This window comes from Ascaphus truei, chromosome 2, assembly GCF_040206685.1.
Source record: "Ascaphus truei isolate aAscTru1 chromosome 2, aAscTru1.hap1, whole genome shotgun sequence".
In the NCBI taxonomy this organism is placed as follows: Eukaryota; Metazoa; Chordata; class Amphibia; order Anura; family Ascaphidae; genus Ascaphus; species Ascaphus truei.
Window position 1 is genome coordinate 413,308,663 of NC_134484.1, and position 144,179 is coordinate 413,452,841.

General features: G+C 41.1%; 1 protein-coding gene across 1 annotated transcript; it reads left to right on the plus strand.

The window, feature by feature from the left end:
- Window positions 1-31,224: 31,224 nt before the first annotated feature.
- On the plus strand, window positions 31,225-114,871 carry SLC39A12 (solute carrier family 39 member 12). The gene is made up of 12 exons (XM_075587514.1): window positions 31,225-31,619; window positions 35,345-35,629; window positions 38,083-38,290; window positions 41,360-41,553; window positions 48,044-48,224; window positions 72,449-72,621; window positions 73,625-73,792; window positions 83,062-83,169; window positions 83,536-83,614; window positions 96,237-96,395; window positions 97,149-97,336; window positions 114,384-114,871. Exons 1-12 carry the CDS (start codon window positions 31,350-31,352, stop codon window positions 114,510-114,512), a joined length of 2,142 nt encoding a protein of 713 aa, XP_075443629.1. The 5' UTR covers window positions 31,225-31,349; the 3' UTR covers window positions 114,513-114,871.
- The last annotated feature ends 29,308 nt before the right edge of the window (window positions 114,872-144,179 follow it).

Below are 144,179 nucleotides of genomic sequence, written 5' to 3' on the forward strand. Positions count from 1 at the left end.
CACAGATACCAGAAAATCTAAGTGTGTACCTTATCAGCAATCTCCATAATGAATGGCTTCAAAGATAGATCGATCTCACAAATTGACCAATACAAATACATCTAGTCAATAGTGAGATCTAAGTACTGTAGCCCTCCACGGGATCGACGGGAATCCAAAATTTGGCTTACTTCAAATTCCTCCTGGCCATCAACCAAGAACAGTCAAGGAGAAGGGAGGATACGAGGAGAGAAGGTGTTCTGGATGAACGGCTTGAGGAGGGAGACATGGAACACTGGGGGTATTCTAAAATTATCCGGAAGTTCCAGTTTGAACGCCACCGGGTTGACCTATTTTAGGATTTTGTAAGGTCCAATGATCTTGGGCCCGAGTTTGGAGGAAGGTAGTTTCAGACGGATATTTCTTGTAGCCAGCCAGACCTGATCTCCCACTTGAAATGGTGGTGGTGATCGTTAACGTTTATCCACCTGGGTTTTTTGTTGGAGAGCGGCTTTGTTCAGATTGATCTGGATTTTCTTCCAGATAACTGGAATTCTTGGATTTTGTCATCCACTACAGGAACTCCAGAGAGGGGGCTGGAAGGAGGAAGGGCAGCGGGATGGTACTCGTAGGCACTAAAGAACGGTGATTCCATTGTTGAATCATGTTTCATGGAATTACAGGAAAACTATGCCCACGGGAGCAGATCAACCCAGTCATCCTGTAGCTCAGAAACAAAGCAGCGGAGGAATTGTTCTAAGGACTGGTTGGCCCTTTCCATTAGGCCATCAGACAGGGGATGGTAGGAAGAAGAGAAATGTAGCAAGATACCCATTCTTTGGCAGAAGGCTTTCCAAAATCTGGAGATGAATTGGGATCAGCGATCCGAGACTATATCCTTCGGAACTCCATGGAGGCAGAGTATCCCCTTAATAAAGATCTCCGATAGTTTAGAGGCCATGGGTAGCTTCCTGAGAGGAACAAAATGGGCCTGTCGTGTGAATCGATCGACCACTACCAGTATGGTAGTCATACCGCTGGAGGGCACAGCTCAACAATAAAATCTATGGAAAGGTGGGTCAACGGGTGGGTGGGAACTGGCAAGGGCTAGAGCAATCCACAGGTAATGTCTTTGGCACCTTTGAGCGCATACAACGCAGGCTGCCAAAAACTCCTTCACGTTTTTGCGGAGCTCTGGCCACCAAAAGGTTTGTTAGATGAAATCACAAGTCTTCCTAACCCCCGGGTGACCACGTCTTGAAGTTATGACCCCATTGCAACACCTCACTTCGGAATTAGGGAGGAACAAATTATTTAGACGAATGTGTGGATGTTGACCTACGATCCTCTGCCTGAGCCTGCAAAATCTGTTGCAGAAGTGATGATGATATGGCAGAGATGATCTGTGAAGGTGGAAAAATGGGCCCCTGCTCTATCTCCTCTGAGCCGTCAGGAGAGAATTGTTGAGATATTCAAGGTTCTTGTGGTCTGTAAGTATTGTAATCTGAGAAGTTGTCCCCTCAAGCAAGTGTCTCCATTCTTCAAGGGCCATTTTAATAGCCAGAAGTTCCCGATTTCCAAATCATAGTTCCTTTCCGCGGTAGAAGATTTTTTAGAAAAGAAGGCACAGGGGTGGAGTTTTCCATATAAATCCTTCCTTTGAGAAAGAACGGCTCCGGCTGCCAGATCGGACGCGTCCACTTCAAGCACGAAGGGTTTCATAGGATCTGAATGGATCGACACAGGTGCAGAAGAAAAGGTGGACTTGAGTTTCTCGAAAGCCAGAAGAGCCGTAGAGGGCCATATCTTAGGACTCACCCCTTTCTTAGTAAGAGCCGTAATGGGTGCAACCACCTTGGAAAAATTCCTGATGAATCGTCGGTAGTAGTTGGTGAACCCAAGAAATCGTTGTTTCGGTTTGAGGCCTAACAGTAAGGGCCAGTCCAGCACTGCCGATACTTTTGCACGATCCATCTCGAACCAAGGGAAGAGATAAAATACCCAAGGAAATAAATCTTCTTCTGTTCGATTTGACACTTCTCAAGCTTGGCAAAAAGGGAGTGGTACCAAAGTCTTTGGAGGACCAACTAATCTGTGCCCGATGTTCGGTCAAATAACTGTAAAAGATAAGGATATCATCCAGATATACCACGAGAAATTGGTCCAGTAGATAACGTAAAATCTCGTTGATGAAATGCTGAAATATGGCCGGTGCATTGCATAAGCCGAATGGCAAGACTAGATATTCGTAGTGCCCGTCACAGGTATTAAATGCTGCCTTCCACTCATCACCCTCTCTGATACGGATCAAATTGTAAGCTCCTCGAAGATCCAATTTGGTGAAGATTGTAGTCTTGCGTAAGCGGTCGAACAGTTCAGGAATGGGAGGTTCTTTACGGTGATTTTATTTAGGCCTCTGTAGTCAATACATGGCCTGAGAGAACCGTCTTTTTTGGAAACGAAGAAGAAACCCGCACCAGCAGGAGAACTTGATTTGCGAATAAACCCACGCTGAAGGTTCTCCGAAATGTATTCCCTCATAGCATTGGTTTCTGGTTCAGAAAGGGGATAGGTGTGGCCTCAAGGAGGGATGGCCCCTCGGAGTAGATCGACAGCACAATCATAAGGCCGGCTTGGCGGTAACTCCTCTGCCTGTTTTTTGGCAAACTCCTGGTAAAAAACTGGAAGGCATGATGAGGAAGTCTCAGTAGGTAGCCGAACCTTAGAGATGGTTTGAGACACCGGAAGACAAGATCCATGGCAATGTTGTCCCCAGGCTGTCACTTGATTGGTCATCCAATCGATCTAAGGTTTGTGGTCCCACAGGCAGGGACGTCCTAGAACCACTGGAGTCGAGGGAAAGCAAATGACGTAGAATGATAGTGACTCTTTGTGAAGTACAGGCAGTCCTCGGTTATCCAACGGAATCCGTTCTGGAAGTAGCGTTGGATAGTGAAACCGTTGTAAAGTGTGTCCCATGTTAATCAGTGGCGGTGAGCATTGGATAACGCATTCAGGCGTCAGATAATGCATTCCGGCGTTGAAAACGGCCCATAGGGTTGCATTGTAAAGCGTTGGATATGACATTCGTTGTGAAGTGAAACGTTGGATAGTGAGGACTACTTGTACGCCAATCATAACCAGCAAAGGATTAGTCTCGTGTGTGATGGTCCCAGGTATCAGGGGTCTTCTGTCAATGGCCACTACCGCTAGTGAAATCTCCTTAGTGCGGAGAGGAATGGAGTGGAGTTCCACAAACGCGTGGTCAATTGCATTTCCTGTTGCTCCTGAATCCACAAAAGCCTGAATGAAGATGGAGGCTGGTCCCTCCTTCCCCGCCCCCCCTAGACTTCAATACTAGCAGCCTTTGGCTGTATGATGTCTGTACATGGGTAGGAGTTAAGTGACAGACTCTCACACTTTGACACTCTATACCACAAGTATACTCAGATAATAACCTAGCTGTGGACTCTAGAGGATATCTTATTTTGATAGGATACTTAGATCTTTAGATTCTAAGCCCCTTCAAGTGTCAGGGCTACCTTTCTACATATCAGACTGAAAGAGTGCATTTCCAGTGGGTGTCTTCTATGACAAGGCAGGGTGTATGCTATCTACCTCTAACATTTGAGCAAGTTTGGTGTCATTATATGACCATTGTGCTCATCATTTGTGGTACACTCATCTATTACAGACATGTTCCCTTTTTTAGCTGGTTTATCTACGCTCTTGTGTTAACATTATAGACACAGGGGGGACCAGCCTTTAGATAGTGAACAAGAGTGTGTCCATACTACTGGTAAGCTATCACAGCTGCAATTACTAACACACACCTGTTCATCTCCACGACAGCGTGTCTGTAATGCTAGATTAGGATTTTCACACTTCATTCACTAGTGAGTGACAGAGGTGGGATCTATATGAACTATATTTAGTTCTATGCTAATTCAAGCGCTATTTTAAATTATTTGTGCTCATGTTCATATAGTTAGTTGAATAAAATGTATTTATTTTGATTATCAGTAGAGGTTGTTTGCGTCTAATAGGGTCTTTTCTCTGTCGGCTTGAAATGAGTGCCAGCTTTTGTTTATTCAGGGCGAGGCATGTCTCATGATCTCTGAGTAGTTTTCTTTGGAGAGATACAGCTCGCTCAACCTCACAAGCATTTGATTCTGGGTGTATAATTTGACTCCTCCTTCACATGACTTACTAATGCCTTGAGCTTGACCCCTACTAGCATGGAATGGGACATTTGGTCACTGCCATTTCACTGTGACCAAATGGCACCGCTGCTTCTCTGCAGACGGACCACCTGCCATAGCTGATCTGCCGCTGGCCGCTTCTAAGGTAAGTTTTATAACTGGTTAGAGTAGAGGGTTAATTTATTTAATTAAATTTAAGCGGTTAGGGTAGGGGTTTTTAGGGTAAGAGCTTAGTGTAGGGGTTGTAGAATATAACTTCAGACTCTTGCTTTGTATAGCAGTGCATTGTGGGTAGAAATGAACTGTGTATGTGATTAAAAAAAAGAATGTCCATTATGTTCCCTTAACTTTGCTTAACCTCATAAATTGCTCTGACTGCGGTTTCACTTATCTCACGAACTGTCTCTCTCTCGGCCTACTGTAGCCTTCTGTTATCTATTCTCTCGCTCTTATGGGGGTTGAACAGGAAATATGCAAGATGTTGGCCTTGGGAGGCGACAGGCTTGTTTTATTGCCATATCTTTTCTTTTTGCTTAGATTGCTAGAATATATGCCAATTTGTTTAACAAGTAACTATTTAGATGCCAAAAATGCAAGTAAACGCCCAGTGTTGTAAGACATTATGACATTGTGAAATTATGCATTCACACCTCCTGCCTAGGTTATAAAATAGACTGTTTGGAATAAAGATGGCAGTGCCTATGTTATTCAGACTCAAGACTGACTATTATATGTACTCTTGCTGTAGCTTCTGTGGCAAACAACTCAATTTATGTAGCCCTGCCGCTTGCCCAGGCTCTTCCTGACAGTCTTATAGGGTTTATTTTGTATAAAAGGGAGACAAACACGTGTATACACACAAGGGGCACTCAGCCCTCAACCTTCAGCAATTTATTTCTCCATTAGTGACACTACACATTTTTAAACACCGTCACTTTAAGTCAAAACAAACTCATAAAAATAACACCCTTTCCCTTTAGGGAAAACTAACTACACCGTAGCTTTAACCCTTACTAACTGGACGGCCAGCTAAGCTGGTTCCCACCCCAAAAACATGCCCTGGCATATTCAACAATGTACACAGTCTCCGCACATAGCAATAAATTGTTTTGCTTATCTGTTAGTCCAGGTTTTAAACAGACATCCCCGCTTCAGCGCGGCCTCGCGGCCTTCCTTATTCTTCCTGAGTTTACCAACCCAGGTAGTCCCAGCAGACTCTGCGACCACCGTCCAGTGGTTCTAAGGAACTGTGCCAGACTTCCTTGCTGGGAAGCACTTTCTATCTCCCAACCTTCTCTGGGAAAAACAGTCTCTCTCTGGCTCACAATCTGGCAGCTTCCTGTGTCTTTTAAAACACTCCCTCATTCACTCAGGAGTCCAGCCTGATTAATTAGGCAGCAGCTGCTGCTGGCTATTCTAGGGGATTAACGCTCTGAGATCTGGAAAGTCCCATAGCTACCAGCTCCCTAGTCCATTAGGACAGTGACTCCATCACACTACGCAATATGTGACTCCATCACACTACGCAATATCACACTACGTAATAAAAGTCTATGATAGACTGTGACCCTAAAATAAGAGTGGAGTTTTGTTTCTTCCACAGGGGTTTTAGGGTAAGGGCTTAGCGTAGGCTTTTTTAGGGTAAGGGCTTATGGTAGGGTGTTTCAGGGTAGGGGATTCACTTACCTTAGTGGCCTGAGGCGACAGCTTCTAGAGGTGGTGTGAGTTGTGACGAAGTGCTGTCGGCCATTTGGTGGCCCATCCCTCTTTCTTTTGCTTGCTTTTATCTGGTTCTGCCAGATAGCGCTTGATTAAGCATAGAACTAAATATAGTTCATATGGATCCCACCTCTGTCACTCACTAGTGAATGAAGTGTGAAAATCCAAATCTAGCATTAGAGACACGCTGTCGTGGAGATGAACAGGTGTGTGTGTTAGTAATTGCTGCTGTGAGAGCTTACCAGTAGTATGGACACACTCTTGTTCACTATCTAAAGGCTGATCCCCCCTGTGTCTATAATGTTAACACAAGAGCGTAGATAAACCAGCTAAAAAAGTGAACATGTCTGTAATAGATGAGTGTACCACAAATGATGAGCACAATGGTCATATAATGACACCAAACTTGCTCAAATGTTAGAGGTAGATAGCATACACCCTGCCTTGTCATAGAAGACACCCAGTGGAAATGCACTCTTTCAGTCTGATGTGTAGAAAGGTAGCCCTGACACTTGAAGTGGCTTAGCATCTAAAGATCTAAGTATCCTATCAAAATAAGATATCCTCTAGAGTCCACAGATGTGTAGCTGGTTATTATCTGAGTATACTTGTGGTATAGAGTGTCAAAGTGTGAGAGTCTGTCACTTAACTCCTACCCATGTACAGACATCATACAGCCAAAGGCTGCTAGTATTGAAGTCTAGGGGGAGGGGAAGGAGGGACCAGCCTCCATCTTCACTCAGGCTTTTGTGGATTCAGGAGCAACAGGAAATGCAATTGACCACGCGTTTGTGGAACTCCACTCCATTCCTCTCCGCACTAAGGAGATTTCACTAGCGGTAGTGGCCATTGACAGAAGACCCCTGATACCTGGGACCATCACACATGAGACTAATTCTTTGCTGGTTATGATTGGCGTACAAGTAGTCCTCACTATCCAACGTTTCACTTCACAACGAATGGCATATCCAACGCTTTACAATGCAACCCTACGGGCCGTTTTTCAACGCCGGAATGCATTATCTGATGCCTGAATGCGTTATCCAATGCTCACTGCCACTGATTAACATGGGACACACTTTACAACGGTTTCACTATCCAACGCTACTTCCAGAATGGATTCCGTTGGATAACCGAGGACTGCCTGTACTTCACAAAGAGTCACTATCATTCTACGTGATTTGCTTTCCCTGGACTCCAGTGGTTCTAGGACTTCCCTGCCTGTGGGACCACAACCCTAAGATAAATTGGATGACCAATCAAGTGACAGCCTGGGGACAACATTGCCATGGATATTGTCTTCCGGTGTCTCGAACCATCTCTTAGGTTCGGCTACCTACTGAGACTTCCTCATCATGCCTTCCAGGTTTTTACCAGGAGTTTGCCAAAAAACAGGCAGAGGAGTTACCGCCAAGCCGGCCTTATGATTGTGCTGTCGATCTACTCCGAGGGGCCATCCCTCCTTGAGGCCACACCCCCTCCTTGAGGCCACATACCCTTTCTGAACCAGAAACCAATGCTTTGAGGGAATACATTTCGGAGAACCTTCAGCGTGGGTTTATTCGCAAATCAGGTTCTCCCGCTGGTGCGGGTTTCTTCTTCGTTTCCAAAAAAGACGGTTCTCTCAGGCCATGTATTGACTACAGAGGCCTAAATAAAATCACCGTAAAGAACCTCCCATTCCTGAACTGTTCGACCGCTTACGCAAGACTACAATCTTCACCAAATTGGATCTTCGAGGAGCTTACAATTTGATCCGTATCAGAGAGGGTGATGAGTGGAAGGCAGCATTTAATACCCGTGATGGGCACTACGAATATCTAGTCTTGCCATTCGGCTTATGCAACGCACCGGCCATATTTCAGCATTTCATCGATGAGATTTTACGTTATCTACTGGACCAATTTCTCGTGGTATATCTGGATGATATCCTTATCTTTTACAGTTACTTGACCGAACATCGGGCACAGATTAGTTGGTCCTCCAAAGTCTTTGGTACCACTCCCTTTTTGCCAAGCTTGAGAAGTGTCAAATCGAACAGAAGAAGATTTATTTCCTTGGGTATTTTATCTCTTCCCTAGGTTCGAGATGGATCGTGCAAAAGTATCGGCAGTGCTGGACTGGCACTTACTGTTAGGCCTCAAACCGAAACAACAATTTCTTGGGTTCACCAACTACTACCGACGATTCATCAGGAATTTTTCCAAGGTGGTTGCACCCATTACGGCTCTTACTAAGAAAGGGGTGAGTCCTAAGATATGGCCCTCTACGGCTCTTCTGGCGTTCGAGAAACTCAAGTCCACCTTTTCTTCTGCACCTGTGTCGATCCATTCAGATCCTATGAAACCCTTCGTACTTGAAGTGGACGCGTCCGATCTGGCAGCCGGAGCCGTTCTTTCTCAAAGGAAGGATTTATATGGAAAACTCCACCCCTGTGCCTTCTTTTCTAAAAAATCTTCTACCGCGGAAAGGAACTATGATTTGGAAATCGGGAACTTCTGGCTATTAAAATGGCCCTTGAAGAATGGAGACACTTGCTTGAGGGGACAACTTTTCAGATTACAATCCTTACAGACCACAAGAACCTTGAATATCTCAACAATTCTCTCCTGACGGCTCAGAGGAGATAGAGCAGGGGCCCATTTTTCCACCTTCACAGATCATCTCTGCCATTTCATCATTACTTCTGCAACAGATTTTGCAGGCTCAGGCAGAGGATCGTAGGTCAACATCCACACATTCGTCTAAATAATTTGTTCCTCCCTAATTCCAAAGTGAGGTGTTGCAATGGGGTCATAACTTCAAGACGTGGTCACCCGGGGGTTAGGAAGACTTGTGATTTCATCTAACAAACCTTTTGGTGGCCAGAGCTACGCAAAAATGTGAAGGAGTTTTTGGCAGCCTGCGTTGTATGCGCTCAAAGGTGCCAAGGACTTTACCCTGTGGATTGCTCTAGCCCTTGCCAGTTCCCACCCACCCGTTGACCCACCTTTCCATAAATTTTATTGTTGAGCTGTGCCCTCCAGGGGTATGACTACCATACTGGTTAGTGGTCGATCGATTCACACGACAGGCCCATTTTGTTCCTCTCAGGAAGCTACCCATGGCCTCTAAACTATCGGAGATCTTTATTAAGGGGATACTCCGCCTCCATGGAGTTCCGAAGGATATAGTTTCGGATCGCGGATCCCAATTCATCTCCAGATTTTTGAAAGCCTTCTGCCAAAGAATGGGTATCTTCCTACATTTCTCTTCTTCCTACCATCCCCTGTCAGATGGCCTAATGGAAAGGGCCAACCAGTCCTTAGAACAATTCCTCTGCTGCTTTGTTTCTGAGCTACAGGATGACTGGGTTGATCTGCCCCCGTGGGCCTAGTTTTCCTGTAATTCCATGAAGCACGATTCAACACTGGAATCACCGTTCTTTAGTGCCTACGAGTACCATCCCGCTGCCCTTCCTCCTTCCAGCCCCCTCTCTGGAGTTCCTGTAGTGGATGACAAAATCCAAGAATTCCAGTTACTCTGGAAGAAAATCCAAATCAATCTGACCAAAGCCGCTCTCCAACAAAAAATCCTAGGTGGATAAACGTTGACGATCACCACCTCCATTTCAAGTGGGAGATCAGGTCTGGCTGGCTACAAGAAATATCCATCTGAAACTACCTTCCTCCAAACTCTGGCCCAAGATCATTGGACCTTACAAAATCCTAAAATAGGTCAACCCGGTGGCGTTCAAACTGGAACTTCCGGATAATTTTAGAATACCCCCAGTGTTCCATGTCTCCCTCCTCAAGCCGTTCATCCAGAACCCCTTCTCTCCTCGTATCCTCCCTCCTCCTTGACCGTTCTTGGTGGATGGCCAGGAGGAATTTGAAGTAAGCCAAATGTTGGATTCCCGTCGATCCCGTGGAGGGCTACAGTACTTGGTCCATTGGAAGGATTATGGACCCGAAGAAAATTCATGGATCAAATCCAGTGATGTCCATGCCTCCAACCTGGTCCGGCGTTTCATCGGAAATTCCCTGCCAAACTGGCTTAGATCGCCCGGAGGTCTCTCCTCAAGAGGAGGGTACTGTAAGGATTCGGCTCGATCAATGCTGGGTTTTCACCACGGTCCAGGTTTTCAGTCTCTCCTGCTTTTTCTGCTCATTGTGGCCATTTTGGGTACTAGCAGCCTGCTTTATAAGGCTGCAGTAGCTAAAGGGAGTCGCCGAGCAAAGTTCTACCGTTTGCAGCTCCTGTTGGTCTTTGTAGTTACGCTTTACCCTCTTGCCTGTTTTGATTCCCTTATTTCTGACCCCGGACCTTGCTGCCTTCCGCTTGTCCTGACCTCCGCCTGTCTCCTGGACTTTTCAACTCTGCCGCCAGCCCTGACCCCTGCTTCCATACTGACTACGGATACTCATACAGAACTCTGTCCTTGGGCTCTGTCGGTTATTTGCATCCTTACCTCAGCAGGTCCGCTTCCTGATTTGAGATGAGCGCCATCACAGTTAGGACTGGAACTTGAGAATTTCTTTAGAATGGTCCTGGGTAGGACATGAGTGCTTTCTCTCTTTTCTTCATAGCAGGCATGCTAAAAAATGTAAAGATCTTTTGATACAAAGCCATTAAATGCCTAGATATAATGTTCAGAGGAATTCAGTTAATTGGTCTTTTAAAAAATGTATTCGGTGCAGTGTGTGCAACTTTTCTTTGAAAAAACAACAACTTTTTTTCTGACATTACGGCGAAGCAAAACTTTAGAATTATGAAACATGCTTGAAATGTCGAAGCAGGGTTACACACGCAAAGATATATTGTGGTAGTGATATCTAGATAGGTGAGAGTGAGGATTCAGAAGCACCTGCGAGGTATTAGATATGAAAAGACATCAGTCTAGGCATTTTTTACATGCACATATAGTAATATTAATGACTTGAGATTTATCCTCATAGACCAAGGTAAACTTGGTATCAAAAGGGGTGACTCAAATAAAATTCTGGAGCAGAAACAGTTACAGTGGACTTGTAGATTGGGCACATGGGCTTCTTTAGGACTAAATGAGACATTTGTCTTCACTTCATTTAGTAATAGGGCGACATACGAGTGAAGTAAGATATATCTTGGTTCCATTGATAATTGGCACTATGCATCTTATCATTTGTAATTATGCCAAAGGGACACTGGTCTAAAGAGATACATCTATTATAGAGGACCTTTAACAATAAGTCCCTCTTTGCAGTATTCTAATATGGTTTGCATATATGACTTTTTAAATACCATACTATGTTTATATTTCTGCTTACATGTATGTCTTCTACTTTTGTACATATCTTTTTATATGCATTATGGTGCATTATAAAGGCACACAATCACCTGCATAGGAGCACATATGTAATTTATGGGGGAAAATTTCATGCTATCTGTAGAGGTGGAGGTGTCGCTGCTCAACATGGCAGCTGGTGTTACATGCTATGTATTGTTTTTTATATCCCTTATTTATGTTTAGATGGTCAGTGCAATATAAATTTATATAAATAAATATTTATATAAATATATTTTTACAGGTTGATCTTGTCCCATCTCTGCCAGTTATGTTTTTAAAATATGGGTGAGGAAAAATGTGTTATTGTGATGTCAATATTTGGGAGTATTTTGTATAATTAACACTTTTTGTGTTCCATTTTTTGGAAGTATCTTTAAATTCTTATTGAAGTCTCACATGTAGAGTATGGTATATTATTTGGATGTATAAGCATACAGCACCCTGAAAATCTCTTTTTAATTACCATTACATAATTGGTATAATGGGTCATGCTTTTGCAATTGCTTTTCTATAGTCTTGAGCGACAAAATGTATCTTTTTTTAAAAATAATCTCCAATTTGTGTATCCTGATCCAGGTCTCTGCATCTGAGCTGCAATATTCTGCCACCTCCACTAATGTCTGTTTGGATTAGTTCAATGCCCCTGATTCGTAAACCTGTGTTACCTTTATTGTGCCAGTCTAAGAAATGTTTTGATAATACGTGCTGTAAGAACTAATTCTGGATATTACCACTGTGTTCTAAAAATCTGTTTTTTATTGGTCTCTTCATCCTGCCAACATACTGCTTGCGGCGTGGGCAGTTAATTGTATATAATACATATAACGTGTTACTGTTAATAAATACTTTTATTTGAAAAAATGGCCCTTAAAGAGACTTAATATATTTATTATATTTTGTCTCCAAAAAGTGTGCAGGTTGTACACCTGCTAAGACCTTATTTAAAACAACCAAAGTGTTTATCAGAAAGTCAATTGGAACTTTTTTTAACTTGGGTCGAGGCTGTGTGAGATCCAGGAGCATATTAGTGGAGACAGTGGTTATGGTACAATCTATTTATGGGTGAAGATCATCGGGAAGCGCAAAACCATGTAAAACAGAAGAAATTTTCTGATGGTGCAATATTGTGGTAATAATGTGAATAAATATTCAAGGTGCAGTGTGCTAGGTACTCACAAGTGTATGGTGAGTGATGTTCCCATAAAGGTATCTTTTCAGGGACAGCCCATCTGACCAGATTGTGGGTAGGTCTGAATGAATTTATAAGTGCTGAAGACCTTAGGTAAATAACATAGAAACGGACATAGTGCAGACTGTATAAAATTCTATTAAAAAGGTAAGTGATAATACAATGCACTCACAATGTGTTAAAACAAAACAAGCGTTTAGATCACACAGATCGGATCTTGTGCGCAATGAAGCTGTCTCAGTCCCCCCTCCGCCTCGGCGTGCGTGTCACCGGTGCGTCTCACCCAAACTGGAAACCGGAAGTGACGTCATCTGCTCTGGGGGACTCCGATCCTGTAGTGATCCTCACTCATCAGCATCACTCTACACGTTTCTCCGTATTGCGGTTTCATCAGAAACGCGTAGAGTGATGCTGATGATGTACTCAGTATCCTGTAAGCCTAACAGTTGAGCAGAACTCCACAAGTAACCAGAAACTGATCTCCCTTAGGGTGGGGAAAAGGGGTTACACTGGTTTAAAAGGGGATTTAAATGGTCATCTAATAGAAAGCAACAACTAATGATGGTTTCTTATTTGCCGGAAATTTAGCAGCCATTTTGTTTCCCCTTAGGGAGATTTAAACTCAATAATTTCACAGGTAGGTATCTCAGGGTACCCCTGGTTCCCACCATGTAGAAAAATGGGGTCTAAAAAAAAAAAAGAGTAGGAAGAACTCCTCCTTTAATGATGTAGTGTATCACAAGGCTTTCAAGCAACATTCATGCAGCTGCTGTAGTGTTTGAAAGTATTTGTTATACTGTATGTTTATATTATGTGAAAGCTTTGGTATTTTTTCCTGGAGGACATAGATTTGTACTTAACAAACCCAGACCCTGGTTGAAATTCAAAGCTCAAGACTGCAACAATTTGAGGCTGTTATATCTGTCTTGCAACTTCCTAGCATTCTTTCCACTGGGAATGAAGGATATAAGAGAAGAACAATCAATCTGCTACCAAACACTCGGTTTGGAAAGTAGTGTGATGAATGTATGCAGAAAGGCAGCACTTCACCTCCTATGCCGATAGGAATCTTTTATACGTGTGAGTGTTCTGTTCACGGTTTTATACCTTTGGTTTTTTTTTGTTACATAAAACTTTACCTTATACTTATCTGTATGCTACGTACTGTATGTCCCGGGAGGGTCAGGGATAAGTCACGAGAGTCATCGGAAGGGATCTACTGTACACCAGAGAATACATCTGATTGTATCTTGGATTTACACCACTGCCCGTTTTTATTTGGGGCCATGCGAGTTGTGGCACTTTGAGTTTTTATAGACGCTTCTAAGTCTAGCCCATTGCAAAATTGCACTTTGTATTCTTTTTATTTTTTAATATTTGTTATGATTCTGCGCTGCCCATTTCAAGAGGACCCATCATTCAAGAACTCCGAGGGCAGTTCTACTGGGTTTTGAGAACGTCCTCCCAATGAAGAGAGTAATCAGCGGGCACTGCTTAGAAAAACGGGTTACCCGTTTTTCTAAGCAGTGCCCCCTGATTACTCTCTTCATTGGGAGGACGTTCTCTACGACATTGCCAGCAGCCTGGAGCACGCCGACTCGAACTGACTACTAACAACATTTGAGTAAGTGACTACTCTATTAAACTTTTATAAGGTACCCCAGGGGACCAGCCGCTTTTAGTGCGAGATATATACGTGAGAGGGATCCGCAGTTGGTTGCAAAACTACTCCGGTCAACCCTCTGTATATCGCCAGGCTGCTCCCACACTAGGGGAGAGTCAGGAGACTCAACTTGTATACATTATTCAATCATTAACCTCTGAATGTCCGTCATGAAGAGTTGGGCGGGCTCCTTCCTTTCAACATTGTATCCATTCTACTGGGTCTGGAGCAGCATATTTTTTTCAAGCACATATTGCTTGTCACTTGAAGTTTTGATTTTTCACTTCACTCTTGGGTTTTAAGAGCGTCCAATGCTTTTTCACATACAGTATTATGCAAAAAGGTCGCCTCCATAGAGGTGCAATGGCATACAACTCCAGCTCCCTGTACCAGCATTAGCCCAAATGTATGAAAGAACAAGAACTCTGGTATACTTGACCATTGCAGGTGTACACAGACATGAGGGTAAAGTCAATTCCTAAATCAGTTTTGGTTCCCATCAGGTCACTCGCTATCGCATCAATCACAACTAGAGATGGGCAAGTTGAAGGGAGTAAAATCCGAGCCTGTGTATATATACAGTGGCTGCCGCCTTTAGCCTCGTGCGGCCGTAGCGGCACAACTCTGATAACCGCGGACAGATGCATTTTGTTTTTTTTTGTCCGGAGTGTATTGCGGTATTTTAGAGCTCGTAATATTAGCATTTTATTATCGCTGTCTGCAATACTGCAATACCGTCTAAAAACTCAGGGGGGCATTCGCGAGCTGTTGTCTTCGAAGTCTAATACTTTAGCAGTTCAACCTACGTCAGTACACAGTCTGCGTGTGCGTGCGCAGTAATTGTAAATTTGCATATGTATACATGCATTTGCAGTGCTGTACAGTATGTCTCATTTGAAAATTGTTGAAAAGCATAGGCGTGTACTGTACTGTAACAGTATCACATTTCGGCATATACAGCGTTCTCCCCTTCGCTCGCCCCCGCACACACACAGGATAATTTACTGCACTGCAGGGTATTTCAACTTCTTATTTTCTCTACAGTGCAGTACACCTCTCCCACACCATTCCTTTGATTGTGTGTCTTTATGGTTTCAATCACATTCCTGCTTGCGAAGTTCAAGAGTGATTTTTTATTTTTATTTTCTCCACAAGCATGCGTCTGTAAATTCACCACTGCTTGCTTGCGAAGTTCAAGAGAGAGTGACCAAATTTTTTTTATTTTTTTCCCCTCATTTTTTATTTTTATTTTCTCCACAAGCCTGCCTAAACCATCTTGATATTACGATATTCAATCTGTGCTGTAGCTTTTGACTGCGACACTGTGCGTTTGACTGCACATGGTTGATTTGTGTGCTTTTTATGTACTGTATTTGGGGGTGTAGGGATCAAATTATTATGATGATCTGCCTTTTGAAAATATGTAATTTCTTTGAACTGCAGTGCAGCTAATCCTTCCTGCAGCTGTACCCTGTACCCCCTCCCCCATGCACACACACAAGCCTCGTTCAAGGATTTGAAACTCTTATCGACAGACACCTCTACAGTCATTCAGTTTCTGAAGCTTGCCATTGTGTTTTTAATCCGTCCCTAGCCGAGCATCACCTCTCTGCACCTGCGTGTAATCCTCTTTGGAATGGGAGCTACAGTACATAGCTGATGATTACTGTGCATGCGTCTGTAAATTCACCATTGCTTGCTTGCGAAGTTCAAGAGTGAGTGACCAAAAAAAAAATATATTTTTTTTCCCTCATTTTTTATTTTTATTTTCTTCACAAGGGACGTGGTGTATGTGGTGCTCAGAATTGAACCGGTAGCTTCATGCACATAATTGTAGATAAGACCATAAGCTTGGTGGTCTGACGATATAGGAGTGCCCCCTCAATAATGTAATAACAACTGTAGGGTTGAGTGACAAGTGGAGTCAGTTGGGACAACCACCGTGATGTACACATTGATTACCCTTAGGAGTTAATAAAAAGGAACTATGTCCATTGAGCAGCAGGATTTTATAAGGCACATTGGCACTTTACCTGCTCATCCAGGGGGCACTCTCCGGATCAGTGGCGTGCAATCCATCAATGAAAAGTCCAGGAGAGTAGGTGGTGTGGATGGAGCACAGCTTCAGACACCCTGCAATGTGAAGCAGGGAAAAACAAAACCAGGCCACTCCGTGTAGTATCAAAAAAATGTATTAAGCCATGTATTATTTTCTTCACAAGCCTGCCTAAACCATCTTGATATTACGATATTCAATCTGTGCTGTAGCTTTTGACTGCGACACTGTGCGTTTGACTGCACATGGTTGATTTGTGTGCTTTTTATGTACTGTATTTGGGGGTGTAGGGATCAAATTATTATGATGATCTGCCTTTTGAAAATATGTAATTTCTTTGAACTGCAGTGCAGCTAATCCTTCCTGCAGCTGTACCCTGTACCCCCTCCCCCATGCACACACACAAGCCTCGTTCAAGGATTTGAAACTCTTATCGACAGACACCTCTACAGTCATTCAGTTTCTGAAGCTTGCCATTGTGTTTTTAATCCGTCCCTAGCCGAGCATCACCTCTCTGCACCTGCGTGTAATCCTCTTTGGAATGGGAGCTACAGTACATAGCTGATGATTACTGTGCATGCGTCTGTAAATTCACCATTGCTTGCTTGCGAAGTTCAAGAGTGAGTGATCAAAAAAAAAATATATATTTTTTCCCTCATTTTTTATTTTTATTTTCTTCACAAGGGACGTGGTGTATGTGGTGCTCAGAATTGAACCGGTAGCTTCATGCACATAATTGTAGATAAGACCATAAGCTTGGTGGTCTGACGATATAGGAGTGCCCCCTCAATAATGTAATAACAACTGTAGGGTTGAGTGACAAGTGGAGTCAGTTGGGACAACCACCGTGATGTACACATTGATTACCCTTAGGAGTTAATAAAAAGGAACTATGTCCATTGAGCAGCAGGATTTTATAAGGCACATTGGCACTTTACCTGCTCATCCAGGGGGCACTCTCCGGATCAGTGGCGTGCAATCCATCAATGAAAAGTCCAGGAGAGTAGGTGGTGTGGATGGAGCACAGCTTCAGACACCCTGCAATGTGAAGCAGGGAAAAACAAAACCAGGCCACTCCGTGTAGTATCAAAAAAATGTATTAAGCCATGTATTATTTTCTTCACAAGCCTGCCTAAACCATCTTGATATTACGATATTCAATCTGTGCTGTAGCTTTTGACTGCGACACTGTGCGTTTGACTGCACATGGTTGATTTGTGTGCTTTTTATGTACTGTATTTGGGGGTGTAGGGATCAAATTATTATGATGACCTGCCTTTTGAAAATATGCCATTTCTTTGAACTGCAGTACAGCTAATCCTTCATGCAGCTGTACCCTGTACCCCCCTCCCCCACGCACACACACAAGGCTCGCTCAAGGATTTGAAACTCTTATTGACAGACATCTCTACAGAATCATTCAGTTTCTGAAGCTTGCCATTGTGTTTTTAATCGTCCGTCCCTAGCCGAGCATCACCTCTCTGCGCCTGCGTGTCTAATTTTCCTATTGCTGTCTTAGAGTCACGTCTCTGTAATCCTCTTTGGGAAGGGAGCTAGCTGATGATTACTGCACATGACTCACCCACCCACCCCCCCAACTCTTTGAGGCTTTGTTTACGGTAACGCTTTTGAAAATCCCTTCTCGAATTTAATATGTAAATCTGATTTCCACAGCACGGTGAAATTGAGAGTTAAAAAAAACATCTGATTCATGTTGTTGATGCAGTAAATTACCACTTTTTGTCATTCTTTCTTTTTCTTTGGTGTAGGTGTGGGGGTGGGGGTTGTCAATGATTATGATTATCATAAATGTAAATAAATATTTATTTTATTTTATCAGGAACAAAAAAACAAATATAAAAATAATCATAAATAATACAAAATGCAGTCTTTATTAAGTTCTTCTGTCAGATGGAAATTGAGGGCCGGTGGATAATCATGAATAATGCACATTGATAATAATATTAATTAATAATATATAATAATATATATATAGTAATATAATTTTTTCCATCTTTATCTTCTTCCTCATTCTGTGTACAGTACAGTAGTTCATTGAGAGAGGAGAGGTTTTGTGTACATCATGACTGCAGTTTAGATACTGTACACTTAACTGTACAAACAGTTCACAGACTTTACACGATACCCCCCCCTCTCCCCCAGTCCATCCTTTTTTTCTGAAAAGACAAGAAAACAAAAAATTAGTGCAGTTATGTGCATTCTGTATTATGGCATTGTGTGCTGTATAGTACTGTCAAACTAGTCTATACTGGAACTACTGTATACTCTGACTACTGTTAAATACTTTGTAACCAGATGGCTGGTGCTGCTCTCTCTGGAAAGAAAAAAATTGAGCAGTTAGGTGCATACTGTATTATGGCATTGTGTACTGTATAGCTACTCCATATTGGACTACAGTATGCAGTTAGTACTGTCAAACTAGTCTATACTGGAACTACTGTATACTCTGACTACTAGGAAAGAAAAAATCTGTGCCATACTTACCTGTATCATACTGTACTTACAATACTACAGTACAGTACTATACCATACTACCTTCCTGATGCTTGCCCATTACGCACGATCACAATAGGCAACACAGTCGCAATATGGTCAATATATTTATTGCATCGTTCCACGGTGAGTACATCGTTCCAAAAACTCAGTATGCCTTGCGCCAACGCATCCTTTTTAGAGGGTATCACGACTTTTCGGATATGGTCCTTCAGCTGATGCCTGACTATTTCGATAGGATTGAAGTCTGGCGATTTGTCATTGGAGGGGGAAAAAAAGGACAATTAGTTTAAGAGATACATTACACAGTAAAAACAGTGGGAAAAAATGAGACACGGTTACCGCACCTACTCTGAAGGTGTCTTCACCCAGTTGATACTGCGCTCAAGGATATGCGCTGTTGACGCGTGTGCTCCGGATCATTGTCCTGGTAGAAACGGTGACCATCCGGGAACTCACATGTGATGTATTCCACAATCTCAGGCACAATTTTGTCTTGGAAGAAAGCTTTATTCATGATTCCTATAACAAGTAACAGTACAGTGCGTAAGGCAAAAGTGTGTGACATACATTTTACTGTACCTTCAAAGATGACGATGCATCCTGGTCCATGCCTAGAGATGGCACCCCACACATGCATCTTAACTGGGTGTTTGGACGCGGCTTCATAGATATGCAACCTTTTTTGTGAACGCAAAGGTGGCAAATCTCTCCAGCGAAACAGTAGACTCGTCAGTGAAGATGGAATCCTGGAAAGTTTCTCCACTGTTGATCCATGCCTGGGCCTGGACCACTCTCTTGATTTTGTTAACGTCCCTTATCATAGGGTACGCTCTGTAATGACAAGGAATAAATCATTTTAGAGGTACAGTACAGTTTCTTAAACAACACTTTTACCTCCTGTACTATCCAGTACTAACCTCACACGTCCATATTTCCATCAAATTCTGCGTCTCATCTTCTTTATGCTGGTCTCGGATACAGTGAGATTGTGATTTTGCTGCAGAGTGTATTTGACCCTTAATGCACTCTTCTCATCATTCTCTTCACTTATTTTGTCTACCAGAAGAGTTGTCTCCCTACAATGTACAGAAAAACAACAATCCGGTAAGTTACAGTGCAGTAGGCCACAAGCACAGCACATAATTTGCAGTAAAAATAGTATACAATGAGATAGATCTACACAATATATAGTTCTATTAATATGCATCAACATACACAATAGATTACTGTAGTTATATAAATATACAGAAATAACTATAAAATTAGATAGATCTACACAATACAGTATATAGTTCTATTAATATGCAGCAATATAAACAATAGATATACTGTAGTTATATAAATATACAGAAATAACTATAAAATTAGATAGATCTACACAATATATAGTTCTATTAATATGCAGCAATATAAACAATAATAGATATATTGTATTATATAGTTATATAAATATATACTTACGCGTTATTTACCGCTGGTGTCCTCGTGTGTTGTCTGTTTTTTCCTTGTGCATGATAGCACATGGTGGTTGATGGCACAACGAGGCCAGAAGCAGCTAACCAGCGTTGGATATCTGCAATTCGTTGTCCGCTCATGTACATCTCCTTAATTCTCATGCTGAGATCCTTTGAAATCTTTTTAACAGGTATTGCTGCGAGTAGAAAGAAATACAAACACAAGAATGTATATTCGATGTTTAGTCGATGTGTATTCAATGTGCAGTGAATCCACAAAATGGATGGTGTATTTATACGTTAGTGACTCACATTTGCGTACGCCCACTTTCAACACCTGTACCTCGTCGCCATACATAAAAGGTTACACACTTTGCATAGCCCACCACTCGATGATCTTTATCTGAACTTGCCCTTGTCCAGATACTGCATTGTGCCATTTGCTTCCATGGATCAACCCCGATTCTACGAACGCAGGAACCCAGTCGCCTCTGCCGTGCCTGTCATGCAGAAAAAGTGAAAGGCGTCGGCGGCGTTGGCGGCGTTGGTGGTGGCGGCGGCGGCAGCCGTTTCCAAGCCAAGGCCAAAGCGACAGGCTAAGGCTAATAAAGAAAACCTTCTGCTGACCCCAAAGGCTAAGGGTTTTTAAACACGTAAGCCTTATTATGTCAAGAAGAAATATGGTGATGTACACTCAACGCAAAACAAATGGCAGCCGACCCATCGAACCCGCAGGCCACTTCCTCGTTTATGCTTCGACGACTCTACCGCCGCTCTCACGGAAATCTACAGCCCATCTTCTCCACTTCTCGTCCACGACGCTGCCGCCGCTCTCCCGGAAACCCACAGGCCATCTTCGCCACTGCTCTTCGACGACGCTGCCGCTGGTGCCCCTGAAATCCATGGGTCACTTTCTCCATTACGCTTAGACGACTCTGCCGCTTCTCGCCCGGAAATCCACAGGTCACTTTCTCCATCCCTCTTCGACGACGCTGCCGCTTCTCCTCTTCCGGAAATCCACAGGTCACCTCATCCATCCTTCATCGACAATGCGGCCGCTTCTCTCCATGGAACCCCCATCTCATCCTCCTTAGCACCCATCCACCCAGATGTCCACAGCACCCCATGCACAAGAACAAGCTCGTTAGACCGCATGCTGAATGGGTTAAGTGTGGATATCCCCGGGAACTCTACTATGCTGGTAAAGATAGATCTGCTTCTGGAGACCATGCTAAATATGGATCAAAGGATGCAGAAGGTGGATCAACGAATGGAGAAGATAGAGACTGACATAGCGGGGATACATAATTTGCTTGGTGTTCATGCCCCTGTATCCCCGACGCTGGAGCAGGAGGGTGGCATGGATGTGATGAATGGGACCTTCGACCGCCTTCCAACACCAAGCGCACCCCCTCCACCAGAAGAATTTGTATACATGTATGCCGTTGAGGAGGAGGATAACATGACAACCCCGTCAAGACCACGCCAGGAGACAACACGGCGACCAAGACAGGAGGAAAGCTTCCTCCCAGACAACCTACCCTCGCCCGCCGCCACAAGTACACCCACTCCCAGAACCCAACCTACATATGCTTGCATCGATACGGTGCCCGACATCATCCTGCGCGAGCTGACACCGGCACTCAGGGAGAAGAATAGGGTGATGAGTGCTGGTTTACCCCAGAAGTATAATTGGAAAAGTACCCGGGCGCTATCTCTATCTATAGTCTATAAATAACTAGAAAAAAGTAAGAAGGGTGTAATACAGTCTTTGGGTATTTCGTAATTGTCTTGAGATGTCCTCGTGTGACTCGGAACCCGAACAGGATCTATCCAGGACCCTTAATGGTAATAGAACACAAGGAGAAATGGGGGAGCACAGTATGAGGAAAGGTAGGTTGAAGGTGTATTTTCTTTCACTTATGATCAATGTGGTGCAAACACCTCTATTGAACCGTCAGTCTACGAAGTAAACTCCTGGGGTGGGAGACGCACATGAAATGAAGTGTGTAAGTGGATGAAAAAATAAACAAATAACTTACACGGCCTTGTGTAAGTTCTATCACATCAAGGTTTCTTTAACTGCTGAATCTTCCTTTGGAATACAGATTCTTCTTTCTGTCTTCGTTCCTCGCTGTCTCTTGAATGTTCTTTGTTGGATGAGTGGCTCCTTCATGGTAATTTATCTCTCATAAAAATGAAAAGGCAGTTAGATACACATACGTAAATATTAACTGCGATATAGGGAGAGACTGTGAGGCAATGTATTATCGCAAATTGGTGGTGTTATAATAATGTCTCACTCACACGGCCTAATGTGAGTGTTCTCCTATAGCGGTATCTTGTTATCACTCGGGTCAAAGATTGATAAGGTCTTCAGATGGAGGAGTCTGTGGCCATCTTGCAACAGATTGCAGATGAATACAGAAAATAGATCTAAGGGTCACCTGGTAATTGAGGTGGGGGAAGGGATGCAGAATAATAAATAAATCCAAATACTCACACGGGCCAGTGTGAGTACACACTTGTAGAAGTTTCTTTAAGCTTCTAGTTCCTGTGGTGGAAACCTCCTATGTGCTGTTGTGAGGGGTGTAGATAGACTATGGGACACTGAGGTCTATGGAAGGTGTATACTTTATTAGGGAATAAGCAATAAAACAAAGACAATGGTATACAATGAAAATAGAAATAAAAATGAATAAATGCTAAAAACAAAGAAGCAACTGTTGCTTCTAAGGGAAATGCAAACAGCAAGGGGAGTCACTCAGTGGTAAGTGGTAAGGGATCCCTTGTCTCCGCGTCACGTGGACATCACAGAGGAGCCAGAGGTGATGTGGTAACTCTCCATCCGGACGCGGAGACAAGGGATCCCTTACCACTTACCACTGAGTGACTCCAGTTACTTCTTTGTTTCTAGCATTTATTCATTTTTATTTCTATTTTCATTGTATACCATTGTCTTTGTTTTATTGCTTATTTCCTAATAAAGTATACACCTTTCATAGAACTCAGTGTCCCATAGTCTATCTACACCCCTCACAACAGCACATATGAGGTTTCCACCACAGGAACTAGAAGCTTAAAGAAACTTCTACAAGTGTGTACTCACACTGGCCCGTGTGAGTATTTGGATTTATTTATTATTCTGCATCCCTTCCCCCACCTCAATTACCAGGTGACCCTTAGATCTGTTTTCTGTACTCATCTGCAATCTGTTGCAAGATGGCCACAGACTCCTCCATCTGAAGACCTTATCAATCATTGACCCGAGTGATAACAAGATACCGCTATAGGAGAACACTCACATTAGGCCGTGTGAGTGAGACATTATTATAACACCACCAATTTGCGATAATACATTGCCTCACAGTCTCTTCCTATATCGCAGTTAATATTTACGTATGTGTATCTAACTGCCTTTTCATTTTTATGAGAGATAAATTACCGTGAAGGAGCCACTCATCCAACAAAGAACATTCAAGAGACAGCGAGGAACGAAGACAGAAAGAAGAATCTGCATTCCAAAGGAAGATTCAGCAGTTAAAGAAACCTTGATGTGATAGAACTTACACAAGGCCGTGTAAGTTATTTATTTATTTTTTCATCCACTTACACACTTCATTTCATGTGCGTCTCCCACCCCAGGAGTTTACTTCGTAGACTTACCCCAGATGTATGCCATGTTAATTTTTAAGCACCACGTGTCCTACTTGGTGTACTGCGGGTGGGTCTACAAAGTGAACTACGAAGGAAATCGCGAAAAAAGGGCGCTTCCTGAAAATTTAAGAAGGACTATTGTGGAGGATTTGCGGCGCTATTTTTCAATAACAGATCCTTTAATGAAAATCATTCGAGACTCCATTAATGGCATTTTGCGCCATACAAGGCATCGGCCCTGGAAGGACAATCTGGTGGGTATCGAATTTGCGTGACTGTTCAACTGTTTATTATTATTTGTAAATGTTTCTGTAAATGTTTTGACTTGCTGTACTTTAATAAAGGAGATGTTACGTTTTTTACATTTCCTGAATAAAGAATTTTTTTTAATAACACCATACTGTTGTGCTGAAGATGTTTTGACATTCTGTACTTTAATAAAGGAGATGTTGCGTGTTTTAACTTGTATTAATAAAGAAATGTTTTTACTTACTGTACACAGGACCTGCACAATTCCAGTCCCAGAGGGCCGCAAACAGGCCCGGTTTTCAAGGTTATCCTGAAAACCGGGCCTGTTTGCGGCCCTCAAGGACTGGAGTTGTGCAGGCCTGACTGACTGATCTGTACACCATCCTACTGTAAATGTTTTGGATTTCTGTATTTTCATAAAGGAGATGTTGCGTTTTTAAAATTTTCTGAATAAAGATTTTTTTTTAATAACACCGTACTGTTGTGCTGACTGTAAACCATACTAACATAATACATGTAGAATAAATGCATACTTTTTATTTTTTGGGGTTTATTATACAGTATATATAAAAAAAAAGTATTGTATACGGTCTGAAAACATCAGCATACTGTTTCAGGTATTCTATCCTACTCAATAACAACGGCCACTAAACTGTAGACTCTGGTACGTGTTTTTTTTTTACTCAGATTCAGCAATGTGCAGGCATTGTAACACAAAGCGATATTATCCATCGAAATCCCTCCATTTGCCGTTTTCCACATGAGATGAGAAAGTTTTCTTTTCTGAGGAACAAAAAAAAAGTAAAAGTTTTACTGTAATGGTCAGTCAGTCCCCTAAAGAAGTTCCCACAGTCAGTCCCACCAATAATTTTCTCGGGGGGCGTCTCTTGTTCACATGCGCCTACCGTCGATGTGATGACACGCATACAGTATGCGTTTCAAGAAGGATCCAATGCGCATGCGCCTAGCTTTTCACCAATTGCGCAGTATCTACTGTAGAAGCCGCTCAGCCAATGATATTGCTTACAGGAGAATCGCTTGACTTTTGAATCGCACTGATATTGATATTTTCAAAATAAAAAAAACAGAATAAAATACGGCCACATTACTCACCATAGACTTTCCCAATCAGTTGGCGCCGAGCCACTGCCAGTCCCGTATTCTTGATCATACACGTCGTTGACAGGTGACAGCGGGACTACTACACCTGTAGTCAGCTGACGAGGCTGGAAATCGCTTAGGTACATGCAAGCTTGCTCGAAACTGTATGCAAAATCCGGCTCAGGCTGCAGGTATCTGGGCGGGGACAGACAGCAAGGGTTGCAGGTCACCAGGTTTTCACTGACGGTCGGACCGTTATTGGAAGCTGTCGCTGTTGCTGTCGCATTGCTTGCCAGCGACTAACGTTTCTTAGTTGGTTTTAACACGACCTTTCGTCTTTTACCGTCTCCATGATCATAGATACGGCAAAAACCCGGTGATACACACCAATACCCTTCAATAAAATTGGGATCATTATGAAAAAAAGATGGATCGCTACATAACGTTTTCCTTATTGCACGCTTCCACACATGAGTATCTGGCGAGAATTTGTAAAAGTCATAGTTTTCGATAAAATACTGATAAATTTGAACAACTGTTGCCATCTTATCATCTGTTGCATTAATCGCGGCCCATATTAAATAAGCGTACGTTCTGTCGGGTTTTTGGAACACGGACTGCAGTTGTGCACTCATGGCGGGACTCTAAGGACAATAACCAGACCAGAAACTGTGCTTGTCTTTTTTTAATATGAAAAGCCTAAATTGATACATTATTGTAACTTCTTCCTTCAGTCCCAAGGCCAATTTACAATGGACCACTGTGGTATTTTTTTAAACACGTGCAAGTCGACACATTACTGAAGCGCATGCGCATTACAATTCATGAATATCTGCCATCTGACGGATACGCGAAGAATTGCAACCAATTAAATCCGAACCATTATCAATAAACACATCAACCGTGCATCAACCGCGGGTGTGAATGCAACATGAATGCGGTATAAATGCGGTCAGAATGCGGCATGAACGTGGTGAAGTGCGTGGCATTCGGAAAAAAATTCCGGAAAAATTCGGAGATGTTGGAGAATAAAAGGGGCCGCGGCTGTACATACTGTGATGCCAACACTGTCTCTAGGTGCTGGAATAGGGAAGCTATGGGACTTTCCAGCATACAGAGAGTTAATCTCCCTAGAGAAGCCAGCAGCAGCTGCAAACAAATTGAGCAGGCTGAACTCCTGAGTGCACATTGAGTTTTAAAAGTTAGGAAGTGACTACATCTTGAGAGAGACTGCTGTTCCCAGAGAAGGGGGACAGAGAAGAGTTCTCCCCAGCTGCGAAAGCTGGCAAAGTCCCCTAGGCTTGCTGGACAGTGGTCACGAAGCCTGCTGGGACTGCCTGGGTTGTTAATCCCAGGAAGAGAAAGTAAGGACGCGAGACTGTGCTGAAACGGGGATATTCTATCGTTAACTTTGGACTTATAGAGGAGAGATTCTCTGAGCTTTCATGGGGCTGAGCTGCCCTAAGAAGGAAGGACACGAGACCGTGCTGAAGCGGAGATGGCTGTTCCATAACGTTGGAGAAACAGGTAAGAAAAACACTATATTGCTGTGCGCAGAGACTGTATATGTTTAGCTATAATAGTACCTGTTTGGGGTGGTAACCAGCTTAGCTGTCCATCCAGTTAGTAAGGGCTGAAGCTGCATGTATAGTTAGTCTCCTAAGAGGAGAGGTGTGTATTTTATCATTAATTTTGACTTAAAGGGACGGTGGGCTTGTTAGTGTATTATTTAACCCTGTAAATAAACCCCATATAGAGAAATACTATGTTTCCAGCCTTAATCTGGGGCATAAGATCCTAGGCTGTGACAGAGACATCACAATACATACAGGGGAAGAGTATTGTATACTCTTTAATGAAATTGGAAATTAAAATTTCCCTCTCCAAGATATCTCGTCAGAGAAGTGTCTCTGGTCAAGAGAAAGGGACAAATGGCTAACAGGACACACCCATAGGCTTGTCAAGGCATTTTGAGTCTCTCACAGTCTAACAAATTGGTGTTTAAGTCACAGAAATTAAACTAGGGGTGTACTTTGTGTGTATGTGTATCTCATATCTTCTACCTCATGACCCCTTGAGGAACCTACTCAAGGCTGCAATCCAGTATTCCGTACCAAGCACCGTATGACTTGTGTTACATTATATCTAAAATGTAATAAGTAATGTCTTTGAACTCTAATTAAACCTACTACCTTTGAAGGAAGTGCCCACATTTCTTTTACACATTTTGCTAAATTGGGTTTTTGTTTAATCTGTATATATGTGAATATATATATATATATAACACAGATAACATTCCAAGAGACACTGTTTTAAGTAATCCTTGCTTCATTCATTATAACATCGCCGGAAGAAGAGATCAGTGTATCTCGAAAGCTCGCACAAATAAAAGCATTTCGTTAGCCACAGAACGGTATCATCTATTTATTTTTTGATTATTGAAGCTTGGCTAACACGGTACTGATACCTCTACATGTGTATATATATATATATATATATATATATGTAGCTAGCAGAACCTGAAGACTCCAAAGATTTAGCCCTTCCACTAATCCTTGTGGAAGCAGTGTAATTGGGGTGTAGTGTGATGGTTTTGAGGTGTTAGAGTGCTCATTTATAGTACCCTAGGGAGGGAGGGAGGGAGTGGGACAACTGGTCGGCCAGTTTGTCCTTAGCCCTTTTATTAGTTGTAGGATTTATCATGTGGGATACTTATTGGAATGTCCTTATGGGTTGCAATATTGTATGTGGATAGTACCAGCTGGCCACGCAGAGTGGAGATTCTGGAACACTTAGGGAATATTCGATGTAAAGTCTTGACCCATCGTGTGTCCAAACATTTTGAGAGATATCAGGCCAGCCCACCGGGACTTTCTTTCAAGGATATTGAACATGTCACCAAAAATTGGAGAGGTGGCAATCGTACCACTGATCTAGCCAAAAGAAAGACCTTCTGGATCTATAAATTAAGAACTTTGGCTCCAGAGGGTCTCAATGGTGCTCAGTATAGACATACTGTAGGAGCCTTCATAGGAGATTGATCTTGTCCCTTTTTTTCTGTACTTCTTTATATTCTAGTTTTTTTTATAAATATTTTATATGTTTGCTACATTTTAACAGTGTCTTAAAAATTCTAATCTCTTCTCTTTTCTATTTTAGGCATATGGGATGCTTCAAGTTAATAAAACTCTGTTTAGTATAGTTAGAATATAGCTACTGTTTTTTTATACCTTGTGTGAATTGTATCATGTGTGTAACTTGTATTTAATGTTTTTTATATGAATGTATAAATATTTAGTGTTATATATTTATTTTGTGATTTATTATGTTTTAAATTGATTTCTACTGTCTTTTTTATTGGATTTGCTGCTATAAATGTTAGTCCTGGTGTTTACAATACTTTTTATATCATTTGTTAATTGTATGTGATTTAGATTGAGTTATTTAGCTCACATCTCATCATTAAGCTGATATATATCATTGTAATTTAACAGTTGACCAGTTAGATCAGCTCAGCGAGGGTATTTAATAAATTACACGCCTAATGACAGGTCACTACTCCTGACAAAGCCGAGTGCGAAACGCGTTGACTGGTGGTTCAGGTGACATTATGTGAGGAAGGAGCGGATAGTGCGGTCTCTTCATTGCATCTTTTCACATCCAGGGTCATATCTGCCGTGAGCGACACGGTGAAGTCACAGGAGAAATGCCAAGACCACCAAGGTGGTGGGACCACAGAGACGCTGTTTCCTCCAAATCTCCACCTGCTTCTCCCTCCCTAGACTAAATTGTCTACCAAAGATGTTATATTGCTTGGAGAGTGTGAGATTACACTCTGTCATTCTCAATAGTCTATAAACATACCTCTTTGACCATCTGTACTATTGTTTGTTTTTCTTGTCTTTTATACTGAGATGCTTTGAATCTGCTTTCTGAAGACAACTTTAACTCATTCCCTGCCGCGATAGATATATGTCTGATTAATTAATCTATAATGTGAGTGCAATTCCTATGCTGCTAAACTCTATCTACATTGAAAAAGCGAGATTGCAATATTGTGTTTTTTCTTTTTCTCCCCTTTTCAGTACCTGCGCTACCCAAGTTTTTTTTCTGAACATTTCTATACTACAAGAATATGGGAACAAATTCTGAAAAAGGGTTTTGAGCTACATGTTTTCTTTAATTTGTTATCACTTATTGTGCACTATTTAATTCAATAGATATTGTGTCACTAATATTCACTGATATAATCTTATTTATATATCCCTTCATTTATATATCACTTGATTTTTTCACTTATCACTATTCACTTGCTAAATTATAAGTGCCGGTCTACACTTTTAATGTTCTTGTGTCTGACACTATACCCAATTCCTCATAAATGTCTCAACCCAATAACACTTTGCGTGCTGTGGGAAACCAGCAGAATCACTTCTTGCTGTTTGTAGAGTCTCTTGTAGATTTCTTTTAAAAGTGAATATTGTTGTCCTTGTTCTGTTGTACCATAGACTCCTTTGTGCATATCCTTCATGTAGCACCAACATGAGTGCATATCACTGTAGTAGCTCCCTCCCCCTGGCTTCCTTTAAAAGCAGACCACATCCACCTCCTGGTTGCCAATTTAATGTTCCTTGTGGAGCACACCTGAGATACCTGTGAGATACAATAATAGACAGATTAGCTACATGTGTGAGCAGCTCAAAAGTAGGATGTGACAAAGATACTACCCATCAGCTGGTTTATCTCACACTGCCAGAGCTGTGGCGTAGAAAAGCAGTGGTTGTGGATTCTAGTCCTATTGGTTACACCATTCTAGTCATTAGGTTGGTGGCTTATGGTTATTAACTCTATATGGTTCTTATGGGAATCCTTCTAAGAAGTGTGAGACATTTAAATATACTTTGCATGGCCATTAGCATATATCCCAGCCGGGTACCCCAGGGGTGCTCTTTTCTCAGCACCGGACTATCTTCCTAATTTATTGGGAGGGATATTTGAAGAAACATATATCCAACTGGAGACACTTAATACATTTCTCCCTCTCATTATCCATTTTCGGATTTTTAAAAATCGGTCTATCGCTTAAGAATAAAATCTGAAATAGCGTTTTGGCCTTTTTGAGACTGATCCACAAAAAAGAATCACCCATCTCTATCTAACTACCTGTTATATGTTTATGTATACTATTAAAATAAATTCTGGTGCAAATGAATGATGTTATAAATCACATAATTACTAAGTTATATTTTAGATGAGCGCTTAGTACGGTTCTGTGCTAAAAACTACCAAACAGTTTATATCTACCACCATTGTTACCTTAAAAGTAGCTCTCTCCATAGCAACGATAGACTTTTGTGAGCAAGATTAGCTAATGCTTTTCAGCTCTCAGTCTCAAAAAACATTCCCAAGAAAATACAGACTTGTATAAAATTACACAAAAAAGAAGAAAAAAAATGCATCCTTCACAAAGGTAAGATACGTTATGCAAGATGGAAAGATTTTCTCTTTTTTTGTGGGCATAATTGCTATCATCAAACCTGATTGCAATTTTGCAATAACTCAACATTACAGTACACCACATTTTCGCACCAGATTTGTACTGTTAGAAATATAACGCAAGTTAACTGCACGTCACATTTTCTCGTATCTAATTGTAATTAACATTCTGGTTTTATGTGTAACCTTATCTATAGTTTTTAGGAATTAGAACGCTTTCACAATAATCGTTGTCAGACGAGGATAATCGTGTATTATGTTGTTACCGAGATACAATATTGGCTATATTTTTATTCTTGATTTCATATCATAGAAATATATGAATTCCCATATTCTATAAAAAGAAGACTGTGGTTATCTTAATAATATAAAATAATTAAGTTTTTTTTAAAAGAACAGCGTCCTATATACAGTAATTATTTTTAAAAATACATATTCTTTTGTCTTTACAGTTGAGAGATATACATTTTAAGTTGTATTTGACTCAATTCAGGACTATTTTACTTCTCTTGATCGTTGTGAGTCTTGCTGTTTTAAGCAGCAAACTCCTCACAGACCCCTGTTGTTTAGAAGCCGCTTGTCACTGCAAATCAGCTTAGTGAACCAATTAATAAATTCCTTCAAAACACATTGCAGTTATTCTACTTAGTGAACGCTTTTGTGTGTTTTAACCTTTAAAGTCCTCATGCTGCAGGCCCAAGACTGTGAACTGTACTCAACAAGAAGCTTGGGATTTCTTATTTGGTGTCACCAGAAGTCATGTTGATAAATTGGAAAAAGCATCTGTTTTGGAGGTCTGTATTTGTCTTCCAATTCAGCGTACTCTTTGTTAAAGCTCAGGCTGATTCTCACCATGAGGACCTCAACCAGACATACAGCCAAGGGGGACTCCTGCAAGTTCTTCATACACTTATGGCTGGAAATGAAACTGATCTGCAAAAGAACAGCTCAAGGGACGTTGTAGCAGTGTTATTGGAGAAAGTTGAATGCCCACTAAACATACATGGCAAACGGCAAACATGCAATCGGGTCAGTACATTTTGTAAAGGGCTTAAATATATATTCTGGTATAGTGTATATGTGAGTCAGTAGTTTTGTATGTTTGGAAAGCAGGATTATATATATATATATATATATATATATATATATATATATATATATATATATATATATATATATATATATATATATATATATATATATATATATATAATGTGATGATATTTAGTAATATTATTAGATTAATATTTTGATTATTTATTTATATATAATTTTTTTATATTTGTATACATACATTCAAATATCATACACACATGCAAGCATAATGTATGTTTAAAGGAAATACTGTAAAAAGTGTTATACTATTCAGAGTATTTCAAATAAATAACATTTTGTTATTGTAGACTTGGTGCAATGAATGCAATGTAAAAATATAAGTCTGCAGTGAAAATAGATTTGTATTAAAATATAATAGTGGTTTGGTGAGATTTTAATACATTTAGTAATTAGTAATCCAGCTGTAAGCCACACTATTATAGATTGTGCCAATGTATGTGTTTAGAATACTGTGGCTGCAGACAAGCACGCTTTAATATATCTAAAGAGACTACATTTTATGAGAGTTACATGATTACACAGTAGATTATGCTGATAACAAGACTTATTTCCATCAATTTCAACCTCTGTTAAATTCTAATTGGTTGAGAGATTCATCCTATATTTATAGTTGTATTAAGTGGGGAGTGTTTTGTAACTCAAACTAACCCTTATTATTAAAACTAAATAAAATGTACGTTGACCACCAAATTTCACCAGCCATTAAACTATTTATTCTCATAATGGCCTGAAATGCATGCAATGTGTTTGGGCTGCTCCAGAAGCACTGAGATTAAATAATGCATCATGAACGTTGATACACTATACAGAAGTACTGTACATACAGTACCGTACCAGTGAATATGAATGGTGAAGAAGGTAATGTTTGGATGTACTGCACCGACACACTTTATTCGAGCAAATACCCAGTATGTACCTGGCAGATACCTGGAATGCGCCGCTCCTCACCTCTGACAAGCCCCGTTGCGTTTGCCTTCCCAGCCTGGGTTCATGCCTGGCTGACGGGCGGCTGATCTGTTAAATGATAATGATTAGGATTTAATAGGCTGCAATGCTTCGCAAGTCTACCAGATGGCATAAATTTATGAATAGTAATGCAGTATATATATATATACTGTGCAGTATTGCAGCCAACGGGAATAAAATGCTTCAATCCCTGCCTTGAAAATACCTCAATGCACTCGGGCAGAAAACAGTCACAAACCTCAATACACCCGGGTATACCCGAATTCGTGGGACTAGCCAAGCTCGAATAAAGTGTGTCGCCAGTGTAGAAGGGTTCTATCCCAATGAAAATGAATGTACCACACTATATAATAATATTCAGTTTCCCTTTACAGTACATTTGATTTATCATCTTGAGCTTATGTGACACCTACACAATACATATCTCCAGGGCCCTCTAATCTCTTGTGAGACTTTCAACTAGTATGCTTAAATCAAAGTGCTTTTACATACAGTACATTTAAATATGGCCACCCCCCTGTTTGAGAATCTTTGCAATGTTATTCAAATTATTTTGTGTGTTTGATCTAAATGTCCCTGTTAAAAATGGATTTCATCTATTCTTTGTTTTAGTTAAATTCTTTTCCAGAGAGAGCGAAGATTTGAATAGTATTGCATGGAAATGATAAACACATTCAGATTGGCATCTCACCATGTTTCGCGCACATACTGTACAAGTTTCACAAGCTACATTTAAAAAAATAAGGTTTAAAACAGCAACTCCCCCAGCTACTTATGAGATTATCTCATATAATGTTAGTATTTTCCCCCTTGACCAGTATCTTGTTTTTTTAATGTTTTTAAATCATTCATGATTGTTTTAATCTCTAGCATCTGAAGTTCAGGGGATAGCTTCATTTTGACCTCCTAGATACTTGACACTATGGGGCCTATGCTTGTAGCCTTCGTAAAACGTCTCACTGGGCCTGTTACGCCGCCAGTTTTGTCAGCGTGGTAATCACGGTATTTAGAAAGACTATGAAGACCTGCAATAGCTAAATGCCCAAAACTGGCAAGGAGCAGTGATGTGATATTCGCCTCTCTCTAAAGGTCTCACCTGTGGATCTACAGCGATATGGGCGGGCCAGCTGCACAGAGAGCCACCTCTCCCTGCGCATATCTCGCCAGCGATTGCAGAGTTTTAATAACAATTTTAATACTAGTGTATGTGAGCAGGGGGTCTCCAGAGCCGAACCGCATTGATTTCAGGTCCGGGGACCCACTGCTTCCCGAGATACAGGCCCCGTGTTGGGGTGCCGGTATCTCCTATGCATTTAAATGTCCCGGTCACGTGATGCAAGACACTTAAATGCATAGGAGATACCGGCACCCCATAACTGGATCTGTATCTCGGGAAGAAGGGGCTAACCGGGCCTGAAATAAATGTTGTTCTGCTCTGGAGACCCCCTGCTCACGTACACTAGTATTAAAATTGTTATTAAAACAGCTTCATTACCTTAGCGGCTAGCCGCTAAGGCAATGAAGGGGTTCAACTTCAATAGCCTGTTTATTGGGGGAAGAGGTGTTGGATGAAGGGGGTAGTAGCCTCCCTTTAGGACTGTAGGAGGAGTTAACCCCATCACTCCCATAGTGGTGGAAACAGCTATGTAAATGAAGGTGGCTCTAACCCCTTCATCACCTTAGCGATTAATAACCGCTATAGAATTAAGGGGTTAAACCCCCTTCCCCCGAAACCCACCCGGGAGGCCTAACCACCCACCCCGGCACAAGTAACCCCACCCTCTGCACATTGATTGGCACAGTGGTACGTCATACCCATATAATATGGGCATGATAAGCCACTACAGCAGTCAATGGTCAACCTATAAAAAAATCATGAAGCCAAAAAATACACAACAATTAAAGCGAGCATGGCTTAAACACCCACCAAGGGCCACATACCACCTTCACCCACCCCCACTACCCACAATAAACATGGCACCGGTAGTTAAACCCTTTATTGCCTTAGTAATTAGCAGCTAAGATAATGAAGTTGCCTGTAAATGCATTTTTATTGCATTGGATTCATGCCGGGGGTCTCCGGAGCTGATATTAATGGTTATAGGAAAAATTCATTTTTTTTCTAAGTCCCTCTCTCGCCGCCTTCTCAGCAGCTTCACGTCAACTTTTTCTGGCGAGAGGAATTTGGGAGGAAATCACCTTTCTAGAGCCTGAATTAGCCTCAATAACCTAATCGAGGCTACTAGAATTGCACGAATCTCAAAACCTACCGATATGGCGCTTATCGCAGCTCACATGGCGATGTGTTTTGGACAACAGCAAAAAATGGTAATTAATGCTTTCGCCGCCCAGTTATCGAGGCTTTCTGAATCGCTGTAGGCATTTTTGGCCGATAACAGCTAAAAATCCTCGATAAGGGGATTATGAAGGCTACTAGCATAGGCCCCTATGTCGCCTGAAGAGAGCTGCATATTTTATTTTTATATTTTAAAAACAGCATCAGAGGGCAAGAACGGACATCCTAAAATATGACTAAAAAGTTGCAGGAGAAAATGGTGCTTGCCAGGAACTGCAGCTTTAAAATCAAAATATATACATATTATATCCTAATTCAGTTTTCATAAAATATGTAATGCTGTTTTAGGCAATTGCTTGTATCATTATTATTTTAGTGTCTTCAACCTGATACCCTACTATTGATGGCTGGAAGAGAAGTGAAAGATGACATCAATGAGGAGGCAATACAGAAAATATCTGTTATACTTCTGTACTATATCATTAATCAAAAGGACTTCTGCTCTTCAAAAACTGGCCTAAATAATAGGGACTACGTATTCTACCTCAACAGTATACTTAGTTTACGGCAGGATGAAGACTTTCAATATCTTTCTCATAATGAAATAGCGGATATCCTGCTAGTAACAAAACAATATTTTCAAATATCTGAAGGACACCAGGTAAGAATTTCACTTTTGATTGCATTAATGTTGAGTTTTTAACAGCAAGTTCATTATTGGATAAACACCCATGTATTCTTTTGTTGTGTTATTGAGATGGTCTTGGTTGCCTTAATATTATGGGAAAAATCCCTTGATATAAACTGTCATCTTGATTATACATCTTTGCATTACAAAATGATGGTACTTTATATGTGTATCATTTTTTAATCCGGGGAGTGGTTATACAGTAGGAGATAGTCAGTGACAACATAATCCACTGAAACACTGAAACACTGATATGAGGGTTTGTTAAATCTCCTTGCAGGGTATCACTCTGTGATCCCACGTTATACTGCCATTGACAAAGAGTGTGCGCGCTCACCCAGCTTCACCCAGCTTTTTACATGCATTAGCGGGTGAACACGTGCCGCTGGGGGGCAAAAATTCCCCCACGGGTTGTCGGAGGTGACAGCGCTTTAGGAAAGCTCACAGGGGCACACAGGGGCAGGTTTAAAGAGAGTGAGAAATTCAAACTGACCAATTGAAAAATAAAAAGGTAGGGGGGAGTGGGGAAAGGACTGGGAGCTTCGAAAGGTGAAATGTGAAAAACAGTGTTTTAAGATTAAATAAACCACAAAATGTGAATACACTTAGAAAATTCCTTCACCAACCAGTGATACAAAATAATTATACAAAGTGTTAAATGCTGCTCGACTTCCTCAGAAAGGACTGTTCCAGGTCCCACGATGTAAGATTTCTTTGCTCGTGGGGGAGGAGGAGCGCAGGTGTGCTCAATGGTATATGTGAATAAAAAATAAAGCAAATATAGTGCAGATTGTGGATACTGGTATATATCACTCTGTTAGCTATAAGTAATAGCACTCACAAAACTTCTCGTAATCTTATGCGTGTCAGAGATTCTTCTCTCTCTGACTGGAGCCCTTGTGATGAATAAGTCTCAGGATATCCCTCAATGGATAAGTATGGTAGACATGGAAAAGAAAAAGCCACAATAGTGCATACTATTTGACCAGATATATTCAATGAGAAGTATCAAGAGCAGTTAAACTCACATGTTCCAATAAATAAAACAGGCATTGGAGAGAACCGCCGAATGCAGAAGGACCCCGTCGGTATACAGCTTCGTAGCGTCTCACTCACGTCTCACAATTGATTTCCGCTTACGTCACTTCCGTGGTCGCATCATAGGTGAGGGCGGAAGCGCAGTCTGCCTCTGGAATCAGCCCTGATTTTGGCAGTCCTTCAACTCTCCGATTCTCCAGCAACGCTAACTCTACGCGTTTCGTTGGTGCTTCGTCAGGAGAAGGAGAAGTGGCGCGCCAGGATTCTAGTGGATTCTCTTGTGCTAGATTAGTTTTATATTGCTAAACTTTTTCTGGTTTGGTGAATACTTTATATTTTAATGCTAGTATTCTTATGAATTTCATTAATTGGTATATTCTCATATACTCGTTCCAAGTATCTACAAGTTCTGCTATGGCTACAAATCAAGAACTTAGTGTTATTTGGTTTGTGGCTATTTATCATTTAGTATCTGATGCTTGTTTTACATTTCTCCACAATGTATACCTATGTCATTATGTTTAGAGGTACTGGTCTATGTATTACTTTATATATGCATATTATGTCTTTGTTCCTCTCTCCTTCCTGGTGCGCCACTTCTCCTCCGTGTTTTTATTTTCACCGAGGGTTTGTGTCCCAGGGGATTTTTTTACCTGGACACAAGTGGGAGGTGCACTTGGAGGGGGAGAGCTATAAAGAGTTTGATTTAGACCATTGAAACTACTCTTTGATAAAGCGCCCCTGGCGAGAAACGCGTTAGATTTTTCTCTTTTTATTTAGGTTATGTTTCAATAAAGTTTTTTGTTATTTTTTCATTGGCCTCAAGTTCCCCACCTTTTTGCTGCGCTCTCAGTTTTTTCTTCTATCCGAATACCCCAGGGGAATAAACTGTCTTACATGGGGAAATCATAACAAGTACAGTACTGGGCAGCCATTTTGGCTAACTAATATGGCCTGGCAAACCATAGGTCACTATATTGATGGCAGGGGCAACCAGTGGGCTTAACCTTCCATATACATGGCACGCTACCCCTACCGTCACAGTCACATTGTGTCTTCTGGCACCAGAAGGTGTCTTATGTTGAGAATATTTCACTAATTTTCAACGAATAGACAAATGACATCTCAAAAACAACTGATAATTTGCTCTAATTCTATGAGGACAATATGATTACTATTATTATTGTATTTTATTTCTATGGTGCCAACATATTCCGCAGTGCAGTGCTATGTGGGAGGCAGCACAATATCATAGCATGACAAAAGTGTGCATATGTGTTAGGACAAACAGAGATGATAGGAAGGAGGTCCATGGCCCAAGGAGTTAACAATCTAGGACATATTTCTACTATTGAATAAATCACATTGTTGTCTTTACCTTCTTTCAGTGTATTGGTGTGAATTTTCTGGAGGAAGAGTCTGGACTGTTGCATAACTCATTAGTTGATGAAAATATGCTCCCTCGACTGGCTGAGGCAATTCTTAAATTAACTATTAAAGGAGTCTGTATAATAAAAGAACAATTACCTAATGCAGACTTCTTTACTGATTTTATTTTCCAATCTCTAAACAGAACTAGTGAACTGTTTGCTACAGGTAAGTCAGTAATTCCAATGTACTGTAATGATAATACAGCTCAACTCCATTTTAGCGCGATCCACTATAACACGGATCCTCATATAACGCGGTTTGAGCGTCAACCCCGAATTTAAAAATTATTATTATTATTTTTTTTGCACACACACTGCACACACTCACTACACACTGCATACATTCACAGCACACTGCATACACTCACAGCACACTCCACACACTCACAGCACACTACACACACACACATACTCACAGCACACTGCACACACACACACACTGACAAACACAGCACACTACACTGCATACGCTCATAGCACATACTCACAGCACACTGCATATATTCACAGCACACTGCATACACTCACAGCACACTGCACACACTCACAGCACACTGCACACACACAGCACACTGCAAACACTCACAGCACACTGCACACACTCACAGCACACTGCAAACACTCACAGCACATACTCACAGCACACTGCACACTCACAGCACACTGCATACACTCACAGCACACTGCATACACTCACAGCACACTGCATACACTCACAGAAAACTGCATACACTCACAGCACACTGCATACACTCACAGCACACTGCACACACTCACAGCACACTGCACACACAGCACACACACACACTGACACACTGACACACACACACACACACACACACACACAGTCTCACACAGTCAAATACACTCACACACACACACACACACACACACAGAGACACACTGTCTCTTTAAGCGAGCTTGCTCACGCAAGACGGAAGCAGAAGCAGGAAGCAGAGACAGGGAGAAGAGCTGCCAGATGCCGGGTAAGTGCTGTGTGCTGTTGCCGCTGCCCCATCGGGTCTGGGAATGCTGGGAGAGTTCTCAGCTTTCCCCCTCCCGGCGGAAGCGGTACCATTTTCTTTCCGCAATCCCGTTTATAACGCGGTGGCCGCGGGTGGCCCCCGAGGACCACGCTATAACGGGGTTAAGCTGTATATAACAATCGTCTTGTTTCTATAGGACCTAAAACAGTATATTGGTTTAAACTTTGGATCTCCATTGTACATTCTAGCTCTGCATCAAGCATATAATGGGTCTTCTTTAAGACTCAGTTCTACTCGATGATTATACTTAATTCTGCTTAGATACAGATTATTAATTATACACAAATGTATGTAACGTTTACGGATGGCCAAAATTGCTGGTTCAAAATACAAATCTCCAAACCTGTGTGGTCTGAATTTCCTGAACCTGAACTCTCTCAGACACTGGCGGTTCAGTTTAAGCCAGACACCAAGTTCTTATGTAGGTAGGATCCAAATCTGGTACAGAAACAAGCCAAAACACATTTCTGCCTCAAATTCTGATTTCCCTTCCCACTCCTGACCGCCTCCCTGTAGTTTGGGGAGGATTAGAGGTCAGGGGTGGAAGAAGGAACCCCCCTTTCAAATACTGCTACCCCAAAATCTCACAGTTAAGCCCTGCAAACACTACAGCTGCACTGGAGGAGGTAGCGACACCCTCTCTCTCTCATGTTACTTCCTTCCCTCCATATTCCCTCAAGTCACTCTCCCCCATGTCACTTACTGCCTGGATCACAACATCATACATATTTCACATACTGTAGTGCCGACGGTTATTCTAACACAAACCAGTGGCAATCGCCAAAAAGACCCAGGTACATGCAGGGTACATGCTGGGTCTTGTTTAAGGCAAGTTTAAGGCATTTCTGCATTGACTAATGGCCCATCAGATTAATAGCGGGGGTCCCTGGCAGTCCCATTCAAACTCAATGGGACTGCCAGGGACCCTTGCTGTGTTAATCCGATGGGTCATTAGTCAATGCAGAAATGCCTTAAACTTGCCTTAAACTAGCCAGGTTACACCCAGCATGTAACCGGGCTAGTTTAAGGCAAGCTTTAGAATACTCGTTGTCTCGTCTGAATGAGTCATTTAGATCAATCCTTTGTCTAAAACGTGTTCAAGCTGCCATTTTAAATATTTATTTTTTCCATTCAATATGTGCATCAATACAATCTGCACACTGACAAGTGATTAGCTAAGTTGCCGATCGATCCATTCTCCTGTAATCGATCGCTGCAGATTTGGCTTGGGGTTCTTTATATCACTGTTAGGGCTGCAGAAGATTACCCAAGATGCAAATTCTGTGTGGAAGATCATGTGACCAGGCAATTACTAGATACAATTGGTGCACTGCTAGAGAGAGGGCAGGGCTCAAGAGCCAGAGCCTGTCTCAGAAGAGGAAGGGGATGGGCTTTGTAAATGGTTGCTATAGAAACAAAAATGCTTGTTACATTAGAATACATTAAAATGTCGTTAAAATGTATTCTTTCTTTAAATGCTACAAGTATTTTCTCCTAGTACAGAACTATTTTTTTTTTTTTAAACACACCAGAGGATATTGCTGTGTTAATCCGATGGATCATTAGTCAATGCAGAAATGCCTTAAACTTGCCTTAAACTAGCTAGGTTACACCCAGCATGTACCCAGCATGTAACCGGGCTAGTTTAAGGCAAGCTTTAGAATACTCGTTGTCTCGTCTGTACATACTGTATATCTATATAGTTAATATATGCGCAAAAGTTGAGATCTTGAAAAAAAATAGTTTTTTCCCTATAATGTAAAAAAAAAATCATGCTTTGTCAAAAGAACAAAACATGAAAATATTTTAGAACCAAAACAGCATCCAAAACAAAAAAATAAAACTTTAGAACCAAAACCAATGGAAAAACCAAATCAGAGAAAGTGCCCATATTTGATTTTCTGGGTTAATTTTTTCAGTTGTGAGTAGAGTAAATGATTAGAGTTGTACATTTTATCTACTGATGACACACTCTAAAATGCTCACCACATTCGGCTATCAAGGCAAACTTGTGTTATTATTTACAGAGAATAATGTACTTAAGATCCTTGAGAAAAAGTTCCAACAATAATACAATTTCAATTTAGAATTATGGGGAAAAAAATATTTATTAAGTAATGATGTCTGTTAAATTATTTTACCAAACTCCATAACATATAATCTATAATCATTATTATTATTTTTTTAAGAAATTGATGAACTTATTGGGAAACTTAAAACAGTGATTGCCTGTGAAGAGACAGGCCACAAACACAGAAGAAAATTGAGGAGCCTTGTAATCCCAGGAACAAATGATGAACAATCTGTTCCAACACGGGAAATTGATGATGAGCATAGAAATGGCCACCATGGAATCCAGGAGCACTCAACAGATGGGGATCAGGTAATTTTTCTGACTATCGCATTTACATATTATATTATTTATATAGCTTATGTGTAATAGGCCTGACGATTTCGGGTTTGTATTTGCTGACATGGCCAGCAAAAGATGAGTAGAGGTTAAAGTAAAACTGCATTTTATTCTGTGGTAATCTTTTTATACCAGACAGTACAGTAATGATAAAGAACAGTTATGAGTACATTCACATCTCAGACTGCCTAAAACTTCCTCACGCTATAATCATGTAGGCATACTGTACAAGGCTTCTACGGCAACCAGGAATTCTGGGAAATTCTTCACTTTTTGCTTCTTATCCACTTCAATGTGGATCCCTTTAAATGTATGCCTGCTGTTTCACACAGTTCCGTTTTTAACGCAAAACCTGGGTCAAAGAAGTGTCTGGTCAGCAAACCTACTCACAGGCAGTGGGTTTGACCTGTGACTCTCATCAATATGAAAATGGTTGCTAAATATTACTAGTCATTAGTTATTTGTGTACCTAGTACAGCGGTTTTCAATTTTTTGGGATTCAAGAACCCCAGGATTCGATTGTGAAATTTTGGGGAACCCCAAACCCCCTCCAACACCAAGTCTCTCACCACCTGCCCATCTCACCCCCACCCCTCATCCCCCATCTCTTGCCCCCCCCCAGCCTCGCCCCGTCTCTCACCCCCCCACCCTCGTCCCGTCTCTCATCCCTTCCTTCCCCCCTGTCTTTCATCTCTCGCCCCTCAGGCTCCCTCTCCCCTAACACTCTCTCCCTTATGCTCACTCTCCACTTCAATACACACACACTCTCCTCCTCTCACTTACACACTCTCTCCCTCTCTCTCCCTCCCTCCCCCTCCATCTCCCTCCCCATCTCCCTCCCCATCTCCCTCCCCATCTCCCTCCCTCTCCCTCCCTCTCCCTCCCACGTACACAAACACACTCGCTCCCTCTCCCTCTCTCACTTACACAAACACACTCACTCCCTTTCCCTCTCTCACTTACACAAACACACTGTCTCCCACTTACACAAACACACTCACTCTCTCCCTCTCCCTTACACAAACACACTCACTCTCTCCCTCTCCCTTACACAAACACACTCACTTTCTCCCTCTCCCTTACACAAACACACTCACGCTCTCTCTCTCTCCGCTTCTCTCACTTACACAAACACACTCTCTCTCCCTATCCCTTTCTCTCTCCCTCTCTCTTACACACATACATGTTCTCCCCCTCACATGGGGGCACTGCTACGTGGGGTGCTGCAATGCCGGCGGGCCTGGGACAGCTGAGAAGTTGTCCCAGCTCTCTCCCCCTGGCAGCCGCGGAACCCCTGTTGAAAATCACAGATCTAGTATATAATCATGACCAGCTTCACAATTCAAGGCCAGCAACCACAACTGGTCTCCCTAGTCTTTGTGAAATAGAGATCCCCTGAAACTAATATAATGTTATAAACCAGTTGACCAATGTCCAAGCAAAATACAATTTAAAAAAAGTATTCCATTAATGTCTAAATATTATCCTTGCTTTGCCACTGGATACCCTAAAGAAAAAAATTAAACCAGGACAAAAACAAGCCCCACAAACTAAACCTTGAGGTCTCAGCCTAGTGCAAGGCCTAATGGCCTACCCAATCCAGAGCCATCCTAACCAACGACAAACCATTTCCAGCATTCGTTGAGACCTTGAAATCTCAACTGCTGGCATGCTCTTCTTTCCTTATTTCTTAAGAATCTTAATCTTGTATTCTTTCTTATTAACAGACGCCCTAACTCACTTGTCCTCTTCCCACTAGCGAATGAGGTGGTATGAAAGAGAGTAGCACCCAGTCACAGTTGCATAACATGTGTAAGGGGGTCTAATGCTAAAGTCACCTTCGTATTGGGGGCTTTACCATATGTGTTTCTAACCCTTACAAATTACGTCAGACCTCAGGGGATGGTTTTTCCCATGAGTCACCATTGATTCTTTATAGGGGTTAGAACGATGTGTCAATGACATCAAAGGGAAATAAACATGTCGAAAGTCCCCTGTAAGATCAGAAATCATGTATTAAGCATCCACTATGATTCATTGCTATACCACGTAACCCCCTTACATGCTTTAGGCATCAAAGGGGATACATTATTTTCTGTCATATGGTTTTGTAATAAATCCTATTACATAACTCTACAGTAGAAACTTGATATTTGCATGGGGGAATTAAGCGTTATTCATTAAATTGCATTAGTGACAATCGCGTTTTTCCTGCATTATCGCCAAACTCCCATTTTGCAAATGACGTGATCATTGCACAAGTGATGTGTACTGTACATATGTAATTCAATTGAACAAAAATATCACACGTTATTTTCAATAACACAGAATATTATTGCTAATTTAATAACCTTTAGTGAATATATGCCATAGAACACATTTGTAAAAAGCATTATGTGTAGAGACCATCTTGTTGCATTTATTGGAGACCCATAATTACTCCTTTACAATTAACAATTATCCAAATAATTTTTGAAGAGTTGACATAATCCACAATATTTGTTCATACTAATTAAAGCTGTCACATTTCAGTCTTCAAGTCTGAACTGGTAACAGTCCAACTTAATGGTGTGATTAAATTACGACTGTACAGATTTTGAATCCCAAAATATAATTATGTGTGTTATTAAAGTACAGTAGAGGCAACTCTTATTCGAACAAAAACCAGTGGCAATTCCCCAAAAAACCCAGGAAACACCCAGGTACATTCTGAATAGATGCCTTAAACTTTCCTTAAACTAGCCCCAGCATTTCTGCATTGATTAATGGCCTATCAGATTAACAGCGGGGGTCCCTGGCAGTCCCATTCAAACTGAATTGGACTGCCAGGGATCCCTGCTGTGTTAATCCTATGGTCAATGCAGAAATGCCTTAAACGTGCCTCAAACTAGCCCAGAACATACCCAGCACATACCCAGCACATATCCAGAATGTAACCCGGCTAGTTTACGGCAAATGTTAGAATAAACGTTGCCTCTACTGTAGTTTACCGGAAGGGACTCAACACTTGAATCCTCAGTCGATGTAAGAATGAGAAGACAGATATGAGGCATTTTCGAGGGGGTGACTATAAAAGCCAGCAGAGGGAAGGAAGCTGATAGTGAGTGGGATAATAGGAAAACATGACACGAAATATAAACAAACAATAAAAGGGTGTATCTTTACATTTTTCAATGCAGATAATAGATTCAATTAAAAGCTAATATAATAAATCTGATTTTGTCATGGATTTTGGTAGCATGTCATAGGAAAGTTTGAGTGGTTTCGTGTAGAGAACACAATAGTAATTTAAGACATAAATGCAAAATAGGGATATGAAATGCAAGATGCATGAGTAGCCATGAATCATGATTATATTGCACCAAGATGCAACCGCATTAGCATATACGGTATTATGCAGAGAACACTTGCCACATCTTTGTGCCTTGCACAGCAGGCAATGGTGTACTATAGCAAAGGGTGATAGTACACTAGATAACAAGAAACCACTGGAGTTCAGTATCATCAATTATGTGATTTGCATCATGGGTGAGAAATCTGTTTACATATAGTGTAAAGCGTGTAAAGCAAAAAACGGAACTTTCAAAATATTGAGGAAACAAAATATTAAATTAAATGTAAGAATAATAAAACAAATTGAGAGAGCCTAATGCTGCTTAAGGTTAGCGGTCACTATATAGATTCACAAATGACAAAACCCTGTCATCAAAAATCCACAGCTTCTTCTTGTTAGGGGTGACCAAGCTCTAGGGAAATCTACACAGTTTTTAAATGCAGTTAGCATTTGGAGGATAGGCTAAACCACAATACATTTGTTTCCACACATTTATGTGTTAAAGTTCTCAGTGCCAAAATGTCTAGTGGTAGAAGGAGACTCTGGGGCCTTGTATATACTGTAGATACCAAAGTCTGTTACAGTTATGAAATGATTCTAGGCTTAACTCTCACCACCACCTCCCATGCTGTCCAGAACTGAAGAGGTAACCCTCTTCTTTCATTCAAGTCAGTCCCTCCAGATATCCAGGAGCTGTATAAGCATTCAGATGCTGAGGCATAACAATTGCATTACATTGCAAGAACAACACAAAGGCCGTGTTTGTTGTTTCCAGTGGGGTTTTTTGTTGGATAAGTGGGATTGCCCCTTTAAATATTTCTCCGTAAAGAGCAGTCGATATAAACTTCAAGGCATATGCTTATGAAACCTTCCTGGGAGTGTGCATCAGAGATGGGAAAACCGGCACTTGGAAATAAGTCATATGGTATTAGAGATGGATTTTGAAAGGACCAGTGTTATACTGACATCGTATAAATATGAAAAATCTATCATGAAAGAAAGATTAAAAAATAAAAACTTACTGCTTGTTAAACTGTTTCCTATTTTTAGAGGTGCTGCCTTATCAGCACAAAAATCCAACAAGAGAAAATGTAGATTTAAAGCAGCAAAACATGTGAAATCTTATTTTTATCAGTTTTGTAGTATTAGATAATTGAGACTGTTTTATTTTAGGGTTTTGTTTTTCTTCAACTCTTAATGCCATTTTCATGAATTTTAAAGCATCCTTTGATTTCTATAGCAAGTTTTAGCCCACCTCCTCAGCCGTGCGAGGCAAGAACTTTACAACACTTTCCTGTTTGGGATCATTTATTTCAAATGTTTCCAGCAGTGTGGCTGTAACAATAGATAATGTTACCTTAATAATATAAGGATACTTTGTAGCTGCTGAGTTACACTGACTGAAGCAATGTTAGGCACACAATCAGGATTTTGACAGATTTACAATGGTACAACCAAACGATTGCCAGCTTAGTTAAGAATGTGGAATTATACATTGTCACATACTTTACATATACAAATAATAAAAAAAAGTGGAGGGGGGAGTTGGAAAGAAGTATTGTTGCTTTAAGGGCTACTTTTAGGATTGCTGTATTATACATTAATAAAAAGAGAGAATGTGTCAAAACCAAATATTATACAAAAATATACTAATTCATCAATTTATGTTTTCCTAAAAGTTTGTTTTCCAAAATTACCAAAAAAGTATTGAAACGCAAGAATAAACAAATAAACATTCAAACAGAAAACAGATGGGGTAGAAAAAACATAGGCAGCAATAATTTAATATTCAGTTCACTTATTTCTAATTTGCACTTAAACCTGGAATTATTTCATTTCATATTGCCCCATAAACACACCTTTCTCTTGTTTTGGATGAAAGAAGTAGAAACGACAAGGCACTTTCTGAAAACTTAGAAATGTAGAGACAGTATTACTATATGTAAGTCTCTAAAAAATATTATGAGAAGAACAGAAAATGTGGGGCAAGTAGTGTTCACTGTTTCTTGATCAATGTCGCATACAGGCATACCCCGGTTTAAGGACACTCACTTTAAGTACATTCGCGAGTAAGAACATATCGCCCAGTAGGCAAACGGCAGCTCACGCATGCGCCTGTCATCACGTCCTGAACAGCAATACCGGCTCCCTACCTGTACCGAAGCTGTGCGCAAGCGGGGAGACTATAGAGCCTGTTACAAATGCGTTATTTACATCAGTTATGCACGTATATGACGATTGCAGTACAGTACATGCATCGATAAGTGGGTAAAAGGGAGTGCTTCACTTTAAGTACATTTTCGCTTTACATACATGCTCCGGTCCCATTGCGTACGTTAATGTGGGGTATGCCTGTATACACTGTACATTCTCTCACTAGGTGTAGGCACAGAACCATCAACATACAATACAGGGGACATGTAAATAGTAGAGGTGATGCCCTCAGAAGTACTTTTGTTGCTTGAAGACATTAGGATGTCAAATGCTCACTTGTACTAGTGTTGTATTTTTGTCTTTTTTATATTGCATCTTAATTTTTCTGATTTTGGTTTAGCTTCATGGGCATAGTTTTAGTTTTGCATTATGAAGTAAAGGTGAAATATTTTAACAAAAATAATACAAAATAGCAAATAACAAAAAATAAATTAAAAAATTATCTGGGTAATTATTGGTCCCAACTATTATATTTAGTTCATTTTCTTTTTAACATTTGTTTAACTTTATTAGTATTTCTTTAATAAATATGAGCATTTCTGATCTCTGCTTTGATATTTGTTTCCTTGCTTTAGTCTCTTTCTCTCTCTCTGGGTTTTATTTATTAAACGGCAACTGCCGATCAGGGCACTATCGTACAGAAACTCCCATTCAAGTCAATGAAAAGAAAAAGAAACCTTTTGTCCCTCTGTCTCTCTCTCTCACCAACCTCCACGTTCTCTCCACTGTCTTTCTTTAATGTCTTTATGGGAACCCTGCATCATTATGCAAATGCTTTTCCACACTGTGTTTCCACCAATACCCAAGCTGAATCAAACATGAGAGTTTGAAACAGATTTGTACCGTATGTCTGAGTGCCAGGACAATATTCACTGTTTACGTTTAATACTGTATGTCTCTAACAATGCATTTTAGGGACAGACTTGCTTTTCTGCGTACGAGCTTGTAAAGATTTTTTTACAAAACAGTCGTTACCCTATTTCCAAAGAACACTTTAAGCAAATCAGCCCGGCGATTATCCACCAACTTCTAACCTGCACATGCCAGTTAAAAGACTATCCACACACAAAGCTCCCACCGCCAACCACTTTGGAAAGTGAGTTACCCTCTTCTTTTTTTATTCTATATTCAAAATGTGGTAAAATATTAATGATAGTGTCTGCAAGAAAAATTAGAGTTGATACATAGAATCACATGTATTTAAAAAATAATTTCCATGAGTTCATGCATATCTTACTTTACCCAGCTGATTTGTTTCAATAGAGAAGTTCTAGCGTTTTGTTTGAGTATCTCATGCATAGTATCTGAAACGTGCATACTATCTGAAACTTACATAGTATCTGAAACGTGCATAGTATCTGAAACGTGCACAGTATCTGAAACGTGCACAGTATCTGAAATGTGCACAGTATCTGAAACGGGCATACTATCTGAAACTTACATAGTATCTGAAACGTGCATAGTATCTGAAACGTGCACAGTATCTGAAATGTGCACAGTATCTGAAACGTGCACAGTATCTGAAACGTGCATAGTATCTGAAACGTGCATAGTATCTGAAATGTGCACAGTATCTGAAACGGGCATAGTATCTGAAACTTGCATAGTATCTGAAACGTGCATAGTATCTGAAACGTGCATAGTATCTGAAACGTGCATAGTATCTGAAACGTGCACAGTATCTGAAATGTGCACAGTATCTGAAACGGGCATAGTATCTGAAACGTGCATAGTATCTGAAACGTGCATAGTATCTGAAACGTGCATAGTATCTGAAACGTGCATAGTATCTGAAATGTGCATAGTATCTGAAACGTGCACAGTATCTGAAACGTGCATAGTATCTGAAACGTGCATAGTATCTGAAACGTGCATAGTATCTGAAACGTGCATAGTATCTGAAACTTGCATAGTATCTGAAACGTGCATAGTATCTGAAACCTGCATAGTATCTGAAACTTGCATGGTATCTGAAACGTGCATAGTATCTGAAACGTGCACAGTATCTGAAATGTGCACAGTATCTGAAATGTGCACAGTATCTGAAACGTGCATTGTATCTGAAACGTGCATAATGTCTGAAACTTGCATAGTATCTGAAACGTGCATAGTATATGAAACTTGCATAGTATCTGAAACGTGCATAGTATCTGAAACTTGCATAGTATCTGAAATGTGCATAGTATCTGAAACGTGCACAGTATCTGAAATGTGCACAGTATCTGAAACGGGCATAGTATCTGAAACGTGCATAATGTCTGAAACTTGCATAGTATCTGAAACGTGCATAATGTCTGAAACGTGCATAGTATCTGAGATGTGCACAGTATCTGAAACGTGCAGAGTATCTGAAACGTGCATAGTATCTGAAACGTGCAGAGTATCTGAAACATGCATAGTATAGTATCTGAAACATGCATAGTATCTGAAACGTGCATAGTATCTGAAATGTGCATAGTATCAGAAACGTGCATAGTATCTGAAACGTGCATAGTATCTGAAACGTGCATAGTATCAGAAACGTGCATAGTATCTGAAACGTGCATAGTATCTGAAACTTGCATAGTATCTGAAACGTGCAGAGTATCTGAAACGTGCATAGTATCTGAAACGTGCATAGTATCTGAAACTTGGATAGTATCTGAAACGTGCATAGTATCTGAAACGTGCATAGTATCTGAAACGTGCATAGTATCTGAAACGTGCATAGTATCTGAAACGTGCATAGTATCTGAAACGTGCATATTATCTGAAACTTGGATAGTATCTGAAACGTGCATAGTATCTGAAACGTGCATAGTATCTGAAACGTGCATAGTATCTGAAACTTGCATAGTATCTGAAGCTTGCATAGTATCTGAAACGTGCATAGTATCTGAAACTTGCATAGTATCTGAAACGTGCATAGTAACCGAAACGTGCATAGTATCTGAAACTTGCACAGTGTCTGAAACGTGCATAGTATCTGAAACTTGCATAGTATCTGAAACTTGCACAGTGTCTGAAACGTGCATAGTATCTGAAACTTGCATAGTATCTGAAACTTGCATAGTATCTGAAAAGTGCATAGTACTTGAAACGTGCATAGTATCTGAAACGTGCATAGTATCTGAAACGTGCATAGTACCTGAAACGTGAATAGTACCTGAAACGTGCATAGTATCTGAAACTTGCATAGTATCTGAAACGTGCATAGTATCTGAAACTTGCATAGTATCTGAAACTTGCATAGTATCTGAAACTAGCATAGTATCTGAAACGTGCACAGTGTCTGAAACGTGCATAGTATCTGAAACTTGCATAGTATCTGAAACTTGCATAGTATCTGAAACTTGCATAGTATCTGAAACATGCATAGTATCTGAAACGTGCATAGTATCTGAAACGTGCATAGTATCTGAAACGTGCATAGTATCTGAAACTTGCATAGTATCTGAAACGTGCATAGTATCTGAAACGTGCATAGTATCTGAAACGTGCATAGTATCTGAAACGTGCATAGTATCTGAAACGTGCATAGTATCTGAAAAGTGCATAGTACTTGAAACGTGCATAGTATCTGAAACGTGCATAGTATCTGAAACGTGCATAGTACCTGAAACGTGAATAGTACCTGAAACGTGCATAGTATCGGAAACGTGCATAGTATCTGAAACGTGCATAGTACCTGAAACGTGCATAGTACCTGAAACGTGCATAGTACCTGAAACATGCATAGTATCTGAAACTTGCATAGTATCTGAAACTTGCATAGTATCTGAAACGTGCATAGTATCTGAAACGTGCATAGTATCTGAAACTTGCATAGTATCTGAAACTTGCATAGTATCTGAAACTTGCATAGTATCTGAAACGTGCACAGTATCTGAAACTTGCACAGTATCTGAAACTTGCATAGTATCTGCAACGTGCACAGTATCTGAAACTTGCACAGTATCTGAAACGTGCATAGTATCTGAAACGTGCATACCTGTAGTATCTGAAACGTGCATAGTATCTGAAACGTGCATAGTATCTGAAACGTGCACAGTATCTGAAACGTGCACAGTATCTGAAACGTGCATAGTATCTAAAACTTGCATAGTATCTGAAACTTGCATAGTATCTGAAACTTGGATTGTATCTGAAACTTGCATAGTATCTGAAACGTGCATAGTATCTGAAACGTGCATAGTATCTGAAACGTGCATAGTATCTGAAACGTGCATAGTATCTGAAACGTGCATAGTATCTGAAACGTGCATAGTATCTGAAACCTGCATAGTATCTGAAATTTGCATAGTATCTGAAACTTGCATAGTATCTGAAACTTGCATAGTATCTGAAACGTGCATAGTATCTGAAACTTGCATAGTATCTGAAACTTGCATAGTATCTGAAACCTGCATAGTATCTGAAATTTGCATAGTATCTGAAACTTCCATAGTATCTGAAACGTGCATAGTATCTGAAACGTGCATAGTATCTGAAACCTGCATAGTATCTGAAATTTGCATAGTATCTGAAACTTGCATAGTATCTGAAACTTGCATAGTATCTGAAACGTGCACAGTATCTGAAACGTGCACAGTATCTGAAACGTGCACAGTATCTAAAACTTGCATAGTATCTGAAACTTGCATAATATCTGAAACTTGCATAGTATCTGAAACTTGCATAGTATCTGAAACTTGCATAGTATCTGAAACTTGCATAGTATCTGAAACTTGGATAGTATCTGAAACGTGCATAGTATCTGAAACTTGCATTGTATCTGAAACGTGCATAGTATCTGAAACGTGCATAGTATCTGAAACGTGCATAGCATCTGAAACGTGCATAGTATCTGAAACGTGCATAGTATCTGAAACGTGCATAGTATCTGAAACCTGCATAGTATCTGAAATTTGCATAGTATCTGAAACTTGCATAGTATCTGAAACTTGCATAGTTTCTGAAACTTGCATAGTATCTGAAACTTGCATAGTATCTGAAACGTGCATAGTATCTGAAACGTGCATAGTATCTGAAACGTGCATTGTATCTGAAACTTGCATAGTATCTGAAACGTGCATAGTATCTGAAACGTGCATTGTATCTGAAACGTGCATAGTATCTGAAACGTGCATAGTATCTGAAACTTGCATAGTATCTGAAACGTGCATAGTATCTGAAACGTGCCTAGTATCTGAAACTTGCATAGTTTCTGAAACGTGCATAGTATCTGAAACGTGCATAGTATCTGAAACGTGCATAGTATCTGAAACGTGCATAGTATCTGAAACGTGCATAGTATCTGAAACGTGCATAGTATCTGAAATTTGCATAGTATCTGAAACGTGCATAGTACCTGAAATGTGCATAGTATGTGAAACGTGCATAGTATCTGAAACGTGCATAGTACCTGAAACATGCATAGTATCTGAAACGTGCATAGTATCTGAAACGTGCATAGTACCTGAAACGTGAATAGTACCTGAAACGTGCATAGTATCTGAAACGTGCATAGTATCTGCAACGTGCACAGTATCTGAAACTTGCACAGTATCTGAAACGTGCATAGTATCTGAAACGTGCATACCTGTAGTATCTGAAACGTGCATAGTATCTGAAACGTGCATAGTATCTGAAACGTGCACAGTATCTGAAACGTGCACAGTATCTGAAACGTGCATAGTATCTAAAACTTGCATAGTATCTGAAACTTGCATAGTATCTGAAACTTGGATTGTATCTGAAACTTGCATAGTATCTGAAACGTGCATAGTATCTGAAACGTGCATAGTATCTGAAACGTGCATAGTATCTGAAACGTGCATAGTATCTGAAACGTGCATAGTATCTGAAACGTGCATAGTATCTGAAACCTGCATAGTATCTGAAATTTGCATAGTATCTGAAACTTGCATAGTATCTGAAACTTGCATAGTATCTGAAACGTGCATAGTATCTGAAACTTGCATAGTATCTGAAACTTGCATAGTATCTGAAACCTGCATAGTATCTGAAATTTGCATAGTATCTGAAACTTCCATAGTATCTGAAACGTGCATAGTATCTGAAACGTGCATAGTATCTGAAACCTGCATAGTATCTGAAATTTGCATAGTATCTGAAACTTGCATAGTATCTGAAACTTGCATAGTATCTGAAACGTGCACAGTATCTGAAACGTGCACAGTATCTGAAACGTGCACAGTATCTAAAACTTGCATAGTATCTGAAACTTGCATAATATCTGAAACTTGCATAGTATCTGAAACTTGCATAGTATCTGAAACTTGCATAGTATCTGAAACTTGCATAGTATCTGAAACTTGGATAGTATCTGAAACGTGCATAGTATCTGAAACTTGCATTGTATCTGAAACGTGCATAGTATCTGAAACGTGCATAGTATCTGAAACGTGCATAGCATCTGAAACGTGCATAGTATCTGAAACGTGCATAGTATCTGAAACGTGCATAGTATCTGAAACCTGCATAGTATCTGAAATTTGCATAGTATCTGAAACTTGCATAGTATCTGAAACTTGCATAGTTTCTGAAACTTGCATAGTATCTGAAACTTGCATAGTATCTGAAACGTGCATAGTATCTGAAACGTGCATAGTATCTGAAACGTGCATTGTATCTGAAACTTGCATAGTATCTGAAACGTGCATAGTATCTGAAACGTGCATTGTATCTGAAACGTGCATAGTATCTGAAACGTGCATAGTATCTGAAACTTGCATAGTATCTGAAACGTGCATAGTATCTGAAACGTGCCTAGTATCTGAAACTTGCATAGTTTCTGAAACGTGCATAGTATCTGAAACGTGCATAGTATCTGAAACGTGCATAGTATCTGAAACGTGCATAGTATCTGAAACGTGCATAGTATCTGAAACGTGCATAGTATCTGAAATTTGCATAGTATCTGAAACGTGCATAGTACCTGAAATGTGCATAGTATGTGAAACGTGCATAGTATCTGAAACGTGCATAGTACCTGAAACATGCATAGTATCTGAAACGTGCATAGTATCTGAAACGTGCATAGTACCTGAAACGTGAATAGTACCTGAAACGTGCATAGTATCTGAAACGTGCATAGTATCTGAAACGTGCATAGTACCTGAAACGTGCATAGTACCTGAAACTTGCATCGTATCTGAAACTTGCATAGTATCTGAAACTTGCATAGTATCTGAAACGTGCATAGTATCTGAAACTTGCATAGTATCTGAAACTTGCTTAGTATCTGAAACGTGCATAGTATCTGAAACTTGCATAGTATCTGAAACTTGCATAGTATCTGAAACTTGCATAGTATCTGAAACTTGCATAGTATCTGAAACGTGCATAGTATCTGAAACGTGCATAGTATCTGAAACGTGCATAGTATCTGAAATGTGCACAGTATCTGAAACGGGCATAGTATCTGAAACTTGCATAGTATCTGAAACGTGCACAGTATCTGAAACGTGCACAGTATCTGAAACGGGCATAGTATCTGAAACTTGCATAGTATCTGAAACATGCATAGTATAGTATCTGAAACATGCATAGTATCTGAAACGTGCATAGTATCTGAAACGTGCATAGTATCAGAAACGTGCATAGTATCTGAAATGTGCATAGTATCTGAAACGTGCATAGTATCAGAAACGTGCATAGTATCTGAAACGTGCATAGTATCTGAAACTTGCATAGTATCTGAAACGTGCAGAGTATCTGAAACGTGCATAGTATCTGAAACGTGCATAGTATCTGAAACTTGGATAGTATCTGAAACGTGCATAGTATCTGAAACGTGCATAGTATCTGAAACGTGCATAGTATCTGAAACGTGCATAGTATCTGAAACGTGCATAGTATCTGAAACGTGCATATTATCTGAAACTTGGATAGTATCTGAAACGTGCATAGTATCTGAAACGTGCATAGTATCTGAAACGTGCATAGTATCTGAAACTTGCATAGTATCTGAAGCTTGCATAGTATCTGAAACGTGCATAGTATCTGAAACTTGCATAGTATCTGAAACGTGCATAGTAACCGAAACGTGCATAGTATCTGAAACTTGCACAGTGTCTGAAACTTGCATAGTATCTGAAACTTGCATAGTATCTGAAACTTGCATAGTATCTGAAACTTGCACAGTATCTGAAACGTGCATAGTATCTGAAACGTGCATACCTGTAGTATCTGAAACGTGCATAGTATCTGAAACGTGCATAGTATCTGAAACGTGCACAGTATCTGAAACGTGCACAGTATCTGAAACGTGCATAGTATCTAAAACTTGCATAGTATCTGAAACTTGCATAGTATCTGAAACTTGGATAGTATCTGAAACTTGCATAGTATCTGAAACGTGCATAGTATCTGAAACGTGCATAGTATCTGAAACGTGCATAGTATCTGAAACGTGCATAGTATCTGAAACGTGCATAGTATCTGAAACGTGCATAGTATCTGAAACCTGCATAGTATCTGAAATTTGCATAGTATCTGAAACTTGCATAGTATCTGAAACTTGCATAGTATCTGAAACGTGCATAGTATCTGAAACTTGCATAGTATCTGAAACTTGCATAGTATCTGAAACCTGCATAGTATCTGAAATTTGCATAGTATCTGAAACTTCCATAGTATCTGAAACGTGCATAGTATCTGAAACGTGCATAGTATCTGAAACCTGCATAGTATCTGAAATTTGCATAGTATCTGAAACTTGCATAGTATCTGAAACGTGCATAGTATCTGAAACGTGCACAGTATCTGAAACGTGCACAGTATCTGAAACGTGCACAGTATCTAAAACTTGCATAGTATCTGAAACTTGCATAATATCTGAAACTTGCATAGTATCTGAAACTTGCATAGTATCTGAAACTTGCATAGTATCTGAAACTTGCATAGTATCTGAAACTTGGATAGTATCTGAAACGTGCATAGTATCTGAAACTTGCATTGTATCTGAAACGTGCATAGTATCTGAAACGTGCATAGTATCTGAAACGTGCATAGCATCTGAAACGTGCATAGTATCTGAAACGTGCATAGTATCTGAAACGTGCATAGTATCTGAAACCTGCATAGTATCTGAAATTTGCATAGTATCTGAAACTTGCATAGTATCTGAAACTTGCATAGTTTCTGAAACTTGCATAGTATCTGAAACTTGCATAGTATCTGAAACGTGCATAGTATCTGAAACGTGCATAGTATCTGAAACTTGCATACAGTAGTATCTGAAACTTGCATAGTATCTGAAACGTGCATAGTATCTGAAACGTGCATTGTATCTGAAACGTGCATAGTATCTGAAACGTGCATAGTATCTGAAACTTGCATAGTATCTGAAACGTGCATAGTATCTGAAACGTGCCTAGTATCTGAAACTTGCATAGTTTCTGAAACGTGCATAGTATCTGAAACGTGCATAGTATCTGAAACGTGCATAGTATCTGAAACGTGCATAGTATCTGAAACGTGCATAGTATCTGAAACGTGCATAGTATCTGAAATTTGCATAGTATCTGAAACGTGCATAGTACCTGAAATGTGCATAGTATGTGAAACGTGCATAGTATCTGAAACGTGCATAGTACCTGAAACATGCATAGTATCTGAAACGTGCATAGTATCTGAAACGTGCATAGTACCTGAAACGTGAATAGTACCTGAAACGTGCATAGTATCTGAAACGTGCATAGTATCTGAAACGTGCATAGTACCTGAAACGTGCATAGTACCTGAAACTTGCATCGTATCTGAAACTTGCATAGTATCTGAAACTTGCATAGTATCTGAAACGTGCATAGTATCTGAAACTTGCATAGTATCTGAAACTTGCTTAGTATCTGAAACGTGCATAGTATCTGAAACTTGCATAGTATCTGAAACTTGCATAGTATCTGAAACTTGCATAGTATCTGAAACTTGCATAGTATCTGAAACGTGCATAGTATCTGAAACGTGCATAGTATCTGAAACGTGCATAGTATCTGAAATGTGCACAGTATCTGAAACGGGCATAGTATCTGAAACTTGCATAGTATCTGAAACTTGCATAGTATCTGAAACGTGCATAGTATCTGAAACGTGCACAGTATCTGAAACGTGCACAGTATCTGAAACGTGCACAGTATCTGAAACGGGCATAGTATCTGAAACTTGCATAGTATCTGAAACATGCATAGTATAGTATCTGAAACATGCATAGTATCTGAAACGTGCATAGTATCTGAAACGTGCATAGTATCAGAAACGTGCATAGTATCTGAAACGTGCATAGTATCTGAAACGTGCATAGTATCAGAAACGTGCATAGTATTTGAAACGTGCATAGTATCTGAAACTTGCATAGTATCTGAAACGTGCAGAGTATCTGAAACGTGCATAGTATCTGAAACGTGCATAGTATCTGAAACTTGGATAGTATCTGAAACGTGCATAGTATCTGAAACGTGCATAGTATCTGAAACGTGCATAGTATCTGAAACGTGCATAGTATCTGAAACGTGCATAGTATCTGAAACGTGCATATTATCTGAAACTTGGATAGTATCTGAAACGTGCATAGTATCTGAAACGTGCATAGTATCTGAAACGTGCATAGTATCTGAAACTTGCATAGTATCTGAAGCTTGCATAGTATCTGAAACGTGCATAGTATCTGAAACTTGCATAGTATCTGAAACGTGCATAGTAACCGAAACGTGCATAGTATCTGAAACTTGCACAGTGTCTGAAACTTGCATAGTATCTGAAACTTGCATAGTATCTGAAACTTGCACAGTGTCTGAAACGTGCATAGTATCTGAAACTTGCATAGTATCTGAAACTTGCATAGTATCTGAAACTTGCATAGTATCTGAAACGTGCATAGTATCTGAAACTTGCATAGTATCTGAAACTTGCATAGTATCTGAAACTAGCATAGTATCTGAAACGTGCACAGTGTCTGAAACGTGCATAGTATCTGAAACTTGCATAGTATCTGAAACTTGCATAGTATCTGAAACTTGCATAGTATCTGAAACATGCATAGTATCTGAAACGTGCATAGTATCTGAAACGTGCATAGTATCTGAAACGTGCATAGTATCTGAAACTTGCATAGTATCTGAAACGTGCATAGTATCTGAAACGTGCATAGTATCTGAAACGTGCATAGTATCTGAAACGTGCATAGTATCTGAAACGTGCATAGTATCTGAAAAGTGCATAGTACTTGAAACGTGCATAGTATCTGAAACGTGCATAGTATCTGAAACGTGCATAGTACCTGAAACGTGCATAGTACCTGAAACATGCATAGTATCTGAAACTTGCATAGTATCTGAAACTTGCATAGTATCTGAAACGTGCATAGTATCTGAAACGTGCATAGTATCTGAAACTTGCATAGTATCTGAAACTTGCATAGTATCTGAAACTTGCATAGTATCTGAAACGTGCACAGTATCTGAAACTTGCACAGTATCTGAAACTTGCATAGTATCTGCAACGTGCACAGTATCTGAAACTTGCACAGTATCTGAAACGTGCATAGTATCTGAAACGTGCATAGTATCTGAAACGTGCATAGTATCTGAAACGTGCATAGTATCTGAAACCTGCATAGTATCTGAAATTTGCATAGTATCTGAAACTTGCATAGTATCTGAAACTTGCATAGTATCTGAAACGTGCATAGTATCTGAAACTTGCATAGTATCTGAAACTTGCATAGTATCTGAAACCTGCATAGTATCTGAAATTTGCATAGTATCTGAAACTTCCATAGTATCTGAAACGTGCATAGTATCTGAAACGTGCATAGTATCTGAAACGTGCATAGTATCTGAAACCTGCATAGTATCTGAAATTTGCATAGTATCTGAAACTTGCATAGTATCTGAAACGTGCATAGTATCTGAAACGTGCACAGTATCTGAAACGTGCACAGTATCTGAAACGTGCACAGTATCTAAAACTTGCATAGTATCTGAAACTTGCATAATATCTGAAACTTGCATAGTATCTGAAACTTGCATAGTATCTGAAACTTGCATAGTATCTGAAACTTGCATAGTATCTGAAACTTGGATAGTATCTGAAACGTGCATAGTATCTGAAACTTGCATTGTATCTGAAACGTGCATAGTATCTGAAACGTGCATAGTATCTGAAACGTGCATAGCATCTGAAACGTGCATAGTATCTGAAACGTGCATAGTATCTGAAACGTGCATAGTATCTGAAACCTGCATAGTATCTGAAATTTGCATAGTATCTGAAACTTGCATAGTATCTGAAACTTGCATAGTTTCTGAAACTTGCATAGTATCTGAAACTTGCATAGTATCTGAAACGTGCATAGTATCTGAAACGTGCATAGTATCTGAAACTTGCATACAGTAGTATCTGAAACTTGCATAGTATCTGAAACGTGCATAGTATCTGAAACGTGCATTGTATCTGAAACGTGCATAGTATCTGAAACGTGCATAGTATCTGAAACTTGCATAGTATCTGAAACGTGCATAGTATCTGAAACGTGCCTAGTATCTGAAACTTGCATAGTTTCTGAAACGTGCATAGTATCTGAAACGTGCATAGTATCTGAAACGTGCATAGTATCTGAAACGTGCATAGTATCTGAAACGTGCATAGTATCTGAAATTTGCATAGTATCTGAAACGTGCATAGTACCTGAAATGTGCATAGTATGTGAAACGTGCATAGTATCTGAAACGTGCATAGTACCTGAAACATGCATAGTATCTGAAACGTGCATAGTATCTGAAACGTGCATAGTACCTGAAACGTGAATAGTACCTGAAACGTGCATAGTATCTGAAACGTGCATAGTATCTGAAACGTGCATAGTACCTGAAACTTGCATCGTATCTGAAACTTGCATAGTATCTGAAACTTGCATAGTATCTGAAACGTGCATAGTATCTGAAACTTGCATAGTATCTGAAACTTGCTTAGTATCTGAAACGTGCATAGTATCTGAAACTTGCATAGTATCTGAAACTTGCATAGTATCTGAAACTTGCATAGTATCTGAAACTTGCATAGTATCTGAAACGTGCATAGTATCTGAAACGTGCATAGTATCTGAAACGTGCATAGTATCTGAAATGTGCACGGTATCTGAAACGGGCATAGTATCTGAAACTTGCATAGTATCTGAAACTTGCATAGTATCTGAAACGTGCATAGTATCTGAAACGTGCACAGTATCTGAAACGTGCACAGTATCTGAAACGTGCACAGTATCTGAAACGGGCATAGTATCTGAAACTTGCATAGTATCTGAAACGTGCATAGTATCTGAAACGTGCATAGTATCTGAAACGTGCATAGTATCTGAAACGTGCACAGTATCTGAAACGTGCAAAGTATCTGAAACGTGCATAGTATCTGAAACGTGCATAGTATCTGAAACGTGCATAGTATCTGAAACTTGCATAGTATCTGAAACGTGCATAGTATCTGAAACCTGCATAGTATCTGAAACTTGCAGGGTATCTGAAACGTGCGTAGTATCTGAAACGTGCACAGTATCTGAAACGTGCATAGTATCTGAAATGTGCACAGTATCTGAAACGGGCATAGTATCTGAAACTTGCATAGTATCTGAAACTTGCATAGTATCTGAAACGTGCATAGTATCTGAAACGTGCACAGTATCTGAAACGTGCACAGTATCTGAAACGTGCACAGTATCTGAAACGGGCATAGTATCTGAAACTTGCATAGTATCTGAAACATGCATAGTATAGTATCTGAAACATGCATAGTATCTGAAACGTGCATAGTATCTGAAACGTGCATAGTATCAGAAACGTGCATAGTATCTGAAACGTGCATAGTATCTGAAACGTGCATAGTATCAGAAACGTGCATAGTATTTGAAACGTGCATAGTATCTGAAACTTGCATAGTATCTGAAACGTGCAGAGTATCTGAAACGTGCATAGTATCTGAAACGTGCATAGTATCTGAAACTTGGATAGTATCTGAAACGTGCATAGTATCTGAAACGTGCATAGTATCTGAAACGTGCATAGTATCTGAAACGTGCATAGTATCTGAAACGTGCATAGTATCTGAAACGTGCATATTATCTGAAACTTGGATAGTATCTGAAACGTGCATAGTATCTGAAACGTGCATAGTATCTGAAACGTGCATAGTATCTGAAACTTGCATAGTATCTGAAGCTTGCATAGTATCTGAAACGTGCATAGTATCTGAAACTTGCATAGTATCTGAAACGTGCATAGTAACCGAAACGTGCATAGTATCTGAAACTTGCACAGTGTCTGAAACTTGCATAGTATCTGAAACTTGCATAGTATCTGAAACTTGCACAGTGTCTGAAACGTGCATAGTATCTGAAACTTGCATAGTATCTGAAACTTGCATAGTATCTGAAACTTGCATAGTATCTGAAACGTGCATAGTATCTGAAACTTGCATAGTATCTGAAACTTGCATAGTATCTGAAACTAGCATAGTATCTGAAACGTGCACAGTGTCTGAAACGTGCATAGTATCTGAAACTTGCATAGTATCTGAAACTTGCATAGTATCTGAAACTTGCATAGTATCTGAAACATGCATAGTGTCTGAAACGTGCATAGTATCTGAAACGTGCATAGTATCTGAAACGTGCATAGTATCTGAAACTTGCATAGTATCTGAAACGTGCATAGTATCTGAAACGTGCATAGTATCTGAAACATGCATAGTATCTGAAACGTGCATAGTATCTGAAACGTGCATAGTATCTGAAAAGTGCATAGTACTTGAAACGTGCATAGTATCTGAAACGTGCATAGTATCTGAAACGTGCATAGTACCTGAAACGTGAATAGTACCTGAAACGTGCATAGTATCGGAAACGTGCATAGTATCTGAAACGTGCATAGTACCTGAAACGTGCATAGTACCTGAAACATGCATAGTATCTGAAACTTGCATAGTATCTGAAACTTGCATAGTATCTGAAACGTGCATAGTATCTGAAACGTGCATAGTATCTGAAACTTGCATAGTATCTGAAACTTGCATAGTATCTGAAACTTGCATAGTATCTGAAACGTGCACAGTATCTGAAACTTGCACAGTATCTGAAACTTGCATAGTATCTGCAACGTGCACAGTATCTGAAACTTGCACAGTATCTGAAACGTGCATAGTATCTGAAACGTGCATAGTATCTGAAACGTGCATAGTATCTGAAACGTGCATAGTATCTGAAACCTGCATAGTATCTGAAATTTGCATAGTATCTGAAACTTGCATAGTATCTGAAACTTGCATAGTATCTGAAACGTGCATAGTATCTGAAACTTGCATAGTATCTGAAACTTGCATAGTATCTGAAACCTGCATAGTATCTGAAATTTGCATAGTATCTGAAACTTCCATAGTATCTGAAACGTGCATAGTATCTGAAACGTGCATAGTATCTGAAACGTGCATAGTATCTGAAACCTGCATAGTATCTGAAATTTGCATAGTATCTGAAACTTGCATAGTATCTGAAACGTGCATAGTATCTGAAACGTGCACAGTATCTGAAACGTGCACAGTATCTGAAACGTGCACAGTATCTAAAACTTGCATAGTATCTGAAACTTGCATAATATCTGAAACTTGCATAGTATCTGAAACTTGCATAGTATCTGAAACTTGCATAGTATCTGAAACTTGCATAGTATCTGAAACTTGGATAGTATCTGAAACGTGCATAGTATCTGAAACTTGCATTGTATCTGAAACGTGCATAGTATCTGAAACGTGCATAGTATCTGAAACGTGCATAGCATCTGAAACGTGCATAGTATCTGAAACGTGCATAGTATCTGAAACGTGCATAGTATCTGAAACCTGCATAGTATCTGAAATTTGCATAGTATCTGAAACTTGCATAGTATCTGAAACTTGCATAGTTTCTGAAACTTGCATAGTATCTGAAACTTGCATAGTATCTGAAACGTGCATAGTATCTGAAACGTGCATAGTATCTGAAACTTGCATACAGTAGTATCTGAAACTTGCATAGTATCTGAAACGTGCATAGTATCTGAAACGTGCATTGTATCTGAAACGTGCATAGTATCTGAAACGTGCATAGTATCTGAAACTTGCATAGTATCTGAAACGTGCATAGTATCTGAAACGTGCCTAGTATCTGAAACTTGCATAGTTTCTGAAACGTGCATAGTATCTGAAACGTGCATAGTATCTGAAACGTGCATAGTATCTGAAACGTGCATAGTATCTGAAACGTGCATAGTATCTGAAATTTGCATAGTATCTGAAACGTGCATAGTACCTGAAATGTGCATAGTATGTGAAACGTGCATAGTATCTGAAACGTGCATAGTACCTGAAACATGCATAGTATCTGAAACGTGCATAGTATCTGAAACGTGCATAGTACCTGAAACGTGAATAGTACCTGAAACGTGCATAGTATCTGAAACGTGCATAGTATCTGAAACGTGCATAGTACCTGAAACTTGCATCGTATCTGAAACTTGCATAGTATCTGAAACTTGCATAGTATCTGAAACGTGCATAGTATCTGAAACTTGCATAGTATCTGAAACTTGCTTAGTATCTGAAACGTGCATAGTATCTGAAACTTGCATAGTATCTGAAACTTGCATAGTATCTGAAACTTGCATAGTATCTGAAACTTGCATAGTATCTGAAACGTGCATAGTATCTGAAACGTGCATAGTATCTGAAACGTGCATAGTATCTGAAATGTGCACGGTATCTGAAACGGGCATAGTATCTGAAACTTGCATAGTATCTGAAACTTGCATAGTATCTGAAACGTGCATAGTATCTGAAACGTGCACAGTATCTGAAACATGCACAGTATCTGAAACGTGCACAGTATCTGAAACGGGCATAGTATCTGAAACTTGCATAGTATCTGAAACGTGCATAGTATCTGAAACGTGCATAGTATCTGAAACGTGCATAGTATCTGAAACGTGCACAGTATCTGAAACGTGCAAAGTATCTGAAACGTGCATAGTATCTGAAACGTGCATAGTATCTGAAACGTGCATAGTATCTGAAACTTGCATAGTATCTGAAACGTGCATAGTATCTGAAACCTGCATAGTATCTGAAACTTGCAGGGTATCTGAAACGTGCGTAGTATCTGAAACGTGCACAGTATCTGAAATGTGCACAGTATCTGAAATGTGCACAGTATCTGAAACGTGCATAGTATCTGAAACGTGCATAATGTCTGAAACTTGCATAGTATCTGAAACGTGCATAGTATCTGAAACTTGCATAGTATCTGAAACTTGCATAGTATCTGAAACTTGCACAGTATCTGAAATGTGCACAGTATCTGAAACGTGCATAGTATCTGAAACGTGCATAATGTCTGAAACTTGCATAGTATCTGAAACGTGCATAGTATCTGAAACTTGCATAGTATCTGAAATGTGCATAGTATCTGAAACGTGCACAGTATCTGAAATGTGCACAGTATCTGAAACGGGCATAGTATCTGAAACGTGCATAATGTCTGAAACTTGCATAGTATCTGAAACTTGCATAGTATCTGAAACGTGCATAATGTCTGAAACGTGCATAGTATCTGAGATGTGCACAGTATCTGAAACTTGCATAGTATCTGAAACTTACATAGTATCTGAAACGTGCATAGTATCTGAAACGTGCATAGTATCTGAAACGTGCATAGTATCTGAAACGTGCACAGTGTCTGAAACGTGCATAGTATCTGAAACTTGCATAGTATCTGAAACTTGCATAGTATCTGAAACTTGCATAGTATCTGAAACTTGCATAGTATCTGAAACGTGCATAGTATCTGAAACGTGCATAGTATCTGAAACGTGCATAGTATCTGAAATGTGCACGGTATCTGAAACGGGCATAGTATCTGAAACTTGCATAGTATCTGAAACTTGCATAGTATCTGAAACGTGCACAGTATCTGAAACGTGCACAGTATCTGAAACGTGCACAGTATCTGAAACGTGCACAGTATCTGAAACGGGCATAGTATCTGAAACTTGCATAGTATCTGAAACGTGCATAGTATCTGAAACGTGCATAGTATCTGAAACGTGCATAGTATCTGAAACGTGCACAGTATCTGAAACGTGCAAAGTATCTGAAACGTGCATAGTATCTGAAACGTGCATAGTATCTGAAACGTGCATAGTATCTGAAACTTGCATAGTATCTGAAACGTGCATAGTATCTGAAACCTGCATAGTATCTGAAACTTGCAGGGTATCTGAAACGTGCGTAGTATCTGAAACGTGCACAGTATCTGAAATGTGCACAGTATCTGAAATGTGCACAGTATCTGAAACGTGCATAGTATCTGAAACGTGCATAATGTCTGAAACTTGCATAGTATCTGAAACGTGCATAGTTTCTGAAACTTGCATAGTATCTGAAACGTGCATAGTATCTGAAACCTGCATAGTATCTGAAACTTGCAGGGTATCTGAAACGTGCGTAGTATCTGAAACGTGCACAGTATCTGAAATGTGCACAGTATCTGAAATGTGCACAGTATCTGAAACGTGCATAGTATCTGAAACGTGCATAATGTCTGAAACTTGCATAGTATCTGAAACGTGCATAGTATCTGAAACTTGCATAGTATCTGAAACTTGCATAGTATCTGAAATGTGCATAGTATCTGAAACGTGCACAGTATCTGAAATGTGCACAGTATCTGAAACGGGCATAGTATCTGAAACGTGCATAATGTCTGAAACTTGCATAGTATCTGAAACGTGCATAATGTCTGAAACGTGCATAGTATCTGAGATGTGCACAGTATCTGAAACTTGCATAGTATCTGAAACTTACATAGTATCTGAAACGTGCATAGTATCTGAAACGTGCATAGTATCTGAAACGTGCATAGTATCTGAAACGTGCACAGTGTCTGAAACGTGCATAGTATCTGAAACTTGCATAGTATCTGAAACTTGCATAGTATCTGAAACTTGCATAGTATCTGAAACGTGCATAGTATCTGAAACGTGCATAGTATCTGAAACGTGCACAGTATCTGAAACGTGCACAGTATCTAAAACTTGCATAGTATCTGAAACTTGCATAATATCTGAAACTTGCATAGTATCTGAAACTTGCATAGTATCTGAAACTTGCATAGTATCTGAAACTTGCATAGTATCTGAAACTTGGATAGTATCTGAAACGTGCATAGTATCTGAAACTTGCATTGTATCTGAAACGTGCATAGTATCTGAAACGTGCATAGTATCTGAAACGTGCATAGCATCTGAAACGTGCATAGTATCTGAAACGTGCATAGTATCTGAAACGTGCATAGTATCTGAAACCTGCATAGTATCTGAAATTTGCATAGTATCTGAAACTTGCATAGTATCTGAAACTTGCATAGTTTCTGAAACTTGCATAGTATCTGAAACTTGCATAGTATCTGAAACGTGCATAGTATCTGAAACGTGCATAGTATCTGAAACTTGCATACAGTAGTATCTGAAACTTGCATAGTATCTGAAACGTGCATAGTATCTGAAACGTGCATTGTATCTGAAACGTGCATAGTATCTGAAACGTGCATAGTATCTGAAACTTGCATAGTATCTGAAACGTGCATAGTATCTGAAACGTGCCTAGTATCTGAAACTTGCATAGTTTCTGAAACGTGCATAGTATCTGAAACGTGCATAGTATCTGAAACGTGCATAGTATCTGAAACGTGCATAGTATCTGAAACGTGCATAGTATCTGAAATTTGCATAGTATCTGAAACGTGCATAGTACCTGAAATGTGCATAGTATGTGAAACGTGCATAGTATCTGAAACGTGCATAGTACCTGAAACATGCATAGTATCTGAAACGTGCATAGTATCTGAAACGTGCATAGTACCTGAAACGTGAATAGTACCTGAAACGTGCATAGTATCTGAAACGTGCATAGTATCTGAAACGTGCATAGTACCTGAAACTTGCATCGTATCTGAAACTTGCATAGTATCTGAAACTTGCATAGTATCTGAAACGTGCATAGTATCTGAAACTTGCATAGTATCTGAAACTTGCTTAGTATCTGAAACGTGCATAGTATCTGAAACTTGCATAGTATCTGAAACTTGCATAGTATCTGAAACTTGCATAGTATCTGAAACTTGCATAGTATCTGAAACGTGCATAGTATCTGAAACGTGCATAGTATCTGAAACGTGCATAGTATCTGAAATGTGCACGGTATCTGAAACGGGCATAGTATCTGAAACTTGCATAGTATCTGAAACTTGCATAGTATCTGAAACGTGCATAGTATCTGAAACGTGCACAGTATCTGAAACATGCACAGTATCTGAAACGTGCACAGTATCTGAAACGGGCATAGTATCTGAAACTTGCATAGTATCTGAAACGTGCATAGTATCTGAAACGTGCATAGTATCTGAAACGTGCATAGTATCTGAAACGTGCACAGTATCTGAAACGTGCAAAGTATCTGAAACGTGCATAGTATCTGAAACGTGCATAGTATCTGAAACGTGCATAGTATCTGAAACTTGCATAGTATCTGAAACGTGCATAGTATCTGAAACCTGCATAGTATCTGAAACTTGCAGGGTATCTGAAACGTGCGTAGTATCTGAAACGTGCACAGTATCTGAAATGTGCACAGTATCTGAAATGTGCACAGTATCTGAAACGTGCATAGTATCTGAAACGTGCATAATGTCTGAAACTTGCATAGTATCTGAAACGTGCATAGTATCTGAAACTTGCATAGTATCTGAAACTTGCATAGTATCTGAAACTTGCACAGTATCTGAAATGTGCACAGAATCTGAAACGTGCATAGTATCTGAAACGTGCATAATGTCTGAAACTTGCATAGTATCTGAAACGTGCATAGTATCTGAAACTTGCATAGTATCTGAAATGTGCATAGTATCTGAAACGTGCACAGTATCTGAAATGTGCACAGTATCTGAAACGGGCATAGTATCTGAAACGTGCATAATGTCTGAAACTTGCATAGTATCTGAAACTTGCATAGTATCTGAAACGTGCATAATGTCTGAAACGTGCATAGTATCTGAGATGTGCACAGTATCTGAAACTTGCATAGTATCTGAAACTTACATAGTATCTGAAACGTGCATAGTATCTGAAACGTGCATAGTATCTGAAACGTGCATAGTATCTGAAACGTGCACAGTGTCTGAAACGTGCATAGTATCTGAAACTTGCATAGTATCTGAAACTTGCATAGTATCTGAAACTTGCATAGTATCTGAAACTTGCATAGTATCTGAAACGTGCATAGTATCTGAAACGTGCATAGTATCTGAAACGTGCATAGTATCTGAAATGTGCACGGTATCTGAAACGGGCATAGTATCTGAAACTTGCATAGTATCTGAAACTTGCATAGTATCTGAAACGTGCACAGTATCTGAAACGTGCACAGTATCTGAAACGTGCACAGTATCTGAAACGTGCACAGTATCTGAAACGGGCATAGTATCTGAAACTTGCATAGTATCTGAAACGTGCATAGTATCTGAAACGTGCATAGTATCTGAAACGTGCATAGTATCTGAAACGTGCACAGTATCTGAAACGTGCAAAGTATCTGAAACGTGCATAGTATCTGAAACGTGCATAGTATCTGAAACGTGCATAGTATCTGAAACTTGCATAGTATCTGAAACGTGCATAGTATCTGAAACCTGCATAGTATCTGAAACTTGCAGGGTATCTGAAACGTGCGTAGTATCTGAAACGTGCACAGTATCTGAAATGTGCACAGTATCTGAAATGTGCACAGTATCTGAAACGTGCATAGTATCTGAAACGTGCATAATGTCTGAAACTTGCATAGTATCTGAAACGTGCATAGTTTCTGAAACTTGCATAGTATCTGAAACGTGCATAGTATCTGAAACCTGCATAGTATCTGAAACTTGCAGGGTATCTGAAACGTGCGTAGTATCTGAAACGTGCACAGTATCTGAAATGTGCACAGTATCTGAAATGTGCACAGTATCTGAAACGTGCATAGTATCTGAAACGTGCATAATGTCTGAAACTTGCATAGTATCTGAAACGTGCATAGTATCTGAAACTTGCATAGTATCTGAAACTTGCATAGTATCTGAAATGTGCATAGTATCTGAAACGTGCACAGTATCTGAAATGTGCACAGTATCTGAAACGGGCATAGTATCTGAAACGTGCATAATGTCTGAAACTTGCATAGTATCTGAAACGTGCATAATGTCTGAAACGTGCATAGTATCTGAGATGTGCACAGTATCTGAAACTTGCATAGTATCTGAAACTTACATAGTATCTGAAACGTGCATAGTATCTGAAACGTGCATAGTATCTGAAACGTGCATAGTATCTGAAACGTGCACAGTGTCTGAAACGTGCATAGTATCTGAAACTTGCATAGTATCTGAAACTTGCATAGTATCTGAAACTTGCATAGTATCTGAAACGTGCATAGTATCTGAAACGTGCATAGTATCTGAAACGTGCATAGTATCTGAAACGTGCATAGTATCTGAAACTTGCATAGTATCTGAAACGTGCATAGTATCTGAAACGTGCATAGTATCTGAAACGTGCATAGTATCTGAAACGTGCATAGTATCTGAAACGTGCATAGTATCTGAAAAGTGCATAGTACTTGAAACGTGCATAGTATCTGAAACGTGCATAGTATCTGAAACGTGCATAGTACCTGAAACGTGAATAGTACCTGAAACGTGCATAGTATCGGAAACGTGCATAGTATCTGAAACGTGCATAGTACCTGAAACGTGCATAGTACCTGAAACGTGCATAGTATCTGAAACATGCATAGTATCTGAAACTTGCATAGTATCTGAAACTTGCATAGTATCTGAAACGTGCATAGTATCTGAAACGTGCATAGTATCTGAAACTTGCATAGTATCTGAAACTTGCATAGTATCTGAAACTTGCATAGTATCTGAAACGTGCACAGTATCTGAAACTTGCACAGTATCTGAAACTTGCATAGTATCTGCAACGTGCACAGTATCTGAAACTTGCACAGTATCTGAAACGTGCATAGTATCTGAAACGTGCATAGTATCTGAAACGTGCATAGTATCTGAAACGTGCATAGTATCTGAAACGTGCACAGTATCTGAAACGTGCATAGTATCTAAAACTTGCATAGTATCTGAAACTTGCATAGTATCTGAAACTTGGATAGTATCTGAAACTTGCATAGTATCTGAAACGTGCATAGTATCTGAAACGTGCATAGTATCTGAAACGTGCATAGTATCTGAAACGTGCATAGTATCTGAAACGTGCATAGTATCTGAAACCTGCATAGTATCTGAAATTTGCATAGTATCTGAAACTTGCATAGTATCTGAAACTTGCATAGTATCTGAAACGTGCATAGTATCTGAAACTTGCATAGTATCTGAAACTTGCATAGTATCTGAAACCTGCATAGTATCTGAAATTTGCATAGTATCTGAAACTTGCATAGTATCTGAAACGTGCATAGTATCTGAAACGTGCATAGTATCTGAAACCTGCATAGTATCTGAAACGTGCATAGTATCTGAAACGTGCATAGTATCTGAAACGTGCACAGTATCTGAAACGTGCACAGTATCTGAAACGTGCACAGTATCTAAAACTTGCATAGTATCTGAAACTTGCATAATATCTGAAACTTGCATAGTATCTGAAACTTGCATAGTATCTGAAACTTGCATAGTATCTGAAACTTGCATAGTATCTGAAATTTGCATAGTATCTGAAACGTGCATAGTATCTGAAACTTGCATAGTATCTGAAACGTGCATAGTATCTGAAACGTGCATAGTATCTGAAACGTGCATAGCATCTGAAACGTGCATAGTATCTGAAACGTGCATAGTATCTGAAACGTGCATAGTATCTGAAACCTGCATAGTATCTGAAATTTGCATAGTATCTGAAACTTGCATAGTATCTGAAACTTGCATAGTATCTAAAACGTGCATAGTATCTGAAACGTGCATTGTATCTGAAACGTGCATAGTATCTGAAACGTGCATAGTATCTGAAACTTGCATAGTATCTGAAACGTGCATAGTATCTGAAACTTGCATAGTTTCTGAAACGTGCATAGTATCTGAAACGTGCATAGTATCTGAAACGTGCATAGTATCTGAAACGTGCATAGTATCTGAAACGTGCATAGTATCTGAAACGTGCATAGTATCTGAAATTTGCATAGTATCTGAAACGTGCATAGTACCTGAAATGTGCATAGTATGTGAAACGTGCATAGTATCTGAAACGTGCATAGTACCTGAAACGTGCATAGTATCTGAAACGTGCATAGTATCTGAAACGTGCATAGTACCTGAAACGTGAATAGTACCTGAAACGTGCATAGTATCTGAAACGTGCATAGTATCTGAAACGTGCATAGTACCTGAAACGTGCATCGTATCTGAAACTTGCATAGTATCTGAAACTTGCATAGTATCTGAAACGTGCATAGTATCTGAAACTTGCATAGTATCTGAAACTTGCTTAGTATCTGAAACGTGCATAGTATCTGAAACTTGCATAGTATCTGAAACTTGCATACTATCTGAAACTTGCATAGTATCTGAAACTTGCATAGTATCTGAAACGTGCACAGTATCTGAAACGTGCATAGTATCTGAAACTTGCATAGCATCTGAAACTTGCACAGTATCTGAAACGTGCATAGTATCTGAAACTTGCACAGTATCTGAAACTTGCATAGTATCTGAAACTTGCATAGTATCTGAAACTTGCATAGTATCTGAAACTTGCATAGTATCTGAAACTTGCATAGTATCTGAAACTTGCATAGTATCTGAAACTTGCATAGTATCTGAAACTTGCACAGTATCTGAAATGTGCACAGTACCTGAAACGTGCACAGTATCTGAAACTTGCATAGTATCTGAAACTTGCACACTCGATAAGAATTGCTTCAAAAAAATATTCAAAATAATTTTGGGTGCCAGACTCAGTTTATCCTATTGAAGAACAAAACGTTGGTTGGATATACCAGCCTGACTGCTTTCAGAGGAATTAAAATGAATATTTACTAATCAGAATGTGTAATTTATTATTATACAATATCTCTGCTGTGGGTTGAAAAAAAGCTAATTGCATATTGAACTAATTTGTATTATTTTGTACAGAAATAATAGACATGAAATTTCAGTTTGTATTTGCGATGTGATTAATCCCTGCTGAATTGTATTTCCATGTGTTTTTTCAGAGTATGGCTATGGCACAATTGCTGTATTGCTTCTCACGGTTGGCTCTATGTTTGGTGCAACCCTCATAATATTTAGCTCTTGTGAGGAGAACTACAAACTTATCTTACAGTTATTTGTGGGACTGGCAGTTGGGACATTGTCTGGTGATGCATTACTACACCTAATTCCTCAGGTAACTCGGATGTTTCTTTTCTCAGGACATATTGTCAACCGCATGTCAAATTTCTAACATTACTAAATAAATAAAGGCTGATATTTCATTAATACAAACAAAAGAGACAAATGTGACATTTATACTGTAACATAATGTAGTGTGATTACAGTGCTGTCTTTATTAGTACATATAGACAGCAAAGAATGCTGTTTTCTTCTGCATGTCAGTTAGATTTATGGTAGGAAAGTTTTATTTTAAATTTGATACAGTTTCTCAAGTTTCCTAAATGGATAATATTAATGGCAGATCACACAAGGCATAAAAGCAAGAGACCTGCTAAAATGAATAACAATACAATGCACGTGTTTGTATGTGTCACATGGAACACCAGTATACTGAACATACGTGTGCTGAACAACATTTCATGACTTTGTCAAAGATATCTCCAAACCTGTTACGTAAAGTAACTTCCATACATCATATAAAAATCACCATCACAGTAAAGCCAAATGTCTGAGAGCTTTAAACTTTGTTGCAAATTAAAAAAAGAAAAGCTCAAAGCAGCAACAGTATTGCAATAATTTGAATGAGTCAGCCAAGAAACACATTAAACTCAGTTACAGCATCTTTAATAGATTTTCAAAATCAGACAAAAAACTTCTAAACACGAACAATGAATTCAATGTACTGCATTCTATGGGGATGTTACCAGAAAGAGGACATATTTCTACAGTTAAATGGAAATCCAATTCAATTATTACAACAAATCAAATTTAACTATTACAATCTCTGTTCATTTAAGATCTAAGGGGGTAATTCTATATCCATTGAAGCATCAGTTTGAGCCATTTTCGGACAAAAATTCCCATTGCAGTCAGTGGGTATTTTCAGCTGAAAACACCACAAACATCCCCTCTGGTTGATATAGAATAAGGCCCTAAGTGTGACCATAGAAGTCTGCATTGGATTGATTTTGCCACTACTGTAGCTGTATTAAGATTTGTCATGCATGATGTCTTAGGTTCTTGGTGTCCATGAAGTTAGTGCACATGCATATCATGTCCAAGAAGCAGAAGATTTCTACGAAGAGAAGGAATATATATGGAAGATAATGGGAATGATTGGAGGAATTCATGGATTCTTCCTAATTAACAAATTATTCATTCTTCTTGTCTCATCCACTGGACAGGTATGAATCATTGTTTTATGTTTTCCTATTGAAGAGGTTTGATGGAGAAGGTTTTACGAGTGATTGTAGACAACAGGCTTAGCAATAGTACCCAATTTCGTTTTTCAAACTCACCTACTATGTAACTTATTGAGCACCTCGTTAAAAGTCTGAGACACGGGCTATGCATGCGTAATTCAAACAGGAAGCCAATATAATTATTAAAACAGACAGAAAAGGCAACAGTAGCATTGATATGGGGACAGTATAAGGAAAGCACTTTGCTTTGAGTTGATTCTTCCAAAGGATCGTAGGGCAGTAACGTAAAAAACAAAGAACAGACAATAGTGCAAACACGTTAAAAATAATTTGCAGCGAGATCTGAAAAATAGGGGGAATAACTACTCACATTTTACAAAAAATATACTGGCATATTCACACATAAATGGTGATGAATCGTTGATTATTCAGGTGAATTAAGAGGATCCCAGGGTGTATCAGGCTGTGAGCAAGGATCTGTTCCAGAGCTTCCAGCTTCCCAGGGGTTGACAGCAGAAATGGCAGAAGATTTGGTAAAAAGCCCTGGACTTACAGAAACATGTTCTTGCTTATTAGCAAGCCCTGTGATCAGTGGCAGATTTCCCATTAGCCCCGGGCCTAGGGCAACACAATTTTGGGGCTATAAAAATTTCCGCCCTCATATGCATTTGCTGCGCTCTCGGGCCTATCGGACTAATGGGAATGTACTTACATGTGTCCTGCCACCTCCTTGCTGTCACCCTCTATCTCCTTTGGAATCCCAGCATCAAATGACACTGCGGACGTCCCAACGTGATGTCCCACGGCATCTTATTGCCATGGCAACGTGACGTCGGGATGTCACGCTGCCATGGCAATAGGATGCCGTCACATCGATGACGTCCGCGGCATCATTTGATAGAGGAGATAGAGGGTGGCAGCAAGGATGCGTCTGACACAGCTAAGTGCCATGGGGCGGTGGATTTGAAAATCCGCCACTGCTGTGATTCAGAACCTAGAGAGGGGAGGACACAAAGGGATTGTAAAGCCCTTTGCTTTGAGTTGAGTCATATTTGGGTAAAGTGTTCCAATATTTAAGAAATAAGGGCTTGGAGACCCTAGTAAGGACTTGTGCGGTCTGGTACAGTATGCAACAACGTTAGGGGTGGTACTGTACATTGGCCAAGCCATACAAACCTATGATATGGTCTTATTAGATAGAAAATCAAAATTAACTTTGTAAAAAATTAAGTGCTCTACAAAGTAGCTAAAGTGAAAGGACAAGAGGTTGAGCAGCTACGGGTGACCTGTATTGCACCATCGTTAATCTTGGCATTTATACATTGTGCCAGCTGGCAACTACAAAACCCTATCTATGAGTTTTACTGATGCGTTTTTCTATCTATCTTCATAATATATTTTGATATTTTAAAACAAATTGCCATGGATCTTGTTGCTCCTCTGGAGAAACAACTAAGGAGTATCAATATAGTTGAGTCATACATGATCATTAGAAAAGAAAAAGGTTGGTGCAAATAGCGCAAAAAACTAAACAATAATTGAAAAGTGCAAAAAATTAAAAATACACTTAATAACCTTATAATAATAAGGCAAGGCTGGCAGGTATTACTGACCCAAAACACAGTCAGTGGGAACACAAGAAAAACAATACAAACCGGCGCCTAAAATGTCCAAAGACAGTCTCTCTAAAGTCCAATTGGATTGAAGTGCATTGAATAGCTTCAATTCTAGTACTTCCAGGGATGTAGATGAATCCACGGCCAGATGTCACGTGATATGTGGAATACAAGCAAAAAGACAAATCATAGTGCAACACTGCTACTCAGAGAGACATACAATACACATACAATACAAACAACAGATATGAGACAAAAACAGATTCCTGAAAAAAAAGGGAATCCTACTCACAAGAATTTAGGAGTATGTGCGCAATGGATTGCAGTCACTTGGCGGGTGTCAGCTTTTCCTCCAGCGGCGTCAGACTGATGAAAGAACCAATCCGATGCTGTCTCTCACTTCCGGATCGGATCTCCATTTCCGGGAGAGGGTCTTGGAGGAACGAACCTCTTCCTTTTGCTGCAATACAATCGGCGCTGCCACGTTGTTTGCCTCTGCTCGTAGTAATAACTCCTGAACTGAAAACCCTACGCATTTCGGAGTGGTTCTTTCATCAGTCTGACACCGCTGGAGGAAAAGCTGTCACCTACCAAGTGACTGCAATCCATTGCGCACATACTCCTAAGTTCTTGTGAGTAGGATTCCGGTTTTAAACCGACCGGACCAGTTGCCTGTCTTTGTTCCTATTTTTATTATTTTTTTATTGTTGTATTAAATTAGCTCTTTTATTCATTCAGCCTTGCTTTATCTGTTTTTGTCTCATCTGCTGTTTGTATTGTGTGTGTATTGTATGTCTATCTGAATAGCCGTGTTACACTATGATGTGTCTTTTTGCTTGTATTCCACATATCACGTGACATCTGGCCCTGGAAGTACTAGAATTGAAGCTATTCACTGCACTTCAATCAATTGGACTTTACAGAGACATTCTAGGCGTCGGTTTGTATTGTTTTTCTCATACTTGATCATACTACCATTTATACCAGGCTACAAGAGTGACAGAAGTCTTAGGGCCGTTCTATACAGCGTGCGGCCGCGCGTGCCTATGCGAAAGCGTGTGCACCTGCCGCATGCGTTTCATGAGTATACTGTGTGAGTATACAGTGTTTATGTGTGTTTGTGTGTGTTTGTGTGTGTGTGTGTGTGTTTATGTGTAATTTATTATTTATTTAAAAAACAAACAAACATTGTTAAAATAAAAAAAATATTAGATTAGCGCAGACACACAAATACATACACACATACACACACACACACATATACATACATACACATGCATACATATATACACACACATATACATACATTTGAGCGCAGGCAGCGGCGCGAAAAGATGAATTTCCTCATCTTCGCCGCTGTCTGTCGGCTCCCCTCTCCCTGCCGTGCGCGCGCGGCCCTTCTACAGAAAGGCTGACTAACGTCAGCCAACTAAAAATCCACGCGCGTGCTCACGGCATAGCACGCACGGCATAGCACGCACACGGCACTATAGAACGTGCCTTATTTTAGTAGGGTACCTCCCCCCCAAAAAATACTCCTCTGTACAAAATATGGAGACATAACTGTGACCACACATGAGATACCTGATAAATATGCTCATTTAAATTATTTGAATATGCTTCACATTTTTAAGTACCTTATTTCCTAGGTATCTCAGGTGTGTTCACAGTTTTCTCTCGACGTGTTGTATTAGATAGAGGAGTCTCTCTCCCCTCCCCCACACCCACCTCCCTTCACCTTTTCCCTCTCTCCTATCTCCCCCTTCCAGCAAAACCCATATTTAAGAGTAGATTCCTCTACGGAGAGAATCAATTAAAAATGACTGCGTTTAAACAAAAATATCATGTTTCGCTTTGACTTTGTTAGTTTCAACCAAACTGTTGAAGGCAACAAAAAAACCAGTGAAACATTAACCAATGATATCCCATAATGGGAAAAATAATTCCTTCGCGCCTCCAATAATTGCAACCGGATTACTCCCTGGATCAACATCCTTCTTATGTTTACTTATTTGGTATATATACCTTTGCTTTAAAAAAATTACCTGACGAAAGGAAATGTTTCCGTGAAACGCTGCGCTCTTTCTGCAAATAAATGCATCTTTTTTTTCTTTAACATAGAGGTTTATTTTTATTTTTTTCCCCTAGGGGGGTGGGAGGATACAGAAATAAAAGGGACAAGGGGAGGAAGCAGGGAAGATTATCTAAATATACAGAAACCAAAATCTTGTGTTTAGGAGGGTAAGGGTTGGGGACTGGTAGAAGGTTTGCAGACAACAGATAATAAGGTTACAGTTTTATCATTATCATTTTACACATCTTGAAAATTACAGCAACAATTTCAGAGAGCTTGCATAGCTCTTTAATATCAATGGGTCCCTGGGTGGTCCACTTATTTATAACGCCATAGAGGATCTATCAAAGGCTGGGTGTTCCCATTTCAGGACCCATGGGTTCCAAGTCTCCATGAATTTGTTTGAGAAGTCATTAATCCAAGTTGTGAATTTTTCTAGGGCTATAATATTCCATACTCTTGTAATGATTGTGGGGAGGCTAAGAACGGGTCCCTTCCAGGCTGCCACAATGGCATATCTAGTCCCTGAAAAGACATGGTTATTAAGCTTCTTTTGTCTATTTTTAGTCTCAAGGTTTTTTTTTATGGAGAAGTGAGGTGAGGGGCTCAGTGATATCCTTAGAGCAGAGGTGCTCAAACTTTTTAGTCTATGCCCCCCTGCCTGCTCTCCTCCCTGCTTGCGCATGCCCCCATGCTCGGCTCCAGCATGAAATGACGCAGCGGGGTCATGTGACATCACGTTGCCATGGTAACGTGATGTCACAGGACCCAGCTGCGTCATTTGATGCCGGGTTGCCACAGCAACAGTAGTAGGTAGGAGCTTCTGTTTTAATAATGAAATTGTTTGCTGAGCAAAGGGAGTGGAGGAACAGGTCTCCTCAAAAGCAGTACTTTGTTGAACTTGGCACACCGAGTACCAACCTAAAAGTTAATGTCTCACTTGAGCATATCTCAAGAATTCTGTATTCTGGCATTTGTTTTGAGATTTGGAAAGGATCTTCCAACGGTACCGGTCATTAGTTCCTGCACTCTGGAAAGTTTATTTTAGTCTACCAGGAGAATTGCTCGGCACTAAGTCTAGTCAAGAAATTAGGGTTCTCAAAGATAGGTAGAATACCTGTGTGGGTAGTGGTAAGTCCTTTCTCTAGACCAACCCTGTCCCATATTTTCAGGGAGTGAGCGATAGGCAATATTTTACCCATATTTTACTGGTTTGGTCTTTTTGGGAAGCCATAGCAAGGCTGAGCTATTAGATGGATCCATAAGGGAATTTTCTAATTCAACTCATCTTACTAGGTAAGGAGCTGCATGCCACGCTGTCAGTTGTGCAATTTGAGAGGCCAGCTAGCATGTCTCTAAACATGGCACTGCTAGGCCTCCTTCTGCTCAGGGGTCTAATCAACACCTTTCTATTTATTCTGGGTTTCTTTCCTTTCCAGATTAATGTGAACATGCTTTTTTGGAGGTTAAGCAGATCTTTATTCTAACAGTGACGGTCAAAAGTGATCTGAACAAATATACAGTAGTATTTTTGGATGGAGGGTCATCTTGAGGGCATATATCCTACTTATCTAGGATATTGAGTAGTGTTAATTCAAGTGTTGATTCAAGATTTGTTTTTTTTTACGTGATTGGTACAGTACATGTAGGGAAAATTGGCCTGGTATAAGGTAGAGTATGAGCTTGTTAGTTTAATTACCAGATAGTTGATAGGGTCCTTCAGCCATTTCAAATTAAAACGTTATCAGTGTTAAGGAGAGATTGATGTTGAGTGCCTCTGATTTACTGAAACTAAAACTTGAGATTTTTTTTTAAATCTTCTAAAACTTTATATAGAGCAGGGAGTGAAATATGTTCATTAGTTAAATTTAGCATTATGTTGTCTGCAGAAAGACTCAGTTTATAAACTAAAAATGTTATTTTGATCCCAGAAATGTCTGGATTATTGCAAATCATTCTGGATAAGGATTCTATTGTTAAGGCAAACAATAGTGGTGAGAGAGGGCATCCCTGCCTAGTTCAGTTTTGTATGACGAACTGCTCTGATACTTGTCTTACATTTCTAATGAAGGCCCTTGGGGATCTGTAAGTAAAATGACCATAGTGTAATGAAAATATATTTCCAATCTACCCTATCAAACACTTTTTCAACATCTAGGTAAAGTAGCATTCCAGGGATGTTATATTTTTGGACCAGGTGTATTAAATGTTGTCCCCGGGCTATCTGTTCTGTATAACCCTACCTGATCAAGGTGTATCAAGCCAGGTAGTAGGCTATTAAGTCTGGTTGGTAGTACTTTTTAGAACATTTTTATATCTCCATGTATTAGAGATGGTAGTTTTTGCAGTTATTCTGGCCCTTTCCTGTATTATGGATCACCGATATGGCTGCCAAAAGCATTTCTCTAGGGATTTCTTGGGATTGTTAACTATATAAAAGTCAGTTTGGATGCAAATATGGTTAAAATTTATTTTACAGTAATATGATCTGGGTTGGCCATCTAGGCCTGGCTCTTTTGTGCCTTTCAGAGACTTGCTGACTAGTTCAACTTCCTTATATGTGATTGGTAAGTTAAGTTTAGCATTTTCTTGTCTGGATATTTTCGGGAGACCACTAGTCCTAAGATAGTCAGTCAGATCTCTCGCCATTTCCCCTGATTTATTCGTCTTCTGGCCATCATGTAAATTACTATTACATTTCTGGAATTCTTTTAATATTTTTTCAGGATTGTTAGTCAGACTGCCCGAATACATACTTTTCAAATGTCTTTTGGACATGGGTAAAATATTTGTTCCAGCGTGGAAAGGGATTTTTGTTTATACATTTCTAGAAAGATGTCCAACCTTTTCTTGAAGATATTGTATCTGCCATCACAGTCTCCATGAGATTCCATATGACTCCCACATTTTAACTGCCCTTACTGTAATGACCCCTTTCCTTTATTGCTGGTGAAATCTCCTTTCCTCCAATCTTAAGGAATGACCCATGTCATTTGTACTGCCCTTGGGATTAATGTAGAATTGTCTTTTTTAATTATTGTTAACTAAAATGTTCGTATAGTATACAAATGTAATGTGACATATACATGTAGCTACCAGTAGAAATATGCAAAACTGACAAAAATAAGCTTTTGAGAAAAGCGTTTATTTTTTTTTACCTCAAATTCGATTCCTTGCAAAACGTTTAGTCAAGCTTCAAAGAACTAATTAAGTCACCAAATTAGTAGGCTTTCATCTAAATATCGGCAGAAAGTGATCAAAAAATGGTATATGTGCCCTATTTACTGTAGTGTTAGCATTATGCATATCTAGCTATTTTAGACAATTTAGCAAATTAGCATTTTAAAACAATTGCAATAGATTTAATGCTTGCTGAATTGCTTGCAAACGTTGATTCAGCCACAGCTTTTTTCGTGACTCAAAAAGAGAACATTTTGCATATTCCAAAACCTCTTGTGGAACCTAAACGGTTCAGCTCCTATTTCTACAGTAGTGCAGTATAGTAAATTCTAGCCAGGCATAGTGGTTCACGCTAGGTTATAAGAGAGAGGTGTCACTGTGTATTGTCAGGAATCATGAGGACGGAAGCCTTATTAAAACATCTCAATGTGTGTCCCAGACACCACACCGGACTGGTAGTCAAGTAACATTAAATCTTAATGGGGACCTGAAGGAGGTGAACACTGCTCTCTTGCCAATCCGGATATTTGTCGACCTCATCCTAAATGTTAGCCTTATATCATTCTCCTCAACATCCCCCTAGCTGATGCGCCTGTCAGGTTAGACTTATAGACTGTTATTGTTAGGTGTTATATAAAAAGGAGTCAATATTACATAAGTTCCAGTGTCACTGCAGTCAATTCCTTGTATTGTCCTGCCCATCCTAGTAAGTACGGTAACCTCAGTAATGACTGCAACTCGAGCTCCTCCCGTCTTGCTACAAGATGTCCCATATACTATATGTGTAACATCTCAATAAATCTGCATTAACATACACATACTAATCTAACATGATTATTTATATCCTGATTAAAAGCCACTAGGTTGTCATTGGCATCACGTGCATATTCACCAAGTACCCAGTATGATTAGACCCAGTCATATTTAGTTTTATTACTAATTCCTGGCCTATTAGCAATTTTGGTATAACGGAATAAGATATGAAGACTACCCTGCATTATCATCACACTGCTAACCTGGAATAATTGTACATGTCAACTAATGTCAAAGGTTTGATGATTTATTTATCAATTGTATTGAATATTAAAGAAGCCATTTTGCCAATAAGATACACACACACACACACACACACATTTTCTGACATCATTGGCACCAAGGAGTCCCTCAGAGATGAACCACTCTATTTTGAGCTCAGGGAACCCCGATTTCTCAAGATATTTACCAGTGCACTCACGGGTACCGATGCTCCCTCCTGGGTAAAACAATAGGACCGCCAAATCTCTCTGGAGCTGCAGGCCATTAGGAAGCCGAAATTACATTTTCTCAGAAAGTGAATTGACATGGAAAATAGTAATAATCTTGAAAGCAGGATGGTTGGGAGGGTGCTAGAACAGGTCCTTGTTATTTTCAGCTCAGGGGAACACCCTGTTCCTCAAATAATTCTTTTTTTTTTTTTTTGGTACCAGTGCACTTCCTGGAGTGGTTCCACTTATGTAAAAAAAAAAAAATATATATGTATTTTTTTCTTTATAAATTAGATGAAATGACAGAGAGTTGGGGATATGCTCTGTTATATCTGATCTGCAAATTAGTGATGTACATGACACAAATATGCAAAAGAAATGGCCTGCATGAATGGCTGCTTTAAATGGCAGATTTGCAATGCATTGTAGGTAATATGACACTCAAGGGGTTAAACGCTTCCTTCATGATTTGCAAATAATCTAGTTTATTGAAGTAGATTTTATTTTAATTAGAATTAATTAAATTACCTAGTACCCGGCGTTACCCAGCAGTTTTTCAGCTACCTGGATATTACCCGGACCCGGCAACTGAGAAGTGGGCCCGGCGCCGGCGCTGTGTAATATCAGGGTAGCTAAAAAATACATCTTCACTTACCTGCTGTCAGCAATAGAAGGCAAGGAAGACCCATGAGGAAGCCTGCGGCGACATCTAGGAAGGTCAGCAGAGGTTCTGTGGTGGTGGCAGCATCAGCAGTGTGTGTTCAGCCCACGCGGGAGCTGCAGGACTCCATAGCAGTGTGAGCTGGGGAACCATGTGACCGGAGCAGGAGCAGAAGCGTTCCTATTGGACAGCCGGCTGTCCCCAGGTACATGCCATCTGGGTAACCGGGAACCCAGCTGGGTAGATCATAAGATTTTGCCCTGGGACCCGTTACCCGTTTTTTTTTTTTTTAAGTAGGAGCCGGTCCAACAATACTGCAAATATCACATTAATATTAGTCCTTCAAAACCTTTATGTGAAAGCCATGGTAATAGAAAGCGTTTTTGTATTTCTTCTCTTAATGTGTTTTTTTCAAGACTACATCTATGTGAAAACTGCTACGTTGAGCTTCTTATTAAAAACATTACTTTAAATAGGGGCTTTCATTATTGAATGGACATCTAAGGCATTCTCATGACCTGCCATTGGAATCTCCCTTAAGTGATCAGTCCAGGAAAGCAAAATCCACCTCTACTATACAGCTGGTAAGTAATGTTTGTTACATTTGTTACGTTCGTTACAATTCATAGTTTCACTAAAGGGCAGTAAAGAAAATAAAATAACGTCATGTTATTTTAGGAAGAGAATGGTCATGAAAAATGTATAAAAGACACTTGCATCAAATGTTGTATTCAGAACGCATCCGCTTGGTACGGTACAGACAGGTGAATTCCCATTCTCCAGAGAGTTCGCTACACATTGCTACCCAGAATATTCACTCCTGAGTTGCTTAACACATACAGTATATGTGACAAAAACAATACAGTACATGGCATTACAATGACATAATCTAGCACATGTTTAGTAATTCTATTTAATTATCATCTTTGTTTCCACTTTAATTTTAAAAGAGAAATCCTGAAGATTGTGAACCTACAGAAGTCGCTATACCTGACATTACACCAGTCAGCCTAAGAGGAAGAAGAAAAAGTAAGAAAATTAGAAACAACCAACATGTATACAGATATATAACCCCAAGAAAGTATTTTCTGTATCTTGTAGCTGTAGGGGAAGGCCTCTCTGCTCTCCTGGGTCCACACGCTTGTGTGCTATAGCAATATCAGGATCCAGGTTTAGAAATATTGTCCTGTTTGTCTTCCTGTCAGCCTGCAGTCTCTTTGCAGCTCAAGACATCTGTTTGTTCCCCAGATCAGCCCAGTTGTGGACTAGGGAACTCTGGTCTGGCTTTCCTGGGTTAGCTCCAATTGTGAGCTCAGGAATCCTCCTCCTCTTTCTGGGAACAGGCTTTTTCTATAGTTCTAATCAGCCAGGTGTGCAATTAACCAGCACACTGCTGAATTACAAGTACGTTTCTTAACAGGGATAAGTCCCTGTTACAGTTAGCCACAAAACAGTATCGTCTATATATTTTTGATTATTAAGCTCGGCTAACACGGTACAGATATATATATAGATACATATACATATACACGTTGTAGTATCTTTTAGTCCCAGATTAAGACATTGTGACGGTTCAGGGGATTCCTTCCCCTGCTGGTATTCCTGATGTCACCCTTTCTGTCCCTCCCCCTGCCGACCTCCCTTCTCTTACCCACTCCTGTCCCTCACCGGCAGACTCTAACGCTGTTCCTTTACCACGGCGCGTGCCCCGCAAGTCTCGCGCACCCGCGAGGTCCCCAAGCCCCTGTGGCGACGTTCCCCACTCTCAGGTCCCTTCAATATCGGCTCCCATTCCCTCACCTCCGGTGGTGGTCCCCTCCATTCCTCCACTCCCCTCCACAGGTGTTCCCGCGGCTCCGCCTTGTGACTCAGCCTGTGCGCGTGCACTCTCAGTTTACAGAGGGCGCGCGCACACACTCCTTTTCAAGGGCTGTTCAATCTCCCAACTCCTCCTCCCATGCCCTGCAAGCGATCTCACTGATTGTTCCCCTGTCTCCTCCTCTTCTCCTCCTAACCTATCTCTGCTGTCTCCCACTTCACCCTCTGCTCCTCCTCTCTCTTCTATTGGTGTTCCCTCCTTTATAACCCCTGTCTGTCCTTTCTATCATTGCTCTGCGTAGCTTTTGTTTTCCCTGTGTGTGCAGTCCTATGCTTTGCTCTCTCTGTGTTTCCAGCCTGTTCCTGCTCCTGCTTATCTTTGGATTTCCCTGGTTTGACCCCTGCTCATCCTGGACTACTCTGCTCTCTGTTGCCCTTGAACTCTGCTTACGAACTCTACCTTGCTGACCTCTGTAACCCCGGACTTGGCTTACGAACTTGACTACTCTACTCTCTGGATCCCTGGACTCTGGCGCACGGACACCACTATTCTTACGCTTAACCACCAAGATGTTGCAAGTATTATTATCTATCTTCCAACAGGCCCAGCAACGCCATACCACACTCTGGGCTTGCCCCCACTGCTGTGGGTGTGTGGTAATACCGTTGCCACCTCAGTATTGGGGTCTTGCTAGGTCTGCGGGCATAAAGGCGTGACAGACAGGAAACGTAGTATTTATCTATATGGGGTTTATTTACAGGCATTACAATTTTACTAACAGGCCAACCGTCCCTTTCAGTCATAACAAAATCATAAAACAAACTCATACTCCTCTTGGGAGACTAACTACACATTTGGCTTTAACCCTTACTACCTGGATGGACAGCTAAGATGGTTACCACCCCAAACAGGTACTATTATGGCTGAACATATAAAGTCTCTGTACACAGCAATAAAGGGTTTCGCTTATCTGTTAGTCCAGGATTTGGAGCAGACGTCCCCGCTTCAGCACGGTCTCACCTCCTTCCTTCCTAGGGGAGCTCAGAGAATCTCTCCTCTGTAAGTCCAATGTTAAGGACATCCCTGCTTTAGCACGGTCTCTCTTCCTTCCTTCTTCTTCCCGGGATTATCAACCCAGGCAGTCCCAGCAGACTCCGTGACCACCGTCCAGTGGGTCTAAGAGGCTTTGCCAGCTTCCACAGTTGGGGAGAACTCTTTTCTGTCCCCTCCTTCTCTGAGGAACAGCAGTCAGTCTCTCTATATCAGCTCTCTAGGTCTGCCTTAAAACACTTCCTTGTTCAGCCTGCTCAATTAGGCAGCAGCTGCTGCTGGCTTCTCTTGGGAGATGAACTCTCTGTGTGTTGGAAAGTCCCATTGCTGCTCTATTCCAGCCCCTAGGGAACAGTGATGGTATCACAATACATACATACATACATACATACATACAAGATAGAAAGTAGGCGCTAAAATGGAGGATGAGTTCCAATCTAAGAGAAAGTTGCATTGACATACTAAGCATATACAGTACACATATGGTCAACTAAGATTAATGACTACAACACAGTGGATGATACAAGTGAAACAACAAAGGGATAGGGAGTGATCACAAAACCATACTAATTTGATGAAGTAGTCAAATGCATAAATGTGGTAATCAAATAATGGGTGCAAACTGTGAACTGAAAAGTGAATCAGAAAAGGTGAAGGGAAACACAAAATGGCTGTGCCCCCTAAAAGAATTCACTTAAATGCACACCATAACAGTGTAAAAATTAGCTTTTAATAAATTTACTTAAAACATATAATACCGAAGTAATGTGTAATGTGGATTAAAAATATATTAAATCAACGCTATCTGGCAACCTTGTCGTCTGTTTATAAGTTCATACTATCCCATTTAACCACTGAATAATGGTGGGATATGAAGGACACAGGTTGCTAGGAGTCAGGGTGTTAACCCCTCTGGAGCAACGGTGAGACCCAATAATGGAGGTGTATAAATGTACACAGGTGAGTGGCCAAGGGGTTAAATTACCAAATACCTTGCTAGATCAACCAGCACTGCGCACCGTAATAGAGACTTTAGTGTGTTCAAATAAGAGTGCTAGAGTGATAAAGCTGGCAGATGCAGTGATAATAGTAGAACATACACTGCAGCATAACCTGTCAGACACAGCAGTACTGTGCAAGGAAAACAGGCACACTCCCTATAAAATTAAAGAATTAAATAAATAACTACCTAATGGGATCAACACAGTTAGAGCCAGGAGACTACTGACACTACATTAAAACAGCTCCAAGTAGGAGACTGACAACATTGCGCGTCCAACGCGCGTTTCCCTCCAGCAAAGGAGCTTCCTCAGGGACAAATTTTTACTGGGGCAGTGAGGTCTGAACCTTTTTATACCCTTGCAGTACCCTAATTGCAAAGTCAATTGTTCACAGCTGTTTGCACATGCGCAGTATGCTAGCACCTGAACTCACTTCTTAAAGTGCTTAAAAACGGGTTTAGAACACTATCAGTCAATACCTTAGTGTCATACCTTTATTTTGCACTTATCCCCGTTATTTTTGGACTTATGGTGCGATTTTTATGGCCAAATATCATATTTTCGGGTTACATTAGCTACTGCGCATGCGCGGGAACTTAAACAGTTGTTTTGCAAGTCGGTGCGTCATTGCGCATGCGCGGCTCCCCAAAGGTGATAATAACTGGTGTATATCCATTGCGCATGCGCGAGATCTTAGACGATATTCCCCTGTTGATCTAAACACATGGCGCATGCGTGGGCACTTAGAAATAATTCCAATTAATTTCCCTTTCAAAGTGCGCATGTGTGGAGACATAGAAATTTTTGCTATAGTATCGCACTTGCATTGCGCACAAATGGGGTTCTGCGCATGCGCGGGAACTTGGATGTTGAACCATTGGAATCTATACTTATTGCGCATGCGCTGAAACGTAGAAATTTTTCGTGATCTCTGGTAGTTAGTCCCGCGCATGCGCGGGGACTTAGAAATTATGCCATTATGGTCTATACTCATTGCGCATGCGTTGACACTTAGAAATTTTACGTGATCTCTGGTAATTAGACCCGCGCATGCGCGTGTACTTAGAAATTATACCAGTTTGGTCCGTTCTCATTGCGCATGCGTTGGCACTTAGAAATTTTACGCGATCTCTGGTAATTAGACCCGCGCATGCGCGGGGACTTAGAAAAAATTCTGAGATTTACCAAGACATGGCATAGATCTCTGGAGGCACCCAGAGAACCTTATAATGAAATGCATATATAGGATACTGATTAAAGATGGATGTTATGGGTATTTGCTATGGGTATAAGGAACATATATTGCACATATGTTATTAAGTGATTGTGCAAGTAAGTTCAGGTGCTAGCATACTGCGCATGTGCAAACAGCTGTGAACAATTGACTTTGCAATTAGGGTACTGCAAGGGTATAAAAAGGTTCAGACCTCACTGCCCCAGTAAAAATTTATCCCTGAGGAAGCTCCTTTGCTGGAGGGAAACGCGCGTTGGACGCGCAATGTTGTCAGTCTCCTACTTGGAGCTGTTTTAATGTAGTGTCAGTAGTCTCCTGGCTCTAACTGTGTTGATCCCATTAGGTAGTTATTTATTTAATTCTTTAATTTTATAGGGAGTGTGCCTGTTTTCCTTGCACAGTACTGCTGTGTCTGACAGGTTATGCTGCAGTGTATGTTCTACTATTATCACTGCATCTGCCAGCTTTATCACTCTAGCACTCTTATTTGAACACACTAAAGTCTCTATTACGGTGCGCAGTGCTGGTTGATCTAGCAAGGTATTTGGTAATTTAACCCCTTGGCCACTCACCTGTGTACATTTATACACCTCCATTATTGGGTCTCACCGTTGCTCCAGAGGGGTTAACACCCTGACTCCTAGCAACCTGTGTCCTTCATATCCCACCATTATTCAGTGGTTAAATGGGATAGTATGAACTTATAAACAGACGACAAGATTGCCAGATAGCGTTGATTTAATATATTTTTAATCCACATTACACATTACTTCGGTATTATATGTTTTAAGTAAATTTACTAAAAGCTAATTTTTACACTGTTATGGTGTGCATTTAAGTGAATTCTTTTAGGGGGCACAGCCATTTTGTGTTTCCCTTCACCTTTTCTGATGATACAAGTGGACACAAGTCCTGATAGGAGGATATTAACAGTGGTGACAAACAGAGAAGTATACAGATCTGGAGGACATAAATAGAGACCGGCATATGTAAAAAAAACAAATAGTGAATTAATAAAATATCAAAATATATAAAAATCAGAGGTACCTATTCTAGTAGCTTTGATAACCAACTCATCAAGGATTTTGAGAAGCTATCACAAGATTCTGCTTGGTAGCTATTCAGAAAGCCTTGAGGAGTTGGTTAAATCATGCGGGGAAGGCATTTTTTCGTGAATTTTGACTCCTGGCCAAACACATCGCACGGGAGGTGCCAAAAAGCTCAAACTCACATTTTTTTTTTATAAAAGTAGCTATTCTAGTAGCTCTGATGAGAGTATCGGATCTCTGGAATGGCGAGTTTATAAAAGATTTATCTCACCAGCCCAAGGGTGGCAAGATGGGATATGAGAGAAGGACTAAATTTTCCTGCATCGGATTGATGCCGGGAGTCTCCGGAGCTGATACACATTAATATCAGCTCCAGAGTCCCCCGGCTTCTATCCAATGCAATAAAAATACATATACAGGCAGCTTCATTACCTTAGCGGCTAACCGCTAAGGCCCAGGACATAGTGCACTCAGTGTCACTGAGGCGGGCTGAGCCACGCTGAACAGATGCTTAAAGCCCCTGCATCTGTTATCAGCGCGGCTATAGTTTCTCCCTCCGCATGCGCATTGATGCGTGCGGAGGAGAAACTTCCCCGAGAGCGGCAAGTTTGAAATTTGCCACTCGGGGAAGCGGAGGAGTGGTCACGTGACCGCTCCCATCCAATGGGGCTGCAGCCGGCCCGGCATTGTTCACTACAGAGCGACCAGACAGAGGCAGCACCGAGGTGTGTGTGTGTGTGTGTCTGTGTCTGTGTGTGTGTCTGTGTATGTGCGTGTGTGTGTGTGTGTGTGTGTGTCTGTGTGTGTCTGTGTTTGTATGTGTGTGTGTGTCTGTGTGTGTGTGTATGTGTGTGTGTGTATGTGTGTGTGTATGTGTATGTATGTGTGTGTGTATGTATGTGTACATGTGTGCATATGTGTCTGTGTGTGTGTCTGTGTGTGTGTGTGTGTGTATGTGTGTGTGTGCATGTGTGCATGTGTGCATATGTGTCTGTGTGTGTGTCTGTGTGTATGGGTATGTATGTGTGTATGTGTGTTTGTGTGTATGTATGTGTGTGTGTGCATGTGTGCATGTGTGTGTGTATGTATGTGTGTGTGCATGTGTGCATGTGTGGTGTGTGTGTGTGTGTGTGTGTGTGTGTGTGTGTGTGTGTGTGTGTGTGTGTGTGTGTGTGTGTGTGTGTGTGTGTGTGTGTGTGTGTGTGTGTGTGTGTGTGTGTGTGTGTGTGTGTGTGTGTGTGTGTCTGTGTGTGTGTGTTTGTGTGTTTGTGTGTCTGTGTGCGTGTGTGTGTGCGTGAATATATTGCACAATGTTAATAAATAATTTATTCTCACAACATGTCTTTTTTTTCATTTTTAAAATATTATATAATATACACACACACACACACACATACATATACACACACACACACACACACACACACACACAGGTTCCCCAGTGACACACAAACACACAGACCACTTCAAAGTGACACACACACACCTAAGCGCTTACTATGTTCCAGGACTAAGGCCATGAAGGGGATAATTACCAGTGCCAGGTTTATTGTGGGTAGCGGGGGTGGGTGAAGGTGGTATTTTGCCCATGCTGGGTGTTTAGGCCTTGCGGGGGGGTTGCTTGAGGAGTTAACCCCTTCATTATCTTAGCGGTTAGTACCCTTAAGGTAATACAAGGTTTAATCCCTCCCGCTACCCACCTGGTATGAATAAACACCCACCACGGGCCAAATATCACCTTCATCCACCCCTGCTGCCAACAATCAACATTACAACAAAATACAAACGCAATTCTAAACTATACACCCATTCATTACCAGTGTGGTTACCTATGCCCTCAATGGGAGCAAAGATAACCCCAATGGGAATGAATGGGCACCCCCTCTACCCCCAACAACAATAGCATTATAGTACAATAATAGGAAAAATTACTATTATCAAGATCTGATAATAGTGCATTTGCCCATTTAAAATAAACCAGTATCCAGCCAGCATAAAGTAAATAAAACTTGCACATACCCCTTCCAAGATGAAGGCCATCTCATCACTATCCTCCGCATCAGTGTCCTCTGCTGGCAGGAACACAACAATAAAATGACAATCTAATGGCAAGTAACCCTTTAATCACCTTAGCGGTTAGTAACTGCTAAAGTAATTAATGGGTTAACCCCCCTCACCCGCTACCTAACCGGGTGACCTAACCACCCACCCTGGGGCAGCTATCTCCACCCTCTACCCATTGATTTGCACAGTGGTACATCATGCCCATATAATATGGGCATGATAAGCCACTATAGCATTCAATGGGGGGTAGAGAGAATGGAGGAGGGTGGAGAGAGAATGGATGGGGGAGGGGGGAGAGAATGGGCGGGAGATAGAGAATAGAGGAGGGGATTGAGAGAGAGAAAATAGAGGAGTGGAGGAAGAGAGAGAGAATTGGGGATGGGGAGAGAATGGGGGAGGGAAGGGAAAGATTGGGGGGGAAGGGGTAGGGAAAGAATGGGGAGTGGGAAGGGAGAGTGAGAATGGGGGGGTAGGGAGTGAAACTGGGGGGAGGGAAGGGAGAGAGACTGGTGGGGGTGAGAGAAAATGGGGGGAAGGATGAGAGAAAATGGGGGAGGGATAGAGGGAATGGGGGAGAAGGTAGAGAGAGAATGGGAAGAGGTTTAATGATTTATACAGCATCAATGGTGACACTATTAGATAAATATTATTATAATATTCATTTTTTAGTAATGTCATTTGTTGTATTAATAATTTTATTTTGTTTCCTGGTTTTTCATTTTCAAAATCTGGTCACCCTAGTATTTTCCTACCTCACGGTCTGAGAGGTTTCAGATTCTTTCTGAATACAGTGATAACTCAAATGACAAACCGTTTGGTGGGAAACATGCCATACCTTGCGATGTAGCAGCAAAGTTATCGAGAATACTTGAATAGGCCCTAGAGTGTCTGTTATTTGCAGATAAAGGTAGGCCAACAATATATATAAAAATCCATATAGCAATTCATAAATGAAGCATACATGTGATAAGGTAGCTGCAGCTGCTAGAAATAAAGTCCTCCACTTCCTAGTATGCAAATCAAAAGATCTAGGAAAGGAAAGCAAGAAAGCGCTGGGGTCCTTGGAGGGTCAATGCGGAATGGTGTGTCATCCCAGAAATGAACACAGCTGGCTGCAATGCCCAAAGCTAGACTGCCTGCACAGCTCTAGATCCCCACTCAGGACAAACTCAGATCCTGAGTTTGTCCTGAGTGAAGATCTATAGCTGTGCTGGCAGTCTAGCCTATAATACGTTTCAGTGTATTACAGAAAAATTATTGTTTTGGTCCCCCTTGGAGGACCTCCAACTATATATAGTTTTATCCTAGGACCATCCTGGTCAGTGGGTATCACATATTAAGTGCCATACAGAACAATACAATTCAGTACAATAAAATAGAATATATTAAATGCACCGGAATGTGTTTTCCTTTTAACCCACTTGATGTGCATTTTAGTGTTTGCTTGTCGCTCTCTGAAATAACTAAACGTATGAACTTTCCCCTTGCCTTTGCCTGCATCTACCCTGGAAACGGTCCTGTCTTCCCCTGCATCCCAGGCCTCAGATCTCAGGCCAAGGTTGGTGTCCTACTACATATCTCTGCCCTGCAGGTCCGTATCCTTTCCTGCAGTCAGCAGCATTATATACAGTCACTGGTTCAGACAGTGGGTAAGTCTGCCCACGAGGAGGAACCGTCCCTGGGAGAAAATCAGTCAGTCGAAAGATGTCTTGAAAAGCCTGGGAGCAGAAGGAAAACCCGATTATGCCCCTGGTTCAGAGCAATGACGATTCCACAATGAGTGTGGGATGACCAGACTTTTCAACTGACAGGATGAAGCCCTTGTCGTCACTTGACCTGATACCCAGTGAATATGTCGGTTGTAAGCTTGCAGCCATGGGAGTTGCAGAATAATATCAATGGCTGGGGACAGAATTAAATCAGCTGTAGAGGCTCGTGATGAAGAACCCTGATGGTAGCTGTGAGCAGCGGGGTCTCCAGTGAGATAATGCTGCCCCCCAGTAGTTTGCCATCCAGGTGATACGCCGGAGCAGCCCGCAGACCAGACCTGTCCCTAGAACTGAGGTGCCAGGTATGAATACACACACCAACAGAGCGAGGGACGTGTCCGGGTTGTGGTATTGAGTGGTGCCAGGCCAGATGGGGAGTATTGCGTGAATACTTGCCGGTTCCGGTTTATCCAGAAGAATGGTCATTGCCATTGCTGAGATCAGGGGTAGGAGAAGTACGGAAGAGTCGAAGTGAGAGCCTTGGTTGAGGGGAGCCAGAAGTTACGTAAACAGGAACAAGCCGAAGTCGAGAGCCAAAGGGGGAAGTCTGCCAAGCCGCGTCAAAACCGAGAGAATCAAAGAACAAGCACTGTTAATCACCCATACAGAACTATGACGAGCGAGGAAGCACAGAACAGAGAAGGTATATAAAGCTGGAACAGCCAACCAGGAGAGGGGGCGTGCCTGGAGGAGCCCAGGGAGCTTCAGCGCATTCTTGTATAGGTAACTACTCCCAGCTCCAAAAATAGCGATACAGAGACTCTGAGAAATTATCTGAGAGACCCAAAAATTAAAAGTATATGACACAAATGAAGTCCAAAAGATGGTTCTAAATCCGCAGAAAATCAGGTTATAAGTTCTTGGGCAAATAACATCGTCTATTGTGTACAATGAAGGACTGAACTAACAGGGAAAGATGGACCCAATAAGAGAGTAGCTAGAGAAACTAGAGCCAGCCTTGAACCGAACCCTTAGTAACTCATTAGCATAAATATCTCGGTCCTAGCTTCTGCATCCCTTAATGTCCAAAGATATTGAGGTAAAGGACCTGTGTCCTTATGATAAAGCCTTGTAGGATCCCGCGTGCTGAAGCTATGGTGATACCGAAGCCTCAGACCGTCCGGGAAAAACTTCAGGCTACTCACATGGAGGTGCCTGTCTCCTCTCAGCGTTCTCCCATGAGGCGTAGCGAATTGCCGGAACCTGCGCTGAGGAAGTGCGTCACTCCAATCGTGGGGCAGTAGAGTTGAAAAAATTGGTGGAACAGCAGGAACCCAGCTTCAGCGCATTGGCTGCTGTTCTTAGAGCCCAGGTGACACTCAGCAAGAGCCAGATTGTAAGCGTGCGGTGTTTTGCACAGAGCGGCGATTCTGCGCCGAAGGCTGCGGCGTAGAGCGTGGGGAAAGTACCTCATGGAGCGTCGTACTAAGCCAAGGGGTAAGTGATGCAGCTGAAGGAGGCTTGCGTGGTAGTAGCGGAAGGGTCAGCGCAGTGTAAGGAGAGAGCCATGAGCTCCGCCTGTGGGGCTGTGTGCTCACATTCTTAATACCAGGGTCACAATGGTCATAGGCAAAGACTTCCTTTTGAGCAGAATGCTGACACGAACAGCATGTCCTGGTCCACAAATGAGCCTGCTGCCTCAAAATCCATAAATGCCAGGGTTGACATGGAGCGACTTTGCCAGGAGAGGTGGATGGGTAATGTCAGACGGCAGGGGGAAGGAGGACAGAAATTAGATGTGCCCATAGTAGGACTTTCCTTCTTTTCTAGACATATTTGTTTCCCAGTTTCTTTGGACAGGATCAAGCTGTGTGCACATTCTCACCACAATAGAGACACAACCCGGAAGTAAGTCAGAGGTGCTTAATTTTCACCACGCACCGCATACCCCCCAAAACATGGGATCCTTGGTAATGGTAGTTGGTACAGGAAGGAGTTTCAGAGGATGAGGTTCTGGAAGAACCGACAGGATTTGGTGGTCACACCTCCACTCTTGTTGCTTTTCAAAGATGCGGATATCCAAGGAGATGCAGGGAGTGATCAGTCCTTCTAGGTCTGCCAGGATGTTCATCTTTGAACCTTTTGGAGAGACCTTGCCAGAAGGCAGCTTTCAGGGCTCACTCATTCCAGTCGGTCTCCACAGCCAATGTCCAGAATTCTACTGCGTAGCGGCCTACTGGGCGATTCCTTTTGTTGAATCCACATAAGGGTGGTCTCAGCAGTGATTGCCAAACCTGGAGTGTCAAAGACCCTTTCAGAAAGCCTAGATGAAAGCTTAAGAGTTGTCAGGAGGGGAGATGCCCTCATTTAGAAAAGTGACACTCTTTGATAAAGTACATTCATGTGTGAAATGCATAGGAGGACCTCCTTTGGGTGATGCTGTTTATTCAATACATTTTTCATTTTTATATCACCTGGCTCCCTGGGCAGTGTGCCGCTATCTTTTTTTTTTGTTTCAATCTGGATATCTCTACCAGCAGCTGGACACGACACAAATATACTCATTGAGGCTCTAGGAGTGGGTAAGATTCATCTTAAGAAGACAACATTTCTGGAATGGGTAGTGAGGGTTTGCAAGGGGGAGGCGATGGAGTAAAATTGTATATCTAACGTAGCCAGGTAGTTTGAGTGACTCCCCAGGAGTTGGCCCTGGAGGAACACGGACTCCTCCCCCTCTGCGGGGTTCATTGCGTGGTCTGTGCAACGTGTTACGTTTGCATACGGCGCGTTGTACTGTCCGAGAGACAGACCCGCTAGGCAGAGGTGGGATGTTTAGACCAACCCATACCTGACATCTAGATCCTGAATCAGAAAAGAAAAGTCGTGGTCACAGTTCCGGAGTCCGGCCTTGGGAGATGCAGAATAGTCCAGAGGCAAGCAGGGGTCTGACGCAAGATAAACAGCAACCAGAGGTTACAACAGGAGACAAGGTACTTTGCACAGGCAAAGAGAGAGGGGAATGGAAGCCTTATAAAGGTTTGAGCAAGTGTGAGCAATGCAGCTCAAACAGAGGCTGATTCGGAGAGGCAGCAAAGTCAGGGGGCATCCATGTTGGAGTTCCTTACAGCTATATATTAAACTAAATCTTATGTTGCATTCACACAATGTACTAAAGGGAATAATGATGTTTGTCAATATTTGGGGGATAGTAATCAAAACCTGCTGGCTGCATAAAGTAGTGCATAAAACAAACACCACACAAAATATGCCTTTAACAGGAACAGTTTAATTTTGGGCACCAGTATTGCTCCAGTTTTTTAGTTAAGCAACTTTAAGACGTTACACACACACCGTGGTAATTTTTTATAATTTTAAAGCATCCCCGGAAGACTTTTAAAACTCACAAAGACCTTGTAAAAACTACAGTATGCGAATACACAGAGCTTCTGTAGGTTACATACATACTGAAAGATCACGCGAAACTATGCAATATGGAAAAAGAGCTTTTGAAAATGTGCTACTTTTCTTGCCTTGAGCCAGATAGTAGATCTTAGCCTAACATCTGGGTGCACCATTTTTTAGGTGACACAATTCCTTAATACTCACAATGTTCCAGCAGATAGTTGTGCAAAACTGAATATATCCATTAACTAGCCAGGCCAATGTCTGAGAAAATGAAAATATTAAGATCATAATCTGTTTGTTAATTCATTTTTCTTTTTTAGACAAAGGAATAAGTTTGCTAGCAATAATGATTCTGGTGGGGGACAGTCTTCATAACTTTGCCGATGGAATGGTCATTGGATCTGCTTTTTCATCTTCAACCGAGACTGGTGTAGCAGCCACTGTTGCGATTCTATGTCATGAAATTCCACATGAAATGGGTATGTTACAACCTGCAACTACATCTCTTGTACTGTGCTAGTCCATACCCATTTTTACAAGTATCTACTGTGATCTCTTTTGCTCTCAGTTTCTGTGGCTCTTCTTCTCCTTCAGATCTATCTTGACAGTTCATGTGTGTCTATAAATATGCAAATCATTTGCTGGTAAGCTGAAGGCAAACTGTAATTTCTGATCTGCAATTAATGTGCAAATTTCTTAAACAAAATCAAGTAAAATATTGAATATGTGTGTGTAATAAACAATATATGTTTATGTATACAGTAGATATAAAGACATTGCATTAGACAATTTTTAGAATTTCACCAGAAAATCACCAAACATGAGGTTAATAAAAAGGTGCACTAATAAACATGCTGGGCATGTATAGCTTTAGAATGGGGATGTTATTTTTATGATTTACTGTGACAACGGTGATGCAAATGTTGCATGCCTCTGTCTTTGTTATTGTCAATAGAAACGTTGTAAAATTATTTTACTCCAAATATCCTACTTTCCATAATCTTTTTGCTAATTCCTGTGCTATTTGCCTACCTGAGTAATGTAAATGATTATAACTGATAAGATGACATTTTACACTGCTATATCTACACTAGTTTGTATATCCAGATTTTGTTTATTCCACTTCAAAATGTTCCAATCAAGTAATTCCACATAATAATGTGTAGGTTTGCTAATGAATATAGGATTGTAAACAAAATTTATATAATCTGTTTTGTTTCTCAACTTTTCAGGGGATTTTGCAGTGTTATTGAACACAGGACTCTCAGCAAAGACTGCATTTTTAATGAATTTTATAAGTGCGTTATTAGCCTTTGCAGGACTTTATATAGGCCTGTCAGTGTCAACCAATCCAAATGTTCAAATATGGATATTTACTGTCACTGCTGGAATGTTCCTGTACCTATCACTGGTTGAAATGGTGAGTGACCACTAATGTTGTCTACACATTATCTATCTTGGAGTGAAACCGGAACTGACTAGTAAAACATTTGTATGTTCAGTATGTACAGTATATAGTAGTATCTCAGAAAACAGAGGGTCCCCTGAGCTGACAATAATGCTGTTCAGGTCCAGAGCACCAGGGGGAGCTGTTCTAAAAAATATAAATGAGCAGCCAGCATTGCTTCTTTAAACATTTTTTATTGAACAGCAGCATATTTATATAATCTTAGTACCCCACACATAACAAGTGCCTACATATCAAGGAGTTTTGCATGTGATACCATGGGCTGAAGAAGTGTCTCAGTGATTAAAAGCACTGACTTTGATATTGACATTGAGTTTACAACCTGGTTCAAATCCTGGTGTCACCTCCGTGTAACCTTGGCCAAATGATACAATGACCAAGGCACCAAAAACATACAATGTAAACTATACAGGGCAGGGACTGTGTCTGTACAAACCCTATGTACAATGCTGCGTATCAAGCACCATGCTATAATTGTGAAGCGCTTTGAGTCCCATTGGGAGAAAAGTGCTACAGTACATGAAATAAAAATGTATTATTATTTTACCTAATGCAACTTGGTAAATATTCTCATTTTCTCCAGTGCAGGAGACTAGAGACTAATGTTCACATGTGTCCAGAGTGCATGTAAAATTACTTTACACTAGACCATTGCACCATGGAAATATTGTAACTAGCCATTTACCTATAAAAGTGTACAAATAAAGTACACATTTCAATTTAATAGCATAGATTTAGGAACTTCCCAAATCTCCCTGTTCCCAATCTGTAACATTGCTTTCAGTTCCTACTGAAATCAATAGATTATTTTTTTTCATGAATACTTGTGATTCCCAGGAAAATACGATTGGATAATAATAGGACTTTCTTGTAACCATATACCGTAAAATATGCTAATTATTGAACTGCAATAGTATATACTGTAATTATTTGAGTATTAATTCCAGATTCCTGTTTGTATATGATCCCACCTTGAGTTGTTTCAAATTCTTGCACCCTCTCCACAAAGATAATACACACCAAAATCTAGACAGCTACACTGTGTCTGCCTAACGTGCACTAGTAATAAAAATTAATGGATCATATATGATTTATTCAAGTTCTCAGCGTATCATTTTCACTTCCGCAATATTGTACATATATTAATTGAACATGAATTTTAGATCTTACATCTTCCAAATGCTATAAAACTACATATACATACTTTCTCAAAGGCCTCCTGATGTTATGAGGACCATCCAATACCTACTCTCTCCCAGCCCCCATACACATACTGTACAATCTACACTGCAGTCTACATAATAATATAAACAAGTGATTGGTTGGGAAGAGCTATGACCTCTCATTAATTTTTATTTATTAACTAGCTGAGAGACCCGGCGTTGCCCGGGATGTAATGTTCCCGTTCCTCTCTCTCTCCTCCCCCCTCTCTCTGTTTGTCCCCCATTCACATCAATCCAGTCCCTCCCCCTCCCTCCTTTACAGCTTCATGTAGCGTGTGTGCGTCAGTCACTGTGTGTCTGCGCGCGCGTCAGTGAGTCTGAGGCAGAAACACAAACACACACAGACTGAGGCAAAGGGAGGGGGGGGCGTCAAAGGGAGGGGGGGGCGTCAAAGGGAGGGGGGGGCGTCAAAGGGAGGGGGGGGGGCGTCAAAGGGAGGGGGGGGGGCGTCAAAGGGAGGGAGGGGGGGGGCGTCAAAGGCAGGGGGGGCGTCAAAGGGAGAGGGGAGGGTGGCGTCAAAGGCAGGGGGGGGGCGCCTCAAAGGCATGGATTCCTCCCCCTGCATTTCCTGACCTAGCAGCATTAAGTCCCTGCCGCCCTCCTCCTGCTCCTCGGGGATGTTGAGCCGTAGAGAGCATGCTCTGGGAGGTGGGGGGGGGTAAATGGGGGGGGGGAGAAGTGGGGGGGTGGGGAAGTGGGGGAGCGACACACGCAGCACCTACCTGTACTTCCGTGCGCCGCCATCTTCTCACTGGGCGCCGCGAGGGAGGAAGGGGGTCCTTCCGGGCGCCGCCATCTGTTCCAGTTGGAGCGGCGGCGGGGAGGGAGAGAGGTGAGTTGTAGCGGCGAGGGGGAGAGAGACCTGGCGTTGGCCGTGAGTAAAATTTCCCGCTCCCTTCTCTCTCCCTCTTTCTCCGTGTTCCCCAGAGGGGAGGGACGAACAGTGGACAGGAGGGGGGGGATGAACAGTGGACAGGAGGGGGTGGGGACGGACAGTGGACAGGAAGGGGGGGGACAGACAGTAGACAGGATGGGGGGACAGTGGACAGGAGGGACGGACAGTGGACAGGAGGGGGGGGCAGGAGGGGGGGGGCGGACAGTGGACAGGAGGGGGGGGGACAGACAGTAGACAGGATGGGGGGACAGTGGACAGGAGGGACGGACAGTGGACAGGAGGGGGGGGCAGTGGACAGGAGGGGGGGCAATGGACAGGAGGGGGGGCAGTGGACAGGAGAGGGAGGGAGGTGGACAGGAGAGGGGGGAGGTGGACAGGAGGGGGGGAGGTGGTCAGGAGGGGGGGGGCGGTGGACAGGAGGGTGCAGTGGACAGGAGGGGGGCAGTGGACATGAAGGGGGGGGCAGTGGACAGGAGGGGGGGCAGTGGACAGGAGAGGGGGGGGAGGTGGACAGGAGGGGAGGGGGGAGGTGGACAGGAGGGGGTGGGGCGGTGGACAGGAAGGGGGCAGTGGACAGGAGTGGGGCAGTGGACATGAAGGGGGGGCAGTGGACAGGAGGGGGGGGCAGTGGACAGGAGGGGGGGCAGTGGACAGGAGGGGGGGTAGACAGGAGGGGGGGGTGGACAGGAGGGGGGGCAGTGGACAGGAGAGGGGGGGAGGTGGACAGGAGAGGGCGGGAGGTGGACAGGAGGGGGGGAGGTGGACAGGAGGGGGGGCGGTGGACAGGAGGGGGGGGCAGTGGACAGGAGGGGGGGGCAGTGGACAGGAGGGGGGGCAGTGGACAGGAGTGGGGGGGCAGTGGACAGGAGAGGGGGGGAGGTGGACAGGAGGGGAGGGGGGAGGTGGACAGGAGGGGGTGGGGCGGTGGACAGGAAGGGGGCAGTGGACAGGAGTGGGGCAGTGGACATGAAGGGGGGGCAGTGGACAGGAGGGGGGGGCAGTGGACAGGAGGGGGGGCAGTGGACAGGAGGGGGGGTAGACAGGAGGGGGGGGTGGACAGGAGGGGGGGCAGTGGACAGGAGAGGGGGGGGAGGTGGACAGGAGAGGGCGGGAGGTGGACAGGAGGGGGGGAGGTGGACAGGAGGGGGGGCGGTGGACAGGAGGGGGGGGCAGTGGACAGGAGGGGGGGGCAGTGGACAGGAGGGGGGGGCAGTGGACAGGAGTGGGGGGGCAGTGGACAGGAGGGGGGGGGGGGCAGTGGACAGTGACACACTCACACACACACACACACGTCTCAGTTGATGCGCCCTTTCTCACTTCCGTTTGGCGCCGGAGGTGGGGGAGCGACACCTACCTGTACTTCCGGCCGCCGCCATCTTCTGACTCGGCGCCGCGAGGGAGGAAGGGGGTCCGCCATCTTACGCGCCGCGTGGCAGCTGCCTGTCCCCCCGCCGGGGGGGGGGGGGGAGAGGTGATTTGGAGCGGGGAGAGGTGATTTGGAGCGGGGAGTTGGGAGAGGTGATGCCGCTGGGGAGGGGGGAGAGGTGATTTGGAGCGGGGAGGGTGGAGAGGTGATTTGGAGCGGGGAGAGGTGATTTGGAGCGGGGAGGGGGGAGAGGTGATGCCGCTGGGGAGGGGGAGAGGTGATTTGGAGCGGGGAGGGGGGAGAGGTGATGCCGCTGGGGAGGGGGAGAGGTGAGTTTGAGCGCCGCTGGGGAGGGGGGAGAGGTGATGCCGCTGGGGAGGGGGAGAGGTGATTTGGAGCGGGGAGGGGGAGAGGTGATTTGGAGCGGGGAGGGGGAGAGGTGATTTGGAGCGGGGAGGGGGAGAGGTGATGCCGCTGGGGAGAGGTGATGCCGCTGGGGAGGGGGGAGAGGTGATGCCGCTGGGGAGCGGGGAGAGGTGATTTGGAGCGGGGAGGGGGAGAGGTGATGCCGCTGGGGAGGGGGAGAGGTGATTTGGAGCGGGGAGGGGGAGAGGTGATGCCGCTGGGGAGGGGGGAGAGGTGTGTGTGTGTGTGTGTGTGTGTGTGTGTGTGTGTGTGTGTGTGTGTGTGTGTGTGTGTGTGTGTGTGTGTGTGTGTGTGTGTGTGTGTGTGTGTGTGTGTGTGTGTGTGTGTGTGTGTGTGGCGAGCCGAGGGGGAAGAGAGTGGCAGTTGGGTGACGTCACACACAGCAATCTGATTGGCCAGAGACTGAGGACCAATCAGATTCACCGCAGATAGCACTAACCTCACTAACCATTCGATTTTATATATTAAGATAATAATACATTGAGAGTTATCTCTCATTTTCAAGTATGTCCTGGACACCGAGCTACGATGACAGATACATGGTTACAAATACATGGGCAAATTAGGTGAACAGGGTTATACATTAAATATGAAGACATTGCACGAACAGTTAAAGATAAAGTAAGTTATAGGTGTATGTAACATTACCAGACCTTATTAAAATGTGAGACAGCTTTAGTTTTCAAAGAACTGTACTATAATATACAGCATTAACGTATGTTCTACTATACATTTCTACAAAAGGGCATAAAGATGTTGCCATACTTATTATCTCCGGAGAAAGTAAAAACTGTGGCTGCCACTGTACTTCAGTATCCAATGCTGTGTGCCCCACGGAAGCATTTTCTTCCGCCGTGGCCAGGATTTCCAATGCTTCCCTCAGCAGTGGGGAAAGTTAGTGGCTACATCTTTAGTCACATTATCTGCTGATTCAGATGGCAGTTTGTGTGCCAAATTAAAGCTTCCAAACATAAGAGTTACAAAAAAAATCATATTTGAAAGCCATGACCATGGGTCAAAACGTTGTCCATCCATAATATTATACTTCTAAATATCCAGATACAAATCTACAACGTATCAAAGTAGCATGTAAATTCTTAGCAGTAAATAATAATTATTTGACTATTATTACCGTTACAGTTCTCCTTTTTATGGAGTTTTCTCAACTTTTCCTTTTTCTGGAACTTTTCTTTCTTTTCCATCATCTCAAGTATGTATGTACTTCTGTATATAAGTATGTATGTATATGTTTATTTATATAGCACCGACAGTGTACTCAGCGCTTCACAAAGACAATACAGCACAGGGAATTATAATAATACAATAAGCGCAGGAAAGTCAGATAATAGTGTAACCCATGTTCCCCCCCCCCGGTCGGAGACTGGACCCCTAGGGTGTAGTGAGGGCTGGTTACATGTATGTGGGTGGTGCGTACCTGTGAGGAACAGGAGGACCTGAGTCTCCCGCGATGGTATAGGGGACAACAGGGACAGGCTTCTGGGGTATATGCCTTCATCTTCTTAGCAATGACGGTGCAGCGCCTCCATCTCTGGCGAGCCCTATAGAGGTAGGGTGAAATCCTCCCAGAGAACCCCTTTCAGTCTCACACACAAGTCTTTGATAAAAGCAGCAATGTCTCTTTATTCTCTCTGTAGCAGCACACAGCAGCAGTTCATACACAGCAGCAGTCCATGTACAGTGTACAGGGTCTTGTCCTCCACTCCTTCTCCTCCAGGCTGTACCCCTGCAGGATGGGCTGTATGGGGCTTCAATATCACCGACACCCACCCCTAGGGTATACCCTCTGGGTGAGGATAGATTCCCCCCCCTCACCCCTTGAGCAGGATGAGGGGCATTGGTCCACCACACTAAAGTGCTATCAGCTCTAAACAGGCTGGTCTTTAGCTTCTCCTCCTATCACAGGTATCACTCTAATCAAGACCTCTCAGGTCAGTCACTCCAACACTTCTCTGCTCCCAGGACAGAACTGCTTGTCATTTACAGGAACAGGCAACACTAAGTTTAGTCAGCCCCACCCCTCATGATGCCAGCAGGCCCCTCCCCTGTGTCTCATGCCTTCCACACAGTCAGGGGGCTTACCTCCACCAATAGGCCAGGGCTTGAAGCAGGGGAAACCCATGATAACTACTGGTGGACTGCCCTTAGTAGGACTTACACCAGTAGGAGAAAGATATATAGCCCCCATTTCTTACTGGGGCTACAATAGGAAAAGAAATCCCTTCCCCGTAGAGCTTACAATCTAAGTGGTAGGATGGGAGACTTACAGAGACAGCATGTGAGGGAATAAGTGCAGTAGATGGCAGTTTTTGGCCACAATGGTTGGTAGGAGTGACTGTGGGTGTGGGACAGTAGCCATGAGTGCTGGCTATTGGGATGCTTCTTTTGTAACGTGAGTATTAAAATTAGTTGGTTTTAAATTAGATGTTTTGGCACCATTAGCATGGAAAGAGGTGGCAGGGAGGCATGGATGAGAGCAGGTGTGTATACGGCTGGGTCCAGGATTAGGAGAGATATCCCCAGCAGCAGCAAGGAGGAGAGAGAGAGAGAGAGAGAGAGAGTAGGTGAATAGAGGGTTTTTGGGCGTGCTTTTTATTAAGGGGTGTTGAAGTTATTGGGGAAGAGGTGTGTAAATAGTGGTGCAGTGTATGGGCACATGCATAGGTGGAGAGGAGTTGAGATGAAGAAATGTGGATATAAGGTGGGACTATGGGTAACAGGGCATATATGAAACATTCCTGCTCTACGGACTATCCTTTTATGTCTTCCTACAGTATTTACTGCCTACCACTTGCATAGTTCCTTCTCTTCCAACACATCACAATATCCCTCAAAAACAGCGTTTATCAACCTCTCTTTCAACGCCCCATTACTTACTTCTACAAATGTAGAGTATTTGGTTGTTTTACATTGATTTCAGTCTTAATTTAAAAAGACTCCTATTTAAAACTCCTATTTGCCGTTTGTTTCTTTTTGAAGACCACTTCCTACTCACTCGAATTGTACTTGTACTACATTAAAAGTTGAAATCCTAAAATACTAATTCATAGATTCATCATTATTACTATTCCCCAGTAAACCTTTCTGTTTTTAATAGTATACTTAAATCTATCTATTGCTCTTTCCAAATTCTCAATTTCTTAATCACATTGCAATTTATTTTTATTGTCTCCTTACTTTCGTTAAATGAAACACATACAAAATACAGAAAAACATCTCAAAGAACAAAAAACACATTAGTCTCTTTTCCTGTAACACAGACAATAATTTGTTTTTCCTTACAGTAACTCTATGTGACACTGAAATATTTCTGAACAATAAGTTTGAACTTTGAGGTTTTGTTTCTCCTCTGAAACAAAATTAGGCATTTTCCTGTGACCCCTGAAAATCAACTTTAATTCACAAAATACAACATTTCCTTTACATAAATCATTTTCATATTTTGTTTTTTTCCCCTCTTCTTCCGGTAAACAAACATAAAAGCATATACAATTGGTGAACTCAAGAAATAAAAAAATAAACCAAACTTAATCCAATGTCCTTGAAGTTTAAAAACCAAAGGAAGCAAAAGTTAACACAATCCGAGGAAATAAAACTCTAACATTAAAGACCTTATTCTATATACAGCAAGCCATCTGAGCAGGCTCATTTACGTTAGCACATTTAGATCACAGGTCATTAGCACACTTATTGGCATTGGCATGGGACAGTGGTACTACAGCTGTTAGCTGGTCAAAAGCGTGGAGAGCACCTGGATTCTCAGACGGACAGGGAATCCAGCCCTGACTAAAGAAAAACCCACCCAAAAATATTAAACAAAACGATACCATAGTATGCCACAACCTGGGACTGTTGACTAGGCCTCCCAAGAGCACAGCACAGACCTTAAAACTATGCACCACCTGCTCTTATCAATTAGGATGCCTCATTATTACCAGGAACCACAGAAACTCTGACCGGAGCTTTGATCACTAAGACACAGTGGTTTCTGGGGGTGATGGGACCACAGAGCTCCCAGAACCCACTCCAGGGAGCAAAAGTTTGAAAAATTTGAAAAACACACACACACACACACACACACACACACATATATATATATAGCAACTGTAAATATTCCTGTATATTCATTTGTATGTCTTAGACAGGTCTCTAACCCTGTCATTCACCATTATCACCCAGCACACAGCACTTCCACTGCAGCAAGGGATTCTGGGAAATGACATGCAAATGAGCACACAGTGCCACCTTTTATCTCAAGCTCACATTACATGAGCAACCCTTAGCCAATGCATGCTGCTTTAGACACAGCTTTTAAGCAAGGGCTTGGGAGATGCAAAGCCAGTAAACCCACTCACAGACATGTTTCAACCTTGATGGGTATCATCAGTGTGAGGTTGGTTGCTGGCATTTGCTCAAATGAGATAAGAGTCGGTAATCACCACACTTATTAAGGTTATGGTGGGTAAAAAAAGTGACACATATTTAAGACATGCAAATGAATATACAGGAATATTTACAGTTGCTTTATGCTTTACTGTGGAGGGTTTTTGTCACTTTTTTTACCCACCATAACCTTAATATATATTAAGGTTATGGTGGGTTTATAGGTATATAGGATTAGGCAAGACCTGTGATAAGATACAAATCACACTAAACATTATATGAAATAAACGGACAACATATAGATATAAATGTACAAAAGCAGGGTAAAGTGCAACATTTGAGCATCTAATTCAGACTCACGCAAGTCAAAAAAGATATAACCCAGCTGTAACTCAAATAGGGAAAGAAGTAACATGGTGCCTTAAGTCACACGCAGTAAAGCATGGACAGTACCAAAAGCAAAGTCACATATAGATGGGCGTTGACAGATGATGATAATTAAATAACCCCTAGGCACTACGGTACAGAAAAAATGCCGCAGGGCCAATAAAAGGGTATGAACTTGAATGGTCAAGAAGCATACTTATAGACAAGTCGTATATAGATGCCTGATAATACAAATGAAATGGTGCCTTAAGTCTCGTGCAATAATAGCTACGGACAGCATCTGTAGAATAGTGAAGCATCTATCAATGTACATTGTTGTTGTGTCATACAGCTCATATATTAAATAACCAATAGAATAATGTATAAGAACGTCATTAATAGAGAACCCGGATATGGGTAAAATTAACAAAATCAATTGCGTGTGGATCATAATTGATAGTCTCAAATTAGGATAACATTCTCTGATGAGACTTTCAGGCAGTATAACACATCGCAGACTACTAGACATCAAAACCTATAGTAGAGTTGTCAATCCGATGTATAAGTCATCTGGATCGACTGGAAGGGTCTGCAACTCCATACATCCAACCTGGTATGTAGCAATTACATCAATGCCAAATGTATCCATAGCAGAGGAAACCGCCTAGATTAAGTTCCTCATTGAGGCCTCTCGGTATAAGATGTAGAGTTGTAAAATCCATCAAGCTTCTCTTCCCATTAATAATTTTCTTGTATCACCTCCCCATACTCGTCGGGGTACTAGGTCAATGAAGAAAATTGATGCCCATAGTCTAGGAAATGTCTGACAACAGGTTTAGTAGTTTTATCCTTACTGAAAGCAAGGTTTTTTCCTGCACCCATACCTGTCTGCCCCATGACTTTCCAATAAAGAACTTTTATTTTCATCATACTGCTGCTGTCCTGTGGATCCAGTTCTTTGCTGTGCGCTGCACTTCTACTTCTGTGGCTACCCGAATCATTTCTACCAGCAGAAGCACGCATTCCAGAAGGCACAATGGGCAAGGTTACGTGAGTTGTACCTTCAAACAGTACATAGAGGTATTTTATTGGTGTGTTTATGCAAAGTGTCAGTACCAGTCCATATTGGCAGTGAGGGGGTGGGGCTCATATATCTCCATCACCCACACTCACGAGGACATTTATTCAGGTCACAGACCACACACTCACCCATATATACCTCACTCAATTATATACCTCAAACCCAGCCTACTCCCTTCAATCAAGACATTATCGTTTATTACAAATCATGTCACTTGAGCACTATATCTGAACAATGTTCTTCTACCTGCATAAGGAATAAAACATGAAACAAACATGAAAAAAAGAACACTATCTAACGATTTGTGATGAAATCGCCATAGGATAAAACAACTGGCAAGGGGAGATGGACACTCACACTGAGACAGGTAGCGGGCTCGCGGTGACTGCAGAGGATCCGGATCTCGGCACTGCGAAGATGGAAAACACCGCTGCTGTCTCCTGCAGGCTCCGTCACAGCTTGCCAGCAAACACGCGCAGGATGACCTGTCGAGACCTCTATGCGTTTCGCACCACGTGCTTCGTCAGGAGGTCACGTACAGCGTCATCCGCGCGCATTTATAGGCGGCAGCTAGTCAATTAGGACAGCCCCCTGAAAAGAACACCCTTTGTATGCCTGATTACTACGATCTTAGAGTAACCTATAATAAAGGATACTGGGCAACAGAGTGTGATGATACTCATATAGGGGATGCATGGATTGTATAAAGTTCATCATAACCTACACCCTTATGAGAATATACAAATATGACCTCTAATGCCATGTCTATATACATATACTATATTAACAATATTAACAGAACATGGTGATATATTGTATATTAAAAAAGGGGAAAAGAAAAGGGAAATATAACAAACACAGATCATGTAAAAACATATACAAAAGAAATGCTAATACAAATTAATGTTATAAAATCATTATCTTAAAAAAGGAGTTAATTCAATAAGTTCATTAAAGCCATTAGGATGTCTAGTCAACATTTCATAGATCCAAAATTGCTCACGTTTTAATAAATGATTCTCTCTATTTCCCTGTCTACTACTTAGTGATACACTCTCAAGTCCCTTAAATGTAATACAGCCTGGCTCATTATTATGCACTTCTTTAAAGTGTTTTAAAAGCGGAGTTAGTGGCATACCTTTTGCTATTATTTTTGGTATGTTTTTAACATTTCTCAGGTGCTCTAACATGCGCATTTTCAGGGGTCTTTTGGTCTTGCCAATGTACTGTAAATTACAGCTACACTGTAACACATAGACCACATGCGTCGTCTGACAATTAATAAAGCTCTTTATATTGTAGACATTTTTAGTAACTCCTGACGTAACCGTTTTCCCTTGACAGATATGGTTACACGCTTTACACTTTCCGCATTTGTAAGTGCCCCTAATTCCCAAACGTGTTTTAATGTCTCCAGATGCAGTGACTTCTCTGGAGACTTGACTCGGGGCCAACATGTGTTTAAGGTTAGGTGCACGTTTGAACACTATCCCAGGCTTGGACTTTAATTGGGGACCCAGAATGGGATCTGCTTTTAGTATACCCCAATGTTTTTGCAGAATTTTTCTAACGTTATAATGTGTATCACTAAATTGAGTAATGAATGCTGGGATTTGATTTTGTCTCTTATCTTTCTTTTTATGATGGTATTTCATCAAAGATTTCCTTGGAATCTTTTCCAGTTTTTTAAGCGAAGAATTTATTAAATCGCTGTCATATTTTTTATCCAGGAATCTATTCTTTAAAAAGGAAGATTGTTCTTCAAAATCCACAGCCTTAGAATCATTTCTCTTCAACCTGAGAAATTGATTAAATGGAATATTTTGGACCCATCTCTTATCATGACAACTAAATGGGTCTAAATACGAATTAACATTTGTGGCCTTAAAATGCGTTTTGGTATGTACAATATTGGCCTCAATGTAGATCTCTAGATCGAGATAATGAATATTTGCTGAGCTATTTTCACCACTAAATTTTAAATTAAAATCATTATTGTTCAGAAGTGCAACAAAATCGAGGTAAGAATCCTCTGTCCCTTCCCACACAATAATAATATCATCGATGTATCTCCTCCACAGCTTGAGCTGCGGAGGAGTACATCTAAAGATCGCTAAGGACTCCCACTGTCCCATATACAAATTAGCGAATGATGGAGCAAATGTTGTGCCCATCGCTGTCCCTAACATTTGCAAAAAATAAAGGGAATCAAACATAAAATAATTGTGACCAAGGATAAACTCAATTGAAGATAAAATGAATTCAACCTGTGTAATGGGTAGTGTTTGTGGTGTCAAAAGAAAATGTCTAATAGCTTCTACCCCATTTTGGTGTGGAATACTGGTGTATAATGCCTGAACGTCCAAAGTGGCTAATCTATAGTGATCTTGCCAAAAAAAAACCATCAAATAGTTATAAAACCAAAATAGTAGTATCTTTAAGGTGAGACGGAAGTGAAGTGACCAATGGTTGTAAGAAAAAATCAATATAAGTGGATAAATTAGAAGTGAGGGAATTAATCCCTGAAATGATAGGACGTCCAGGTGGGGAAGTAAGTGATTTGTGTATCTTAGGGATATAATAAAAAATAGGAACAGTGGGAGTCTCAGTAAGCAAATATTGATACTCTGACTTTGATATTATTCCAACTGCCAAAGCCCCATACAGGTGTGTTTTTATTAGGCTCAAATATTCCTTTGTAGGGTCCCTCTTTAGTGTAACATATGAAGTTGGAGCCTGTAAAAGGCGATGAGCTTCCCTAAAATAGTCCTCTGTATTCAAGAGAACTATTCCACCCCCTTTATCAGCTGACCTTAATACAATATTTGGGTTGGACTTTAGTTGTTTGATACTTTTGTGTTCCTCCCAAGCTAGATTGGAATAAGATCCAAGATGTTTTTTCTTACACATATCTTTAAAGTCCTGTTCAACCAATTTTCCAAATAGTTCAATATTATGTCCTCTTGAGGCATATGGAAAAAATACAGAATTTGGTTTAAAACCAGAGTGTAAGTAACTTCCAAAATTGACAAAGTCAGGGTCGCTCTCTTTCAATAGGGCTTCAAGATCTTCAATGACAGCCAACTGGTCAGTTGTAATATCAATCGGATCATTTTGGGAGACATGATCCGATATACAGTAGCCTTATTGCTACTATAATGATGTTGTAAGGTCATTTTTCTTAGATATTTTTGAAGATCAATATATAGATCAAATTCATTTGATTCTCTAGAAGGGGCAAAGGTAAAGCACTTTTTAAGCACTTGAAAGAGGTGTTTATCTATAATAAAGGAAGATAAGTTAAATATCCCATGACTAGTTAGTGTCAATGGCTCAGGGATCCCCTCTTGGTGGGCGGACTTTCTCCCTCCTCTCTTACCTCGTCTGAATAACCCCTTTTTCGATTCAGTTTTTGCAGGGGTTTTGAGGGGGGATTGTCTAAGTCCCAACTTGGTCTTTTGGGCTTGCTTTTGATCGATTTCTGAAAAAAACAATCATTATTATCTTCATTTGTTTCACTTTCATTGCCATTAGCTCTAAGGTGAAGAAATGTATTTGAAACTGGTAGTTCAAATTCAATACTCTTGTCCCCTTTACTGGCATATTGGTTTTTCCTTTGATGTTTATATTTGTGTTTTACATCCTTAGGTTTCCCATTCTTGTCCACCATTGACCAATTATCACTTTGACTCCTCTCTCTATATTTATATTGATGAGAGGGTCTATTGTTAGAGTGATCTCTTTCAGTATTTTCATTTATTGGTCTATGTAGATCTTTATTTGATCTTTGAATATTCTCTACATAATGAGATTTTTTTAAATTTTTAGGGACTTTGGGTATTGCACCAGATGACATAGGCTGTTTCTTATTTTTAGGGACCTCTTTTTTAGATGGTTCTAAACTTGTAGATTTCTGTGAAATCTGATCATAGACAGTACTTTCTGTTTTAACAGTTTTTTCTGTCTTATCTTTCCAGTCCTTTTGCCTATTTTCTAAGTAGTCAACCTTATCTCTAAGGAACTTCTTATTTTTCCGTACCATAATGCCTTTCTCATGTTTTCTCAATTTTCCCACCATATCTTCGACTAATTTAGGTAACCCTTCTAGTGTTGGTAAAGCAATAATGTCCATTTTGACTTTGTCAATTTTAACAGAGAGTTCCTGTAATTCTTTTTTCCTCTCTCCCATAAGGAGTTTAATAAGGTTAATTGAACTTATCTCAAGGATCTCTTCCCAAATAGCCAAAAAGGCTGGGTTGTTATTGCCATAGGTGGGTTTGAGTAGCAATCTTAGGCCTCTAGGAATCCTTTTTTGTTTCAGGTATTCCTCAAACGATACAAGCTCCCAAATGGCTTTAGTTTCTTGCTCTAATAGTTTAGTTAGAGCAAGGATCTTAGATGGTAGATCTACCGAGATATCTTCTAGATTGATATTCTCACAAAACTTTTGTCCCAATAAGGCACCTCTGTTATTCCTATTATCCAAACTGGATATAAAATTAGTGGTGAATTCTGATAGCTCAGCCATATTGGTGTGATATGTGGAATATAATCCAAATAAAATAAGATAAGAATACTATTGTGGTCTAAACAGTCTCCTTAGTTAAAACACATAAACATACACATGAATATATGAAAAAACAGTCTTATCTATGCAGCTGAAAATCCAAGGGAGAGAGAACCAGAGTCCAAAGTCCAATAATTGTATCTGGAAACAGTTCCTTATCTTGAGAGTAGAAAAAGCAGGATATTCAGCGCTCGTGCTGTATAGAAATGTGGATAGTCCCTTTGCAGCATGCTCATGGAGCGTCTCCCCGAAAGCTCCTACTTCAAGGTGATCCCCCCTGAAACGGGGGGAGGACACCCTGCAAAACAAGGTGAAAAAAATGCACAGATGCGCACCAGGGATTAGTAATAGGTAATTTACTTACTGAAAGCAAGTTAAATGCTGGAACGATGCTCATTCATCCGTTCATGAAAAGTGTGATCAGTCTTGCCAATGTATATAAGACTGCACTGGCACTGTATCATGTAAATAACTGAAGTCGAGAGACATGTCACGAACAAATTGATCTTGATCTCTTTACCAGAGTGAGGATGCTTTAAAGACGTGACTTGAATATAAGTTCGCTTCTAAAAAGGGAATGTAACCTATTGTTCGTGAGCTCCGAAGATACATGTTAATGCTTAACGATGTGATAACCTTGTTAAGGCAATAACGCCCCTCTGGGTCAGGGCCAAAGAAGGCAGACTCCTAGGCACCGCAGATGTTAGGGTTCTGCAGATGTTAGGGTTATTCAATATACAGTACAAAATTACAACAAAAGTCATTGTTTTTCAGATAATATTTTGATCTTAAATTGTACTGCTACCATTTTCTTTTACTGTGTTTTGTCAAAAATGCATCCTCCAAAACAAAACTGCTAATTGTTATCAAATGGGCTGTGCACTGTCCTATGGAATTGCATGGCTTAATAAATATGGGCATCCAAACCATTCCCCCAGTACATCACTAATAGGTACTCTACAATAAATTAAATGTTGGTGATCAATTCTTTACGTAAAATTGCTTTGCAATGTTTTTATTTACATCAGAGACTTTGAGTCGGTGCCCAAAACTGTCCCAGTCTCCTAAACCTATTAGAATAAATCTGGTTACACCATGTACAAATTACAAACATGGGAATATACCATAAATGAGCAAACTGGGGTCTATGAATAAATGCAAAGAAAAGTGTGTTTTGATATGCTGCGCAAATTGCTGTTTCTCCCAACCAGGTGTGGAACTAGAATGAGTGCAAGGCACCGCAGGCCCACAGCCTTAAGGAGTACATTACATGGACCCCCATCTTGCTGGCTTAAAAAATATAGAAATAAAATGCAGTGGTCCTTGTGGTGCGGTGCGAGTGCTGCTGCAAAGGATTCTGGGGTGCATCTTTTCACAGCTTGGTGGCTGTGAATCACCAATCGGGGAAAACACGTATCCCAAGAATCCATAGCGCTGATTAGCTCGCTATGGTGGAGGGGGTAGAAACAGACATGGAGGAAGCCTGAAGGGATGTTCTGCGGCATGAATGAAATAGGGGGGACAATCAATCATTGTTTTGGCACTGGGAGCCAGAGAGAATTATCCCAATATCTAAACCTAGCAAGTTTTTTTTTTGGTATGGAAAAATAGCACATACAAGTTCTTTAGGTACCTTCCCCCAAACTCCTCCTTCTCACACACCCCGAATAGCACACAAATGAAATGAAAGTGGGGTAAATGTCAACTATCCTGTTGCATTTATTGAACCATGCAACTTGATAGATATAGGTGCTCATTCACTATATAATACATTTGCTTCCGTACCCTCCTTATTCACATGTTCATGTTAAGAATCTTGATTAGATATATGCAAATTCCCCCCCCCACCCCCCAAATAAAAAATTCTGTCATCTAGAGCAGTGGTGCGCAAAGTAGGGGGTGTGGGACTTTGTTGGGGAGGTTACAGAGGCCCCAAGCAGAGATCGCGAGGCCTCTGTAACTCACTTACCAGGTTTTAGTCCACACGTCTCCATGGCAACGCGGCAACAAATGACGCCGCGGTGTCATGTGATGTAGCGTCACATGACCCCGCGGTGTCATTTGACACTGCGTTTTAGGTAAGGGGGGCGCAACACAGGGAGAGCAGGCAGGGGGGGCGCAGCGCAGGAACTTTGTGCACCCCTGATCTACTGTATCGATTTTGTGAAATATCACAGAAAGGGGATTTCAGCCAAAAAATGCATTAAATATAATTATTTAAATTTTTTTAATCTAGTGATATTTAGCCATTTCTGGCAATTCTTTTCTTTAATTGCATTAAAAAAACACAAGGTCACGTGACGAATGTGGCCTACACCTTTGTCATGGAACCCCTTGTTTTACTGACATTGCGCTTCTTTTTTGTGTGTGCGTATTTTCGTCAAGTACGCAAACTTTTGTGATCTTTATTTGTCCAGTTTAATAACTATACAAATAGATATGGATGTACTGTACTTTTGAGTATTTGTCCTTTTGACTTTTTTTTGGAAGGATTATTCTATTGCTTTACTGATGTTTTATCAATGGAAAGCAGATTATTTTATATATTGTACACATCCGTATCTTTTCTTATCATTTTGAAGGGATTATAGTATTTAAGCAAAACTTCTGCCTGTTCTCCCGCATTAAGGTTGGCATTTATATATGATTCATATCCCTCTTATTCTTTTTTTAGCTCCCTGAAATGACTCATATTCAGACACAACGACCCTGGTTGATGTTTTTCCTTCAGAATCTTGGACTGCTTCTTGGATGGCTTTGCTTGTTGCTGTTGGCACTTTTTGAACATAACATTAAACTGTAGAATTGATACTGAAGGTTGGTAAAGGAAGTGCAGGAATATGTTCTCATCAATATGTACATTTTCATTCAATGTATTCATTTTAAGTGGCCAATGAAGTTATATGGTACAGATGAATCAGTAATTCTATTAGGTTCAATGTATCAGCATCATAGTTGTGATAAACCTTTTTTCCCACAAGTACCCCAAGACTTAACTAAATGTGAAAGTTATTTTCCTTTTGTGCACATAAACATTAATAGAAGTTGGCCTTAATCTGTATCAAACACTGTCCTAGTTTGTGCTTTACAAACAATTTTGTGACTTGTGTGAAATTTGTCATTTATCAAAAACTTTCACTTTATGAATTAAAATAATCTTTTTGGCATATTCCGCTCAGTTTTGCCTATTTTTTTTACCAATTCCTGCATGTTTTCTAGCAAATACCATGGGGCGTAGCCGGGATTTTGTCATAATCAGGGCATTTTGGGTTGGTAGTGGGGAACTAATGGTGTGGCCGGAAGATATTAGCACTGTTCAAAGTGCGGTGTGCTGGAGACATGGCCTGGCATTGCACCAGTACAGTCTGGTTATACTCAGTGTCACTGTATTGTGCAGTCAAGGTTATACTTGGTCTCAGTGTAGTGTATAACCTGACTGCACTATACGTAGGCACAGAGTATATATAACCTGGCCGCACTGTATCAATGACACAGAGTATCATTTTTTTCCCTTATACAGGTATCAGCCCTGATTGACATTCAATCAAATCAAACAAGCTAAGTTTGACTAGATTTGTGTTACATTAATAAAGAAGCATTAGCAACACAGAATACATAACCAAAGCATACATGCAGCAATAAAACAATGCAGCACAAAGCATAAAGTGATACCAAAACATGACCCTTGACATGGTGGGCTGATAGTGTGACACATGGGGTGGGGAAACATGGGGTGCAGTGGGGATAACATATGGGGGAGGAATGTAGGTGACATGGGAGATGGCAGGTGGTGACATGGAAAAAACAGTTGGTGAAATGGAGGAGGGCAGTGGGTGACATGGGAGAGGGCAGTGGGTGACATGAAGAGGACATTTGATGGATATACTGTAACCATCCTGGCCCAGCTCCCTAAAGAGGTTACATCAGTGCAGTGGTATAGCAGGCATACATATTCATTTGCTTTGTCTGAGTGGCTGTCAGTGGTCCGATTGGCAGTGTAAAAGATGGGTGCCAGGAGCTTTTCTAATGCAACACTAAATCTTTATATGTGTCCCCTTGCTGCACTGCAGTCACAGCATTCACATATTTTCATGGTTGCACGTGTTTGCATCCATACAGATAGCAATGGTTATTTATCTCTTCCCTAGGTGCCCACACTTAGTACACATGGGAGTGGCATCTTCTTCCACCATGTGGGTGTTACCACAGGGAGATCAGGCCCACCTTCTTCTCCATCTGTTTGAATCCATTCTTCTGTGAGACCCCTACTGTGATCCTGGCCTTGTTTGCGTTACTTTGGTGTTAATTCTCCATCCTCTCTTAGGAACTGCCACTCCCTCAGGGCTTCTGAAACAGTGGGTGGGGGTCTGCATGTAGGGCTGATTCCCAGACATCCTGGGGGCCTATTGCATGGCCCACAGAGGCATGTCTGGATTCCCTTCTGTGGGACATGCTTGTACTTACTTATGGCCATATACAAAGGATCATAACTCGTGGGGCACTGTCCCTGTCTTAGAACACAATAAAAGTGGGGCCTGACCTGAACTATACGGTGGGGAAATCCTGCCCTGTATCTGTACTGCGGTGCTTCTCTACAGCTGCCATTCTAGAACCAGAACTCAAACTCTTCAGAATCCCATGCTCCTTTCCTTTATACCTCTGATGACACAGTCTGCTGTGTCATCACTGGGTCAAGCTTACTGAATCCCAGCCTCCTGCTCATAGGAAAAGTTCAAATTGGGTACATACCTGTAGAATCGTTTGTCCTCCAATGGCAAGGCCATAAATTACTCTGGCTTTGGCTCCAGGGGCCTTGAACAGGCCTCAGAATATTCAACTGGTCTTCAGACACTGCAACACACTCTGCAATAGGCCCACATTTGGTGGCCATATCAGGGCAAATTCCCTGCTGCTCAGGGCGGGGGTTTCTTAGTGCACCACTCTCAGGGGCCACCACATCAATAGTAAAAATCTGTGGTAGGCTCTGCACCTGGAATACAGCCAGGTGCCATAGCAGCAACAAGGGACATGCCAATTTTCAGTACAAACTGTGGGGATGCCTCAGGTAGTTGTCTACCCTCTCTCCAGAGGCCCACCTCCAAGCAACGTTTCTTTCAGAGACTGATTCATCTGCATGCCGATCCGCAGACAACAAGGCTCCAGACGGTTTTGCACCATCCAGCATGTATGTCAGATGACATCTTCTTCCTAAGCATCCAGCAAAGTGCAGTATGACTCCTCGATGACTACATCCTTGTGCGGCTCACTCGGATCAGGACTCAGGTTAGTCAGCATGTCTGCAGACCTTGCACTTGGAGCTCTCTCTCCTCAGGGCCCTGTGGTAAGCTCAGTGTGGTCCCAGCCTCTTTCTCCACCCCCTGAACAAAGATATTCATCCCTAGCACTGTCCCAGGGAGCAAATGGGCGGCTCCCTGGGAGGTGATGGCCATCTCTTCTGTTGGGTTGGATCTCTACTGCTGCGAATCAGTGACTGCAAGCCGGAACCGATTCCCATGTTCTCGATGGCTGCATATATCCACACTCTGGGCACTCATGATGAAGTGGTTAACGATTGGGTTTTAATAAATACCGATGCCATTGGATTAGATCTGGGCCATTGGTCCCAGGAAAAGGCCTTGTTTTTTTAGTCTTGATTTTTTTAGTGTTAAAAGCATGCAAGTTATTACTAACCTGGAGCCATATTTTCAATTAAAACACGAACAATGTACAGTATAGGCTTTTTACATTGATTATTTGATTAAAATAAAATATTAGATACAATGACACTAAAGACTGGCAGAGAAATAAGAACATAAAAACCTACAACCTTCTTACCCCAATTTAGCAACTTTCCAAATGGGTCAATGAGAAAAGGACTTTGACACACTGATGTGAAGAGAAGCCTGATCAGTTTAAAGCAACAGAGCAGTTTTTGGAGCTCCATGAAATCTAAATTAAAATATATTGATATAATATTTAAAAACCATTGTTTCTTAGTTAGAAATACACTGCTAGGTTGGTAAAGACCCTCTATGTTTTATTTATTTACAGTTTCTAATAAATCTTCTCAAACAAGTTCATAATAAAACAGTTTAAACAAACATGAAAAAATATATTATTCATGTTATAAAGACCATATTAAATATGTTGTGTGGCCCTTCGCTGGGTAAGATTATAGTCACGTTCATTTAAATGTCTCTGAACTCTTCTCCAGCTTTAGAAAATGGCTTCATCGCATTTTGAATAGGGGTGTCATGTACAGCACACCTGTGAGCATGTGACCTGCATATGGTACAAGGGTTAATACATAGCTCTCTAGCTGGAACCACTTTTCATCTTCCGTTAAGAGCCCTCAAATTAACAATATCTCCCCTCAATCTGTCACAATATACAATCTTTCGCGAATAACACACTTGTGAGCACGTGACTTAGATATGCAACAGGATTAATACACACAGCTATGCTCGCCAACTCACCTTTCTCCTGCACAAGGTTCTTTCAATTAGTTAATATTTACCCTTTACGCAATTGCAATCTATATCTATATGCTGTCACCATCCAAGAAATATCAAATATGAAATGTGCAGTCTAAGGTCCCTGTTTATTAAAGAAAACTATGCACTTAAAGCTGCAGACCAAGCAAATCCTACATGTGTTTTTAATAAATCAGTTCTGTACAATGAGAAAATACTTGTAGCATTTAAAACAACTCTGAATTAACTCTGTTTAATGTATTATAATGTAACAGCCGAATCTTCACCGATCGATCTAAGGAGAGACAATCGGTCAGCAACATAACTAATTACTTATCATTATGTGGATTGTATTGATGCATATATTAAAGGGAAACAACACACAGATGAACAATAGTGTAGTCCAAATAATGACGACAATGTCCAATGGAAGAAAATCCAATCTTTAGACAGCAGGCTCCACAGCAACGAATTACATGTATGAAGCAAGGGAGAAAAAAGGAAAAATCATAGTGCAACAGTGTTAAGACTGAACATAAAACACATAGGACAAGACAAACATAAGACAATGACAGGTAGGCTGACAAATGGTAAAAGAGTAATTTAATAAAACAACAATAAAATTGCCTAGAGCAGATGACGGATCCGGTGTGTAAAACCGGAATCCTACTTACAAGACGTCCAAACAATACAGGCAGGGATAAACGGTGTGTGTAGTCCGGCGGCAGCTACTGATGGACACGTGGCGATCGGGGGAGACTCCAAACACTTCCTTTGTTCTGCATCACCATATGCGTCACCATGGGCTGGTTCTCTTGATGCCGTCTGTCACTCCGTTACCGGAAACACGTCACTGAGGGCGGGACAAGTCGCCGAAACTCCCTTCTCCTGCTTCTGTACTCCGTCGCGCTCTTGTATTGCTCTGCTCAATGCAATCACTCTCACAAACTGCCCAACGCGTTTCGTGCGCATGCGCACTTCTTCAGGGGGTCCGCCCTCAGTGACGTGTTTCCGGTAACGGAGTGACAGACAGCATCAGGAGAACCAGCCCATGGTGACGCATATGGTGATGCAGAACTAAGGATGTGTTTGGAGTCTCCCCCGATCGCCACGTGTCCATCAGTAGCTGCCGCCAGACTACACACACCGTTTATCCCTGCCTGTATTGTTTGGACGTCTTGTAAGTAGGATTCCGGTTTACACACCGGATCCGTCATCTGCTCTAGGCAATTTTATTGTTGTTTTATTAAATTACTCTTTTACCATTTGTCAGCCTACCTGTCATTGTCTTATGTTTGTCTTGTCCTATGTGTTTTATGTTCAGTCTTAACACTGTTGCACTATGATTTTTCCTTTTTTCTCCCTTGCTTCATACATGTAATTCGTTGCTGTGGAGCCTGCTGTCTAAAGATTGGATTTTCTTCCATTGGACATTGTCGTCATTATTTGGACTACACTATTGTTCCTTCATTGGACTTTGAGGCGCCGGTCTGTATTGTTATTTTCTGTTTTTTCACTAACTGTGTTTGGGTTAGTTTCATCTGGCAGCCTTGCCCTATAGTTTATAGGTGTATCATCACGCATCATTATCACTGTATATTTGTTGTAAGTTTCATGCACTGTTATTATTAGTATTTTAGCGCTATTCACACCATCTTTTTTCTAACACACAGATGAACTCACAAGAAATGGTAATAATCACCTTTTTATCAATACTATTCACTTAGAGTGTTTCATGACAATTACCACTAAAGAAAGATTTGTGTAATTTTACACTGAACTAAATGTTTCAGTGTGAATATAGAGGTTGTTAATCCTCAAAGAAACTTTTAGACAGTGTTTCTTTCATACATCAACTGGAGTATAAAATGTATCATCAATCCAGCACATAAGGATTATACTACAGCACTGAAAAGAAAAATACACGTGTTTTGTAAGATTTGTTTTACTTTATATTATTCATTTTTACTGTGTTTCAGTTTAAATATCAAGTTGGATACAATTGGACTTTAGTCTATGTAGACTACTCACCAAATAACATCATTGATTGAGCTCAATATTTCATTAATTGTGTTGTAATAAATGTGTTTTAGTTTAAACAAGATTTCGTACACTTTGGGGTTCATGCAGTAAGCGGCGAAAAGGCACTTCTCGCCACTTTTCTGCCAAAAAAGCCTATCCGTATTCAGAAAGGGGCCAGAAAGTGGCGAGATTAAAAAAAAAACGTCAGTTTTGCTGGCGTTTTTTTTTCCCCGCCGATGGCGGGGCAAGAAGGCACTTTCCGCCTAAAAATCCAACTTTTTCAGCCACCCTGTATTCTAGTAGAGGCGAGTAGTTAAGCGGAGCTATTCGCCTCTCTAGAATACCGTTTCGTTGGCGGATCAGCAACGCAAGAAAAAGATGGCAAGTTGCTGCTCAGAGGCAGCGGATGAGTGGCGGATCGGCACTTAGAAAAAATTCTGGCCTTTTTCCTGGCGGGGATTGATACCGGGGGTCTCCGGAGCTGATACCATTAATATCAGCACCGGACCCCCCCGGCATGCACCCGAGGCAGGAAAAATGCATTTAAAGCCCACTTCATTACCTTAGCGGTTAACCGCTAAGGCAATGAAGGGGTTAAAGAGCCATGCCAGGTTTATTGTGGATAGTGGGGGTGGGTGAAGGGGGTATTTGGCCCTTGTTGTTTGTTTAGGCCTTGCGGGGGGGTTGCGGGTGCACTTAACCCCTTCACGACCGTAGCGGTTAATACCGCTACAGTCATGAAGGGGTTAAGGCCTCCCGCTACCCACCCGCAAGCCCTAAACAAACACCGTTGGGGCTAATACCCCCTTCACCCACCCGCACTACCCATAATAATAAAAAATACACACACCAGCCCCACACTAACTAAATAAATATATATATATATATAAATATATATATATATATATATATATATATATATATATATATATACATGACCCCAACAACACCTATACCCCCCTAACATACACTATATTAATGGGCACAAATGGATAATAGTCCAGTTGTCCATTTAAAATACATACACAACAATAAAGACATTAAATACATATAGCACTCACCCATGTGCGGCTGGCACGATGAAGGCCATCCTCATCTTTATCCTGCCCATGCCCCATCCGCTTCTGCAAAACAGACACAAGAATTAAAACATCCAATGTAATGTCCCCTAACCCCTTAATCACCATAGCGGTTATTAACCGCTACAGTCATTAAGGGGTTAAGCCACCATCACCCACATACCCTCCCCCACTAACCCCCCCAACTACTCTCAGACACTACCCACAGGGGAGTCCTACTAAATACCCTTGGGGCCAATACCCCCTCCCCCAGCACATACAGTACAATAATGTGCCAAATAACTATTATCCACATAGGGATAATACATTATTTGGCCATTATTAAACACATTCAATACCGTAATAAAATAAAGAAAATTCTACTAACCTCATCAATAAGAAGGCTCCGTCGCCAGCATCATCCTTGGGGTCCGTTGCCAAAATAAGAAATAGCCAATACATCTCAATGATATTAACATACCAAGGAACCCCTTAATCACCTTTTCGGGTACTAACCTCAAAGGTAATTAAGGGGTGAAGCCATCCTGCAATGGCAACACCACTTATGCATAACATCCTCAATGAATTAAAAAGCAATTTCCTACACAAATCTTATGTAATCATTCAATCTGAAGCCTCAAATGCCACTTAAAACATTGCTTTTACAGTGTATACATGTAGCATAACATGTAAACTACATGTACACGCTGCAAATCAATGTTAACAATACAGTAATCCAACTCAAATAGCCTGACATCACAAGAAGTATATTATGTAAGCAAATAAAGTCACCATCAATGAATAAACACACATGAATTCATCCCTAAACAATTAAAATACCATCCATACCAATTACACAATTAACTATAGCTATCGTAACAGAGAACAACTTCAAAACATACAAAAAAGGACACCAACATTTACAATATACTATAGCAAGCCTCTCCATAACCTACAGTACAGCATAAAGCCCAAAACTTACATCTCTCTAATAATAAAATACATTTAACACACATCTATGCATAGCAGCATAGCCACAATCATTTACAATACAGAAAATCAAGCTTTAACAACACTATCATTTCTTACCCTGTATGTATATATCTCTCTAGACATACATACCATACATACATACAGTGGCAAGAAATGATATGCATAAAAAAAAATGAAGACATGAAAAAGCAAAAAAAAACACAGTTACATTAAATACATTTCTTTATTTAACTTACCATTACTTGCCCCCACCGACTCCCGTTGATCAGCTTACTCACGAACCAATCCACGAACAGGAACCCATAAAATAAAAAACCATAAAATAATAAACATTAAAATAATAAAACACGACAATCCAGGGGTCTTCTAGTTGTAATCCATCTTCATCTGTATTCTTCTACCTTCTTCCGGGGTCTTCTTGCCGTCCGGTGCCACGCCCTGGTCTTCTTTCTTCAGAGGAGGTCCTTCCTCCTCGGCGCCTGGCTTCAAAATGAGACGACATAGGCTTTTAAAGGCCTATGACGTCACATTTTCATCATATGGTTCCCACGGCCCTGATTGGGCCGTGAAAACCATGTGTTTTGGCCGATGTAAAAAAAAATGATGACGTCACTTAAAGGCAATGACAGCACAGCCAATCAGAATGGCTTTGCTGCAATTGCCTTTAAGATGACGTCATGAAAAGACACATGGCCGGACTCACATGGCACGGCAGCTAATCAGAGCGTGGGAAGTCTATCCCTACTCTGATTGGTTCAAGTACCATGTGACAGAGGCTTGGGGGAGAAAGGATGTGACGTCATTGAAAGCCTCTGTCACATGGTACTTGAACCAATCAGAGTAGGGATAGACTTCCCATGCTCTGATTGGCTGCCGTACCATGTGAGTCCGGACATGTGTATTTTCATGACGTCATCTTAAAGGCAATTGCAGCAAAGCCATTCTGATTGGCTGTGCTGTCATTGCCTTAAGTGACGTCATCATTTTTTTTTACATCGGCCAAAACACATGGTTTTCACGGCCCAATCAGGGCTGTGGGAACCATATGACAAAAATGTGACGTCATAGGCCTTTAAAAGTTGTTCTCTGTTACGATAGCTATAGTTAATTGTGTAATTGGTATGGATGGTATTTTAATTGTTTAGGGATGTAATTCATGTGTGTTTATTCATTGATGGTGACTTTATTTGCTTACATAATATACTTCTTGTGATGTCAGGCTATTTGAGTTGGATTACTGTATTGTTAACATTGATTTGCAGCGTGTACATGTAGTTTACATGTTATGCTACATGTATACACTGTAAAAGCAATGTTTTAAGTGGCATTTGAGGCTTCAGATTGAATGATTACTTGAGATTTGTGTAGGAAATTGGTTTTTAATTCATTGAGGATGTTATGCATAAGTGGTGTTGCCATTGCAGGATGGCTTCACCCCTTAATTACCTTTGAGGTTAGTACCCGAAAAGGTGACTAAGGGGTTCCTTGGTATGTTAATGTCATTGAGATGTATTGGCTATTTCTTATTTTGGCAACGGACCCCAAGGATGATGCTGGCGACGGAGCCTTCTTATTGATGAGGTTAGTAGAATTTTCTTTATTTTATTACGGTATTGAATGTGTTTAATAATGGCCAAATAATGTATTATCCCTATGTGGATAATAGTTATTTGGCACATTATTGTACTGTATGTGCTGGGGGAGGGGGTATTGGCCCCAAGGGTATTTGGTAGGACTCCCCTGTGGGTAGTGGGTGAGGGTGGTTGGGGGGGTTAGTGGGGGAGGGTATGTGGGTGATGGTGGCTTAACCCCTTAATGACTGTAGCGGTTAATAACCGCTATGGTGATTAAGGGGTTAGGAGACATTACATTGGATGTTTTAATTCTTGTGTCTGTTTTGCAGAAGCGGATGGGGCATGGGCAGGATGAAGATGAGGATGGCCTTCATCGTGCCAGCTGCACATGGGTGAGTCAATAGGAAAAAACCTGGCGCTACCTTAAGCTTAATATATGAGGTGTGCTTACAATGTGGCAGTAAGTTAGACCACGGCTCTATGACAGATGCTTTGAGCCAGCATGGAGATCCCCTCTGCTGCAACCCCAGGGAAGGGTTAATCCAGAACCCTTTTAAAGATATAGAGACATACAAGCAATGGGGGAGCGTGGGATTAGAAAAACATTTGACAATAAAAAACAATAAAATACAATAAAATTAATGTGGTTACAACAATATTGCTGGGGGTTGGTGAAAATATTAAATACACTTACACGGCCATGTGCAAGCGGACACGGTAATGTGGTTTCTTTAAGCAATTCCAGTCACTCCCAACAACAGGTAATGGTGGTTTAGAGGGTTTTGAAATAAATATATAAATATATCTGTACTCACACGGCCATGTGTGAGTCCTTGCAGGAAATTGGTAACTTTGGGGTTAAATTAACCCATCTGCATCTCCCCCCAGTGTAGACTCTTCTTTGTTTGCAACCAACGTGGGATTCTAACTCCAGTCTTGGGCATCAGATGGGGACTCTCCCCAGTGGTGGTAGTAGGGGGGGGAGTAGGTAGAGAAAGTGAGGCACGTTGTCAGTGGGGTTTAAAACACATTTATTAGTTTTAAAAGCAATTGGTACAACAAGACTCACATACATACATAGTGGTTGGACCCCTGGCCTCCTCGTGCAGTCCAGGATACAGTTTAAGCAGCCGTTATTGCCAATCACGCGTCCGTGATGCAGGAGGAAAAAAAAACAAAACTTTTTCTCCTTATCTGCAATGGCTGCCTGGTTGATCCGGCTACGGGAGCCACGTTGGGCCAAATTCAGCAGGAACTTTAGAGCTACGCGTTTCGTCGAATCATCGACTTCCTCAGGCTCATATTCTGACGTGGAGGGGGTCTCTGAGTTTTATAAACCCCCTGTGTAATCAAAGTCTAATTGGGGCGGGCTGTGTTTAATAAAGCCCTAATTACAAAGTTTTTTTTTTTTTGTTTTTTTTTTTTTTTTTTTTTATCAACGAGATTTACATAATTCATGTTCTGTAATCACACTGTCTTGCCTTTTAGAATTGGTTTAAGTTAAAACATTCTTGTATACTTAAATTAATATCCCTAACCATCAGGGGTTAATAGATGACTGCAATAAAATACATACTTGTTGATTATTTAATGAGATAATTTTATCAGAGTATTGTCAAATTTATTTGTAAACTTCACACACATTTAAACAATTTTATACAAATTCTACTAAAATTAAAATTCACAGGTATTTTGGTTTTAAGACCTCCAATGGGGTCCATCTAATCATATGTCAGAATTGGTCATCTGGTGATAATAGTTCAAAGTGTACTTGCTCCTTGAACCTGAACATTTAGATAAAAAATTCTTACCATGTAGATTTATAAACACATATAAATTAGTTAGAACATTTTGGCTATCAAAAGTGCCCAAATCCTTTAATATAAAAAGTAAATTACCCATCCCCGTCAGGGTTATACATTGGTTAAAAAACAATTATAAATGGATCATACGCAATATGTTCCATTTTAAAAATTAATCACTTTTGTAATAGTCGCACAAAATATTATTATCATTCTAAATCTAAAAGCTATGAACTAAAAATCTAAAAACAAGACTGACAACTAAAAACTAAAACTAAAAAGGGAACTGACGCTGGACAAAGAAAATCTAGGGAACTAAAGGGAGCTGTAACAGAATGGAACTGTAAATGAATGGAACTGTAAAAGAAGAAGGGGAGAGGGGAAATACAATCAAACCCACATCTAATCCAATTTTCTTATGGTTCTAGATAGGGGTAAAAAGTTCCTCCCTCATAACTCTATATAGTTTAATGAATGCCTCAGTAGCCCAGTAAAATTTAATTTAATTTATTCAATTGAAAGCGGCGATATCGAGGTCGACGTTGAGGCCTGAGGGGGACATGGATTTCAAACGGTATATCCAAAACGTCTCCCTCTGCCGTAAACGTCTCAATCTATCACCCCCCCTCCAATTCTCAGGGACCACTTCTAATCCCCTATAAAGTAGTCCTGAGGGGTCCCCCCCATGTTTCTGGATAAAATGAAGGGGCACACTATGGGTGGTCATTCCCCTTCTTATATTGCCCAAGTGTTCCAGTATGCGGGTCCTAAGACTTCTTATGGTCCGGCCCACATACTGGAGTCCACATGGGCATTGGAGCATATATACCACGTATTTGGTTTTGCATGTGATGAATTGTTTGGTCTTGAACCCCTCGTTTGTAACATTTGAGCTGAATTCTATTTTATCAGTCATCGCATGCTTACAGGCCTTGCATTCAAAACACTTAAAAAACCCCATCGGTTTAGGTAACCAGTTATTGTTTTTAATCTCAGTTTCCTTCCTGTATACGCTGGGCACTAATTTGTTTTTAATGTTCTCCGCCCTTCTGAAGATAACACGGGGTGTTTCTGGCAGATAGTCTTTTAATAGTGTATCTTTGCACAGCACGTGCCAATGTTTCATTAAAATCTTTTTAATATTATGGGCCTCGTTGTTATATCTTGTTATGAATGGAACGATGTTATTGGTGGTGTCTCTTTTTTGCTTGGGTACCATCAGTTCTTCTTTATTTAAATTCAGAGCTCTCATATGTGCTTCTGCAATTAAATCCTGTTTATACTGCCTTTCTTCGAATCTGGTTTCCAGAACTCCTGCTTGTTCTCTATATATCTCAACCTCTGAGCAGTTCCGTCTAATTCGTCTGAATTGTCCGAACGGAATATTCTTTAGCCATTTTTGATGGTGGCAACTGCTGTTTAGTAAAAAGTTATTAGCATCAACTTCCTTGAAATAGGTCTTGGTTTTGAGAATATTCTTCTCAATGTAGATGGTTAGGTCAAGGAAGTTGATGCTCTCTGTACTCATCTCTGATGTGAAACTCAGATTAACCTCATTGTTATTAATATAGGTCAAGAAGAGTTTAAGATTTTCCTCGCTCCCCTGCCAAATGATGAGCACATCATCGATGTATCTCTTCCAGAGGACCAGGTTTGCTCCGTATGGGTTTTCCGACCAGATGTTGGTCTCTTCCCAATGTGCCATGAAGGTGTTGGCATAGCTTGGAGCAAACCTGGTCCCCATAGCGGTCCCGCATTTTTGCAAGAACATGGACCCATCAAACCAAAATAGGTTATGAGACAGAATAAACCTTATTCCATCTAGTAGAAAACATTTTTGTTCCTGTGGGACTGATGGGTCTTTCTCCAGCGCAAATGCCACCGCTGCACACCCATCCTCATGCCGTATTGATGTGTACAAAGACGTCACATCACAGGTCACTAATATGTAGTCTTCTTGCCACTTAATTGTTGATAGTATGTTTAGTACTTCTAAAGTGTCCTTTAGATAGGCTTTTGCGCTAGTCGCATACTTCTGTAAGTATATGTCAACATATTCAGAGAAGTTCTGTGTCAGAGACCCGATACCCGATATAATGGGTCTACCTGGTGGTCTCTGACGGTTTTTGTGGATCTTGGGTAAAAAGTAGAACACTGGTTTTACTGGTTCAGATTTGAAAAGATAGTTGAACTCCTTTTCACCCAAGATCCCTACGTCCCTTGCTTCACTCAAAATCTGTTTTAGTTCCTCCTGGTATGCCTTTGAAGGATCTTGTGTCAACCTCTCGTAGGTTGTCTCATCACCTAGAATACGGAGACACTCAAAGAGGTAATAACTGGTGTCCATAATAACGACACCACCCCCTTTGTCTGCTGATTTAATTGTAATGCTAGTGTCTTCGCTGAGTGTTTTTAGAGCTTGCTTTTCCTCCTTTGTTAAATTTTCTCTATGCTTACCCTTTTTGGATGCAAGTTTTTCAAAATCGTCCATAACAAGTTTGTTAAACACCTCCAGATATTGCCCTTTGCAATGGGCTGGATAGAAGTTCGATTTATTCTTAAGGTTAGAGTGTATGAACACATCCTTGGGGGTAGCTACAATTTCTGATTCCTTCGTTGATTGATCTTGGCTACACCCTGGGGAACTTTTATTTATAAAAAATCTTTTTATCGTTAATTGCCGTAAATATTTTTGTGCATCGATAAAAAGATCGAAGCCACTAGGCCCCCGTGTAGGCGCAAAATTAAGTCCCTTCGCGAGTACCTGTGTTTGCACTTTGTCTAATGTTTTTGAACTTAAGTTAAAAACACCTTTTAGCGTGCTGCTTTCTTGCTCCCTACATTTTCTTCTTCCTCTCTTCCCTCTCTGTCTCTTTTCCTTCCTTTCCCTTCCGGTGTCTTCGGTACCCCTGGGTCGTCCAGGCAAGAGAACCTGTTTTTTATCTCCACTGTTCCCTGTGGTGCCTGTTCTAAAAAAGAAACCCCAGCTCTGGGGCCTTCTGTGCGTTCCCAAATAGGGTTACTGGGTTCCTCATATTTGGTTCTCATTTCCCTGTGATCTCTTTCTTCTCTCCTATTCTCATACCTTTCCCTCGACAGTACCTCTCTGGAACGTCTTGGTGATCTTTCTCTCCTCGGTGAACGATCCCGCCTTACTGAACGGTCTCGCCTTGGGGAACGTTCCCATCTATAGCTACGGTCATCTCTGGTATACCTGTTATCTCTGTTATATGAATAATGGTCGCCTCCTCCCCTGCTATAGTAATTGGGATATCTTCTTTCTGTCCCCCCTGTGTGATCTTTATCATACCTTGAGGAACCCCCTTTTTTGTAGGTGTTCGCGGGATATTTCTCCCTCCGTCTATCTTCATGCTGATACCTAGACGTGGGTTTTTTATCATGAACATTCCCGCTACTATCTCCTGTTATGTCTTTTCTAGGTTTTATAGTTACAGGTTTGGCGGGACTTTTGTTAGTATCTAGAGGTTTAGGGGGTACTTTTTTGTCTCTACCTAACGTTGAGTTACTTCTATCCCTCTTATTCGGTTCCCTTGTCATCGATTTATCTCATTTTCTTTGCTTTCCCTCCTTGTAATCCTCCTCGTCCCTTGCAAATTTTTTATTTTTATTTATAAGGACACTTCTTTCTAATGAATCCAATTCTGCGGAGAGTTTACTATTCAGGGTATTAAAGCTGGGACAATTCATAAGGGGCTCCAAAACGGCCTTAATCTGATTTATTTCTTTGTCTAACCTTTCCAGAGTTAACTCATGATGGGATATGAGCAACTTCATTAACTCTATACTGCAAGTGTCTTGTATTTTCTCCCACATGCAGGCATACTCTATTTCTGTGAGTTCAAATGAGGAAGGTTTAGAGACTCTGAGACCTCTAGGGATCCTTGCAACCCTTAAATATTCTTCTAGATATGTTTTATCCAGAAGGATACGTACTTCTTTTTTCATTATTTTATCTAATTTCTCGAATTCAGCTTTAACTATGTCAGAGGTATTGATTTCTTCTTTGACGCTTAATTTACTCTCTATATCATTAGATCTCAGTGCCCTTTTTACGAACACACTTTGTGTAATGACAATTGGTGTGCTGTCTATGGGGGTGGTTGATTCTTCCTCCACCTCCATATCAGCCATGTTCATAAATATTAAGCTATAAGGTGGCAGCCAACGGTGATGGATATAACAGAGAGACAATAGGAAAAAACCTGGCGCTTACCTTAAGCTTAATATATGAGGTGTGCTTACAATGTGGCAGTAAGTTAGACCACGGCTCTATGACAGATGCTTTGAGCCAGCATGGAGTTCCCCTCTGCTGCAACCCCAGGGAAGGGTTAATCCGGAACCCTTTTAAAGATATAGAGACATACAAGCAATGGGGGAGCGTGGGATTAGAAAAACATTTGACAATAAAAAACAATAAAATACAATAAAATTAATGTGGTTACAACAATATTGCTGGGGGTTGGTGAAAATATTAAATACACTTACACGGCCATGTGCAAGCGGACACGGTAATGTGGTTTCTTTAAGCAATTCCAGTCACTCCCAACAACAGGTAATGGTGGTTTAGAGGGTTTTGAAATAAATATATAAATATATCTGTACTCACACGGCCATGTGTGAGTCCTTGCAGGAAATTGGTAACTTTGGGGTTAAATTAACCCATCTGCATCTCCCCCCAGTGTAGACTCTTCTTTGTTTGCAACCAACGTGGGATTCTAACTCCAGTCTTGGGCATCAGATGGGGACTCTCCCCAGTGGTGGTAGTAGGGGGGGGAGTAGGTAGAGAAAGTGAGGCACGTTGTCAGTGGGGTTTAAAACACATTTATTAGTTTTAAAAGCAATTGGTACAACAAGACTCACATACATACATAGTGGTTGGACCCCTGGCCTCCTCGTGCAGTCCAGGATACAGTTTAAGCAGCCGTTATTGCCAATCACGCGTCCGTGATGCAGGAGGAAAAAAAACAAAACTTTTTCTCCTTATCTGCAATGGCTGCCTGGTTGATCCGGCTACGGGAGCCACGTTGGGCCAAATTCAGCAGGAACTTTAGAGCTACGCGTTTCGTCGAATCATCGACTTCCTCAGGCTCATATTCTGACGTGGAGGGGGTCTCTGAGTTTTATAAACCCCCTGTGTAATCAAAGTCTAATTGGGGCGGGCTGTGTTTAATAAAGCCCTAATTACAAAGTTTTTTTTTTTTTGTTTATTGTCAAATGTTTTTCTAATCCCACGCTCCCCCATTGCTTGTATGTCTCTATATCTTTAAAAGGGTTCCGGATTAACCCTTCCCTGGGGTTGCAGCAGAGGGGAACTCCATGCTGGCTCAAAGCATCTGTCATAGAGCCGTGGTCTAACTTACTGCCACATTGTAAGCACACCTCATATATTAAGCTTAAGGTAAGCGCCAGGTTTTTTCCTATTGTCTCTCTGTTATATCCATCACCGTTGGCTGCCACCTTATAGCTTAATATTTATGAACATGGCTGATATGGAGGTGGAGGAAGAATCAACCACCCCCATAGACAGCACACCAATTGTCATTACACAAAGTGTGTTCGTAAAAAGGGCACTGAGATCTAATGATATAGAGAGTAAATTAAGCGTCAAAGAAGAAATCAATACCTCTGACATAGTTAAAGCTGAATTCGAGAAATTAGATAAAATAATGAAAAAAGAAGTACGTATCCTTCTGGATAAAACATATCTAGAAGAATATTTAAGGGTTGCAAGGATCCCTAGAGGTCTCAGAGTCTCTAAACCTTCCTCATTTGAACTCACAGAAATAGAGTATGCCTGCATGTGGGAGAAAATACAAGACACTTGCAGTATAGAGTTAATGAAGTTGCTCATATCCCATCATGAGTTAACTCTGGAAAGGTTAGACAAAGAAATAAATCAGATTAAGGCCGTTTTGGAGCCCCTTATGAATTGTCCCAGCTTTAATACCCTGAATAGTAAACTCTCCGCAGAATTGGATTCATTAGAAAGAAGTGTCCTTATAAATAAAAATAAAAAATTTGCAAGGGACGAGGAGGATTACAAGGAGGGAAAGCAAAGAAAATGAGATAAATCGATGACAAGGGAACCGAATAAGAGGGATAGAAGTAACTCAACGTTAGGTAGAGACAAAAAAGTACCCCCTAAACCTCTAGATACTAACAAAAGTCCCGCCAAACCTGTAACTATAAAACCTAGAAAAGACATAACAGGAGATAGTAGCGGGAATGTTCATGATAAAAAACCCACGTCTAGGTATCAGCATGAAGATAGACGGAGGGAGAAATATCCCGCGAACACCTACAAAAAAGGGGGTTCCTCAAGGTATGATAAAGATCACACAGGGGGGACAGAAAGAAGATATCCCAATTACTATAGCAGGGGAGGAGGCGACCATTATTCATATAACAGAGATAACAGGTATACCAGAGATGACCGTAGCTATAGATGGGAACGTTCCCCAAGGCGAGACCGTTCAGTAAGGCGGGATCGTTCACCGAGGAGAGAAAGATCACCAAGACGTTCCAGAGAGGTACTGTCGAGGGAAAGGTATGAGAATAGGAGAGAAGAAAGAGATCACAGGGAAATGAGAACCAAATATGAGGAACCCAGTAACCCTATTTGGGAACGCACAGAAGGCCCCAGAGCTGGGGTTTCTTTTTTAGAACAGGCACCACAGGGAACAGTGGAGATAAAAAACAGGTTCTCTTGCCTGGACGACCCAGGGGTACCGAAGACACCGGAAGGGAAAGGAAGGAAAAGAGACAGAGAGGGAAGAGAGGAAGAAGAAAATGTAGGGAGCAAGAAAGCAGCACGCTAAAAGGTGTTTTTAACTTAAGTTCAAAAACATTAGACAAAGTGCAAACACAGGTACTCGCGAAGGGACTTAATTTTGCGCCTACACGGGGGCCTAGTGGCTTCGATCTTTTTATCGATGCACAAAAATATTTACGGCAATTAACGATAAAAAGATTTTTTATAAATAAAAGTACCCCAGGGTGTAGCCAAGATCAATCAACGAAGGAATCAGAAATTGTAGCTACCCCCAAGGATGTGTTCATACACTCTAACCTTAAGAATAAATCGAACTTCTATCCAGCCCATTGCAAAGGGCAATATCTGGAGGTGTTTAACAAACTTGTTATGGACGATTTTGAAAAACTTGCATCCAAAAAGGGTAAGCATAGAGAAAATTTAACAAAGGAGGAAAAGCAAGCTCTAAAAACACTCAGCGAAGACACTAGCATTACAATTAAATCAGCAGACAAAGGGGGTGGTGTCGTTATTATGGACACCAGTTATTACCTCTTTGAGTGTCTCCGTATTCTAGGTGATGAGACAACCTACGAGAGGTTGACACAAGATCCTTCAAAGGCATACCAGGAGGAACTAAAACAGATTTTGAGTGAAGCAAGGGACGTAGGGATCTTGGGTGAAAAGGAGTTCAACTATCTTTTCAAATCTGAACCAGTAAAACCAGTGTTCTACTTTTTACCCAAGATCCACAAAAACCGTCAGAGACCACCAGGTAGACCCATTATATCGGGTATCGGGTCTCTGACACAGAACTTCTCTGAATATGTTGACATATACTTACAGAAGTATGCGACTAGCGCAAAAGCCTATCTAAAGGACACTTTAGAAGTCCTAAACATACTATCAACAATTAAGTGGCAAGAAGACTACATATTAGTGACCTGTGATGTGACGTCTTTGTACACATCAATACGGCATGAGGATGGGTGTGCAGCGGTGGCATTTGCGCTGGAGAAAGACCCATCAGTCCCACAGGAACAAAAATGTTTTCTACTAGATGGAATAAGGTTTATTCTGTCTCATAACCTATTTTGGTTTGATGGGTCCATGTTCTTGCAAAAATGCGGGACCGCTATGGGGACCAGGTTTGCTCCAAGCTATGCCAACACCTTCATGGCACATTGGGAAGAGACCAACATCTGGTCGGAAAACCCATACGGAGCAAACCTGGTCCTCTGGAAGAGATACATCGATGATGTGCTCATCATTTGGCAGGGGAGCGAGGAAAATCTTAAACTCTTCTTGACCTATATTAATAACAATGAGGTTAATCTGAGTTTCACATCAGAGATGAGTACAGAGAGCATCAACTTCCTTGACCTAACCATCTACATTGAGAAGAATATTCTCAAAACCAAGACCTATTTCAAGGAAGTTGATGCTAATAACTTTTTACTAAACAGCAGTTGCCACCATCAAAAATGGCTAAAGAATATTCCGTTCGGACAATTCAGACGAATTAGACGGAACTGCTCAGAGGTTGAGATATATAGAGAACAAGCAGGAGTTCTGGAAACCAGATTCGAAGAAAGGCAGTATAAACAGGATTTAATTGCAGAAGCACATATGAGAGCTCTGAATTTAAATAAAGAAGAACTGATGGTACCCAAGCAAAAAAGAGACACCACCAATAACATCGTTCCATTCATAACAAGATATAACAACGAGGCCCATAATATTAAAAAGATTTTAATGAAACATTGGCACGTGCTGTGCAAAGATACACTATTAAAAGACTATCTGCCAGAAACACCCCGTGTTATCTTCAGAAGGGCGGAGAACATTAAAAACAAATTAGTGCCCAGCGTATACAGGAAGGAAACTGAGATTAAAAACAATAACTGGTTACCTAAACCGATGGGGTTTTTTAAGTGTTTTGAATGCAAGGCCTGTAAGCATGCGATGACTGATAAAATAGAATTCAGCTCAAATGTTACAAACGAGGGGTTCAAGACCAAACAATTCATCACATGCAAAACCAAATACGTGGTATATATGCTCCAATGCCCATGTGGACTCCAGTATGTGGGCCGGACCATAAGAAGTCTTAGGACCCGCATACTGGAACACTTGGGCAATATAAGAAGGGGAATGACCACCCATAGTGTGCCCCTTCATTTTATCCAGAAACATGGGGGGGACCCCTCAGGACTACTTTATAGGGGATTAGAAGTGGTCCCTGAGAATTGGAGGGGGGGTGATAGATTGAGACGTTTACGGCAGAGGGAGACGTTTTGGATATACCGTTTGAAATCCATGTCCCCCTCAGGCCTCAACGTCGACCTCGATATCGCCGCTTTCAATTGAATAAATTAAATTAAATTTTACTGGGCTACTGAGGCATTCATTAAACTATATAGAGTTATGAGGGAGGAACTTTTTACCCCTATCTAGAACCATAAGAAAATTGGATTAGATGTGGGTTTGATTGTATTTCCCCTCTCCCCTTCTTCTTTTACAGTTCCATTCATTTACAGTTCCATTCTGTTACAGCTCCCTTTAGTTCCCTAGATTTTCTTTGTCCAGCGTCAGTTCCCTTTTTAGTTTTAGTTTTTAGTTGTCAGTCTTGTTTTTAGATTTTTAGTTCATAGCTTTTAGATTTAGAATGATAATAATATTTTGTGCGACTATTACAAAAGTGATTAATTTTTAAAATGGAACATATTGCGTATGATCCATTTATAATTGTTTTTTAACCAATGTATAACCCTGACGGGGATGGGTAATTTACTTTTTATATTAAAGGATTTGGGCACTTTTGATAGCCAAAATGTTCTAACTAATTTATATGTGTTTATAAATCTACATGGTAAGAATTTTTTATCTAAATGTTCAGGTTCAAGGAGCAAGTACACTTTGAACTATTATCACCAGATGACCAATTCTGACATATGATTAGATGGACCCCATTGGAGGTCTTAAAACCAAAATACCTGTGAATTTTAATTTTAGTAGAATTTGTATAAAATTGTTTAAATGTGTGTGAAGTTTACAAATAAATTTGACAATACTCTGATAAAATTATCTCATTAAATAATCAACAAGTATGTATTTTATTGCAGTCATCTATTAACCCCTGATGGTTAGGGATATTAATTTAAGTATACAAGAATGTTTTAACTTAAACCAATTCTAAAAGGCAAGACAGTGTGATTACAGAACATGAATTATGTAAATCTCGTTGATAAAAAAAAAAAAAACAAAAAAAAAAAAAACAAAAACAAAAAAAAAAAAACTTTGTAATTAGGGCTTTATTAAACACAGCCCGCCCCAATTAGACTTTGATTACACAGGGGGTTTATAAAACTCAGAGACCCCCTCCACGTCAGAATATGAGCCTGAGGAAGTCGATGATTCGACGAAACGCGTAGCTCTAAAGTTCCTGCTGAATTTGGCCCAACGTGGCTCCCGTAGCCGGATCAACCAGGCAGCCATTGCAGATAAGGAGAAAAAGTTTTGTTTTTTTTCCTCCTGCATCACGGACGCGTGATTGGCAATAACGGCTGCTTAAACTGTATCCTGGACTGCACGAGGAGGCCAGGGGTCCAACCACTATGTATGTATGTGAGTCTTGTTGTACCAATTGCTTTTAAAACTAATAAATGTGTTTTAAACCCCACTGACAACGTGCCTCACTTTCTCTACCTACTCCCCCCCCTACTACCACCACTGGGGAGAGTCCCCATCTGATGCCCAAGACTGGAGTTAGAATCCCACGTTGGTTGCAAACAAAGAAGAGTCTACACTGGGGGGAGATGCAGATGGGTTAATTTAACCCCAAAGTTACCAATTTCCTGCAAGGACTCACACATGGCCGTGTGAGTACAGATATATTTATATATTTATTTCAAAACCCTCTAAACCACCATTACCTGTTGTTGGGAGTGACTGGAATTGCTTAAAGAAACCACATTACCGTGTCCGCTTGCACATGGCCGTGTAAGTGTATTTAATATTTTCACCAACCCCCAGCAATATTGTTGTAACCACATTAATTTTATTGTATTTTATTGTTTTTTATTGTCAAAAGTTTTTCTAATCCCACGCTCCCCCATTGCTTGTACGCACATGGGTGAGTGCTATATGTATTTAATGTCTTTATTGTTGTGTATGTATTTTAAATGGACAACTGCACTATTATCCATTTGTGGATAATAGTAATGTTGCCCATTACTGTATTGTATGTTGTGTATTGCTGCTATGTTTATTGGGGGCATTTGTCCCCAATAAACATGCTATTATGCGTTAACCCCTTCATTACCTTAGCGGCTATCCGCTATGGTAATGAAGCAGCATAATGTATTTTAATAATATTGTGCGGGAGCAGGGGGCCCCCTGAGCTGAACCGCATTTATTTGTGGCTCAGAGACCCCCTGCTTCCCGAGTTAAAGGCCCCGGTTTGGGGCATCGGTTACAGTGTGGACGCCATGTTTGTTGCAGGCACGTAGCGTATTGGACGCTATAAACATGGCGGCTACATTGCCCATCCGATCACACATACCGGGGCCTGTAACTCGGGAAGCAGGGGGTCCCTGGTCCACAAAGTGATGCGGTTCAGCTCGGGGGACCCCCTGCTCACTGTACAGTATTATTAAATAAATATTCATGCTGCTTCGCTACCGTAGCAGATACCCTGTAAGGTAAGGAACGAGTCTTTATTGATGTGTGTGTTTTATTCATAGTGTAGATGTGTAGAGGGTCTCCGGAGCAGAAACGTTTTTGTTTTAGGTCCGGGTACCCCCTGCTCCCCGAGATACAGGCCCCTTTATGGGGTGCCGGTATCCCTCTGCTTTGTTTACATGCCGCGGTCACGTGATCGGGATCTTTAAATGCAGAGGGATACCGGCACCTCATAAAGGGGGCTGTATCTCGGGGAGCAGGGGGTCCCCCGACCTGAAACCAATGCAGTTCAGCTCCGGAGACCCCCTGCACATGTACACTATGAATAAAAGTTGTTTTAAAAATAATTTTAATTATGCTGATGTTTGCGCCGAGAGAGCAGCGGATCTCTCTCGGCTGCAAACACAACTCGGCAGGGGACGGCTTCTCGGCAGTTTCTCGCCAGGCAGCTGTCCCACCACCGGTTACACGCCATTTCATCAAATGGTGGTGGCTAATTAATTCGCCAGGGATTCGCCCGTTACAGCATACAGACAGTTTAACTCGCCAAAAACATGGCTAATTGCTAAACTGGCTAATGCATTTTTCCGCCGCTTACTGCATGAACCCCTTTGTCTTCAGGAATCTCGGTACACCTATACCTATATATCAATTTCCATTGCCTGCAATTCAGTTTCATGTGCCAGGATTTTTCCCACAATATATCTCTTTTTAGGGGGTAAGAGACCTCTTCCTACCCAGGCTGCAGAACATCAACAGTGAATAATTTATTGCGCAAGGTTAGTTGTCACATTTATACTTTTGGGTAAGTAACACTTTATTCACAGTCACATTTTTTGTAGAGATCACACATTAGCGCTTTGAATTTTTTTGTAGTGGCGTAGGAAAGATAAGAATTCTCGTGTCTGATCCAAAAACGCACCTCTGTTGACTTCTGATTTTCATATTTCTTTGCTAAGATTTATGCACTATTCTTCTCCCATTAAAACAACACATGCCCACCCCTGTCGTAAATCAGCTACTCGGTTGACATTTACAACTTGAAAGAAAAAAACAACCTTTCTTGATATTTAAAATCTCACTCAATATATAAAAGGTTTCATAACTTTATTTCTATAATTCGTAGGCAGACATGAGTCATATCAATAGGTTCAGTCGAGTTTGCTGAATGTAAAAATACTCATCTGTATTTTACTAATACTCCAAAACATCTAGTGTTTGGCTTTATTGCATCCGTCTCCTTTAAACAATTACAAATATCTAAACGTTATTCATCAGAGTATCTAGTCCAGAGTATTCAGAGTCAGGCTCAGGATTCTATATTTCATATCTTTTGAATGGTCGGGTTAGTCACGCCCCTTGGCCCTCTATAGAACCCTTCCAGGAATGCTTTGAATGTATCTTTAAAAGTGTCCGGTTTTCTTGAGTGTCAGAAGAGCTATAATTTAATCCCATCTCGAGCAAACCAGACACCCTTATCTCTAGATTCTAACAACCCTATACAACCCAGACCTGACTGGACAGGACATAAAAACAATTTATGTATTTTTAATACAATTTCTAAACAACGTTAACCCCTGAAGTTCCAGATTGATTAGAATACTTAATATCTCCCGCCATTTATATTACAAGGGGCCTAAATCCTTCATTTACATTACGGTGTTTGTTTACCTGTCAGCAGAACACAGCGTCCTCTAATGTATTGAAGTGGAACTTTGACAAACATATTGAACCTTGGAAAAATGAATACAAACTTAATTAGATTTGTCAGTCGTGTGGCAGTTCTCATTTGCCAACCCCTTTGTCTAGAAAGACCTTAAAAACAAATAGTTTCTGTAAAACAAATGACATTATCTTGGCACTTTTTTTTTTATTTTATTTTTTTACCTTTCACTGAAAATTATAGTTTTAAGTGTGAGAATATTCAGTGTAATATTATTACACTTTGAAGAGCTGCGTGTGATAATTTAATTGCGCACATCATTTCGTGAGAAAACATACCTTACACCTAGGCTTGTCTATTACCTGTTATTTTTTTAAGTATTGTATTATAAATCTTGACCTCCCATTTTGAAATACTGTAGTATTTTTGCACTGAAAGAAAAAGTTATATTAATGTAAGATTATTACCCAAAATCCATTTGCAGGAACCCAATCCAGTATCTTTCGTTTTGCTGAATATTATGTTTTATGGCTTAATGAAGCATATTGGAGGGAGTGTTTATACGTCAAACACTTTAATCATAGAACTCAGATTGAAGTGTTTATTTGGGCAACAGTAAGGATTAATATAATCTACTCTTATTGTGGATGTCACTCAATTAACAGATATAGCGTCATTTATTGGCGCATTTGTCTGGCGGTTAGAGTATGCACTCCCGATAATTTTTGGGCTGCTCGCATCTTACCCGCGAATGTGTTGTAGCTGGGAAAATGATAGTAGGTGCTAGTGTGCTAGTGTCTTCAAATCTAAATGCAATTTAACCCGTCGCTTATTCCCATTCATTTCGTACGATACGATATGATATGATGTGATATATTTTAATGTATTTATATGTAACTCACCACTTATTCCCCTAAAAACATCAGATGACACAAAAGTATTTTAAAATATGAAATAATTTTTTTCCCTCCTCAAATTGATGGGAATCGCAATCTTCCCCCTTTGAGCCGTCAAAGTTCACTTGTTTGCACCACTGGGAATACTGCTCAAAACTGCCATGGGGGTCTATGCTATAAGCCTACTGCTATTCAGTAAGCCTTGATAAGTGGCCAATAAAAGGCTTTTTCTGCATTTTTTTTCTCAAAAAAAAAACCCACCAGGCGTGCCGCGATAAGCCACTTATCAGCAGGTTTTCACATTTGTGCAATTCTAGTAGCTTCGAGTAGGTTATGGGGCTAATCGAGGCTCTAGAATTGTGATTTCCTCTCAAAATCCTCCCACCAGGAAAAGTTGGCGTGAAGGTGGTGAGTACATGCCGATAAGGCGGCGAGAGAGGATTTAGAAAAAAATGCATTTTTCCTGCCTCATATTGATGCCGGGATTCTCCAGAGCTGATACCCATTAATTTCAGCACCGGAGGCCCCAAGCATGCATCCCATGCAATAAAAATGCATTTACAAGTAACTTCATTACATTAGCGGCTAACCGCTAAAGCAATGAAGGGGTAAACTACAGGTGCCAGGTTTATTGTGGGTAGCAGGGGTGGGTGAAGGTTGTATTTGGCCCTTGGTGGGTGTTTAGGCCTTGCGGGGGGGAAGGCGGTTGCATGTGGAGTTAACCCCCCTCGCTACCCCACGGTGGGCCTAAACATCCATCCTTAACGCAGCTGCCAGAATCACTCTACTCTTTCCTAAATCTGTCTCAGTGTCTCCCCTGCTGAAATCACTCTCCTGGCTTCCGATCAAATCCCGTATCACACACTCAATTCTCTTCCTCACTTTTAAAGCTTTACAATCTTCTACTCCTCCTTACATCTCAGCCCTAATTTCTCTCTATGCACCATCCCGACTCTTGCATTCTGCTCAAGGATGTTTTCTCTCTACCCCTTTTGTATCTAAAGCCCTCACCCGCCTTAAACCTTTCTCACTGACTGCCCCACACCTCTGGAATGCCCTTCCCCTCAATACCCAACTAGCACCCTCTCTATCCACCTTTAAGAACTACCTTAAGACACACTTGCTTAAAAAAGCATATGAGCACCACTGTGGCTAATACTATACACGATACATAAAGCTTGGCCCCTGAAGAAGTCACATGTTAGTGACGAAACTAGTTGGGACGAGGTGGTGACGTCAGCACGCACGGCGTTAGAGAGGAGTTCCTTGTACCTGAAGGGAAACTCGGCTACACACGCTGTACACGCGGTCTGTGTCCGGAGTCTACATATGACCGGAGGACTGGCACTTATGTGCTGAGGGACTGGCTGATTAAGCATAGCATTGCGGATGTGCCACAGGAGTTTCAAACGGCTGTACTTTACCCAGGCAGAGTATAATTATTGGACCCCTCCAACCCAGCTGACGAACCCCTTAGAGATTTTCTCAAATGTTCATTGTTTTTTTTATATCTTGTAAGTGTGATTCCTAGGGACTGCGTGTCATATTAAATGGACTTTATTTTTATACAGATAAACACTATGGAGCCTTCGCTTTACTTTGTTTTTTTTCTGTAGGTTCTATTGTGGGAGGCTATACCACATCAAAGGTACTGCAACGAGCCAATAGCAATCTGGTGGTCTGGATTCCTTTCAACTTTTATTACATTCTCAGTGGATCCTGATGGATTTCATTAGTGTGAACTTTGAGTGACCTTAATATCCAATGGTTCATATGATCACTGTTTTTTATATATTGGTTATACTATATGTAGCCCCGGTGTCCTCTGGCTCCCAAAGACCCCTTCTCTGGTCAGCCGAGCGGTCGCGGGTCCCGCTGGAGCCAGCGACGGGCCCGCCAGCTGCTCGCAAAGGTGGGGGCCAGTGCAGGGAGCGCTCGGCGTCCCTGGAGCCTCGGCGGCGTACCCGGCTAGTGGGGGCCGCCATGACGGGTTGCGCGAGTGTGCGCGTGATCGCGCATGCGCAGGACTAGCCAGAAAGTTGTGGCGGCCATTAGGGACTCGCGCATGTGCAGGGCAAGTGCACACGCGGCCCCAATGCCAAGACAGCCTCCCCAGGACTACAACTCCCATGGGGCATAGCGAGGCAGGCATCCTTTGCGAAGCTCCGTTGCAGGTCCGAGCACTGGTGTGCTCGGCAGGTAACACTCATCAACACGTGCACCAACGATCCTACATATTATTATTTCGGGACTAGTGGCTGCGCAGTCACACATATCCTATCCCTTTAAGGGTGCGGACATATTGTGTGGGGGTTATTGGACACGGGGTGGGATCACCTGGTGTAGGGGGTAGTGTCCTGCGAGACGCATTAGTTAGTGTCTCCTCTAGACAGGGACACATGTTGATCTGTTGATGTTATATGCAAAAGTACATTTCCTATGCTCAAAAGTAAAGGTATTGGTTGTTATACATACTGTGTGCCGAGTGATATATATTGTCCTGCGAGGAACCACTCCCCCTTTGGTGGGAGCCATCGCAGGTGGAGACGCTGCACCGAGTACAGGGTTACTCATAATATACTTGCCCCAGGTTCCCCGTGGCGGAAGCTCAGCCCTCCTGTGAGCCTAACAAGTAAAGTACCACACCCGGTAACAGTAGGTTCTCCACACTCACACTATATATGCGATTGGGTGGGGGAATACCCGTTACATATAAATTATATTTAGTACACATCAGTCTTACTATTTTATTACCACATTAATAATTAATATTTCACTTATATTTCACTTAAGTCAGCACGTCCATATTTATTATATTCATTTTATAGCGCTACTTTTTGTGTGTGTCTTGTGTATGTATATATATATATATATATATATATATATATATATATATATATATATATATATATACAAGAAAAAAGACTGCGCCTATCAGTATGAATGAATATATGATAATTAGAGCCCCTAGCATATGGGATAATAAATGAAAACTATGATGTGACAACCAAAAAAGAGAGAATATAATGTGTCCTAATAATGTGCATAAATTAAGTAATGCTAGTGTATATATAAATAATAAATATATAATGTGTAGTTTGTGACCATGTGAATAAATAATGTGACCACCAAATGTATATATATGTAACGGGTTTTCCCCCCCCCCAATCTCACATTGGCCCGGGTAGTATAACCAGTCCCCATTACATGTTCGTGTCTGGTGGTGCACCTGCAAGCAACAGGACTCCTGAGTCTCCCGCTTGGTGTTATAGAGGATGGTAGCAGGACAGGTATCTGAGGTAGTGGTTACGAGTCCAACTTACTTCATGTGCAGCGCCTCCACCTCATCAGGATCTATGCTTCCGCAGGGAGATGGTCCTGGTGAGGAACTCCTTCTCGGTGGTGACCGCCACTGCAGAGTAATCTCACACTCACACAGCGGGGGTTTCTTTGAACATGGCATATTTATTGTAGGTTGGGATGTAGCAGACTGCCCCATGCAGCTGCCGGCTCTAGCCGCACATCTCTCTGTGCTGTCCCTTTGCCAGGTACGCCCTCCCGTCTTGACGTGGGTTTCCCTTTCTCCTAGGGAGATCACCACTGCGCCAGGTCCCTGGACACAGTGTGACTTAGACAGACTTAATTGGTCACTCTGCTCCCGCTAGTTGCAGTACTAGGGTCACAAAAGTCTTCCTCCAATCCTTTATGCCGTAGCATACATTTTACCAGCTGCTTCACACAACTGCTGGCTAACCCAAACTAACTGACAGTGCTGTGCCCTTTATACCTCAGGGGGCAGGAGCATCTCTGATGTCACTATCCAGGGACTCAGAGCATACAGCCACTCCCTGCCTTACACAGGGCACCACACCAGGGTATGAGGGAAAACCTCCATAACTACTGTTGGCAGGCCTGTACTTACCAGGACTTACTGTCAACAGGGAAGATGTACGCAGTCATTATTATGCATGGCTACATACTCCCCCTGGTTAATACCCACCGTCCCGGCTGGGACCTAAATTTGGTGTACCTTGCGCCAGGAAACACTGCAAAAGAACACACAAATAACATGGCAAACATCATCATATTGACATAATAATGCAAGCCCATCTCACTCCTGACCAGCAGGGAGCGCTAAAGAAAAATCAGACCACTCTAATTTGGCACTCAATAGTAATGTCGAGGATTTGGCTTCTTCACCTGCCGCCCCGCGGCATCATGCACAGTCACGCTGTATTCTCGTGGTATCCCTCGCTCATTGCAATACACCACTTTGTGCATGTACACACTGCGTCCTATCTTCCAAACCCGCATAAGTTGAGCTACCCTCTGCTCGGCCTGCATTCCTTTAATGGCTCCCCCTTTTTCTACGATATAATGCTGGATATCATTTTTAAGCCATCTCTCCCTATTCTCCTCTATCTCTCTCATTAGAGGTTCCGGGACATACGGGTAATCAAGCCCATGCGACCTTCTGTATTTTGCCGCAATAGCCCGTTCAGCTCGGCAAGACCTGGTCAAGCTACTTTTGCCA

What these genes read in the sequence shown, in the direction of transcription:
- SLC39A12 (XM_075587514.1), top strand. Translation starts at nt 31,350, where the DNA reads ATGTTGATAAATTGGAAAAAGCATCTGTTTTGGAGGTCTGTATTTGTC. An exon ending in ACTCAACAGATGGGGATCAG is followed by an intron (nt 41,554 to 48,043) that starts GTAATTTTTCTG and finishes AATGCATTTTAG; the next exon opens with GGACAGACTTGCTTTTCTGC. An exon ending in TTGTCTCATCCACTGGACAG is followed by an intron (nt 73,793 to 83,061) that starts GTATGAATCATT and finishes TACTTTAAATAG; the next exon opens with GGGCTTTCATTATTGAATGG.